At 47.7% G+C, this 120,753-nt stretch overlaps 7 protein-coding genes across 9 annotated transcripts; 4 read left to right on the forward strand and 3 right to left on the reverse strand.

The window, feature by feature from the left end:
• The first annotated feature begins 6,467 nt into the window (after window positions 1-6,467).
• C1S (complement C1s) lies at window positions 6,468-15,832 on the forward strand. Its single transcript, XM_063353902.1, has 12 exons — window positions 6,468-6,712; window positions 7,168-7,232; window positions 7,648-7,852; window positions 9,085-9,262; window positions 9,526-9,651; window positions 10,317-10,516; window positions 10,703-10,856; window positions 11,091-11,206; window positions 11,439-11,517; window positions 11,772-11,909; window positions 12,424-12,498; window positions 14,588-15,832. The coding sequence occupies exons 2-12, from the start codon at window positions 7,228-7,230 to the stop codon at window positions 15,379-15,381; spliced, it is 2,070 nt and encodes a 689-aa protein (XP_063209972.1). The 5' UTR covers window positions 6,468-6,712; window positions 7,168-7,227; the 3' UTR covers window positions 15,382-15,832.
• A 2,916-nt stretch (window positions 15,833-18,748) lies between these two features.
• C1R (complement C1r) lies at window positions 18,749-26,237 on the reverse strand. Its single transcript, XM_063353930.1, has 11 exons — window positions 26,090-26,237; window positions 25,049-25,277; window positions 24,629-24,821; window positions 24,306-24,449; window positions 23,962-24,158; window positions 23,315-23,462; window positions 23,109-23,230; window positions 22,426-22,504; window positions 21,859-21,999; window positions 20,270-20,344; window positions 18,749-20,035 (listed from the first exon to the last, which is right to left on the reverse strand). Exons 1-11 carry the CDS (start codon window positions 26,095-26,097, stop codon window positions 19,233-19,235), a joined length of 2,139 nt encoding a protein of 712 aa, XP_063210000.1. The 5' UTR covers window positions 26,098-26,237; the 3' UTR covers window positions 18,749-19,232.
• Window positions 26,238-30,927: 4,690 nt separating this feature from the next.
• RBP5 (retinol binding protein 5) lies at window positions 30,928-32,894 on the reverse strand. Its single transcript, XM_063353952.1, has 4 exons — window positions 32,493-32,894; window positions 32,047-32,225; window positions 31,468-31,569; window positions 30,928-31,079 (listed from the first exon to the last, which is right to left on the reverse strand). Exons 1-4 carry the CDS (start codon window positions 32,563-32,565, stop codon window positions 31,026-31,028), a joined length of 408 nt encoding a protein of 135 aa, XP_063210022.1. The 5' UTR covers window positions 32,566-32,894; the 3' UTR covers window positions 30,928-31,025.
• Window positions 32,895-33,411: 517 nt separating this feature from the next.
• CLSTN3 (calsyntenin 3) lies at window positions 33,412-49,279 on the forward strand. The gene is made up of 18 exons (XM_063353917.1): window positions 33,412-33,732; window positions 36,445-36,567; window positions 37,538-37,733; window positions 38,208-38,416; window positions 38,715-38,864; window positions 39,545-39,730; window positions 40,197-40,466; window positions 41,027-41,139; window positions 41,221-41,383; window positions 42,530-42,586; window positions 43,377-43,534; window positions 43,717-43,865; window positions 44,338-44,564; window positions 45,672-45,842; window positions 46,443-46,588; window positions 46,720-46,855; window positions 48,364-48,581; window positions 48,666-49,279. Exons 1-18 carry the CDS (start codon window positions 33,615-33,617, stop codon window positions 48,834-48,836), a joined length of 2,961 nt encoding a protein of 986 aa, XP_063209987.1. The 5' UTR covers window positions 33,412-33,614; the 3' UTR covers window positions 48,837-49,279.
• On the reverse strand, window positions 49,253-57,441 carry LOC134524180 (solute carrier family 25 member 36-like). The gene is made up of 7 exons (XM_063353940.1): window positions 57,279-57,441; window positions 53,100-53,276; window positions 52,556-52,633; window positions 52,149-52,249; window positions 51,469-51,535; window positions 50,986-51,269; window positions 49,253-50,886 (listed from the first exon to the last, which is right to left on the reverse strand). Exons 1-7 carry the CDS (start codon window positions 57,398-57,400, stop codon window positions 50,687-50,689), a joined length of 1,029 nt encoding a protein of 342 aa, XP_063210010.1. The 5' UTR covers window positions 57,401-57,441; the 3' UTR covers window positions 49,253-50,686.
• A 5,190-nt stretch (window positions 57,442-62,631) lies between these two features.
• PEX5 (peroxisomal biogenesis factor 5) lies at window positions 62,632-74,230 on the forward strand. Of its 3 annotated transcripts, XM_063353987.1 has the most exons (16): window positions 62,632-63,387; window positions 63,873-63,908; window positions 64,101-64,233; window positions 64,897-65,031; window positions 66,147-66,252; window positions 67,448-67,538; window positions 67,872-67,988; window positions 68,375-68,467; window positions 68,637-68,756; window positions 69,113-69,196; window positions 69,329-69,472; window positions 71,613-71,683; window positions 71,848-72,063; window positions 72,204-72,369; window positions 72,555-72,712; window positions 73,081-74,230. In XM_063353987.1, the coding sequence occupies exons 1-16, from the start codon at window positions 63,238-63,240 to the stop codon at window positions 73,280-73,282; spliced, it is 2,022 nt and encodes a 673-aa protein (XP_063210057.1). In that variant the 5' UTR covers window positions 62,632-63,237; the 3' UTR covers window positions 73,283-74,230. The 3 variants fall into 3 exon arrangements, with proteins under 3 accessions (XP_063210057.1, XP_063210038.1, XP_063210048.1); XM_063353968.1 differs by lacking the exon at window positions 69,113-69,196 and having other exon boundaries at window positions 62,633-63,387; XM_063353978.1 differs by lacking the exons at window positions 67,872-67,988; window positions 69,113-69,196 and having other exon boundaries at window positions 62,633-63,387.
• A 14,071-nt stretch (window positions 74,231-88,301) lies between these two features.
• On the forward strand, window positions 88,302-90,934 carry LOC134509865 (epidermal differentiation-specific protein-like). Its single transcript, XM_063322503.1, has 2 exons — window positions 88,302-88,425; window positions 89,939-90,934. The coding sequence occupies exon 2, from the start codon at window positions 89,992-89,994 to the stop codon at window positions 90,526-90,528; it is 537 nt and encodes a 178-aa protein (XP_063178573.1). The 5' UTR covers window positions 88,302-88,425; window positions 89,939-89,991; the 3' UTR covers window positions 90,529-90,934.
• The last annotated feature ends 29,819 nt before the right edge of the window (window positions 90,935-120,753 follow it).

Here is a 120,753-nt window from a genome sequence, read left to right on the forward strand (position 1 = left end):
GTGTGGCTGTGGGGTGGGCTCACCTCCTGAGCACTGGCCTTGGTGGGCGTGGGTTTCACTTTCAGTAATGTGGTTTTTTCTCCTGACTTCGTTTCCCTGCCCCATAGTGGCAAAGACACAGATCCAGAGGAGGAAGAGGAAATAGTCTCAAAAGAGCAAATTTCCCTGCACATTGGGCAGTGCAGCAGAAGACAGAGAGAGTGCAGAGAGTAGAATAGATAAGGAATGAAAAAAGAATGAAGGAATGGCTTGACAGAAACCTCACAAAGTTCACAAAAGCAAATGCAGGCGACAACGTGTGGCTTAACTTGGGGCTAGGGAAGAATTGAGCCAGAGTAATTTCAGAGGTCCTCAGCGAAGCAGCGAGAATCAACGGCCTCAAGCTGCCACAAAGGCAATTTCAATTGGACCAAAGACTGCTTCACCATGGAAACAGGTGCTTAAGAGAGGCTGGGGAATCTTCAGCCTTGGACATCATCAGAAGATGCCTGGACAAGGCCCCAAGGCTCAGAGAACATGAGAAAAATGAAAATGAAGAGTAAGCAGTGCAGTAAAGAAGTGCTTGAAGAAAGAGAGATCTTGGCCTTGACCTCCACAAGTCTCTTGAAGGCAGTGTAAGGTACAGAGTGGCAGACCAAGATGGTCAGTAGGGGTTTAAAAACCCTCCTGGATAGCTGAGTCCATGAGGTTAGACTTTACAAATAGGTTATTGTATTTGTTCACCCTCACTGGTCGCTGTTTGCCAAACTTTTTGCAAAGTCCAAGGACTGACTGAATATCCATCTGTCATTGCCATGTTTAATTGGGTGTTTATGGTGTTTAGGCCAGTTTCAAAGAATCACAGAATCACGGAATGGTTTGGGTTGGAAGGGAACCTTAAAGGTCATCTAGTTCCAACCCCCCTGCCATGGGCAGGGACACCTCCCACGAGTATGTGAGCATGCCGACTCTCTGTCCTCCCCCCAGTCACATTTGACAAGGAAGGGGCATTTCAAACTTCTAAAATTGTAGAAGCTTCATGAAAATGGAGAGGCAGATTGGAGAGAGAGGCCTATTGGTATTACCGCTGAAGGAATCCACTCCATAATCAAGCTTCCTCCCACGTTTCATAGAATTAAATTATCCCACAAATGTAACACTTCTGGGGCTATAGCATCTTAAAGTCTTTATCCTGCTGAACTATGTTGTTGTCTGACAGGGGATTGTTGTCCATGAAAAAGTTAAAAAGTGATGAGAACATTAATGTAAAAAAGATCCATTGCGGACAGGTAAAGAGTGAGATACAGATACAACTTCTGTCTCAGTAGCTCTCTAGCCAAAAATGGGAGAATATACCAGGGAAAGATCACCACATGCTCACCTCCTTCCTTAAACCTCCTCATCTGGCTTCCCCTCCCCTCATCCCTCCCCTTCCCTTCTCATCCCTGTCGTATAAAAATTGAGATCATCCGGAGGATTACTGAAAAAGCCTTGCTTTGAAGGTCAGAGTGTTATCTGGCACCAACCACACCACTGTTTCTGTGGCCACTGGTACTCTGTCGCGCTTGCCGTGAAGGCTCACAGCATTGGGCTTAGCTTTCCGCATGGGCCAGTGCATCTCCTGCCCAAGCAGACCTCTGTCTCCTGGCAGGCACAGACTCCTCCTGCTTTTGAAAAGGCAAGGTGCTCCGTCTGGTTTTGGAGGCCACATTTGTAGCAGCAAAAGTGGCTTTGGACCACAGTCTCGCTCAAGTGGTGTCCTCCCGTAGACCTCCGGCTGTCCACCCACACTCTGACCTAAGATTGCAGAAAAAGAGAGAGTTAGAGGCTGTATGCTGGTTTGGATAAACTTCCGGTCTAGGTCCTTTGTCTTCTGGAACAGCTCAGGAAACAAACCTATGAAACACTCCCTTTGGGCACAGAGTCACTTACTTGACATGTCCACTATTTGTAAACGAAATTAAAAAAAATAATGTAGTATTTAAATACACCTGTGGCCAGTTAGCTATGTGTATAGTAAAAGAGAGTGTATATGAACTTTTAGGCTTATTTAATTCTGTAATCTACCATTGTCCGAGAAGAGTTTCAGAAGCAGCATCTCTTCCTGAGATTGCCTAACAGTTCCCATTGCGAGATGCTTGAATGTTGCTGTATTTGACCTGTTTAGATTAAACGCTAGATGGCCACTTTGAGTCAGAGCATAGTAGCTGTTTTTGAGACTCAGATCCTGATGAGTACCATTATTTTTCGTTATTATTATTATTATTTTTAATAATCAGGGCAGTGCTATGCTTGGGAGGAGGGGGTGTAACCAAAACCCCCTTCTTTACTGTCCTGAAGATATACCGTGGTTTGATGATACTACATAGGTATTACTGTGAAACTCGACGTTCACACGAGCTCAGCGTGACAATAAGGGAAGGTAGCTGCTGAAGCTTCTGCAAATTCATTTTTATTGACTGTGTTCGAGTGGCTCATGCAGCTTTCCCACAGACCCCAGCTGCACCAGACCCCAGATGGTTCTTCAAGAATTTCTGCTGGACTTTCCTTTCAGGACGATTTCTTCTGCACCAAAGAACTGAAACAGGAATCGTGTGCCCTGCCTTGCCTGTGCCTCTGCTCCCAGGCAGGCACAGGAGCCTGTTCTGGTTGAAATGGCTGCAGGAGACAAACGGGCTACTGGGGGGCAAGGTGACTATCTGGAGAGAGGGTGGGACTAGCAGTTTAAGGTTGAACACTGATGAGGAGGAGGAAGATTCTGGAAAAGCAGGAGTCAGAATAAAATTAAGTCTGACTGAAGTCTGCAGCTGTGAATCACTGAGCCGAGGGAAGAGCAGAGAGAGGGCAGGGAGAGAAACACCACTAGCAAGAGATGGAGTACGGAGGGAGAAGGGTGACTGCTTGGAAAAACAGGCAGGGAAGACGTGAAAACAAGTTTTCATGAGAAGGATGAGTAGGGGGCCTCGGTGCCTGGAGGGGAAAAGAAGTCAGGAGTGGGTGAATGACAAACTGGAGAGAGCGGGAGGAAGCTGGGACTCCGTGGACACTTGAGATGGGGAGGGAACAGTATGCTTGAAAACGATTCACCTTTTCGGTGTGGAAATTATTGCAGAAATAAATGTGATGCCGATGCCTGTTTTCCAGACATTGCTGGCTCCGTTCCCTATCCTCCCCCCCCCCCCCCCCCCCGCCTCCCCTCCACGAAATTAGGGAGTTGCTGTTCATGTCCCATCCCCTGTTTACGGTGGGTGATCTCGGACACAGCGTGATGGGACACACGATGGTGTCGCCTGGGGGCGGGGAGGGGGGGGGTCAGGGAGCGCAGCAGCAGGCACTGCCACCCCGGTGACATCCGTGTTGTCGCCGGGAGGGCCGGGCGAGGCAGGGTCGCCGGGGGAGGACCGGTCGGTCTCTGCTGCCTCCCCCCGGTGCCGCCGGAACCGGCGGGACGGGCTGCGGGGTGCGAACCTCCGCCGTTAGCTTCAGTTTTGGGGAGGGGGAGGGGGAACGGGCAGGAGACCCCCCGCCCGTAGCTGCGTCGCTCATCCCTCGCGGGGTGGCAGCCCCGAGCATCTTGTCACTGTCGCCGGCCCCGGCTAGCCGCCTTCTGGAAGTTACTGGTCCTGCTGCGGAAATGTCACGCTACCTCGCTCTGCCACCACAGTTTACAGCCTTGCGGTTTAAAGTAAGCCCAAACATTTAGGAACATTTCGTCCTAACAGATAAAACTCTAAACTGTTCCTTTTCGGCCTCTAGCTCACCCACCACTGGAAAAGCCACGCATGCGGTGAGGTTGGAAATCCCTAGGAAGGTCACGGCAGAACCCACGCCAGTTATCCCACGGTGGGACATCTCCAGCTGTGGGTCAGAGCCCCTCACCCATGGGGAAAAAGGCCTTGGATGTGAACAAGACCATGGGGCTTCTGTTTTGTAGGAAAGGTGGTGCATCCCCTGTGCAGGCATCGCCTGGGCTTAAAAGTCAGGGCGATGTAGGGGAAGGGAGTCCAGAAGGCAGCAGGCATCTCAGTATGGTGTGGCGCACGGAACAGACTGGTCCCGAGTCCCAGGTTTTACTGGGAGGCTGTGGGAGCTTTGCACTCAGACTCGGGGCTGGAGGGAGTCAGAGGTGGACACACTCGAGTGAAAATCCCCCTGGTACAGTAGGCAGAGGTGGAAATCCGTGGGTTATACCGAGCAGTTCTGAGCCAGCGCACAGGCAGGTTTTCCCGGGGCTCACCCAAGGCTCTGAATTTAACCACCGGCAGCAAAACTGGCCTGGGTCAGTCACAGCAGCGAGGCGGGGAAGTGCGGCGTGCGAGAAACCCACCGAATCCTCTCATGGGCAGAATGGGACACAGGCAAATTACTGCCAAGGCCTTGGTGGATCAAGGATATTTTGCTTGCTACTTACATATCGTTGATTCCCTGCTGATGGATTTCACCTAGTTAATGTTATGTATTTTCTTTGAATATTTACTACCTTTGTTTTATGCACTGACTCACTGTTTCCAGATGGGAAGGTGTGGCTTTTCTTAAGAACTTGGGAAAAGCATTTTTTTTCTCCCAGCTTCCTGGGGGAAGACGAGCCAGTCAAGCCTGTTTTAGATGGTAATTTTATGAAAACCCGAACACTACTGCTCTTCATAATGTCTGGCAGAAAGGTTACAGCTACAGAACTCTGAGTCATCTTAAGAAAAGATTTGTCTTATGCAATTTGGGAAAAGTAGTATGTGGTCATGTAATTTAGGAATTTAAGAGAATGTGTGTGCCTCTGAGCAGAATTATATTGTGTTGGCAACCTTAGTGTTATCATTTATTAACCTTAATGGCATGGGTTTGCCTCTTTTAAATTATTATTTTAATATAATTTCTGACATGGTTTCAGTGAAGTGTAAAATATATTACCCAGCTGTTTCATCTTATGATTTGTAAAAAAAATATAGATCTAGGCAAACGCAATCAAATGCTGTATGTGTCTTCAATGTAAATGTATACTTCAATATCAAATGTAAATATGTACATCAATATAAAATGTAAATATGTACATCAATATCACTGGTCTTCTGCATAAACAGTTAGCATTATGCAGATATGTGCCCATATAAAATGCAGCTACCTTTTTGTTTAACTAACTTTATCAATCTTTTTGTTAATTAATAGGTATATGTCTTCTAAAGAATTATTAATATTCACACACATATTAATGTACCACTGCTACAAACAAGTTGAGTCAGGTTTATATGAAAATATACAATTCCCTTGCGATGAAATGACATGCGTAATGTATCAGCCCACACTCATTTTACTTCTGCCATGCCCATTTTAAAATACGATTGTGACTTGAAGAATCACTGGCAGGGTCTTTACTTTGCCCAGTTCAGAGAAGAAAATGTCTCCCCTTGATTTGTTGTCTATCTTTCACCACCACTGTTTTCCTGTTTCTCAAAATTCCAGTTAGAAACATCACGCTGTGCTCCCAAGAGACAGCAGAAGTGAGATGACACGCTGTTTTCTTTCTCTATCCATTCTCAGTTTGACAAAGAAAACAGACTAGGCATGTTCTTCCAGTAAAGCCTTTATCCTGACTACGATGAAGTCAGTTATGATTCATCTGTAGGTGTTTCTCTCCCTTGACAATATAAAGGAATCTTTCAGCTGGGTTTTGCTAACACACTTTGCCTATGGCCTGTTGAAACTTGAATCCTTTTTCTCCTGACCAAAACAAGCTCTGGAGTGTGCTGTGCTGATTGTAAAGGGTAGAGGTTGTAATGGAATTTTAAATTTTCATTTATAGTCCAGTCCCGGTACAGCTGGTTTGTGAGGAGAAGAGGTTTTCTACGGTATTAGTGACAGGTCTTTTGTTTGGTGACATTTTGGTCTTGGTTTGTGGGCACTGGCTGGATTAAGGGTCCTACCTGCCATAAGTCTTGAAATTGCTTTCCATAAGGGTCTTAGATCTAACTTGCTCCAGAGCTAAGTCTGATGAACAGTTGCTTTTACATGAAGTTCACTTGGTAAATAAAGAGGTAGTTAGGAGTTCTTGGTCAAGTTCTTACTGACAGAAGTGTTCCCATAACAAATCCCAGCAAAACAATGCGCTCTTACTCCGGCTGGTAGCCTCAGAGAGGCACAACATCGAATAGGCCGCTGTCTTTTCCTTTTTTTCCCCCTAAGAAATGGGTCTCTGAAGGAGATGAGGAGCAGTGGCAGCAGCCCTGTGGCCACCAGGTTGCAGTAAGAGAACGGACTCCGATAAATTGCTCTTTGGACCGGATTATCAAACATTTTGTTTCCATGCAAAAGCACTGGACCAGTTCTCATGTTGACTCTCCTTTTTCTGCACCCTTTGGATTTTGTTCCTGACTTTTAAAAGGGAGGCGGAAGAGGAGGAGAGGGGAGGCAGCCGAAAACCCTTTTCCCCTCCCTTTTCCCCGAAGTCATCTGATTTCCCGAAAATGCCGAATGCAGACCAGATCTGTGCTCTCCCCCGCGCAGCCTGAGCCAACGGGATTGTGCAACTTGTTTGGAAATTCCCTTTCCTGCCGAGGGCCGAGCATCCCACCCCAGCGGGGAGGCTGGGAGAGCCGCATCCCGCAGGTAGAGGGTGCTGCGATATTGCGGATTAGAGCCTTGGGCACGTTCGGAGGAAGGTGTGAACAGGAAGGGAAAAAAAAAAAAGAAAAAGAGAAAGAGAGAAGAGAGAAGAGAACAGGACACGAACTAGGGAGAGAAGGTAAATATTGCAAGCATTAGAAATGGGAAAGGAAAAAATCTTCCTGAGCGTTGCTATCTGACTGCTAGAAGAGTCAGGACAAGCTGCTCCCCATTACTTAGCGTAGTTTTTAAGGTGCTGGGAAGAATGGATTTTGTACCCCGGGGGGAAGGTGTGCTTTCTGTCTTACTTTGCTGTGCACCAGCATGGTGTCTGGAGGCACTGATGGTCATACGGGGGGAAGGTGAGTACCAGTGAGTACCGAGATCATCTCTCCATTTTGTCAGTACGGGGACTAGCAGCTGTTCTTGGTGCTTGGGGTTGCTGCATGCAGGAAGGAACAGAGTTATAAACTCGCTTTTGAGGCAGATCATTGATGTATTCTCCACAAGCTGGGCTTTTAGGGTCTTTGACCTGCCTAGCAGGCATGCAGGAGCACAGGCAACGTTAATCAATCACACTGTTTTTTGTCCCAGATCATAACTCCAAAGTCCAATTCCTGAAAGTTTTCAGAAAGGAAGATCTGCTTTTTCCAGATGCGGTGAGTTATTTCGTCTCCAAGGGGAACTCAGGTTTATTAATAATTTCGTTTTATAAATTAGGTATTGTTTCTGAAATCTGAATGTATCTATAGCCCAAGTAGCCTCCAGAACAAGGCAGTGAAGAAGGGAATAGCACTTAAGACCCTTGTGTTCAACTCCTGCAGTGTTACCAGCTCCTATAGAGCTAGAGAAGAGGAGAGAGCGTGACTGAGGTTGTACTCCTTCTGTGTGAAAGTCTACTGGAGAAAGACAAGCCCCACACAGCCACAGCACTGGTCATTAAAACTCCTCCAAATCCAGGAGCTATGCTGCATGCTATGTGCAGCCAAAGACTAGTTTTTTCGCTAGGGACTGTGTGCACATATGCGGACAGAGAAGACTACTGCAATGTCATCTTCCTTCCTCTTTTCTCAGGTACCTTATCTTCTTCTGCCTCCCTGTGTGGGCTGATGCAGCCTCCATGTATGGTGAGATCTTGTCACCCAATTATCCTCAGGTGTATCCCAATGATGTGCAGAAATCTTGGGAAATCCAGGTCCCTTCGGGATATGGCATTCGCCTTTATTTCACACATATGGATCTTGAACCATCGCAGAACTGCGAATATGACTTTGTGAAGGTACTGTCCCCATCCTCAAGTGAGAAAAAGACAAGAAGGTGGGTTAGAGCACAGAACGGCAGAGCCGTGTACAAAGCTCAGGGCTGGAAGAGGAGATAGACACATCCTTCCTGTTCTGAGCTCCAAGAAGCCCAAACTGAGTGTATCCACACTAGCAGTCACTAAATTGATTTGAGTTTGCCTCATAACCGCATGAGCATCTCCTGTATTCATAGGAAAAGCCTTCTTAGCCATCACCGACACCTCTCTATGGCAAGGCACATTCTTACCCAGTGAACCATAGGTATAAAAGGACCATTTTCTTAGGGCATTGATTTTCTGTCCCTGAAATTATTCAGAATTAACCCCTGAGTGGGCATAGATGATTTAATGCAATCATAAATTGATTGGAAATTATGAAGGTTAAAAACAATCAAGAGATTGTGTATGGATAGTGGGCACTCAGATAAAGTGTTGTGGTCCATTGCGCCACAGTTTTCAATGGCTTATGCACTACAGCTTTCTTAAAACTGAGAGACCCACTAGTTGTGCTCCATGTTGTCCCACAAGGCACAAAAGATCAGGCATTTCCACACAAACAGACAGAAAACAAGACCATCCTATCCTACGATAGCTATGTGTGAAAAGGGGCAATAAGGTTGGGTGCAGCACCAGAAGGAGACCTTGGAGAAGGACCAAGGTGGGACAGTAGGATGGATGTGCTCTGCTGGGAGCTGTAATAACCTGTGTCGTTTTGCAACAAACCAATGAACCTGTTAGACTGCAGACCGTCAGTGATTGGTTTTGCCATTTTGAACCACGGTGTTGATTTTTTGTACAAGTGGGCCTGAGGAAAGGATGTTGACAGACAACTCTGCATTAATTTGTATCTGAGAAATTAAGCCAGGTATTTCACAGGTGGGACATCAGTAGAAGGGAAAAATCCTCAAGCGTCTTGCAAATGTCATGAAACTGGTTGTCTAGGGGCTCCATTCAGCTGTACCTTGGCTGACTGTCTTCCACTCTTGGCCAGCTGTCTTCCACCCTTGGCCAGCTTCGTGGTGACACAGCAGTCTTGGTCCCTACTGCTGTCTATGTGACATGGCTGTGCCCTGGGAGATCAACCTGAATGTTGTGAGAAATGCATGCAATTTAGGAGCCTTTGGTTAGCCACCTATGAGCAGAAAGACTCAAGTGTTGGTAATTGCACATATTCCAGTAATGTGATAAGACCTCTCTGCATTCTTCTGCAGATCGTGTCAGGTGGCCATGTTGAAGGTGTGCTTTGTGGGCGGAAGAAACCTCGTGCCCCTGGCTCCTCGATTGTGGAGGAATTTCATGTCCCTTATGACACCCTCACTATGAGCTTCCAATCAGACTTTTCCAACGAGGAGCATTTCACTGGTTTTGCAGCCTACTATGTTGCAGTGGGTAAGGTTAAACCAGCCTCCTCTGAATCTCTGTATTGTCCAGGCTATGGGGGGAGGAAAGCTGACATAAGGGTTTTCCTTACAAGAATGCCTTATTTAAAAGAGATCCCAGGCGAGGGGACTGCTTTCCAATATGGCCAGTATAAATGCTGTTTTAGAGATACCTTTTCCTTGTTGTCCACCAGTTTGCTTCACTTTCTCATCTTCTTCCTGCCCTTAGGGCCCCCTTTTAATCTTGTCTGATTCATCTTTTCACACTTGCAGACTTGGATGAATGCATGGATTTTGTGGAGGAACCTTGCAGTCATTACTGTAATAATTATATTGGAGGTTACTTCTGTACCTGCCCACCAGATTATTTCCTCTATGACGATAAGAAAACATGTGGAGGTAAGACATATACATGAGCTGCGGTCAACAGCAAGAGTTAATTTAGGCCACGTGAGATATTGTACATGGAAGACCTTCTCTATCAACCTTCTCAACCAGTTGCGACAGGTATATTTTGGGAGAAAAAACATCACAGTGCAAATCTGAACTGGCAGTAGACCGTGATTTTGGGAATTCTGTTAACATATTCGTAACATTCTTCGTGTCAGGAGAATTAAGAAACTACTAAATTATATTGTTTAAAGACTGTGATGGAGACCCTTCTTAGCATACTGCTATCTGTGAATCTTTTAATCTCTGACAAAACAGGGCAGTCCAATACAGACACAAAAATGGCCAACGGGCTGCTTGGCTTGAATCAAAAAATTGCAAAGTCACAAATAGTGCATATTGAAAGGAGTATAATATGAGGATCTGAGCACGAGGAAAGGAAGCCTAAATTGCAGTTGGAAGGTGAAAAGGCAGGCCACTAGAAATTAAAGTCTCTGGGTAATTAGATAGAGAATGGCCCTGGTTTTAGTTTCTTGGAAAGATGCAATGTTGTCACATGGTTAATGCAGGTGTCTGGGGAGACTGGAGATGTAGTGGAAGAGAGAAGGCTTGTTAGTTCCATACATGGACCAGTTCCTTTCTGAATCCTGCCTGTGTTCCTTCCTTAATCCTAGTGAACTGCACTGGAAATGTCTTCACGGAGCCATCGGGGGAGATTTCCAGCCCCAACTATCCTAACCAGTACCCAGAGAACTCACGGTGTGACTACCGAGTGGCTCTGGGGCCAGGCTACTTTGTGACATTGACCATACGCAGCGAGGACTTTGACGTGGAACCAGCCAACTCAGAAGGGACTTGCCACGACAGCTTAACAGTAGGTGTGGGACTTGGGGAGGGAGTCAGGATGCTCTGGATCTCCCCTCAATCTCCTGATACTCAGAAGACCTTCTGACTGCTTAACTTTATTTTCAACTATGTTGCCTTTTGAAATTATTGGGAATATCTCTCTCTCTGAATGCATTTGGTATTTCTCATTTCTTCTTGTTTGTTATTTTCTCAGATTGTCTCTGGGAAGCAGCGCTTTGGTCCCTATTGTGGCAGCAAATTCCCAGGTCCTCCTGAAATCAAAACTAGGAACAACATTCTTGACATAATCTTCCAGACAAACCACGCAGTACAGCACAAAGGCTGGAAAATACGCTACTATGGGGATCGTGAGTATGCACTTGGGAAAGAATTCTCTCTGCTGCTGAGTTAGGAAGAGAGCTTGTCCCACGTCAGATTCATGGTACAACAGCATGTTAACTTGTTCACAGCTGCTGGTACTAAGTAAACAGAGGATGCCTGTTTGCTAGGCAGAATAATCCCTGGGGGGAATGAAGTTGTGAGCTGGAAGGACAGTAAGTCTTGGACGAGTTAATCACTGATTTCTGCCTATCTCTTCAAAGCTGTAACCTGTCCCCCGAGCGTCATCCCCAACTCTGTTCTTGATCCAAAGAAGGATAGGTATATCTTCAAGGACAATGTGAAGGTGACCTGTGTGGAAGGCTATGAAATTGTGAGGGTAAGTTACATAAAAAAGCATATATCCTCTCTGGCCCTATCAGCAGCTTCCTGATGCCATTTCCCATCAGGTGTCCTGGGCACCTTTGGGGACTCGAAGTTTTCACCACAGCTCTAGGAAGTGGAAACTTCTCCCAGCCACTGCAGCATTTTGAGGACCCTTCAGTGGAGCGCCTGTGTCAGATACATTTCATGACCAGTGATTTACATGGGTCGTGTGTTCTTTTCCCTAGCAACGAGACAGCTTCATGACTTTTCACTCCAGCTGTCAGGACAACGGTGAATGGACCAACTCCCATTTCAGCTGTGTTCGTAAGTGACCCATCTCTATATTGTGGGAAGCAGACCGGAATGGAGCCTTTAGGCTCTAGATCCACTGTATCTCCCGGTTAGGAGGACACTGAAGGACTGGGATGTGCGCATGATGAAGGGACAGAGGAAGGGAGCGCTGATGACTGTACAGGGACCAGAGGAGCTGGGTGGTTCCCCATCATACAGAATAACCATATTGCTGAGTAAGGCTACCCCTTTGATAATATTTGGTCATTTTTGTTTCTTCTCTACAGCTGTGAACTGTGGCGATCCTATTGCCATTGACAATGCCCAAGCCGTATACGTCTCTGAACTTCATGAGCCTCTCTACAAAGCTGCTGTCCGGTATCAATGTGATGCACCTTACTATACCCTGAAAACCGAAGGGGATGGTAAGTATTGCCTCTGCAACACAAACACATTTCTTGGATTGAAGGCCTAAGAAATGGTACTGGGATCGTCACAGGGCTGAGATTATATCCCATCAGGTCAAGACTGGGAAAAGGTTCTTATTGGTGTGGGATTGCAGGCAATGTTTTTGTGTTGCCTTTGTGTTTATACCCTGTAATAATGTCTGAACTTGGGCTCTTGACCTTAAATGCATTAGCAAGTCCTCTCTCCATCTGCTTGGTGTGTGAAGCATGGAGATTTTTGTCACATCTGACACACATTTCTGGTGAAGAAGTAAAGGACTAAAGAAATCTATTAGATGAGGTCCCTCCAAACTAGAGGCAGAAGCACCCTGGTGGGATCGTGTACTTCTAGGGAGATTCAGCAATGTTTACCAACCAGTGCTCACTTTGGAAATGAGAAGGTTAATACATCATCTTATACAGTAATGCTACTTACCCTCTCTTCATCTTGATTGTGTCTTTATGTCACTCTTTTTTTCTTGTGTTTTCCAAGCGGTGTATCAGTGCTCAGCCAGTGGAGAATGGGTCAACAAAGAGATGGGAACAAAGCTACCAAAATGTGTCCCAGGTACTACCAAAACTGTGTATACATATAGGATGCATATGAAGACCAGTGCTTCTTCCATCTGTCTGTTTTTAAACTGTTAATCCTGAAAGTACGGTTGATCCTTTCTATGCTGTTTAAATCACATTGGACAGGGTGTTTCTGAAAGCTGTGAGCCCCAAGGAAAGGTCAGATGAGGCAGCAGAAAGAAACTGGAAGCAAAAGTGGGCAACATAATAAGACATCTGGTATAACAGGACCTCTTCAAGTATCAGTGTGTGTTTCTGCACCAGTTTCCCCACCTTCAAGGGTGCACATTCTCAAGTTGTTCAGCGCTTTAGATCTCTGTCTGCATTATAGGTAGCAAAAAGACGGACAGGTCAAAAAACATGTCTGACAATGCTGGACCTTTCTTTCTTCAGTCCCTCCCAACCTACACTGAGAACTGTAGCTTCTCTTCAAACCTCTCCTGGGGGTAGCGTCCAGCTGTCCACTGGGCGCTGCAGATGCAGCACTATAGAGAAAGGTCTTTCGCTACTCTCACTGAAAGTCATAGCCTAAACCCTTAAGGTTTAATGCATCCTTCAGTACTCAGATACACTTTCTGCATCTGAAGGCTCAAGCAATATCCCTGTCAGGGACCTTCTCATCCTCTCTTTGTGTGCTTGGGAGACACTGAAGAGGAAAGTGCATGGGTACCACTGCTGCTCCTGACTGCTGGTTGTTACGGCTGCGTCTTAACTTCCAGCTGGTAGAGTGAATTTTAAATCCTACGTATTCTGCACGCTGTTCAGCTTACCCTCTTACAGGAGGCGGCATGCCTTGGGCTAGTTGTACATGATGCCTGTTCACTACTCCAAACCCCCAAATACTCCTTGACAAAGTACAAAATGCAGCTGAAGATGACTCTTAAGGGCCAGCTCAGCCAGTGACTTGGACTATACAAGTGCACAGTGTAAAATGCAAACGGTAAGATAAAGCTCAGGGAATTTACTACCCACAAGGAGGTTACAAAGAATATGAAGAAAGACTCTTCTCAGTGGGACACAGCAATAAAGGACAATGACAGGCAATGGATACAAGTTGCAGCAAAGGAAATTCCGACTGTATTTAAGGAAAAATGCTCACCCAGAGCACTGGAACTGTTGGCCAGAGAGGCTGGCTAATCATCACCCTTGAAGATGATCAGAAGCCCTCTGGCAAAGCCCCTGAGCAACCTGGCTTTGCTGTTAGGAGGGCAGGAGAAGGGCAGTTAGAGATGAAGAGGTTGAGCTAGAGACATACAGAGGTACTTTCCAGCCTAAATCTTTCTATTATTATGTGAAATTCTGTAACAAACTCTGCTTTATTTAAATTGGAAGCTACCTACTGGCTATAGTTCCTTAATCTCTGACGATATGACTAAGGGTTCAATGTAAATAAGGCAATATGTGATAAGATATCAATTTCCTAGCTATGTCAGAATGACCAGCCTTATTTATGCCTTTAGAGCTCACATTCTGCAAAACCTCGTAGAACATTTTACATAAAGAGCACGGAGCACCTCTGTACCCGTAAGACCGACGGATAAGAGCTCCATTGACCCACTACTTAAGATTTTACATGCTAAAAGAATGGAAAGGAAAAATGGTAAAACATCAGTGACAAACCTGAACACTTAACCTGAGGCTATCTGGAGTTCACAAAAAAGAAAAAATCATTTCAAAGGGCAGTGTCATATTTATAAGAACTTAAGCAAGTATTTTTTCTAAGACAATCCCTTCACCTACAGGGCTTAATACAGCAAAGGAAAGATGCTAACTACAATGCAATTATATTGTGAGCTTTGACATACCCCGCACTGGTGGGGTGACAACTGCTTTCCAGAACAATGAATATTTTCAGCCTAAATTGAATTTTGAGAGTAGTTTTTCTGGATTTTTCTTGAATTTCTCTGTAAATACTAGTTGCGGACTCTATGACATAGAATATAAACATTGGTTACTCATAATCAAAAATGATTTAGAGGACACAGGAAGGAGGGGACTATGGGCTTTTTTGCAGTAGCAAAGAACCCCCTGTTTGTAACTGCTAATTCTCCCATCTGGTTCCTCTTTTTTTCTTTTCTTTCCAGTCTGTGGGGTGCCTAGTAATCCCATCCGAGAGAAAGCAAGGATTTTTGGAGGCACCCGTGCAGAAAAGGGCAACTTCCCCTGGCAGGTGTATTTCGATTACCCAAGAGGCGGTGGCGTACTCATCTCTGAAAGATGGGTGATGACTGCCGCTCATGTGCTGGAGGGGTACGACAAGCCCAACATGTACGCTGGGGTAATCAATGTTGGTAAAGAATCTCTGTACTGGGAGGCCAAGCAGCTGGTCGCAGAGGCTTCATTCATCCACCCCAACTGGAAGAAGCAGCCCATAGAAACCAGGACCGATTTTGATAACGATATTGCACTACTGAAGCTGAGGGAGCCCGTGAAGATGGGCCCAAACATCTCACCCCTCTGCCTTCCTGGTAAATCACCTGAGTATGAGCTACAGGAAGGGACTCTGGGCTACATTGCTGGCTGGGGCCAGAGAGAGAGAGGAAGACTGCCTATTTATCTCTGGAAGGCCCAGATTCCTGTGGTGAACATGGATAAGTGCCGATCTGTGAAACCAGAGGGCTCTGCTGATTCCAGTGCTTACCGATTCACCGACAATATGATCTGTGCTGGTGGTGACAAGGACAGCTGTAAGGGGGATAGTGGTGGAGCCTACGCTATCCAAGATCCTCTTGATGACAAACGGTACTATGTAGCTGGGCTGATCTCCTGGGGACCAAGATGTGGTACCTTTGGTCTTTACACCAAGGTAGTGCGTTATTTGGACTGGATTACAGAGACCATGAGCAAGCATGAGGATGCAGAAGCTTGGGAGGATTAGCTCTTTCTCCTTTCAGCACAGTCACCCTTTCTAAATGTGATCACGGATGGCTACGTGTTCAGGCTGGCTGTGATCCTGTCCACTCTGTGTATATAACGGGCCTAGTCATCATGTCACTGCTGAGTCAGGAATACTTATAGGTTTCTCCCGCTGTCGTCATGTCTGGGAAGGGAATTTCTCATTCTTCTTCCACTCGTAGTAACGTAAGAGGAAGACGCTACTGGATAAAGAGGCCCCTTCTGCTTCCTCTCTTTTTTTTCTATCCCATTTTTTCCCACTTGGAGACGATCTACCCATGCTCCTCCTGACAGGGACATTTCAGTGAAGATGAGAGAGAATAATGGTTGGTTCCCAGGGTAGGTTCAGAGCCTGGTTTTTGATTTATGTACTTCCTGTATTGTTCAGAATATTTAACAGCATTAAAGGATGTCCAAATTGCCTGTTGTGCAATGTGCTATTGTGTGTGTATTGCCTTTCTTCTTCTCGGTCTAGACCTAGTTCTCCTTGAAACTCCCTAAATCAAGTGTCTGTTCACATTTTGATCCACTACGCTGCCAGTGTTTGTCAAGCTGTAACTTGTGCTACCTCACCTCTCTACCTAAGAGTCTTTATGAAGTTCTTTGAAGATGCTTGCATCTCTTTGACCAACCATTACCAGCAATGAGGACTTTAGACTTCTGAATCAAGCTGAGCAGAAGAGACATCTTCGAAGTCCTTTCGTTTACCTGTCCTCGGGGCTTTATTTTTCAAACATTATTGTGTTAGATAAGAAATAAAGGTTGCTTGATTTAGGGAAAGTAGTGTTGTGGGAGAAGATAACCTGGCATTTGTTAGGGGTATCTTCTGCTCCAGAAAGTCCTACATCACTCACAGTTATCTATCTGCTAAGATGGTCAGAGAACTGGTGCAGATGGCATATGATGAAAGACAGAGGAAGCTGGGTTCGTTCAGCTTGAAAAGAAGGAAGCTGAGAGGGGGATCTAACTGCTGTACTCAAGATACCTAAAGGAGGACTAGAGAGTGCACAGAGCAAGATTCTTCAAAAATGTGAACAGTGACGGAACAAGAGACAATAGACACAAACTACATTAAGGGCATTTCCAGTTGGGCTTTTTCCCAGGGTGTGGGTCAGCCTTGGAACAAGTGTGATAAAAGACTGGGGAATCTTTGTCCCTGGACATCTTCATAACTTGCCCAGGCACAGCCCTGAGGCTCTGACGTTAGTCCTGCTGTCAGCAGTGGGTTGGACTAGAGACCTCCTCTTCCAGCCTAAGTTTTTCTGAGAGTCTAGGAAACGGTGAGGAGGATGTGTGCAGCTCTTGGGAGTTTTCATATAGATTCCTGCACCTTCAATTTTGTGTAGCAAGCAAGAGGTTTTTTTGTTGTTGGGGCTAGTAAGCAAGGATCTCATACTACATTCCTGAGGAACTGTGACCTGCAGGTCACAGATGAATGCTTTTTACTTTTATATCTGTATGTGCCAACTTTGAACTAATATGAAGTTTTGTAGTCACTCCTTCTTGTTGCTACGTAGGTGGGCTCATCTCAGCTTTCATCTTTTGGAGCACAAAAGAGAAATGTCCATGCCTGGTAACGAGTCCCAGCTGCAATCTCAGTTCCTCTTGTGCAAAGAGGGGACTGCGTACTGGCAAAGGAACAAGAATGATGCAGTGGTGCCATTGTAACAATATTTTATAAGTTATTATATATAATACATAACTTTACAGTATGTATTAGAATTTCATGAATCATGCAGGCATGCCCAAACATCTCGGGTAATCATGAGCAAAAGCCACTGGAAATCTTACAGACTGCTATGTCTGGATATTAGGAAGCTTCTGCTTTGGTATGTATCCTGGTTTGAGGTAAAACAGAACCAATTTTCAGATTCGTAATTTTACTTTTTAGCTGGGCCTCTTCTAACTGACTAAAGTCTGAAATTAACAGCATATCATTCAGAAATGATGGAGATACTTACTTCATCAGTAGAAACAGCTCAACAAAGTACAAGCTGGGAAAAATCAATCCATTTTAAGTTCTGAAAAGGTGACCTTCAAACTAAGGTAAGACATTTCCGTAGCCTCTATGACCACAAAGCCGCTCAGGGAAGCAATGTCACATCATTACTCACTAGCTCACTGATTAACTTCAGTCTTTTTGGAAAAGAGGAAGAGAAAGTGCTGAAAACAATTCAGGAGAGCAGAGGAGAAGAGAAACAGAAGTGTGGATGAATGGGCAAGGAGCAGGAAAGATACTTATTTAGCTGGGATTCTCTTCCCAGGAGGATCACAGATTCCTATAGGGATTTTAGGCACACCTCAGCTTCCCAACGTTTCCTAGTTTCCTGCAGAGTAGGAGATTCTTTAACATGGCTTCTCAGTCATTTTCCTCAATTTTCACAAGGACTGAAGAGTTGGGTATTTTGTTGTTCTTGTGTGGCGGTGTGCTCTCCCCTTTTCTCCCCCTTGTCACCTGTACTCACTGAGCATCCCAAAAATTCCCTGTTCTTCACCTGGAATACCCCCCAGTTGCATATGCCTCATTCTCCATTCCCTCCCCCAGACCAGGGTTTATCCATGTGCAACTGGACAACTTGTTTTTCCATGCTCTTGTTGCCTCTCATGCTCCCCTTTTGCCCATAGAAATGGGAGAAACCAACAGAATTCTGACCTCTGGAGATCATGGATGAATTTATATCAGATGTGCAATTTCACGGATCACTCCCCAGGGTATACTATCTGAAAAGCAAATGAGAGATACTGACACCTGAGAAGAACTGGAGCTGGATCTCACAGAGAACAGCGCGAGAAGGCAACTATGACGCTACCCCCAGAGTTCCCCTGTCAAGGTCTTGCAGACTTCATTTCTCTCAGTGACTCGCAAGAAAAAGTTTGGTTGTTCTGCAGTAGCAAAACTAGTTAAGCGACAACTCCAGAGAATATACAGAATATACAAGAGGGGACATCTTCTCTCTGAGTCAGCATCATTTTAGAGCTGCTGTCCTGCAGTCAGAGCTTTATTTCATATAGTATAAAAAAGCCCCATCCTCAAATTCTGATCAGTAAATGTTCCTGGGCTCTTTTCTCCATGAGATTGGTTGTTGTCTTCCATGTCTTTTGAATGTGGCATCACACAGACAACTTAATTTTGCCTCCTTTGGAAGCCACCTGGAGTTTCAGAGTGGGTAATCTAATGGTAGTTTTGTGACAGGTGAGGAACTGCCACATGCCATTGTGGAACTGGAAACGCTTTAGTGGTAGGTAAAGCAATCCCTATATAAAGTCCGTAAGTCGCTTTCAGTGATGGGGAGTATTTAGTAGTTGTTAAAAACAAAGACAGAAAAACATAACACACCTGGTTTCTCCAGCAATGATTTTAATATTCATAGAATCTCACCGATGCCAATGGGCATACGCACACTGTACTCACCACAAAGTACCACATCCTCTGAGAAAATCTGCTGCCCTGCAAGCTTCCCACACAATAGAGTACAAAAGTAGACTGCAGTAGTCTGATGATATAGTCAGCACTTCAAAGAATAACGTGTTTGCGGTCATGAGATTTCCTGATATTATTAAAGCTTTATCCAGTAATAAGATTTTGGAAGAACTAGAACAACCACAAAGGCATTCCACAAGCTGCCAATGGTACAGCAGCTTTGATAAGTTTTGATGGTACCACCAAGAATTCATCAAAGAATATGGTGGCTTTCAAAAGTGCTCATGATGAAGGTTACATGGTCTGCCTGTTTGAAAAGCCTTTGGGACATCATCAAAAGCTTTAGGTATGATTTGCTGTGTCTGGAAATTTATATGCTATCAGTGATTCTTCAGTTAGTAGGAGAGCAGCATTTAGAGCCTATCCTCCCTTATTATCCCTTTGATCCAGTCCAGATAGTTGATGATCTTGGTGTAGAAGCCATAACCTTCGGCACAGCCGATACCCCAAGAAACAATACCGGTAGCCACCCAGCGATTACTTCCTCCGTCTAACACTGTGAAGATGCTCCCACTATCTCCCTGGCAGGTATCCCGCTTGACTGTGAGGAAGCCGGCACAGAACATGTTCTCAGAGAAAACCATAGGTATATCCCGCTTCTTACTGTCCAGCCAACTCTGACACTTCTCTCGAGCAACCGCTGGTAGGCTCACATACTTCAATTCATTTGAAACAAAGTTTTTTTCCACACCGAAGCCGCTCACGTAGCCCACGCGCCCATCCCTGTAGAACGTGGTGTTGGTAGTATCTGGGAGACAGACGGGCAGTACTGTAGGGCCCAGGGTTACTGGGTGTTTCAGCTCCAGCAAGGCTATGTCCCCATTGAAGTTGTGGTCATCTTCAGGGTTGTAATCTGGATGGACAAAGATCCTACGTACAGGGTGGTTACCCATCTTGTGGAGCTCTTCTACCTTGGTGTGCCCGAGGAATATGTTAGCCTCCTCTGCCAGCTGGTCCAGGCTCACATTGTTCCCTCCTGCCCCTTTGGGGAAGATGGTGTGGGCAGCTGTCAGGATCCAGCGATCGCCCAGGAGCGCACCACCTCCTCGGCCATGGATGCCAGTCAGTGCCTGCCAAGGGAAATTGCCTGTCTTGGCTGGCTTGCCGCCCATAATCCGCTGGAATTCAGTAAGGGGTCTGTCCGGCTTCCCACATACTGTGAAGAAATGCAAGGAGACCATCACACCCTCTGTTGCCCTGGCTTGTCTCTCTCTTTCCTGCACCATCACTATTCAATTTCACCTTATTTTTGCCTTCCTGGATAGATTTCCCTGTCCTCCCTCACTGATACCATTATCCTCATCCCCCTCCCTGCATGTTGTCCCGGCTTTGTTCTGACTGTGAGCATGAATCGGTAAACACCAGACAAAGTCAAGAGTTTTTTACTGACCTGGCAAGCAGGTGGGAATCCTCGCCTGGCCATCTTGGTCCACCCAGGTTCCCTCAGGAGAGCAGGTGAATCTGTCTGTAGGATGACAGGGAAGTGAATGAGACCCAGGCCTGTAGGCATGGGGTGGGAAGAAAGGATAGGATAGGATAGGATAGGATAGGATAGAATAGAATAGAATAGAATAGAATAGAATAGAATAGAATAGAATAGAATAGAATAGAATAGAATAGAATAGAATAGAATAGAATAATTTTCAAGGGGTTCCTCTCTCCAAGGTGTCTCACATGCTGCACTCAGCCCTTCCATCCCAAAGGCACCCTTTCCCAGGAAAAGCCACCTGTGGTATAGTCTGGAATGTCTCCATCTGGGATAGCATGTACATCTCAAAGCACCTCAGTTCCAGGGGACCCAGTAAAGCTTAGGTATTGCTTCTGTAGGAGAAAAGCCTGAAGAGCCATCTGAGTGAAGTCTTAACTTCATCAAGTCTTAACTTCACTCAGGCCACGTGCTTGTTGAGCACTGTTTGACCTCATTTAGCCCAAAGAAGGGGGAGAAGTAGTAAAGACGCGGATTTTAGATTCAAGTTTCTGGTCTCTGTAGTTTGCAGAGAGTAGGACAAGGTGGTTTGTTCCAGAAAAAGGAAAAAGATGAGTCAGTTACTGTATATGCTCAGTATCTATTTCTGAGGCTATATTGCAGGTCAGCTAACTTGCATGTCACCTCTCAACACAAACTCCACCACCTCCAACATTCTTGCTTTTCTTAGAAAATTTGTGCTGGTGACTAAAAGTAATTTATATACAATTTAACTTACACTGTAGTAAATGCTTCCAAGAAAGTGTTCGCTGTTCTCCTTCAAAATTGACTAAATCGCAATGACTCCCCATCAGAATTTGGCTGGTGCTGATATCTAGTTGCTCCTGATTTTTTTTCTGATGAGACTGAGCTCTGACTCTTTATGAAGAAGTTAAGCTCAGATGCAAAAACAATCAAATTCAACATGAGTACCAACTTAAAGCACTCCTTAGCTGCTTGCTCCTGGCCCCAGTGCTAGCGTGTCACCTCCCTCAGGCACGGTCCACAACTGTGCATCCATGCTGGCAACCATATCCAGGAACTGATTCAGCTTAAAAATCTACATTTTTTTTTTATGGAGGCTAAGTGAGTGAGCAGCCAAGGCAAAGAATCATGAACTTCTTACGCTGTTCTTGCAACCAAAGCTCCTGTGTCATCAAATCGTATCTGAGGTGCAAAAAGAAGGCACGTGAATGGTTTTGAACGTTGCCTTAACTTTTCTGACCTGTTGCATAAAAGTAAATTTTTCTGTATGTATGTTAGCCCTTAGGCTACAGATGAGAGAATAAGACCTCCTGCAGAAGTTAAGGAGAACATGGAGGAGGACTCTGGGAATGAAGTCGGGTGGGAATAGGCTGAGACAACCAGCCTCAGGAGCTATGCCGTGGAGCCAGGGAAAGATTGGAGAGCCCTCACAGGAGAAAACCATGAGCCTGGGGAGCATAGACAATTCTAACTGGAAATCCGTGCTTTTCATGCACAGATTCCAATGTATGTGTGGGATTAGGACTCACCACCCCCTTTTCCGGTGACGATGTGATAATATGGTTCATTGCATCGGTATGTGATCACGGACTGGTAGTTGTTGTTTGCAGGTTTGTGGACATAGCTGAATGCCCCATTGGTCAGGTCTGTAGGGTTGCCACAGTTCACAACTACAAAAAAGAGAAAAGAAAGAGGTGAATCAAAGACAGCCTTACTGCCTGCAGGCTTAGGTTCCACTTGGATTGTGACCATGATGTGAAGGATGGAGAGGACCGGTTAGTACAGCGGGCAGAGAGAGGGTGTTCCAAAATGAATCCCAAACTGGGATCTTTCACTTTTAGATGTTACAGCATTGTGTCAACTTTTTAGTAATATTTTATTCATTTCTGTAAGGGAGGAAAAACATTTAAGTTCTTGCAAGTGGAAAGTGTAATGAAAGTCAGCAGTGGACTAGGTGACCTCCACAGGTCCTTCCAGCCAGGATATCTGCGAGTCTATGGCCACAGGCAAATTGAGTCATAGAGGCTGAACTCCCCACGTTCTCAGAGGGGGAAAACCACGGCAGGGGGCATAATCCCCGTTCTCAGATCACTCACTTTCACAGCGGGGCATGGATTGATGCCATGTCCCATCAGCCTGGCAGACAGCTGTGAAGGACAGCAGCTTTCGGTTGCCCTGCATGGGAGAGAAAAACATCTCTGTTGGTTGTACAGAGCCTTACATTCCCTTCCCCACGTTAAAATACCATTCTATCTGCCCATCTTTTCACTGCTGTCCAATAGTTACCCCTCTGCAGTCTGTTCCAGTTGCTGTCCTCTCCCTTTGCTGCCTTCCCTCTACCCTGTGTTTGCCACGGGCTACAAATTCTTCATAGCAGGCCAAGGTATCAGCAGCCAGCAACCATAAAACCATGACAAGACTGGGGCGATACCCAGTCCTGGCAACAGGATGGCAAGGGAGGCAAGTGACATCTTCTGCTTCAGATCTAATTTTCATAGCCTTCCAAAGAGGTATTCTTGTTTGCCAATGTTTCCTGGTATCTTTGTCTCTTACCTTCTACCAGGGCTTCATGAAATAGTAATTGCATAAGGAAAGGAGCTAGGAGAAAGGAAGGAGAACACACCGGGAGAAAGCCGACAGAAGCAAGGACGAAACAGAAATTGCAACAGGTTGCAACATGAGCGAAATCTCCAAAGAAAGTTTTACTGAAAGGTGAACGACTTACACAAACTGAAGAGAAGCCAGACTATGGCTGAAGGGAGGGGAGAAGGGATCTCACCTCCATCAGGTTATACCCAGTCTTGCAGCTGACAACAAAATAGTCCTGAAACTGGTACACAGGCTGCAGGTCTCTGATGATGGTAAACTGATCCCGTGGGACAGGCTGTGGGCACCGTATTTCTGTTAGAGATTGGGACAAAGTAGGATATTATTAATAAATGGTCTAGATAGGCTGTAGCAGCCTCTGGGGAAGAAACATCTTACTTTCGGAGGTGTAGTGGATCTTCCAGCCACGGCTGAACCCTGACTCATCGGTGAGGAAGAGGATGTCCACCTCATTGCTGTTGGTTTCAATGCTGCCAGGTGACTCCTTGCCACAGAATTCACCGATCTGTCTCCCTCGTGCTTGGATCTGGTGAGGAAGACTTGTATCACAGGGACAGAAACACACATGCCTCTCTGCCCCAGCATCCCTGTTTCAGTCCAGACCAAGTTTGCCACAGTGCCTATGACAGTGGACAGGGCTGGTTGTGTGGCCCATCTTTGCTGATGTCTGCAGTGACAGATCAGAACAAAGGACTGAGCCACCTACAAGCTCTGCTTCTCTCTTATCACGGGTAGCAGAGCAGTCAACCCCTCCAAGTCCTGAGATTAAATCAAAGGAAGATAAAACTGGAAGAAGGATTATTTTTTTGGCTCCGCTCGCAGGTGCCTGTCACCCAGAGCCTCTGACCTCAGGACACTGGTAATTAAGCACACTGAGGGGAGGGACAAGGGAAGAGCTCAGTCCTTCATGCTGGGGCATCCTCCTTGTACTGATCCCACATTTCTCATCCGAATAGTGGTGTCCCTACAATTCCTGTCCAGGTCTGGCAGCAGGGTTGGAAGTAGAGTTGGCTAATCTCCAGTACCTTGAGCTGGTCGTAAGGACAGTGGACTTGCTGGTGTTCATCGATCTCAAAGGGTTCCAGGAACTTGAGGATGACAGACAGGCCCCTTTGCAGACGGATGCTGTAGTTACACCGGAGGTCTTCAGGATAGGGCTGGGGGTACTCGGGGCTGCTCAGGTACCCAGATGCCTCTGTGAACAACTCACTGCTGCACTCCGCTGGCGTAGAGGAAGAAAACAAAGGTCACATTCTGGAGCTGTGTCTTCTGCAGCCCTGTCAACTGCTCCCTAAGTCACTTCTCCCACCCTTCCTGGCTGAAGGGCTCCTTCCCTGGAACCCTCTGATCCTTCCAAATTTCAATTTACCTTTGCAGGAGCGGTGGTCACTCTGAAGCTGGTAGCCAGTCCGGCAAGAACAGAAGTAGCCACCCACATAGTTGTGGCAGACATGCTGGCACCGAGGCCTTTCGTCTTCCTCAGCAGCATTCTTAGGGTCACATTCGTCAAGATCTGAAGACATAGGAAATGCAGGGACAAGGGGAGGAAAGTGTTAAACCTCTCTGCTGTAACCGAAAGTACATAGAGATTCACACCCTTGCTTACAGCGTCTCTTCATTTTCCTGACGAGGAGGAAAACTGGTGGAGTCACAAGGGCTGCTTTCTGCATGCCGAGGGTCTTGCCTACTCACCCACTGCTCGGTAATAGGCCAGGAAGCCCCTGTAGGGAATCACTGTGCCATTGTCTTCATTGGAGAAATCAGAGTGAAATGCCAGGTGCATCCTGTTCCCCTTAGATACAAATTCCTTCCTTCCTGGGTGATTGCCTGTGGTTGACCCAAGCTGGCCGCAGTATCGGCCCAAGTTCTTCTTGTCTGCTTTGATCTGTCAAGGTAAAGGGGAAATCACTGTAGCCTCGTAAGATTCAGCCTGCTTCATGCATCGCCATTACCCAGCCAGGAGTCGCCAGTAGCTCCTCCACCCATTTCTATCTTTAACTCCTTCCCTTTCCTTTGTGGGAAGCATGAGAGGAGGCCTGGTGAATGAAGAGCTATTGCATGTGGTGGCCGCTAGATTCCCATCTGCAGCCATCCCTTGGCCCATGCACATACCTTAACATAGTCATAGAAGCAGGACTCCGATGGCTCCAGGTCAAAATATCGGAAGGTCAGCTTCACCGCATAGCCTTTTGGGACGTGGATATCCCAGATGCTGATGTTATTGTTGGGATATGGCTTGGGATAACCGGGGGATCTGATCTCCCCAAAAAGCTTTCTTGGGACTGGACTGGAACTGATCACTCCAAAAAAGAGGAAGGCGCACACAAGGAACGGAACGTGCCTGTGAACATGGCAAGTAAACTATGAATTGCACAAACTTAGGTCATCCAAAATCAGGGGAGACTTCACAAGTGACTTGTGCATTGTCTAATGGAATCCAACATGGGAGGCCTAGCTGCAGGTCCAGCTTCTGGCTTGGATCACTCCAGAACAAGGAGGGCAGCTGAAATGAAGACACCAGCACTACCCAGGTTCCAGCAACGCATTGTCACCCAGCCAAAGAGGTTCATCAACCAGGAATCAGTTTGAAAGAGCAAGGGTGAATTCCCCGAGAACTGCTCCCAGCTTGCTCCCAGCAGGCATGGGGCTGGGTCCCTTAGAACCAGGGGAAGTTTGGTTCCCTTTGGCTCTAGGCCAGCAGGTCATTTCTGTTTATTGCTAGTTTAGGATCTCTGCCCAGCTCGTTTGGCGAGGGTCTGACGAGCTCGAGCTCAGTTTGCTGAGGAGCAATCCTCCCTCTCACCCGGTCATGCCTCAATTCCTCGCCTCCAAAAGTTTGCCCTCGTTATTTTTTTTATTTTTCTTTTTTCCTCTCATTCTGCGGATCGCTCCTATTCGTCTCTGGGGAACGGAGGGACTCTCAGTGTTGCTCCACAACAAGCTCAGTGCCCAGACCTCACGAAAAACACCAGCCGGGAAGATCCCTCTCCCTCAACCCTAGGTGCTGGCAAAGCTTTAATGGGGGGACGGCGAGATGAGCTCAGCCCAGCCCCTTGGACCTCTCTCTTCTCCTTCCTGGTAGGGTTCTAACCCTCCCCTTCCCCTCCCGGCCAAGATGCGGATGCCCCCCCTCCCCAGGTTGCCCCCACTCACATGTCCATACGCTCGCCCGCCGGGCACGCAACCCCCTGCCCGTCCTCCCCGGGATCTCCGGAGCGGCGGTCAGCGGGAATTCCGCCCGGAGGCCGGTCAGGTAGGTGGGGAGAAGCGGAGGGAGGGAAGAAAAAGCCCGGCTGGCCCCGTTCCAGGCTCCCCCCAGCCCGGCGGCTGCTGCCCTCTGCTGCCGAGATGCTGCCGAGATGCTGGTGTGTGTCCCCCCCCCCCTCCCCCGGTGTGTGCGCTTTTGGGGGTCTCTCACCTCCCAGCCAGGCAGGGGCGATCTGAATCTTCCAGGCGAGACCCTTTCCTAAGGCTCGATCTGCAATCCGGCAGCTGCTCCGAGGTTGTCCCCCTCCTGAAGTTGTCCTCCTAGGAAGCCTTCCCCCGACTCCTTCTGGGCTGTTTCCTGGTGTAAGAGGACCAGAAATTTTGGTCTTAACAAATTAATTTAAAGTTTTTTTTTTTTTTTTTTTTTAAATCAAACCGTCAAAAGAGGCGAGTTTTCTCTGTTCTGGCTTGCTGAAGAGCATTTCAGAGGGTTGGGGGTTTTTGGGGGGATGGGATCTAGGAGCTTCTTCGGGGAAAGCAGGAAACATCAGACATTAAACGGATATTAAGGAAAATGAACCAACCTACAGAATTAAAAGCATTCTGAGAACAAGTCCCTCTTTAAGGACCCTTCTTGCTGTTTGTTCTGCGAGCGTTTTTAGGAGAAGCGAGATAGATAAGGCCTTCAGTGTTTAATGGGGAAATGAGAAAAGATAGCAGCTTACAAACACATTTCAGGCTTTTATCAACACAGTGCACAAGACATATATTGTGTTCCACCAACTTTGCAAAGTTTAAAATTTCTTGACTTTCAGACTTTGGTGTAAGAGATAAAACACCATTTTAGTGTTTTCCCTTAGAATTATGGGTGGCTTCAGATAAATTAGCAAGTTTCTTGCATTGAAAGCATAGGAAATAATTCACAGCTACAAAACCATGTTGAATTCAGGTGAAAACAGAGTTAAAAAGAAGGAAGAAATTAGTGTCTTTGTGATATTTATGGAAGTGTCCTAGAGAACATGCTCATCAAATGTCTTTGAATTGTTATCCGAAAAAGATCACATAAACAAGTAATTAGTGCCTCTGTAATAACAGCATATGGCCCCGCACATCAAAATGAAGATTAAGCGGGGGACATTACCTCAGTACTTCCTGATAGCCAAATATCTCTTCTGCATGATGGACATACTTGGGCAGGGGTCACTGCTGTGCCGTGCCGGAGCAGGTTCTGCTGGCTTACTGTCCCACCAGAAGGGACGCTTTTACTCAGAAACCACATCTGGAAAGTATCTGGCAAGGACTGGAAGCTACTCTCCGAGAGATCTGTTATGGACAGGTTACGGGCGGGAAGAGTGTTCCCAGGAAAAGCAGGGATAGACAGAGGTGACTGAGGATCATTTGTAAGAAGGTTGATCATTTCAGGGTGTTCTTGACAAGGAATCTTCTGCCCAGAGGGCACTACTGGGAGTCCCCCATGGCGCTTTCGAAGCACATCTCCCTCGTCTTCATTTCCTCCCCCTGCCTTGATAACACCATCTGGGCTACTAGGAGAGAACTTCATCTAGTAAAGCTGAGGGTGGTTAGCTGGGGATATGCCTACCTGGAGCAGCCCACCTCTAATACATGTCCCAGAGACCCACCTGATTTGGACAAAGCGGCTGTGCCCTCAGCCTTGCTCCAGTGCTCCCACTGGTGGCGTTCCCCTTCAGATGCTCTGTGCAATCCTGTTCTTCATGTTAGGGAGGAGACAGGAAATATCTGCTATCATTTTTTCCTGGGGAGGATGTCTCTACCTTTCTTTGCTTAAGGGCAGAACACATGTAGGACCTCAGAATACATGTAGGACCAGAGGATGGCAAAACCAGCACCTGTTTGCTGGCCTGCTTGACTCAGCGGGGTTACAAGAGGACTGGACAGTAAATCCAGACAATATCAGAGCAAAGAAGCTGTAGATCTTCAGCACAGTCAAAGGTGCCAACAGCCTCTCCTGGAGAGAGACTCCTGCTTTGAATACAGTGTGTTGCAGGAGGTCGTTGGAAAGAAACCTGCTGTGCAGCCTCAGAAGCTGTGAGATCATTCTCCGATGTACCTCTCATCCACTAAACAGATGAGAAGATGAGTTGGATACTTCGGAAACTTGAAGCAAGGAGGACAGAGAAATACCTTTGTTGGGCCTCCTACAGCTACACCACCAACCCTACAGTACGCCAAGGCCACAGAGCCAGGCTCACCTGTACACACTGAGCTGCTTTCCCAGGGCACTCTACCTTCAGCCCCTTGGTTTGACTACCCATCACAGCCTTCCGGAGACACTCCGTCACTAGCCGCAGGGCTTGGGCTTCACACAGCCGGGCCTGTGCTATCCAATGGCTTACCACTTTTTCAGACAAATCAAGCCACTCCTGCGGCTCTGGCTGATATGGTGAAGATGACCTACACCAAAAGAAGTCTCAGGAGTGGGTCTTCCCCCTGGTATGAGATGGTGAGCAGCAGCAGCATCTTGGTAGTCTGTTTCTGCGTCTTCTAAATCAAGGGGCAAAGCCAAGTGTAATACCCCAGAAGGGACATACTTCTGCAGCGCTAGCCACTCAGCAAGGGCCAAGAACAAAGACAGTGCCCTCCCCATGTCGCACCTTATCCCCTGCCTTACGCCAGCATCCTCACTTCCCGCGGGCTCGCGTCTCAGTGATATAGTACTCTGGTGCAAAGTCACCGTCTGACTTAGGCATCACATCTATAGCACAACTACAAAAGAAGCCCAGTGAATTATTAGCGCTGGTAGTTACTAACTGAAGCCCCAGAATAGGTTGGAATACTAGCCCTTATGGTTATTCTGAGTGTGGACCACATCAAGTGGGTGTGATTCCTACCGATGGTTCTGGCACAACCAGACGCTTCCTGAAGACGAGATGCTGTCATGGATATACGATGGCTGGCAACCAGTCAGAAGCAATCCACTCAGCACATCACCTCACAAGCTTACATGACAATTATGTGGATGGCTGGCATGCCAGTGGAAGAGTCTGGGTAACCACCTGAAGGCAACAGCTGCCTACCATCAAACCAGAACCTAGGCTCAGAAAATGGCAGTTTGTACCAGCTTTTGGTGCAAGGTTTGAAATGAGTTGATTAGTTGTTGATCACACGGTCTGGAAGATATCAGTCTGGACATGGTGGAGTGAGCTTCATGTTGGGGATCAGAAACATCTCAGAAGGGCTCTCATTGCATGGAGGAGAATGAAGAGGGCAACAGTTGAACCAGCTCCAGCTGCAGTCGGTCAAAGCTCTGCATTTGCAATGTTGTGATACCAAAAAGATAACGTAGAGGCTCCTCATGAGAGAAGGAACAATGGGTTGTGGAGTCTGCATAGAGCAGATAAATGACATGCTGGATGATGCCATGGCTATGATTGCTCGTTGGGTTTGATTGCGTCCCGCCCAGTGGTACATTTGCACTGCGGATATTGACAGGGTGCTGCAGCCTGGGATGTCCTCAGGACAACCTTGAAGAGCCGGAGTTCAACATTATAGGTGCAGCTGCAGCTCCCTGACCCCTTGCTTATCACATGTTCTGAAGTAACGCTTTTCTCATGGCGCTCGTGTTCGCAGTTCTCTGAGAACAAGCTCTTTGGAAAATACTACATTTTAGATGAGATGCTGGAAGAAAAAAGTGCATCTTCTCAGCTTGAAAAGGGCCTCTATTTTCAAACTCTGCCTACCTCTTGGTTCTCCGTGATGTCAGTAGCTACACATTTCTGTGTACCCTGCCCTTCAACCTTTTGTTGGGGGGCAACCACAAGTGTCCTTCAGAAAGGGGGCTGTGGGCCTGTGCACCTCCCATCAGGTGTCTTCATTAAAGGACACCTCTGTCTTTGGCACCGGTCTGGCTTTTCGGGGGCCTCACCTGCTTTGGTTCTGTCCCTTGGTCGCTGTAGAGAGCAGCTGTGAACCAGGGGAGCTATGATGGCCACGGGGGCGGGGGACACGACACTGCCAGGACGCCAGAAGGAGTGCTGGGGCTAGAAGCGGTGGCAGTGGTTTCCTACACCAGGAGGAGAGCTAAAGCTGCTACCCTGCTCTGGGTTGCTCTGCTCCAGATGAACGTAGAAGTGCAACCAATTTTCACAGAATCACGCAGAATCACAGAATGATTCTGTGGCTCAGAGAGCCTGAGCCTTCCTCACTCACAGGACCTTCTCAAGAGCACAGTGAACGTGCCCTCGGATTTCACGCCATTCCATGAAAATCCTTGACTCTGGAGGACAAGTTCTGTTTTCTACCCAAACCTGCTTGAGGATCGCGGGATCCTCAGAAGAACGTGGGGTCCCTTGGGGACAGGAGAAGACGGCTGGTGTTGGTGGCTGCGGAAGAAGGGGCAGCCTCAGCCACCCTTGCCCACTCGGCGACCAACTCCCCCTTCCCACGGGGATCGGAGCGGGGGGTTTGTCCGGGGCGGCGGGAGGAGGGCGGGAGCTGCGGGGCGGGGGGGGGGGCCGGGCCGGTGGTGGGGCAGCCCCGGTCCCGCTCCTCCCCGCACCGCTCTTATTCTGAAAGGAGCCTCCGTGCGGCCGACGGCCCATCGCCCTCCCCTACCCCGGCCCACCCGGGCCGCCTCCTCTCCCCGCCTCCCCGCTCCCCGCCAGCCCGGCCCCGCCGTCACCCCCGGCCGCGGGAGGGACCGGCCCGACCGATGCCCGGCGAGAGGGGAAACAGAAAAAAAGACGCTGCTACGGTGCGAAGGATGTCGGATCGCTCGGGTCTTGTTTCTTTTTCTTTTTTTTTTTTTTTTTTTTTTTTTAATCCGGGGGGCGGTTTGCACTCAGGAGCGAGGGTCCCGGCCGGGCATCCTCCCCCCCTCCCCCAGCTTCCCCCCGTGGAGCGCTCACTTCACTTTCTGGAAAACCTGGACACAGACCTCGTCTTCAGCCGTCATGCGCTGGGCAAAGGAAGGGGACAAAAGAGGAGTTTAGGCCGGATCCCCTCCTTCTCTCCCTCCCCCAGCCCTGCCTGCCCCCCCGCTGGAGCCTGGCAGGCCCCATGCTGCTGCACGCCCTTCCCGACCCTCCCGGAGCCCCGGCGGGTCAGGCTGCAGGGCAGGGAAGGGACATTGCCTTTGGCTGAGCTGCGTTAACTTTTAAACCCTGGAGGCGGATGTTTGTTCGAAGCGGTGGCTGCCCCCCGAGGAGCCGGGGCTGAAGTCTTGAGAGGAGCTGGAAGGAAGCCCCAGGGCTGGCTCGGAGCCCGCAGCACCCGCGCTGTGTGCGTGTGCATCCCCCCACCCACTGTGACTGGGATTTAGCAAGCTGCGCAGGACCCCGCCTCACCAGATGCAGCTGGTCCCCCTCCAGCCAGTGCCTCCAGCCTCGGTTCCTCTTCTCTCCCAGCTGCTCACACACCAGCTGATCCCCCTCCCAGGAGACAGTTGTCTGAAAAAAAAAGGAGGAGAGGGGAAGACATGGTACCAAGACAAGCGGGTCCTGGCAATACAGGTTTCCAGCAATGGCGCTGACTGTTCCTCTCAGACGCGTTTTCAAATGCAGTCCCCGATCTGGTGCCTCTTTGGTGTCTTCTTGGGACTGATGTCCTTTGTGGAAGGTGAATGACCCCCTGGCTTCCAAGTGCAACAGAGGACTGCCAAGTGGGATGACGTTCTGTCTTTCCAGAGCTTTGCTCCAGAGGATAGTACCCTCTGGGTCCCAAAGTACTGGGTTTCTGGCTGTATGGTGCTCATCCCCTTTGCTGTGAGTGATTTACTCATAGAACCACTTATTCCCGGACCTGCAGGGGCATGCCAGCTCTGGGATGGGCTCTCAACTGGTTTGTGAATCAAAAGCTGAGCAAGTCCCTGAACTTGTGGTGCACCCCAACCCGCTTGTCAGACTGCACTGCTTGGGGCTTCTCACCTGGCACTTGCGTCCATCCACGGGTCCCAGGTCTTCCTCAAACTGGACTCCCAGGTCAAAATCCATAACGTAGTCCCGCAGGGAGGTGATCGTGCGGATGACCATGTGATCTCCCGTGTGGATGATCTCTTTGTCAGGTTTCAGGAGGCAAACCACTTTTCGCAGGACCACATTGATATCTGGAGGATGAGAGGGAGGGGAGATCTGTGGACGACGTGGGCCCCTCGTCTAGCAGCATCCCCACAGAACTCCTCCACTCTTTTAGCCAGAGAGCCCCAGCCACCATATGTCCTCCCCCGCTCCCATCACAGTGCAAAAGTGATGGTGGCAGGCAGAAGGACCAGAAGGTTCCCAAACCCCTTCATCCCCTTCCCGTTTTCTGACATTTTTGGAGACAGAAGGGAGCAGAAGGGGAGGAAGGAGCCGGATGAGGGGGATGGCGTTACCTAAAGCGCGCAGGTAATTGTCCATGTTCTCCTGGGAGACGAAGCGGTAATAGCCGGTGAGGTTGGGAGGCATCCCGGGGCGGAGGGAGGGGGCCGACGGCGAGGAGGAGAGAAGGCGAGGAGCGGGACAGGCAGGCAGCTGGAGCCGATCTGGCTGGCCGGGCGGGCCGGTGCCTCTCCCGCGGTGCGGGGAGGTCTGCGGGGCTGCCCGGCTGCCGGGCTCCCCGCTGCAGTAAGAGTCCCCGCGCCGGGGGGCGCGGAAAAGGCCGGGACTGCCCCTGCTTCCAGCATCTCCGCCTCGGATGGGGAGGACGTGGGAGCGGCAGGTCGCCTCCTCACCCTCCGCCCTCCTCGGGGGCTGCCTCTCTTAAACCCTTGGCTGCCGACCAGCGGCAAGAAACACCCCCCGCCACACGCCCCACACCCCCCGCCGGCCCTTTCTCACACCCTGAACGCCCGTGGCTGCGAGCTTCCTCAGAGCGGTGCCCCGGCCCACGCTCCCCCCGCCCCGTCGAGGGGACGGGGCGGCAGGCTGGCAGCTCCGCCCTGCCGACCCCGCGGGACGGATTGGGCGGGGGGGGCTCCGGCTGCGCTCCGCAGCCCCTCTCCCCGACACCCCCCATCCCGCCGATCTTCCCTCCCCCCCCCCCCCCAACCCCGCCTCCCCTTCCCGCTCCTCCCGCAGGCTGCCAGGATGCTTCCCGCGGCGAAGCACCGGGGGCCGGCTTTGAAGTCCCCCCCGCCAGCCCTCGCCCCTCTCCGTGCCCTGCCCGGGTTGCAGCGAGAAGGGGAAAAAACAGCGGTTCCCCCGCATCGCGTGGGACCGCGCAGCACCGCACCGCCCGCCCCCCCCTGCCCCGCAGCACCTGGCGCGGCGGCCCCGCGCATTGGCTGCCGACCCCCCCCCCCTACTCCTCGCGCCCGTGACGTCATGCTGCAGTGTCGGGGCGGGGCCGGGCGTGGAGCGGAGCGGGGAGCGCGGAGGTACCGCGCCGTCCCTGCGCGCCGCCGACGCCGCCGCGGGAGCGAGGGCGTGGGCCGGGCCGGGCCGGGCAGGGCCGGGCTGGGCTGGGCAGGGCACGGCACGGCCGCCCCCGCCGCTGTCCGGTAGCCCCGTGCGGGATGGGACCCGCCGCCGCCGCCGTGATGGGCGACCCTCGGCCCCGCACCGCCGCCGCCGCCGTCCTCCTCCCTCTCCTCTGCCTCTGCGCCGCGCTGCCCGGCGGCGCCTCCAACAAAGGTGAGCGGCGGAGCGCGGCGGGCACGGTCCCCCGGCGGCGGCGGGGCCGGGGGTGCGGCGGGACGCCCCGCTGGCAGCCTGCGGCCGCCCCCCGCGGCGGGGCTTGATGGGGCGCGTTGGCGGCGGCTCATCCATCCGCTCCCGCCGTGTCCGTGCGGATCCGCGCCGCCCGGCCCCGTCGCCCGGCACGTTTGTGTCGGGGGATCTCCGCCGTCCGCCGGCGGCTCCGGCTTGGTTTGCCCCTTCGGGCGCCTTCATCGCATGCCCTCCTCTCTACTTTCTCCATCTGTCTCCTGCCGCCGCGTTTTTCTCCATTCTTTCCTCTCCTTTTGGCGTTCCCCTCGCGTTTTCCCCTTTTCCACCCACTTGTCTTGCTTTTGTTTCAGTTATTGCTGCGTGGATGTAGCTTTCCTCCCCTTCCTTAGCATGCCGAGGGAGAATGTGTTGCTGCTTCTCCACAGACCCCTGGTGGTCTCCAAAACACATCCCCTATCTCCGTGTTCCAATTCTAGTTCCTCCATCTACAATCTGTCAATAGGAATTATTGTACATTTATGTTTTAACCTTGCAGGTCGCGTATATACAACAGTATTTTATATGCTAAATATGTAAAAAAAAAAAAAATCCCTAAAGCTACAGCTGTAACGATCTGCATGCAGATGTTCTTTGAACACGTAAGAGCGATGGAGAAAGATGTAGGTTTCTAGATCTGTGGCTGTAGACACAGGCGTGAGAAATTCACCCCAGGGGAGTCAGTGCGTCAATAATCTGACAGGGTGGGAGTATCTGAAAACATGCAAGGGGCTCGGGGGTCATCAGGGAATGTGACACCTTGGGGTGCTTTCTGTGCTTTGAGGAGGTCGGGCTACAGGGTGGGTGCAGTGCTGACATTGGCAGGGGCATTTATTTGTGCTGCTCCGGTGCCAAGGGGCCCAGTGGCGAGGCAGGGCCCCTTACGCTCTGGCTTTTCTCTCTCCTGTGTGAATTTACGCTCTGAAACGTCTCCCCACCTTTGGCAAATTATTTTAGATTTGTGGGAGATTTCTTGGAGCCTGTATCCTAAAAATATTCCCCAAATGTTTTTCTGAACAGGAACTCATTTCCCAAGAAATCAGATTGGTGATTCCCAAGTTGCAGGTGGATGCAGCAAAGGATTTATCTCTCTACCACCAGCTTGTTACCCCAGCAACAGGGCATATCTGCCGTTTGTAGCTATGGATTCCCACCTCGGTGGTGTGGCACATGGACTAGAGCCGCCACAGGGTAGAACCTGGTGGGGGCAATGGAGGGGTGGGGTGAAACGTGGGCACTTGCACACAAGAGAGGATTCCACCTGCATGCCGAGCAGGATGGATGTTTCTCTGGATTTCCTACGCAATGCTTTATAATCTTAATCAATACGGTGAGGGAGGAATGCCAACCCACGCTCTTCGCTGCTACGCCAGGCTGGGTCTGCCCGCTCTGCCCTGCTGGCGCGTCCCCGTTCTGACCAGTCCCCTTGTCTGCTGGCCCACCGCCCGGCTCCGGCGGCATCCCCTAGCCCCGATTTGCACAAGTGCTGGGTTGTAAAGGGGTACCGTCCCTTTTGAGTCCACGCGTCACGCCATGCCGGTGATGGTTTTGGAGGATATTGTGCTGCAGAGGATGAATTCACGTCTTGGAAGTAGTGCCCTTGAGGGGGAGGGCTCTGGATGCTGCTCCCCACCAGCTCTGAGCCACGCTGTGCTCAAAGTATCGCTGGGTTGTAATAAATCTTGGTCTCCAGGGGGTGGGAGAGTGGGGGATTATCTGGGAATGGGGGTTGTAACTAGGCCATGTAATATAATCTCTGAGGCCCATTTGGCAGGGAGTGGGCATGGGGGAGGGGGTTTTAATTTGTAATGATTTTTCTTCTCTCTCTCCTCCTCTCCCCTCCCCTTCCCTCCCCCACCGCCACCCCCCCTCACCCCTTTATTTCTCCCTTTTCCCTGCCCCGGAGCCTGTGCGATAAAGATTAATTTGCTATTTCTGGGCCTGTGACATTTTTCAGAGCCTCCTGCTGGCTGCTGCCTCCATGCCAAGCCTGGCTGGGCTCCAGCCAACGGGATTAGCAAGGAGGGGCCAAGGGAATATGGTGCTCGCCATGGAGTGGGGAAGGAAGGAGCGAGGGACTCTCAGAGTAGGTTGTTGTATGTGCAGGATGGCTGGCCGAACGTGTACCTGGGTACGTGTGTGTAGATCCTGGGCCTTAGTCCAGAGGATGAGAGGCCTAAGTGATAATGGCTGCACGCAAGACTTGTCCCCTGGGGACACCCCAGGGGAAGACGTATCCTGGATCCTTTAATTACGGCTTCAGCGAGCTAGAGGATTTACCATTTGGAATCTGTCTCCAGAATCAGGCTACTTCTACCTCTTAATTTCATTTTTTGTAAGCACTCCGGCTATCCTGGGCACCCAGATGCCTCTCCACATATTTCTAATAAAATAGGAATGAGGAGGCCAGAAGGAACACGTTGTTTCTGATGAGGTCTCCCAAGAGCTACCTAGAGCAGCACTGAAGAAAGAGAACTTCTTCCTCCCAGCCTATTTTAGACTTCTCTATTTCCAGAGAAGAAGGTGGGGAGGGGTGGTTGTTACCTGCCACTGGATGATACTCTGCGCTTTTCCTCCTGGCTCTGTCAGTGGCGGCTAATACATTCCTGTCCTCCATCCCTTACCCCAAATCCTCCTCAGCAAACAAGCACAAACCCTGGATTGAAGCTGAGTATCAGGGCATCGTCATGGAGAACGACAACACGGTCCTGCTCAACCCGCCGCTATTTGCACTGGACAAAGATGCTCCACTGCGCTATGCAGGTAGGTGGGCGACAGCTCTGGGAAGGGTGGGAGGCAGGGAGAGACTTGTGAAGGGGCAGAGACAGGGTGACGTTCCTCCCCGTGCTGGATTCCAGCTCTCTCCAGGAAACGATCACCTCCGGACCTTGTTCTGGAGGAGGTCCCCAGTGAAGTCTGGAGGCAATTTGGGCACGGCTTGATTTAGGATGCCGTGAGCGGTTGCCTTAGGGAGAGAAACCGAGGGTGGAGCCAGCTACTTTTTGACGCAGTTCTGCTATTTCCAAAGATCACATGCACGGCTCTGTGTCTGTGAGCGCTGGAGAGGGCTGGTAGGGCACACTTCGTTGGCAGCGCTGCAGCCCCTCGCAGTAAGCACAAATCCCTGAAACTACAGAGGAGGCTTTAGGAGGGTTGTATTCCTGGTGCTTGCTTAGGCTGCGCCTGGAGCTTCCTCGTGCATCCTCCCTCAGCTTCAGGAGAGGAGGAGTCGCCCCTTGTGAGCTGAACTTTAGGATTTAGGTGACCCTATCTGCGGTTCCCTGTGGTACTGTGCACATCCTGCATATGTGGGTGGATGAGACATCATGGATCTTCATGCTCTGCCTGTCTATCTGCGGTATATGCCCTGTTTTGCCTCCCTGAGGGATGCAGAGGAGAAAGCAGGTGCTCCCTCAGTCCGGTGGCTGTGCAGCACTAGTAAATCCAGCTCGAGCCTTGTAACCTCTAATCTTTCTTGACGTTGGTCAAGACTCCTTCTTGCCGTGGTAGTAGTCTCCAGTAGAGGGCAATCTGCACCGTTGATGGCTGTAAGAGAAGGCTGGAGGAACTCCTAGGGAACCAAAAATTGCTTGAAATGAGAGGTGATAATGAGGGAGAAAGGAGAGTGTAAGTTAGAAAGGAAGAAGATATGGGAGAGGGAGGCAAAGGGGCGTAATGTGCTCTCCTCAGTCCTTCTCTTTCTCCCCTTCCTCTCTGCCTTTGTGGGTACCAGGTGAAATCTGTGGCTTCAGGATCCATGGGGCAGGGGTGCCTTTTGAAGCTGTGATCCTGGACAAAGCCACAGGTGAGGGGCTGATCCGGGCCAAGGAGACAGTGGATTGTGAAGCACATAAGGAGCACACATTCACCATCCAGGCTTATGACTGTGGAGAGGGACCTGATGGAGCAAATACCAAGAAATCACACAAGTAAGTCCATGCAGTCATTGCTGCATGTTGCAATATGCGATCTGTCACAGAAACACAAATGAAAATTGCTGTGGGAATGCTTCCTTTAGCCAGGAGTGTTTTTCTCAAGCCTTGATACTATAACTCAACATGTTAATAAAATCCAAAGAGAAATGTTCACTGACTGAGTCACATGAGTGAATACAGTAGAAATGAGGGCTGCTTGACAGTTGTGTCTAAGAGTGGTGGTTTATGTTCCTGCACATAGGCAGGAGGTCCAGATTACATTATCATTCCTTTTGCTCTTTCCCCGGGGTGGGAAATACATTGTCCACGCCCCTGTGTGCCAGCATTGCAGGTCTCTTTCCTTGTCCTTGTTTTTTGACGGCTGGAAATCAGACCGGTGCACTTTAGGGGGGTGACTTACACGGAAATGTAGGTGGTGTGTGGCTCCGAATCAGCCGATCCATTCTTATTGATGTCTCTCCGCATCAGGGCCACGGTGCACGTTCGAGTAAACGACGTGAATGAGTTTGCTCCCGTCTTTGTGGAAAAGTTGTATCGTGTGGCAGTGACTGAGGGAAAGCTGTACGACCGCATCTTGCGTGTGGAGGCCATTGATGGAGACTGCTCGCCACAGTACAGCCAGATCTGTTACTACGAGATCCTGACCCCCAATATTCCCTTTCTCATTGACAATGATGGTAAGAATCTGCACCTAACCGTGAGCACGTCACTTCCCCTTTCCTGCTTTTCTCCCTCTCTGCCCAGTCCCATTTGCTACATGAACTTTCTAGCACTGCTGATCTATCTCTCCTGCTGCTGAGACGCAGCAGCCATTTTGTGGGATGCTGTAGCTTGTTACAGAGTTGTACTGGAAGGGGGACTCAGCCCCTTTTTGGATGTTTTTGTAGTTGATCAGAAACGAGAGTGATTTCTAGAAGGGACATCTTTGAGGAGACCGTCCTTCCTCTCCCTTGATCCCGTTGTTTTGCTAACCAGGGAACATCGAGAACACGGAGAAGCTGCAGTACAGTGGAGATCGTCTCTACAAATTCACGGTGACAGCCTATGACTGTGGAAAGAAGCGGGCTTCTGATGATGCTGAAGTGGAAATCCAGGTGAAACCCACCTGCAAGCCCAGCTGGCAGGGTATGAAACCTCCAAACACAGTTACGTCTTCTCTTTGCTTTTGCGGAGCTACTACTCATTGCAAATGTTTGTATTCACACATATAAATTTGTGTATACACTGAACCATGGTTCAGTTCCGGCACCAACCCATCAGTCCCATCTAAGGGGGTGCAGCAGACACCAAAGTCTGTTGCAAAGCCACAGAAAGGCAATTCTAATTTCTATTCAATTCAATTCTAAATTCTAACTTTGAAGAATCATTCCTTGGATTACTGTGAGCTATTCTGTATTTGATTCGGCTCATAGACTGTATTCAATGTAGATTGTTTTCAGGGCTGCTCATCTTGAGGGTATTTGGCTTTCCTAGAGGTGGTGTATGTCTATGGGTTCACCTTAGTCAATAGAATTAGGGGATCAACACAGCTAAATATCTGCTTTGCCCAATGAGAGAGGTTGACAATCCAAGGAGTGATGCTACACTGGTACTAGCTGTACAAGATGAGAATTTGGACCCTGTGCTTCTAGGAAATCTTCCCTTGCACTGATGCCAGCTGCATAAAGCTGTCTTTTCCACATGGAAAGGGCCAAAAAATCTCTGTTTCTGGGCTAGTCTATAGATGCCGCTTGCGTGTGTGCCAAATGGTCTGGCCTTGGGTCCTTGGCAGGACCTAACCCATGTCTTGCACTCTTCTTCATTAGGCTGGAACAAGAGGATTGAGTACACCCCGGGAGCAGGCAGCCTCGCGCTCTTCCCCAGCATTCACCTGGAGACCTGTGATGAGCCCCTGTGGAACATCCAGGCCACGGTGGAGCTGCAGACAAACCATGTGGCCAAGGGCTGTGACCGGGATAACTACTCCGAGAAGTCACTACGCAAACTCTGTGGTGAATCGCTTCTTTCCTGGGCTGGGGGCAGCTGTGGCACAGCACCCTGCCCCTTCCCCTGGAGGGCTTCGCAGTGGTAGCTCTGTGCCTCACACAGCGGAGGCGCTGGGGGACATGTTCCTCACATCTGCTGTGGTCAACGGGGCTGGGAGGACACCTAACTCACATGCTGCGTTGAGGGGCAGCGGGCACCATATTTACACAGGGCTCCCCGTGCTTTCCTTGCTGGGAAGTCAGAGGTTTCTGTGCATTGCCCCAGTACGCAGAGTCCGTGGGACTTCCCTCAGCACAGATGGAAAAGTCACCATCTTTCCCCAGATAGGAGAAGGCCTATAGGCAACTCCTCCTCTCCCTCTGCTCTTGGACTTTACAACGAGCCCTCTAGCATCCTCTTCATCTGTTCCCTGGTTCTCAGGCTCCTTATTCTCCCATGCTGACATTCCTGAACTCCTTCCCTTCTCGGTAGGTGCTGCCTCAGGAGAGATTGACCTGCTGCCGGTGCCTGGCCCCACGGCGAACTGGACCGCGCGGCTCTCGGTACACTACAGCCAGGACAGCAGCCTCATCTACTGGTTCAATGGCAGCCAGGCTGCCCAGGTGCCTGTGATGAATGGGCCAAACGCCCATGAGGGGCTGAGCGACCACTTCACCCTGTCTGTATGGATGAAGCATGCCGTGGTGCCTGGCAAAGGCAGGCGGGAAGAGGAGACGGTGATCTGCAGTACGGTGCAGAGCGGTGAGACGCTTTTCCTGGGGTGGCGACACTTGTACTCACTGCCTCTAAGTTGTTAGAAGGGAGCATAGAATCATGGAATGGTTTGGGCTGGAAGGGACCTTAAAGATCATCCAGTTCCAACCCCCCCTGCCATGGGCAGGGACACCTCCCACTAGACCAGGCTGCTCAAAGCCCCATCCAGCCTGGCCTGGAACACTTCCAGGGATGGGGCAGCCACAGCTTCTCTGGGCAACCTGTTCCAGTGCCTCACCACCCTCACAGTAAAGAATTTCTTCCTAATATCCAATCTAAATCTTCCCTCTTTCAGTTTAAAACCGTTACCCCTCGTGATTGTCCCTGCAGGGGGAAATCCCTAGTGTTCCAGAGTGGGACCTGGGCAGGGGTCCATCCTTAGGAACACAGCTTCTTCAGGTGTTGCTTTTTCTGGGAGCAGCAGTCAAGCCCACGGGGAGCCCGCGGTGCTGAGTGCCATTCGTGCAGGCTAGTGCGTGCCTCTGGGCTGTGGCTAGTGAGACTGCTGTGAGGTGTGAGATGTAACTCCCTGCGCTTGCCCCTGGCAGAGGATGGCTACTCGCATTACTCCCTGGCTGTGCACGGCTGCCGGATTGCTTTCCTCTACTGGCCGTTGCTGGAAAGTGCAAGGCCTGTGAAATTCCTCTGGAAGCTTGAGCAGGTGAGGAAGCAGTTTTGCCTCTTCCCCATGTCCCTTCTCCTTCTGCCCTCTGCTGATCCCTTCCTCTGCTGTCTGCCGTAGGTCTGTGATGATGAATGGCACCATTATGCCCTCAACCTGGAGTTCCCCACTGTCACGCTCTACGTGGATGGCGTCTCTTATGACCCTGCCCTCATCCATGACAATGGCCTCATTCATCCCCCACGGCAGGAGCCCTCGCTCATGATTGGAGCCTGCTGGACCGGTGAGTGCCCACTCCCTGAACCAGGCTCTTCCCGTATGGGGAACAAGGGAGTGGAGGGAGAGACAGACGAGGTGAAAGAAACACCACCCAATACTAAATGATGCAAACCACATTGCAGTCATAGTGCTTTCTCGGCACCAAAGCCAGTGTGGCTTCTTCCTTCCTTACGGACGGAGCCAGCAGGCCACACTAATAATAGCTCAGGGACAAGTGTCAATGGCAGCTTCATGGACAATAGCAGTACAACGTGCGATGGATAACCAGCTTTCAGGCAGAGGGGAGTTGAAACTCCGTACCTCGTTCAGGCGTGGGCCTTCCTATCAAAGCTTTTCACCAGAAAACAGGCAGTACTATTTGTGCTGCTGGTTGTATTGATGGGGATTTCTGTGTCTGGAGCCTCTATGTGAAGAAGTCACAAATCATTCTGTAGAGGAATTGGGTTGGAGGACAAAGATCGGGTTAGGAACATAGTTAAGCCACTACCAGATTAAAACCCGTTCTGTGGAGATGTAAGGCTGTATATCCCAAGCCTTTCAGTTCTTCTGCAAGACTGAAGCAGGACAGAACTAAAGGAACTTGCCCGCTGCTTGCCTTCACTCCCGCAGAAATTTCTAGCAAGATAAAAAGATTTTATCTTTATTTTTTTTTAATCTTTTATCAAAGATTTCCTTACTGTAGTACTGCTTCTCCCAGGTCAGGGATCTTCCCATAGCTCTGTGCTCTCAATGGGCCTTTTGCAACCAACAAATATTAATCAGCTTGTGATACCCTCCTGGAACCGTCTGAGTTTCAAAGGGATGTTGAGAACATGGCTTGTTGCGAAAATGGCTAGGACCGTGTTCCATAAATGGGAATCAATTAGTTCCCCAAACAGATATCATTGGGAAAGGAGGAAAAAAACCCACCCTGTACTTTCTTCCTTCTATCAGTTACTCATCCTACAGTCTCACCATCCCTTTGTGAGAGGGACTCTGCGCTCTTTCATCTGTGATGTGCTGTCTCTAGGGCTGAAGGGTGCACTGCTTGGCACGGGACTCCAGAGCTGTTCTTTTGGACTGGTCAATGCACTTGTATAGACACTTGCCTGACCCTGTAATTACCCTCTTCCAATGCCTTATTGCTTGTCTGAATGTTCTTCTTTTGCAGAGGAGAAAAACAAAGAGAAAATCAAAGGAAACGAGAGCTACACTGATACTCTGCAGGGTAGGGGAAAGAAAGAAGACGGTTCTCTTCCTCTCTTCACCGTGCATGACTACCACTTCTTGCATGGTGCCTTCCTCATACAGCTCCCCCAATCCTGTCCTGCCACCTCCCACCATCTTGGGAGGAAACCCCTTATTTGGCGGATTGGTCCTTGATACCTTGATATCTGTGGAGCATGAAAAGGCTGATAGGAGGACTACAGCCTGCTTTGAGAGATGCGGTATGCTTTTCATGTGGAGAAACGAGTCCTCATGCCTGATCATTAAAGTTGGTCTCTGAAGAACACAATAGCCATTAGAGACATCAGGAGATGTCACCTCATCCCTAACTATCTATGGAACGTATAGTTTCTTTTAAAAGCCCTCACAGGAAGCAGAGTGAGAAGGGGACAAGAAATTGTTTCCATCTGGCATTCAGCAGTCTGGCAGAAACTTCCCTACCCTACCCACCGTTCACTGCCCTAGTCTTTCTGTTGGTCTGTTTTTCTTGCTTCCCCGCATCTGGAATTCAAAAAATTGTCATCTCCTTACTTCAGCATCCCCCCGTCTTCTTGTTGTCTTTGCTTTTCCATGTCCTGTGCACCCCTCTGTCTCTCTCTAGCCCTCCTTAACATCTATACGTCCCTCACACTGTTGCTTTTGTTGTCCTGGCTTTTCCATGCCCCATGCACCCCTCTGTCTCTCTCTTACCTCCCTTAACATCTGTATGTCCCTCACACTGTTGCCTTTGTTGGTTTTGCTCTCTTCCTCGCCATGTCTCTCACACCCTCCACCTCCCATGTTTCCCTCAGGAGATCCTCTGTCGATACACCACTACTTCCATGGTTACTTGGCTGGCTTCACTGTGCGCCCTGGTAGCTTGGAGAGCCGGGAGGTTATTGAATGCCTGTATGCCTGCCGTGAGGGGCTTGATTACAGTGACTTCGACAGTCTGGGCAAAGGGATGAAGGTATGCCCATCTGCCCAGCTTGCATGGGTCTCCTCCACTCTCCTCCCCAACCTCGCTTCCCAGGACTTTGCCTGCTCCCCCACCTCAGACAATGACCCGCCTTTCTCCTTTGTGTCTCTCTCAGCCTGGATTCTTGGCATTTGCCAAGGAACCCTGAGTATTTTCTTCTCTTCCACCTGTAGGTTCATGTGAACCCTTCTCAGTCCCTGCTCACCTTGGAGGGTGACGATGTGGAAACCTTCAACCACGCAATCCAGCACGTGGCTTACATGAATTCACTGCGCTTTGCTACCCCTGGAGTCCGGCCACTCAGACTCACCACTACTGTCAAGTGAGTGGACAAAGCAGTACCTGCGGCTGACTTCAGCAAGAGGGTTACCTCTCTTCTGAATAAAATTACACTCCCTCACCTTGTATTTTAATTCTAATTGATGGTCTCGAAACGGGTAAAAGTCTTCGTGAAAATCAATATTAAAGTATCCAATATCCAATTGGATACTGTAATACTGGGTCCTGGGATCTATGCAGGCAGCAGAACTTCTACCTTCACTCATGGTGTTCCAGGCATGTGGGCTTGTTTTAATTTTCTCTGTGGTGTGTGGATGTGACCAAGTCACCTGCAACCCAGTGATGTTATCCGTACCACACCTCTCTGTCTTGCACAGCAGGCTACAGGGCAGCTTTAGGAAGACTACCAGAAGAAGGATATTCCCTTCGCTGGCAGTAATGGGCAGGAGGTGTTCTTGTACAATGTTGCTGGTGGAAGCTTGGGCCAACTGATGCTTTCTACGTCTCTCCTTCAGGTGTTTCAGTGAAGAGTCCTGTGTCTCCATTCCTGATGTGGAAGGTTACGTTGTGGTGCTACAGCCTGATGCCCCCCAGATCCTGTTGAGTGGCAATGCCCACTTTGCTCATCCTGCGTCAGACTTTGAGGGTCCCGATGGGGTCCCCCTGTTCCCCAACCTCCAGATCACCTGCTCTATTTCTCACCAGGTGGAGGCCAAGAAGGATGAGAACTGGCATGGTACCGGTGAGTGGAGCACAGGGCGAGGTGTAAGAGACAAACTGGAAAGACCTACAAGAGTCGCTGTCCTGCAGAGGAAGTACAGCCCCTCATTACAACCAAAATAGGAGAGAGTTTACAAATTTAGAAGCAAGGCACATTGTCTGTCAATATGTAGGCTAATCGGTTCTTATCCCTTTCTGCTCCTCCCTGTACTTTTTCTATCCACACAGTTCCTTTGCCTCACTCTCTCCTCCTCCTTTCCCAGGCTGCTCATTCCTAATCCCTTTTACATTTTACCTACATTTTTTTACTTACATTTCCCTTTATTAGATGGATGTCCTGCCTGTTACCCTCTCCGCTCCTGCCCTTACTCAGCCTACTCCTGCTTCCTTCTCTCCTGCTTTTCTTATTTCTCGCCCCCTTCCATCTCTTCCTGCATCACTTCTTAATACCCGTGAATTCCCCAGTTGGCTTCCTCACACCCTATAATATCTTGTCCCTCAATTTCTCTCCATCATCCTCAGGTTGTTTCTCTGCACTCTGTGCTCTACACGTCCTTTCGCTTCTTTCGTATCTCTTCTGGTAATGGGATTTTTTGCTCATAGATTTTTGTTTAGCAGCTTTGCCTTTTCTCATACGGCGATGAGTTTCTTGACTTAGAGCAGGTTGGTCTCAGCCCCACTGACAGCAGTTAGTCACTGAACGTGGTTGCCATTTTAAAGAAGATAAGATCTCAACCACGCTAACCAGCAGTCCTGAGACGGGAAAAGTTTTCAAAAGCACTCAGGGTCTGGGAACGTGTGATAAGAGTTGTTCCTAATTTGCACATTGTCGTTATCAATAGAGTCCTTACAGCCAAGATGTGTTATCACGAACCAGTCTGATAATAATATGTTGTTCCAAAATAAAGTGAGTTTATTATGTGCATAAATAATGTCATTAGAAGCAGGGGGGACTCCTCCAGCAAGTAATTAGACTGACAGTGATTTTACTCAAGGTCAGCGCTAACCAGAGAAAGAGAAGTCATGTATGATGTGAGCACTTTTAAGTGGGTACCACCCTGAGTAACTCCTGCCTTCACTGATGGCTGTCTGGCTTTCTGGCCCTGTCTTCTTTCCGTTTACATCTCAGTGACAGACACACGAATGTCAGATGAGATTGTGCACAACCTGGATGGCTGCGAGATCTCATTGGTAGGAGATGACTTGGACCCAGAGAGGGAGTATCTGCTCCTGGACGGGGCACTGCTGCAGCAGCGGGGCCTGGAGCTTGTCAACACCTCTGCCTACCTGACCATCACAGGTACGTCTTCTCCTTGGCCACAGCTGTCTAATTACGCCTCTCACTGCCTGTCAGGCATCGCTGGGAGAAGCGCTTAACCCCATGTTAGAGATGTGTTGGTGTACATTGTGAGGCTCTGAGATGTAACCATTTGTTGACTCCTGGGTTTTGGAAGTCCCGGGCCATTTCCTTAGGCAGATGGCTCCTCCTCCAGCACACAGTAGTAGGGCATAGTGTCTGAGCTCTCACCCAGGCTTGTATTGCTCCTCTTGACTTAACTCCTTGGCGTTTGGTGTTCTCAGGTGTCAGCAGCATTTTGCGTGACATGACTGGGGGGACAGCACATCCCACAGGCTGTGGACTGGTACAACACTGTTGTACTCTCCAGAACTTAACAAGGCTGATGCTCTTCATCGTTCCTTCCCTTCCACTTGTTTTACCAATGCAACCAGGGATTCCATCAGGTCTTTTGGAGCCAACTCCATCTCTGCTCCCTTCCTAAAATTAATGAACCCAGCTTTGCCTTGGATTCCTCTATAGCTCCTAGTTACTACAGGGTTATGATGCCAGATGACTTTGCAGCAGGAGCTTCCTCACCCCACCCCAATTCTCTCATTTCAGGCGTGGAGAGTATTGCGGTTTACGAGGAAATACTACGCCAGGTCTCATACCACATCAACCATGGCGCTGCTCTTTATGAAAGGAAGTTTCATCTGTCCTGCACTGAGATGAATGGACGCTACTCCAGCAATGAGTTTACTGTTGAGGTACAAGATTGATTCATGCACGTATAGGTGCTTGTGCATGCGTGGAGAGGACATGGTGGATGGGAATGCACACAAGGTAGAATGTGCCGTGAACACAGGGCCGAGTCTCTCTCACTCCGGTCTTTCTGCAGGTGAATGTCCTCCACAACATGAACCGAGCTGCTCATCCTAACCATATTCTGAGTTCTCAGCAGTTCATGCATCGAGGCCATCATTTACCTCCAGAGCTATCTGGGCACAGTTTGGCAAGCACTCATAACAACCCAAGTACGTAACACTATCTTTTGGGTTTATTCCTTTAGGTCAGGATGCTGATTTTCCGATATCCTGGTAGAACCTATGGCAGAGGATTCCTTTCAGGCTCCCTATACCCCTGTTACTGGGATCTCGCTATACTGTCCTGTCCCACTTGTCATTAGCAAATGGACTGCAGCCTGTATCAAACTGTAGTTTAGAGCTTGGTGCAACAATCCTCCTCTTGGTGTGTTGTTTTCTTGATGTGGAAACAGTCTGAAAGCTATACCTGAGAAGGTCTAAAAAGAACAACTGTAAGCTGGTATGATTTCATTTGTTCACCTTGCAAAGGTGCCATGCAGGCTTGGATAATGTAAAGTCAGAAAGAAACTTCAACAGCAGGAGAGAAACAAGAGAATCAAGACTGCCACTGCTCTAAACGAAGAGATGGGACTAGGTGGTGGTCAGCAAGGCAGAAAAATGTAGGAGATGGCACCACACAGCCAAGAGGACGATTCTTGCCCCCAAAACAGAGGAGAGAGAAGCCTGAAAGCTAGACTAGAGTTTGGATTTGTTGGTTTGTGCTGGCAGCCCCGTGCCACAAGCATGGCCGCAGTCCAGTTGGCTCCTCCTAGGCTGTGAAAGCTCTAAGACTGTTAGAGAGGACCCTGTGTTGGTTTTGGCCCCCTGTTGTAGGGAACATGGAAAGCATCTTTGGTGCTAGCTTTTGCCACAGCTTCCTGCAGCAGCTGATCCCAAGCTGGTCCAGTCCTGCAGCTGCGGGGACAGCCTATATATGTGCTAGGAGAGCACCAAAAACCAGCCTTCGCCACTCCCGTCCCCAGCTCTGCCCCATCGCAGCAGAAAAGGAAGAGTTGTTCCTGCTGTACAGAACCGCACAGAACAAATCCATGGAGGGCCTGGATAGATTTTGCAGGGAAGTGGGTTATCTGGGAAGTCAAGGCTCAGCCTACAGGCCTACAACAAAGGCCTGGGAGTTGGGCTAAGGGTCTTAGGTGAACTTCAAGTTTTCTCCTGTGGACAAGCCAGGCTTTGGCCATGGTACTAATCAGAAGGCCATCATAGCCCTCCCCTTTGCCACATGTGCAAAAGCACACTTCTTTTGGCTTCCTTCTTTGCTGCTTGCACAGAAATCACACCCTCTGAAAATCATCCTTGTGCCCTTAGAGGCTCTCCCCAGCACACGTTTCTCCCTCCCAAGAGGGGGAGACAAATGGGTGCTATGCAACATATTCTAGTGACTTCTGTAGATAAAGATGCGCAGACTCTACAAGCTGGGCTGACATCAGAGGACGCTTGGACCTAGGCATCCTGAAAGACCATGCAGGCCTCAAGCGAAGATACAGCAGCTGGAGGCAGGGACTGCCTGTGCCCAGGGGAGCAAGAAGAGTCAGGACATGTTCCTGCCTAGACCAAAAACCCAAGCTGTGCCCAGGAACCCCAGTTCCTGCAGGTCAGGTTGGAAATGCATGTTTCTGTGACAGACTCCAACCATGCCCTCTCATTTTCTTTCTCCAAAGTGGTCCCCAGTGCTGCCACAGTCATCATTGTGGTGTGCGTGGGCTTCCTGGCGCTCATGGTGATCCTTGGCATCCTGCGCATCCACTCCCTGCACCGGCGGGGAGCAGGGCAAGAGGTCCCTGGGGCTGCTGAAGGGGGACACACAAGCACCGGAGGCAAAGAGAGCGACATGTTCTGGGATGACTCAGCCCTCACCATCATAGTCAACCCCATGGAGGTGAGGAGCAGCCACAGGGGCTGGGGCTGGGTGGGCAGCTGGGTTGCCGGATCCTTCTCCTTACCCCATGTCTCACATCCCCAGTCCTACCAGAGCTGCCAGGAGAGGGCAGCAGAGAGCGGCGAGGGCAGAGCTAGTGAGGGCATGGAGGACGAAGACGACAGCACCGACTCGGAGACACCCGACTCCCCGGACAGCAATGACATAGATGACCGACACATCATCGGCAAAAGCGACGGGCCTCACTGCTACTAGGAGCTTTAAAACACCAGTCCAATGGATTCCCCCCCAAAAAACATATGGCTGGAAGGAGGAGGTGTCTTACTTTTAACTTCTTCCTTCCCCCACCGTGTACACACGCGCTCCTCCCTCATCTGTCATTTCTGCCTCCCATGTTCCTTCATATTCTGCCATCCTCATTGTGGACATTCCCCACATTACTGACTCCCCCATCTGGCTCTCTAGAAACGTGCGTTAGGGCACTTGCACACGACAGTGCCACAGTTCAAACTATGATGAGGAGGGAGAGGCTCGGACGGAGCAGAAATTTGAAAGGAGAAGCCAGCCATAGGGCTCAGAGTGGGGTCTCTCACAACCCCTCCCCAGATATTATATATATATATTGTATATTTTTTCAATGTTGTCGTTTGAGGTTTATTCTCGTTCCATGCAAAAAAAAAAAAAAAAAAAAAAAACAACCACAACACAAAAACCACTGCAGCTTGTGTCGCTTTGTAAAATTGTCGATACTCCTAAACTAAATGAATGAAGGTAAGAAGGATGAGGAAACAAACTGGATTTTAAAATAAATGGATTTCAAATAAAATATTCAGGGCTTCTGCAGTTTTTCACTATAAGCAGGGAAATAAACAGTCAGTGTAGCCTCTAATGTGAAACTGGAGATTGTCCAGAGCATGTATTTACTGAAATTACTGCCTTATGTCGGGGAAGGGTTACATTTTTTAGCATATGTGTTGGAACACGAAAAAACACATCATCCCTGATGCTACCCCCCTGCCTTTCTGAAAGTCAAAATACTCTTTGAAATCACAATGTAGCCTTCCCTTGAACACAGGGCTAGGAACCCACAAAGGAACGGAAGGCATCGCAGCCTGTCACAGGCAAGTGTAACACATGCAGCAAACTGAACTCTTGATTACAGAAAAAAAATAAGGCTCTTCCCATACACTTAGTGTATTATCAATAGAAACAGGCCAAATCCTCTGCTTGGTACATCTTTTCATCTGATCCACTTTCTTTACCAGCAAAAAAGAGCATATTTTTCCACCAGGGGTTCCAGCCTGAGAGAACGAGGTGTCCTCTTTCTGTTGGGAATGGAGGGAATGGACACAACAGATATTGGCAAAGCATGGCTATAAGCCCAACAGCATGAGTTGTTAGGGTAGTGCTTCATAGCAGGTTGTGCTGCTTCCCTTGACCTACTTTGATTATTCAGACCCTGCAAGACAAAAATTGCAGCTGCCTGACGTGTCTCAGGGCACTGGCTGCAACATATTAAGGACCCAAAGGAAGATTCTGCAATAGGACATTTGCTGGTAGCCAAGGTTGAGAAATCCTCCTTAGAGGCAGGAAGGCAGCACAGTAGGTGAGAGTGGAAGAGCACCTTGGAGGGCACGAAAGCTCTCAGCGCAAGACCTCTGCCTGCTGCAGTTCTCTCAGATGTCCCAGCTCTAGCCTGTCTTTGTGTCCAACTGTGTCCATGCATGGTTGTTATTGGGTCCAAAAGAAGTGAACATGCGGGGGCTGTCTAAGATACTTTTATGCTTTCTCCTTTGCCTCCTTTCCAGTAAGTTCCATGCCCTTGTTTCATGCAGGGAGCTTACAGCAGGCAATATCAAACCAGTGCCCTGACATCTTGCAGCACCAGAATAATTCAAGTCTCCAGAAAGAAGAAAGGCTACATTGTGCACATTGGAGCCAAAAGTTTTGCACAAAATAGTCTTATATCCTGAGAATCCTACACCTGACCCAATTCTCATACGTGATGAAAAGCACCACCTCTCAGAGCACAGAAAAAGACCAAGTCTCAGGACCGTGAGGTCTCTGTGCCTCTACAGCAGCCTCAGCCAGGTGCTACAGCGTGCTTACAAGGTAGAAGAGGCCAAATGTACGATAAGTTCATAGGTAGCCATCATGATAGCTGTGTTTGGGATCTGGCGGATCAAGTGAGCCAGGAGCCCTCGGTATAAAGCCAAGGGTCCCTCTTCATGGACCACAAGCTGCAAAGTCTGTACAAAGGAACGGTATCGTGACCCTTCTTCTCGCAACCGTGTCCGAATGACCTCTGGAAAGACAAAAAGGGAAGTGATATCAGCAGACTGATCCTACAGGCATGGCATCTCCCATTGAGGGGAACGGAAGCAAGGAGAGTGGATCCACTCACCATGTGGATATGCAATGCAGGAAGCACATGTTTTGGAGACAGCAGCAGCTCCCATTAGTCCAAAGAAATCATGGCCGTTTGGTGAAAGCGTGAGTGGTGGGGAAAGGGAAGGATGGCTGTTTCTCAGATGCTGTTTCAGTGATTCATAGATGACAAAGTGTATGATGGTCTCTGACACTCCAGCATAGGAGGCAGTGATACCACGGTAAAATCCACGAAGGCCTTCAGTGCGGTAGACATGCATGGCACACTGGAGAGCATTGCTGGCCATCTCTCCCTTCGCCCTGTAAAGGGGAAGAAGGGTTAGAATGGCATACTGCTCCACTGACCTAAAACGCTGCTGTGAACGCAACTGTGTTGACTCTTCCCTAGCACGCCTGAAGACCCATGTTCTGATGGCGAGTCACAGACCGCTACCCAACCCCGCCCCCAAACCAGTCCTGGTTTGACATGGACTGGTTCTGTATTGCTAGTCTGCCTTACCTGGCTTCCAGCTGCATTCTGGTTTTCACTAACCAGATAGGGTTGGTGAGTGTGGCAGAGGCAACGCCTGGAGAAGAGAAGAGGAAGACAGCCATGAGCACTAGGATCACACTGACAGTTTGTGAGGAGGTGCTTATCTATCAGCTCTCTGAATTCTGCTTGGCAAGCTGCAGACATTTGCAATTTGAGAATGACCTTGAGCTCCCATGGGAGAAGAGACATTTAGGGCAGACTATTTGATTCTCCTCCTCCCTCATTCCAGCCTTTGTCTGGTGGTAATTAGCTCCTCTGCCTCCAACATAACCCTACTACAGGTCCTGGTGTTACAAAGAGGCAGGAAACAACAGGATAAACTTGCAAGAGTGGCAGATTTTGTTAGAGAACTGGGACATATCAAGAGAAATGATTCTGTGAGTGGTCTAAATTACTCACTGCCTCTTTTCCTGATAGCAGTGGAAGGGATAAAGACTAGATCCAAGGCTTGAAGAGATGAGCCTAAGAAGAATGAAGTGCGAGAAAATGTTTTGGTTACCCAAGGAATTCGCTGCACCAGGTGTGGAGGAAGAAAACTTCAGAAGAGAGCAGGACTGATGGGAGCAGCAATGGGGTAGGAATAAAACCCATTTACGCTTACAGACAGAAGGACCCCTTGGCTCTGACTGGAGACAGAGGAGGCTCACCTGCACAGGCTGCTGATAGCATGTGTACTTTCTTGGACTCCGGTACGAGGACAGCATTGAGCCTCTCCTTAACACCAGAATAGGCAGCAAAATATATAGCCCTGGTTGGAAGGAAATACAGAAGAGGTTACAGCTTACCTATGAGGAGCAGATACAGCACTGCTGTGGTGTCTCACTCCAGCTTTTCTTACTCCCAGCACAGGTTTGTCTAATGTAACATCAGATACTATTTATACTAGGCCCACAGCAATCATCTCATCTTACAACTATGACCATAAGGTCCAGAAAACATCTGTGTGAAGGGGTCCTGTGGAACAATGAGCACAAGGCCCAGATGCTTTCAGTATGTGAAGCAATAGCTGTCACAGTGTGTACAGCATGAGCTACCCTCAGGGAGCAGTACTCACCGGGAAGGAGCAACCCCAACAAGGTTTGGGCCCAGACCTCGGAACAGGGATCGCATGCCTTCCTTCTCAAGGATGTCCCTACAAAAGGAAACAAAGAGACAAATCAGCAGAATAACTAAGATGGGGGCTCTCCTGTTCCTCCTCCTTCTTCGTTCTTCAGTACTTCTGTAGCATTCTCTCCTCACATCCTGTGTTATCCTTTTTCTGCCCTACTCTCATTTTCTCTCCAACCACTTCTCCTCTCTCCTTCAGTCATTTCTTCCTATTCTTGCTGACACCACCACTCTGGGTCTGATCAAACCACTAGCTGAGAAATTCCTTACAGTCCCAAAAGCTGCCTTGCAGACTCAGAATTCAAAGCACAGATCAACCTGAGAAGTACATGTACCTGTGCTCTGATGAAATTTCCTACCATACTTGGTTTCCAGAGCCTCAGCTCAAATGCTATCTTCATCTCTCTCTCTCCGCCCTCCCCTGGCCTCCACCCGATGGCCAAACCTTCACCTCCCTGGTTCTAACGTGCACGCTGCCCTATCCTACCCACCTCAGCAACCTGAGCACCCCAGGAGATGGTGGGCTGGGGTTCATCAGCCTCACACTCATCCCCGGCAGCTGTATCTCTGAGAGGCACAGAGGCCGCAGTGTCAGTTGGGATGACTGTAGACGTGTCTTCACCACTTCCAGGGGACATGTCAGGATGGCTCCAGCTGTGCCACCGCATCTAGGGGATAACAAGGGCATAACAGCACATGTAAGAACGACCCCTGTGTAGGAACAGGGCAATAATTCTGACCCTGTTCATCCACAACCTCTCCCCTCTAGGAGAGGGGGTTAGGTCTCCCAGCCCACGTCACACACGACCTCCTGCTCTGACATTGATTAACGTAATAACGGCTTAGCTTGGGACATCTCCTGGCAGCCTCACTCCGAAACCTCACTCAGTATTTGAGACAAACAGTTCCAAGTCCATAGGGACTCAGCAGTCCCTCAGCCCAAAGCTGCTGATCTTTGCATTCAGAATTTCCCAGAGCAAACATTTCTGCTGCCCAACCTCACTGCAATGCCTTCTGCTGAGATCACCCGGCACCGTGCCTCACACCTCCCCACAGCGGCATTGGCTCAGAGAGGGGCAGCAGCACAAAACCTCCCCCACCCCTCAGCCTGCCTGTGTCTTCAACCCATAGCCCATTCTGCCTCACATCTGCAAGGCCCTGCAAGCAAGATCCGTATCTTCTGCCAACAGACAGGCCCACCCCCAGCCTGACTTGGTTAATGAAAGAGGACCGTGACCTCCAGCAGACAGAAGCTATCTTTGGAACTCATGAACCATCACACCTCACGCTGAAAGGACACGTATCCCCTTTTTCCTTTTCTGCCACCCAAGCGCGAGTCAGAACCAGTATGTTTGGTTCTCAGCTTCTGCCCCTTCAGATCCTTTGACCAACAACTCTGTTCTTCTAGAGGATGCTCAGTACCCGAAAGACTGTTTAGAGATCAATTTGCAAAGCCATGCAAGAGGCTTTGATGAACAGTTGTTCCTATCTGCTACAGCCAAACTTGCTTTGTTTCACAAGAGATGGAGGCTTAAAAAAAGGTCACTCCGGTCCAAAGAAAGAAAAGACAACCAAAGAACTACAAGGTATCAGTGACAGATAGATATCAGGGCAAATGAAGGCAAAATTGAACACAATCTAGTTGGAACAAACATTTTAAAATCAGCAGGCATAAAAAAACCTCATGGCCATGGGTATTAAAAATAGCTGATTGAGGAGACTTCATACCTACAGATTTAAATGCTTAAGAAATGTCAGGGAACTGGGGAAATATACTAGCCTAGAAGAGTTCAAATGTCTACCAGGACTTAAAAAAAAAAAAAAAAGGTGTATGTGTAATAATTTATGCTGCTAAGGTTATATGGTTATATGACTTGACATTCATGCCAGAAGAGAATTATGGAATCAGATCACTATAGACTTAATTAAAAGAGACTTTGTACTAATCAATGTTGGGGCAGGGGGTGGGGAAGCTATATATATGTTTTGTTGTTTTTTTTTTTTAAATGGAAGTTACCAAACAAAAGCTGGATTCACAAAAGCAACTACAAAGATGTTACATACTTCAGTTTTGCAAAAAAGTGAGCTTGACATCTCACAAAACCACACTTAGAGCCTTAGCACTCTTCTACAGCTTAGTTGCTGAATGGATTAAAATCAGACCACAAAATCTCACAAAGAAGAAAAAAAAAATAATACCAGCCCCACTCTTTCCCTGCCCTGAAACCAGTTGTCAGTAAAGAATGAAACAGCAAGAGACTAGGAAAATCGCTTCTAGACTAGACCTAACAATTTTCAATTTTTCCACCAACAGACAGGAGGTAACATTTCGCTCTTGGTAAAATCCAAGGGTAACAAAGATTGTCAGCAGTACTGAGCAAAGCTGCAACAACTGGTAAATAACGAAAAAACACATGGAACTGAGCAGAAACCAAGGGTCCTTACACTGGGCTTAAACAGACCGGTTTAACAAAACCAAAACCCTGAAGTCCTAACTCTAAAAGCAGGAACAAAAGCAATTCCTGCAAAATATGATGAAGAGCAGCAGTTTACAACTAGTACAACACGTACTCTCAGAGCAAAGCAGTGGCAAAAAAAGCTAATTTGAAGAAGGCAGGTAATTCTACCTTAGAAAACAGTACTTGCCTCTAGATCTTGCTTTCACATTTTAAAAGGAAAACCGGAAAGTTTGAGGTGACAGAAAAAGAGGATTAGTTGACTGAAATACAAAAAACACTATTAACATTCTTTTCAATTATATGAAAAGGGTACGAGAACATGCACGGAGGTGACAAGATTTACTGGTTAATTCACTTTTTAGCCCCTACTTGGGCTAGACAAAAATTGAAATGGCTTGAAGATCTTAATTTAAGAATAGCGATGCTAGGTCAGACAAATCTGCAGTTAAACCAGGATTCTGCCTAGGACACAGGTGAATAAATATCACCTATGGAAGAATAGGAGAAATATCCATGTCCAGAACATTCTGCCAACTTCCTGCTATTTTCAGCGCAGGAATTTCCTCAGCCAGAAATGTTGCATTGCATTTAACAGCCTTCAACACATTCTTCTTCATTAATCTTTTAAAAATGCTTTCTGGACACATAAAAAGCTTCTACCCTCTAATATCCTGTGGCCAGGAGACCCACAGTTTCACTGCACACTGTGTTAAGCGCTATGTTTCATTTGATGGTCCCCAGTTCTCGTCACACTAGAAGATAAAGTGAACAACTGTTCTTTCATCAATGAGATGTGTTTCATTTGGTAAAACAATAATATCAACTATATACTGCAGCAATAACCTGAACTACTTATTCATCTCTTGGGTTTTAATTAATTGTAATTCAAGGATTAATGCTTAATGGGTGAGGACAGGATACAGACTGACAAAGCTCCCACTAGCGACACTCCTGTCACCAGCCAAACTCTCATAGCTTTTCAGGAAACAAAGTGGAAAATGAGGATGAGGAAAAGCTTAAGAAAGCCAAGAAATATGAAAAAAAATATATTAAGAAAAGCTAAGATGCAGTGACTATATAGTTCAAAGGATAAGCTAATAAAAGAGAATAACATATACAAAATAGCACTGGGAACAGAGAGGGCAAGTACATATAAGTAAAGATCAACATAACACAATAACTGCATTAGTGGCAGAAAAATGGAAATTTACTAAAGAAGAGCAATTAAATGACGTGTTTTATTGCACATGCTATACCGTGGACCACACTGTCACAGGGACTCTGACAGGCTGGTGGAATTTGGAAAGGGATTAGGTGGATGTCAAAGCAAGGGAGTTCTGCAGTTACTCAGCGAAGCCCGGCAGTATCTTCTACTTTAGGACATTATAAACTTAAAGCTCATTGATTTGAGGCTTAAATGATAGATGTTCCTTAAGGAGAGGAAGAAACGCTGCATGAGAAGGAGCTGCTCAAGGGCACGCAGCGAATTCCCAGGCACTGCTGGGACCCCACACTCCCAGCGCCTGACTCACCAGGATCACCAGCCGCACTATTTAAAGCCAGAGAAGGCCACGCAGGAATCCCAGCCAGGCGATGACCGAGGCCTGGCCGCCCTCCCGAAGACATGGATGCTCCACCATTTGCCCCGCTGAAAGGGGCCTGGCGGCCCCTCACATTCCCCCTCTCCTTCCCTCGACCCCCATCCCCGGCAGGCTCCAGGCCGGATGAAACCCCAGGCGAAGCCCCCCCCGCCGGGGACTCCCAGGGAGGCCTCCCCCTTCTCCCCATCCCGCGGGGCCATACATTCACCCCGCCTGCGCTGTACCAACTCCCCCACATTAGGGCCCGTCCCAGCAACGAAAGCCCGGGTGAGGGGCGAGGCAGGGCCTCCCCTCCCCCGCCTCTCGGCCAGCAGGTGCCGGACCCGCGGCCCCACAGTCCCCGGCGTCAAGCGCGGCCGCAGGCCCGCCCGCGGGAAGCGGCGCTGCGGGCCGCCGCCGCCACCACCACCACCCCAGGCCTCGCTCCTGGGGGGCGAGCGGGCCGCGGCCAGGACGAGCCGGGGCGGCGGCCGGAGGGAGACCCCGGCCCGGGAGCTGGCGAGAGCCCGGAGGTCCCCGGGAAGAGGGCGCCGCAGGGCCCGGGCCGACGCGGAGGAAGGGAAGGGGACGGGCCGTGGGCCCCGGCCGCCCCCGCACGGGAGCCACTCACCCTCCGGCGAGCAGGTGGAGCAGGGTGCTGTGCTCCGGCATGGCCCGGTGTTCCGCGCTTCCGCCCGCGCCGCCGCCGCCACCCCGCGGGCCTCCGCCGGGCCCGCCCGCCGCCCCGCGCATTGGCTCCCGGCCGGACGGAGGAGGCGCCCGAGCGGCCGCGGGGCCGCGCCCGTCGGCGGCGGAGGCGGCGGGAGGGGCGGGCCCGGGCACCGCAAGGCGGGAGGGATCCGTGGGGAAGGGGCCCTGCCGCTCACGGGGCCCTGCCCGCGGCGTCCCGGGGCCCGGCGGCCTCGCCTGTGGCGCCCCGGGGAGGGTGCCCCCCCCGTGCATTCCCTGGGCTGAACCCAGGCAAAAGACGGCAAAATAATTTCTTTGAGGTCAGACCACGGGGAAGTGATGGGTCCAAGGGCAGAGCCTGGTCGTTCCTGACTCTCACCTTCGCTCAGTGGGACCACAGGTGCTTCCACTCATCATAGAACCATAGAATGTGTTGGGTTGGAAGGGACCTTTAAAGGTCATCTAGTCCAACCCCCCTGCAGTAAGCAGGGACACCTTCAACTAGATCAGGTTGCTCAGAGCCTCATCAAGCCTGGCCTTGAATGTCTCCAGGGATGGGGCCTCCACCACCTCTCTGGGCAACAGGTTCCAGTGTCTCACCACCCTCACTGTAAAGAACTTCTTCCTAATGTCTAATATGATGATGTTTGGGTTCATATGAAAACAGACCAATGTGTTTCAGACAAAAAAACCCAAACAACGCACTCTCAGAACAAATTAGACTTGTGATTTTGAAGTTTGAAGGCTTGGTATGTCAAAGATTGGTATGTCATGATCTTGGTATGACAAAGATGTCGGGGAATATTCCGAACCCAAAGATCCTCTGTTGCTTTTGCAAATGCAAAGTTTCCAATGGTGTCAGAGTTCACAGAATATGATCTTCCTTGGAAAAAAAGCAGAATGTACACCAACATCATGCTATTGCCAAAAAGGCACACATCATATCAGTTTGTATGGCCAGAAGGACAGCCTGTAGGGAAGACGAAATAAGCTGTCAGATCAACTCTGTACTACTGAGACTTCAGCACTCCCAGCTCCGAGTGACACAGGACCGAGTGTCCAGTTTGGGTACCACACTGTGACAAAACAGGCAGGTGTTGGGGAATAAACCCACACGAGGGGAACAACTCACCTGCGCCATCCAAGCAGGAGGACTGAAAAAATTGCAGTGTCTAGTCTAGAGAAGAAGGAATTGAGGGAGACATGGCAACTGACTTAAAGTTTATACAAAGATACTTCAAAGAGGAAATGAATAATTACCTTATCTGTGGTGGAGAAGAAATGAACTATCAGCCCATCAATGGTGCCTGTCGCTACATGGGCAGTGAGGAGAAGACCAGTAGAAGGATTGGCCTTCTGGTCAGTGAAATGGAAAATCGAACAAAAATAACAAGAAGCGGCGAGTATTTTTCACTTGTCTTCACTGTGATGGTGGCTAGGGGAATACGTTAAATAGCACCAATGACAAGTGGGTAAAAAGTCATTCTAGATTTCAAAGCACTGAGGCAAAGTCAGTGCTTTCAGACCAGGTAGGCTTGATGAAATTCATCCTGTGATGGTTGGAGAACCGGACGAAGCGATGTCAGGCCCACTGCCAGTTATCTTTGAGATCTCTAGAGAATGGAGAGGTTCAGAAGACTGGAAAAGGCCAAATAATATTGGTTATTTAAAAAAAAAAAAGAAGGATCTGAGGAATTACTGGCCAGCCAGCATTACTTTACTGCCTCCCCCTGTGATACTGGAACAAATAAACATTAAGTAGAGAACTCACATTTGCCATTTGCCAAAATCAAGTCAAACCAATCTTTCATGGTAGACTAACAGGCCTTGTGGATAAGGAAGTAACAATAGATGTTATATATTTTGACTTCAGTAAGGATTTTTATTCTGCTTCATCTGACAGTCCTACAAATAAGCTAGGAAACATGGGAAACTGGATCTGCTTCTACTGTTAGGAGAGTCTGATGCTGATCAGAAAACTCTAAGATTGGTTTTCAATGGTATGCTCTCTATCGGGAGCACAGTATCAAGGAGTCCTGCAGAGATCTGTTCTCAGTGTGGCATTAATAGTTTCTTCGGTGATTTGTACAGTGGACTAGAAAGTGTGCCTATTAAATTTGCAGACAACACTAACCTGAGAGGGCTTGCAATGCATTTGGAAGACAACATGAGTATTCAGATGATCTTGATCAAGGGGAGAAATGGCCTGAAAGAGTAGAACACCATTTAACAAAAGCATGAGCAAAGTTCTTGCACTTGGAAAGAAATAGCGAATCTCACCAAGTTAGGATGGGGAATAGCTAAGCAGAAACCTCTATTTTGTCAGTGGTCCCCATCAGGTCCAGGACCTTCAGCAAAGTACTCGCCACCATCAAACTCAGACTGGCTGAAGGACGCAGAGCCTGGAATAGCCTTTTCAGGAACTGTACAATTTGCTTTTCTCACCTCTCCAAGAGTTATTGAGGGCCCCTCATATTTCAGTTCTTGCTGACAAAATATTTACACTTCGTGTACAAGGGTCCATTGATTTTGCTCCATCTCCTTAGATCAGACCCTTGGCTTTCTACCTGCAAACAGAAATATTTATGGCTTCAGCAGGATCCTTATCCACCAACAGCTATAGCTGTGGTTGTCCTGGACGCTCTGCCACCACTGTCACTTCTGGTTCCTTTAGTTGCATCACAGTCTTTCCGGACTGTAAGGGATAAATGGGGCCATCCAGCTTTTCCTTCTGTCTCCTTTGCTCTGAGTCTAAGACCTAGAAAGTCTCACTCTGCAAGGTCTCTTTCTGTACCTTCAAGTGGAAGAACACCCAAGCCTCACTCTTAGGCAATGGCAAACTGTGGCTGAGCCATGGAAGATGCTTTCTGAAGGCCTCCTACAGGCTGTCTTCAGACTGGTGCAAGTGATACCATGAGATTTTCAGTAAGATCAAAGGATTGCTTAATGTTGGAACTGGTTCAGTGATGAGCGCTGCTTTGCAACAGTCTCTGTGAGCCTGAAGGCAGCCAAGAGCCAGGGAAAAGAAACTGCCTTCCCAGGAGACGAGAAAGAGCGGAAGAGAAAAGGAGACAGGATACATTTTTCTGTAGCGTGTCTTGTCCCCGCAGGCAGCAGCAATGACCATGGGTGCATTTCCTATGGGGCCTGGTTTTGCTGCTCATACTGAGGAAGGGAGGCTGTGGGGATGTTTTTACAGATCAGAGTCCCTGCCCTGAACCAGTAAGGCAAGCTGAACTGGTATCATAGGCTGGTGTCCTGGGCATACCCCAAGACCCTGAAACAAATGTGTATAAATCAAAACTGCTTCATCTTGGCTTCTGCACTGCTTCAGTCTCTGATGGCTTTTGGACTTCTGCCCATGCCTGATCTCAATGCCTGCACTCCCCTTCCCCGTGTCGCTGTGCAGCTTATTGTTTTTCCCAGGAGCAGCACTGTCCGTCTGTTCTTCTTGAAAGTAATTCAGGATTCTGCCCAAAAGCCTCCTCCCTCAGTCTCTCTCTTCCAGTTCTCTTGCTAACCCTTGATCACATGGAGCCTATGCAGGATCAGCATTTGGTAAGAGCAGGTGAGTCCTGTTTGTCATTCCAGGGGCTTCATCCTAGGATGACTACAGCTTACAGGCAAGCAGGGAGCAATATCATAAGGCAGACATCTGGAAGAGTGGAATGTACTGTGCCAGTGTTACGTAGTGTCTGCAGCCTCGGTCTCCATGTGTAAGAGTGGTTGCGTAAATGCCTTTTCAAGTGTCGCCATCTTAATGCAGCTGCCTGACAGATGTAGGGCACTTCCACGTCAGTGCCTGAATGGATCATGGAATCACAGAATGGTAGGGGTTGGAAGAGACCTTCGGGGATCACCTAGTCCAACCCCCCTGCCAGAGCAGGTTCACCTGGAGCAGGCTGGACAGGAGCACCTCCAGGCGGGTTCTGAATATCTCCAGAGACGGAGACTCCACCACCTCTCTGGGCAGCCTGTTCCAGGGCTCTGTCACCCTCAAAGTAAAGATTTTCCTCATGTTGAGACAGAATTTCCTGTGTTCCAGTTTGTGCCTGTTGCCCCTTGTCCTGTTATTGGGCACCATTGAGAAGAGTCTGGCCCCATCCTCCTGACGCCCCCCCGTTTTGGTATTTACAAGCATCGATGAGGTCCCCTCTCAGTCTTCTCTTCTCCAGGCTAAACAGCCCCAGGTGTCCCAGCCTCTCCTCCTAAGAGAGGTGCTCTGGTCCCTTGGTCATCTTTGACCCCCTAGTCTCAAGAGCGCTTTCAAGGGGAATCTTCCAGTAATCCCTGCTTGCTGGACTTCGGTTTGTACTGCAGAACAGTCTTGGTGCGCAAACTAGATTCCTTTCGGGTGGCACTGAGCTGGTCGGGGTGCTGTACACAGGAGCACACTTCACGCCTTTCAGCCACTAATTGGTGTGCGAGCCCCCAGGACCAGGGAAGACGTAATCCAAAGTGAAGCTCCCCAAACACGTTTGGTGGGGGTGTTGGATTTCCAGCCCCAACTCTATCGCTTTAGAGATTTGCTCCTCTTGAGCCATTACTGCTGGCTGTAGATACCATCATGCATTTCAGAGCAGTAAGGAGAGCAGTCAAGAAGACTTACTGCCAAAGAACAGTGTCTAAAACAGCACCAGACATCAGGTTTTTGGATAGATGAACTGCACATGGAAAGTCTGGAGAGGACCCTGCAGAGGAGCATATTCCTTTTGGAAAGGAGAATTATAGAATCAGAATCATAGAATGGTTTGGGCCGGAAAAGATCTTAAAGATTGTCTAGTCCAACCCCCCTGCCCTGGGCAGGGACACCTCCCACTAGACCAGGCTGCTCAAAGCCCCATCCAGCCTGGCCTGGAACACTTCCAGGGATGGGGCATCCACAGCTTCCCTGGGCAATTGAGATGGGATTTGATTCTGAGAACCATTTATTTCCAGCACCCTAACGTCACGGGGGGCAGCACACGCCCTGCAAACCCCGCTTTGGGCTTTTCCCGTTCTTTTAGAGGCCCCGCGTGAACGAGCTCTGCTTTCCCAGGCGGTTTGCTCTTCCTTTGGAATCACACGTGAAAACTGACGACAGCTGCAGAGGAGCTGACATTCCTATGGCTTATCCGAAGAGATCCCGTACTTCCCACCGGAACGGAAGGTACTTTTAACCTGTCACTGCGACTCTGGCCCTTTAAGGCGCTCTGGTGCGGCGCTCGCGGGGCGCCTGGCCCTTTAAGGGCTGGCCCCGCCCCCTCGCCCCGTGAGCCCCGCGAGCCCCGGCGGCCCCAGGTACGGTGCTGGGACGGGGGGGGGGGGCGGTTGGGGAGACTCCCCGGTTCTGGCTGTACTCTCCGCCCGCCCGGGCGGGGAGAGCCGGGCCGGGGTACCGCCGCCCGGGCGGCTGGCAGCGAGGGGCGGGCCGGGGCGCGGGGCTCACTGGGGAGGCCGCGGCCTTGCCGTCCGTGGCGAGCGGGTGTCCTCTCTGTCGGCCTGGCTGGGGCTGGGCGGAGGAAGCCGGGGGCGGGGGGTGTCCCGCTCCCCGGGGTGATGGCGGCGGCGGCTCTTCCTGGCCGTGGCAGCTGTGCTCGGCCGCGCTGGGAGCCGGCGGGGGACCTGGCGCCGTGGCGGCATTGCCTCTGAGCCCGGCCCCCGCCCCCGCGGGCTCCGGCCTGGGGTCGGGACCTCCCCGGCCGGCCTACCCGCCCCGCCCCGCGCAAGGCTCCCGGGCCCGCAGGGGCGGGTGGGGCCGGCGGGCGGCAGCCGGGTGGGGGCACTGCGCCGGGCGCCCTCGGCAGCCGGCCGCTCCGTCTGGCGTTCACCCGGTGTTTGTGCCGCCCCGGGACCAGGTGCAGGCCCGGTGGGGGTTTGGCGCCGACCCTCCCTCCCTCCCTCCCTCCCTACCGGGCGCCATGGCCTTGAGGGAGCTGGTGGAACCGGAGTGCGGGGGCTCCAACCCCCTCATGAAGCTTGCCGGCCACTTCACCCAGGACAAAGCCTTGCGGCAGGAGGGACTTCAGGGCCCGCTGGCCTGGCCCCCCGGGGCGCCCGGAGCTGCTGCCGTGAGTGTTGCCGGTCGCTGAGCTGGAGCTGGATGTGGGGCCTGCCCGGGAGAGGGGTGTGCTGGCTGAAGGGGCGGGTGGGGGGAGCAGTGTGTGAGGGACTACTAGCACGGGTAGGTGTGGGGTTGCTTTTTTTTTTTCCGGGGAAAGAGGCCACAGGGTCACCCCGTTTGTCCTCAGGGGTTGTGGGGTGAGGGCCTGCTGGTGCAGGCTGTGTTTATGGGTGCTGGGGGAATGTTGGTGGCTGTGGTGAGCTGTATGGATTGCTGTCACAGGCCCTAACCCTGCAAGTGGTGGGTGCGGGGTTGGATGGTATCACTCAAGGTACTCCTGCACCTTTAGCTTCCACATAAGCAGGCAGCTAATGCAAGAAAGTGCTGACAGCCTAAGCTCGAGGAAGATGTAAACTAATTAGGTCACAGGGGGGGTGTGTGGAGGGGTACGGGGTCAAAGCTGTTGGGGTAATTGCCCACTATTCCCTTTAGGTATCCAAACCACTGGGAGTGGCCACAGAAGATGAGGTAAGAACAGGTTGATGCATCTCCTTACTGCTTTTCTCATCGACATCGTTTGCTATTTTTCCCCTTCCCTGATGTTAATCAGGTAAGCCCATGAATAATGGGCTTCTGACAAGTGCATTTCTTCCTCTTGTGCTCCATGGCTCTGCCTGTTCATCTTCTGTGCTGTTTGTAATCCGTCTCTGTCTTTGGCAGCTGGTTGGAGAGTTCCTACAGGAGCAGAATGCCCCTTTACTGTCCCGTGCACCCCAGACCTTTAAGATGGATGACTTATTGGCTGAGATGCAAGAGATTGAACAGTCAAGCTTCCGACAGGCCCCTCAGCGAGGTGAGGGGAGCTAGAGTAGGTGGAGAGCTGGAAAAGATCTTGGTGTTATGGTTAAGCTCCTAGCAGGGTGGTTCCCATTTATTCAGCACTTGTCAGGTTGCATCTGGAGCAGTGTTTCCAGATTTGGGCTTCCCAGTACGCTGACGTGCTGGGGCAAGTCCAGTAGAGATCAATAAGGTGTTCAGGGACTGGAATATGTGGTGTAAGGGGAAAGGCTGAGGGAACTGGATTTGTTCAGCCTGTCTGGTTGCTGTCTTCAGCAGCCACAGCCAGGATCTTTGCAGCAATACACAGCAAAAGGACAAAGGGCAATGGACACAACTTGCAGGAAGGGGAACTGGCTAGATGTAAGGAGATATTTCTTCCCTTGGAGGGTGATTCAGTACTGGGATGGGTGCCTATGGAGGCTGCGGGATTGTCATCCTTGGACAAGTTCAGAAGATACCTGATGAATGCCCTGAGCAAACTAATCTCCAGGTTTAGCGTTAACCTGCTGTGAGAACACTAGCAACCTCCAGAGATTTCTTTCCAAGTGGAATCTTTCTGTGATTTTATTCTAACAAAGAGAAAGGGAAGGATCAGAGATGATGAGGGCTAGCCTGGAACACTTAAATGATACCTTTGAGTTCTCCAATCCTCACTTCTGTTTTTTACTACTTGTAGCTCCAGGTGTGGCAGCCCTGGCACTGTCTGAAAACTGGACCCAGGAATTCTTGGCTGCAGCAGATAGTGCTGGTGATGTCTCTTCAGATTACAATGAGGCTGACTGGTCACAGGAGTTCATTGCTGAAGTGACAGGTGAAGGGTCCCTTTTGGAATTATTGTCAAGGTGTTGCCAGTCACATGCCTGTGTATGGCGGGGAGTTACTGAATATGAAATTGGAGTAATGCTTTGGGCCCAGCGGGCAGTGTTTACTGTAACAGCTTTAACAGGGAGGGGGAAAAAAAAAAAGCTTTGTGATGGTTTAGCCAAATTGTTCACGATATGGTGTGGAAGCTTTTATTCAGGTGTAAAAGTCTTTAGCCTAGGTTACTTGGATAACTTAGGAGAAGCAGGCTATTCAAACTGCTTTTATAAAAATTATTATTCAACTGATGCAAATTCTGCAGATGGCCTGGTACTGCTTCTTGCTTACATATTCTCTAACTCCCTCTCTTAAGGCTAAATTTGCTTTGGGTATAAAGGCAAATATTTTTTAGTGCTTTGGCCAAATAGTTTTTGTCAGTTTCATGGAGGTAGAGGGATGTCGCACCTTGGATATGTGCAAGGTGAATGTTTCTGGCCCAAAGGTTAAGCTTTCAATTTCAAGCAAGCCAGCAGTTTATCTGAAAACCCATCCTGCATTGTGTAGAGAGCTGGGGCTGGAATAGGGTCCTGTTGCCATCCTTGACCTAATCTGAAAGTCTGAGTAATATTTAAATAGATGCTATTCTCTTTTCCAGGAGTGGCCACTGTAGAAAGCCAGGTAGTCCCATTCTTTGACCTTCACTCTTTACGCTTCTGGGAACATAAATCAGCATTTATAAAGGTCTTTGAGAAAGTTCTGATGAAAACCTAGTGCCTTGTAGGCTGTGCTTTTGGCAGAGACTTGTAATGCATTGCTAATTTTCTTGACCTACATATTATCCCACATGGAGCGCATGAATAAGTTGTGAAATTAAAGTAGAAAATCATAAGGCTATTGGCACCATAGTGGCATCTGTATTAATATACAGTCTGAGCCTAAGGCTTGAGTTTTAGATCAGAATAAACAAAGTTAGAACAAACAAGCATAAACAATCTTACAGAGAAGATCTCTTCAAAGAATGTTAGCTAACTGTATGTAAAATGGAGAGAGAAAAATCTGAAGTTAATTTGAGTGATGGTCTGCCTGTCTTGTTCTTCTCCCTGTTTTTCCTGCTGTCCTATGCAGATCCGCTATCTGTGTCTCCTGCCAAGTGGGCAGAAGAATACCTAGAGCAGTCAGAGGAGAAACTGTGGCTTGGGGAATCGGAAGACCAGTCTTTGGCGGATAAATGGTGAGTCTGTCTTCTCAAGAGTAGTTATTGCAGCAAGGTACTTGGGTGGGTGAAGTTTGGATAGGTGATAGAAATCTGCTGTGGCCTGAATGCTTTTGAGTAATTTAATTTAGATTGATGTTCTCAGGCCTTTGGTTTCAGAGAAAGGCGGAAACAGTGCTGAAACATCTCAGAGAAAGGAGTAAACAAAAACTGAAGTTTTTAAGAAATCCTAGCTTTTCTGTTTTCTACTTCCAGGAAGATATTGTGATCATGTAGGCTAACTTAATCTCATGCTTAATGCAAAGCGCCTTAAAGTGCTTACAGGAGTGAGATCAGAAACTCCTAATCAAGCAGAACTTTTTTCCACAACAGATGCTTTTTTAGATTTAGAGATCTCAAGTACTAGACTTTACTAGTTGTAAACTTTTATCACTTTATTCTCCCTGACAAACCACATCCAGCCTTTCCTCTCCATATTTCTAGATTCAGCCTTCCAGACATTATTTTCATGTGTTTTTTCTGTGGTAATTAAAGAACAGTCTACTACTGCACATCTTCTCTGTATAGGTACCTGTTGACTACGGTCAAGTTTTTCAATTAAAGCAGCAAAACACAAGCAAGCAATGTGGGCTTCTTAGATCTTTCCCTAAAAGAGATTTTGCATATTTGGGTTCTCCTTCTTCCTGGCTCTTGCCCTTTCTGATACGGTTCTGCAAATATGGACGTTCCTGAGATATTGCCACCAGTTCCAAAGACGTCACCAAGATTGAACGTAGTGGTAACACCTGGAACTGGTCCTGTCCTGCTGTAAGCCGGACAACGTATTGAGTTGTGTGCTTGCTATGAGCCCTCAGTCCTCTGCGAAGCTGATGCTTTTCCAAGACACACTGTTCCTCTTCCATGAGCATGACCTACTTTTTATTCCTAGTTACATGACCTTGTTTTTGGTAGTGCTAAGGCTTGCAATGTCTGATAGGCTGTTCTGCAGAACTATGCTGCTACTGTAGTTGTTTAATTCTGCTCCTGTTTATGTCAGTCACTTGCACAGTTAACCTAGTAGTAATTTTGAATTTTTAGAAATGGACAAAGGTACCGAATCACTTAGGAGAGCCCCAGAGACTTTGAGGAGGGGTTGTGTTGTGTAGACTGTTGTTAGTGAAAGAGTTCACTGTTGCCTGGTATCAGACTATCTCTTTACTGCCTCTAAACACAGGTATGAGGAGTATCAACCTGAGGATGATCTTAAGAAAACTGTTAGTGATTTCCTCTCTAAAGTGGATGATCCAAAACTCAAGAATTCTGAGGTAAGAAATTCCCTGATTTGGTTTGACAGATATCTAGTGTGAGTAAGGGGTGCGGGGAATTGAGAAGGGGGAAGACAGTAGAGGAATAAAACCTCCTGCTGTCCCATGTTTCCATTTCTTCCCTGATTCCTAGAAGTTGAACCCTACAATCCACTCTAGATATTATCCATGCCTACCACATGACTGGTGAAGACCTGTCCTCCCCACCGTTTTGGGCCTTTTGTGCTCGCTTTGCAGAGAGAAGTCCTCTTAGTGAAGGAGGGGGGCATGGGCAGAGGGCTTGTTGGCAAAGTGTCTGCCCAGCTCCACCCTTGTTTCATTTCTCTGCCACAGTTCCTAAAGTTTGTCCGCCAGATCGGAGATGGGAGGGTATCGATCGAAGCTAATCAGGTGACCCACAGAGACCAAGATCAGGCAGAGCAATGGGCAGCTGAGTTTATACAGCAGCAGGTAGGAGCCCCAGCCCTGTGTGGTCTGAAGGAGGAAAGCTTTTTGCCACAGTGCACAGTCTGGGAGCGAGGGAGAATGGCAAGTCCAACTCTCAGCAGTGCTCTACTAATGACTAGGCTGGGGGAGGCGAGGGAGGGGCTGTTGGGCTTGTTTTAGCAGAGTCTAGGCAGAAGCTGGGAAGGTATTTGGGCAGTGTGAATTTTCACATCTCCCGTAGCAACTTGGGAGGAAGGGGATATCCAAATGAACTCTTTTCTACTTTACAGGCCATCAGTTCTTGCTGATGGGGAGGAGGGGTCATCACAGACCCTTCTGCTGTTTTGAGGTGTGCCCTGAGGTTGCCAAATTCTAAATAGAAAGGTGTGTTTCTGTTTCCAAACTCCCAGGGGGCATCCGATGCCTGGGTGGATCAATTTGCACGATCTGGAAACATGTCAACTCTTGATACGGAATTTGAGCAGGCAAAGACTGCTGTGGAGGTAAAGCTGACGGAGGAGGAGGAGGAGGGCTGGGGTACCAGCTGAGAGACATGGTAGGATTACCTGTCTCCTTTGCATGCTGTGAGAAGGGCTAGCAACACTTAAGAGGGGGTCTGTAGAGCTCAATTTATGATTAAGGTACTCTAGTCACGTTCCGTTCTACCTTCAGTCAGATGTGGACTTCTGGGACAAACTCCAGGCAGAATGGGAGGAGATGGCCAAGAGAGATGCAGAAGCTCACCCTTGGCTCTCTGATTATGAAGACCTCAGCTCCTCATCATACGACAAGGTAATAGAGACCAGGGTCTCTCAGCCCTAGTACTGTGATGGACTGCCTTGAGGAGACTGTCAGTATGTCTGCCTCGCAGGTGAGCTCCACAGACCCCAAATGCTGCTAGGATTCCTTCTCGCACTGACGTTCTGCTATCAGTTGCACCCTCATCCCAGATCAGCTAGGGGTTAAACAAGGACTATTTTCAGTTGTGCTTGTCTGCAGATGCCGATGTTCTGCAGATGTTCTTACCCAACACCAAATACCAGTTAATGCTGGGATTCTTTGCAATGAGTGCAAGCGTTGTCGCCCCCTGCCGCCCACAAGCTGATAAGACTCACAGCAGATATTTAGTCTCTTCTGACTTATTTCAGGTCTGGTTTGGGGAAATTTTTCAGCACAGAGCAAGCAGGAAGAAGAGCCATTTTTCTCTGGTCTGCTACAGACTAGCAGAGAGGGTGAGATGCTGGCTGGTCTGCAGTTTGAGTGTTTCTGGTACAGCAAGACTAGACCGTGCTGTACTGTAGAGGGTGCTTTTCTCTCCCTAAGCCTGTCTCCTGACTTTAGCTCCTGCCTGTCTTCCCTTCTAGGGTTACCAGTTTGAGGAAGATAATCCCATGAGAGATCACCCGGATGCATTTGAAGAGGGGCGGAAGCGCTTGGAGGAAGGTGACCTCCCCAATGCTGTCTTGCTTTTTGAGGCTGCAGTGCAACAGAAACCAGATCATATGGAGGTGAGTGAGAGAAGAGATAACAGGCCTTGGCCAGGTGTCCTGCTACTTGCGTCCTTCTCTAGTGAGGTGTCAGTGTGTGTGTAGAAAACTCACTTCAGTGTTAGGAGCTGTGCAGGCTGTATGAAAACGTCGTATTTTTCTGTGGCTCTGGGTATGTAGCCAGTGTATGTGAATCCCCAGGAGGGCTGTGGGCAAGGAGGCTTATGACTGAGGTCAGTTACAAAAACTGCAAAGGCTCTTGGAGCTCTTTGGAGCACATGAGAGTGCATGGAGCTAAGACAAGGAGTTCTCATCTCTTAAGTTGCATCTGTGCAAATCTTTGTTGGCATTGCAAGTTTGGAGATGCTTATGGCAGATGATAACTGCTTTCAATATCTGTATTAAAGACTAATTCTGAGCAGGTTGTTACACTAGGGTCCTGGTTAGGTCTTCCATTTAGATGCTCAGAGAAGATGTAACCCAAGAGGGTTGAGAGAGATGGCTTGGGTGTCTTCACAGTCCTCACTTGAAGCTGTAGGCCAAAGAATGATTTTTATTCTGAAGACAAGTTTCCAGCTCCTAGTTCATTGAATACTTATTTTCATAAAGCACTTCAGCTCCTGCAGGATGAATTGAGAAATGGAACAGTCTTTCGCCTTTCTCCAGAGGTAGAGGCTGCGGATATTCTCAGGTGGAAGAATGCAAATACATCCTTTTTATCTGTTTCTGGAGTGCCTGCCTCAAGGACCCAGGGATGCTGAACTCTCAGTGTGTCTGATTCAAGCCCTGTGAATTGTATATGATTGGAAATAACTTAATTTGTTAATCCTGAGACTTAGATGAGAGTGACCCCTTGGAACAGAGGTTCTTGGATTCTGGGAATACAGGCATCTAACTTTCTAGGTAGGGTACTGGGAGTAGGTGAAAAGTAAACAGAGGTTTTGGAGATCTACTTCAGCTTTAAAGTGGTCAAAAAGTGTTGCCGATTCTCCTTTAGAATCGGCAGTCTCTTCTCATAGGCAGCGTGGGCTGCAGGCTGAGCATAATGGAGAGGTAGTTGAAATCTTGGGCCAGTTCTGGCAGGTTGTATTGAAAACGTTCTGAATTCTTCTATTGTGACTCTGCAGGAAGTACAGGGGAAGTCAAGACTTCACAAATGGTACCGTGATCAAATAGACTTGAACAATTGCTCTGGAGGAAATGTCGTGGTTGCTTTGGTCCAAATCACAACTTTACCTTGAATCTCAGCTCTTCTGCCTGCAGTACACTGTGCAGTTATCACTAGCCAGCTTTTCTTGAGTTGCAGGTAGCTGCATGGTGAGGCATTAGAGATTTGAGACAGTAGATTGCCTCTTGCTTGCACAGTGTGGCTGGGTCTTTGCTAATGAAACAGTTTTCTTCCTTGAGACAACGGATACTGCGTTTTGCGACTTACATTCAAAAAGCGGGTATGTCACGCTGACAATCCTGCCAACTTTCTAGCCTGTTTTTGAGCAAGGAGTGTGGTTATCAACATAAAGAGAAACAGGTACTTTGGATTTAGTGCCTTAACTGAATATTCCCTATGTCAGCAGCCTGGAGGTGGAAGTGGTTTTCCTGTACTGGTGTCACAATGACTGAAGATTCAGTAAAATAACAGCACTTCTGCTTTCAGGTCTGACAGACAACTCCCCAAGGTTATCACTTGCTAGTAGACCACTGCACAAGTATATACATCTGCCTACCTTAGGGGTCTCCTTATTATTAGCACTGCTGCTATGCCGTTTTGTTCTTAAGAAATGAGAGATCTGCTTTTCCCTCCTTCCTCTGCAGTTTGACCACAGTTAGAAGTTAAAAGTGGAGATTCTGTCACTTAAAAGTGTAAAACTGCCAACGGTTGCTTTATGGTAGATCTCCAGGTAAACATTCACTTCTTCTGTTCACTATAACACCAATAAAACTGTGTTTTATTGGTCTTGAGGACCTATGTGCCATAAAGTCTACATGTCTTTCAAGAGAAACTTGTATCTGTGGCTAGTATATATACTTGCATATATTTGGTCTTACTCTAAAAGTATGTGGGATAATACGGTGGATTTAATCTCTGTGTCTGTGGTTTATTGGCTTATCTTTTTCTCTGTGTGTGAAGAAGTCTGAGTTTGTGCATCTTTGTCTTCTCCAGGCCTGGCAATATCTAGGAACCACCCAAGCAGAGAACGAACAGGAGCTTTTGGCCATCAGTGCCCTCAGACAGTGAGTGTTGCAGAAGAGCCGCTGAGCATGGCTTCTTGTCTAGTGCATAGTGCCACAAGGACCATATGGCTAGCTCTGTTTTGATTGTGTTGCCTCCTGTATCCTAGGTGTCTCCCAGAATGTTTTAATACTATATTAACTTTTTTTTTTTCTTTGACCTGCAGGTGCTTGGAACTGCAGCCTGGGAACCTCACAGCGCTTATGGCTTTAGCAGTCAGCTTCACCAATGAGTCCTTGCAGAAGCAGGCATGTGAGACTCTGCGGGACTGGTTACGCCATAAACCGGACTATGCTCACCTGCTGGAGAAGGAGCCAGAGGAGAGTGTCTCGGGCACAAACCTGGGGCCTTCCAAGCGTGTCCTAGGTTCCCTGCTGTCTGAGTGAGTCGGGATTACAAATTTCAGCCTTTAGCTGAAAGGCTTCTTGGAGGGTTGGGACTAGTCCAGGCAGGAACAGAGGGAGCAACGCAAGGCCAGCTGTCTCCACAGTACACCAATATCCTTGTTCTGTGCTTTTCCAGCTCATTGTTTATGGAGGTGAAAGAGCTGTTCTTAGCAGCTGTGCGCAGCAACCCCTCGACTGTGGATCCTGATGTTCAGTGTGGCCTGGGTGTCCTTTTCAACCTTAGTGGCGAATACGAGAAGGCTGTGGATTGCTTCAGTGCTGCGCTCAGTGTGCGCCCCAATGTAAGAAAGGGCAGACTGTGGATGCTGGAGGTTTATGGGTAAAAGTTCGGGTGGAGGTGCTGCTTGTGTGGGAGGTACACTTTTGGACGGGAGGAATAAGACAGACACACGGGGAAGGGAGGGTTGGCTTGGGGCTTAAAAAGATCCAGTTTGTCTCAGCCCTTTCTCTCTGCCCCTTCCTCCAGGACCATCTTCTATGGAACAAGCTTGGTGCTACCCTGGCCAATGGGAATCGGAGTGAGGAAGCTGTGGCCGCGTATCGTCGGGCACTGGAGCTCCAGCCAGGATACATCCGCTCTCGCTACAACTTGGGCATCAGTTGCATCAACTTAGGTGCCCACCGGTGAGCATAGGTTGGGCAGATCTGCTGTGACCCATGAGTGTGCATGTGTTTGTGGGAGAGAGACTGCAATAGGTTACTAGGGCAGCGCCATGCTGCCTGCAGCCTTCCCTTGGCATAGGAGAGCAGAGCAAGTGTGTGGACTCTGCCCCGAGAACAAGGTGTCATGCAGATGCAGTTGGAGTAGGGGCCATCTGGACTTCGGTTTCTGTTAAGAGGGAAAAGGGGGATCTCTGGTGCTGGAGCGGGGTAGGATCTGGTGAAGAGGAGGAAACTGTTTTGGAGGGGAAGTACTTCAGAAGCAAATGGGGGAGGGAGTATGAGATTTACCATCTTCTCCAGTAAGCATGTGTATGTTCTCATGTTGACAGTGAGGCTGTGGAGCACTTCTTAGAGGCTTTGCACATGCAGCAGAAGAGCCGAGGTCCGCGGGGGCAGCAAGGCGCTATGTCTGACAACATCTGGAGCACCCTCCGCATGGCCCTCTCCATGCTGGGGCAGAGTGACCTGTATGGGGCAGCTGATGCCCGTGATCTTCCCACACTGCTTCAGGCATTTGGCCTCCAGCAGTGACTCTGGGATGGGCTCCCCTGCGAATGCAGGGTTGGCCCAGCCCAGCAGTGACCTTCCTTAGAGAGAAAATGTTCACTAGGGTTCATGCGTATCTTTGCTCTGGTAGGGCAGATCATTGGCAACTGTTTTTTTTCAAGGACCTCCCAACTGAAGTGTGCGACTTCCCTGTTTGTCTGTTGTGGCCTGAGCATCTCTGGGCGGTTCACATTGTCACCTCCATGACTGACTGACGCTCTGCTGGTAGGCAGATGATCAAAGTGGGGAAGACCACAACATCCAGCCCTCTTGCAGACTGCATTTGCAGTAATGCCCAGCTTGGCTATGAGACCTTACGATAGCCATTCCGGCAGACACTACCTACTGGACGCGTGTCTTGAGTGCAGGTTGCTTTGGTGGGGTGGGATTTGTCATTTGGCGAAAAGGTGACAAATTCTGGGTTTGAGCATGCTTCCCCCATGTATGTGCTTGCATGTGTGTATATGTGGGTTGCTTGGGAAAACTGGGGGCACCAGTCCCCTTTTCTGGGTATTCATGGTACAGCCAGATGCTGGTTTCTCAGCAGAGTTACTGTACTTATAACTGAGTTATAAGTTCAGAGTTTCTTTATGAACCTTTTAAGAGCAGAGTTACTGTACTTATGGTAGGGACACAGGTGGAGGCCCTTAGCCTGTCACGGTAAGAGGAGATCCCAGAGTTCAGACTTGAGGGAAAGTGATAGGAATAAAGGTCTAAAATGTAACCTCCCCTCCCGGAATATGGCGGGGAAAGGGTCAAGTCTTAATTTTCACTTGATCATCTGTCACGGTTTTCCTTTGCACAGAAGTTCCCCATCTTGCGTGTAACTGAATCTTGTTAATTATAAATATCTGTATATGATTCTATTGGGGAAAATGTTTTTTTAATTGTAAAGTATTTTGTATAATAAAGGAGGGAGAATTAAAATTGCCAAAATAACATCTTTCTCTGTGCCTCTGTTGGAGCTGCGTGCAGTGGGTAGTATAGGTCTTGCGGGGTATAAGCTCACGGGCTTGCGAAAGATAGATTGGTGTCTCAGTTTCTGTCTCCCCTCTTGACCCAGGTTTTGGTTTATTGATAGCTCATATGGAAATGAAGCTTAAAGGACCTCATTTTGCTGTAGCCTCAGGCTTCAGTTCTCTGAGCCAGCAGGAGAGCTTCCCGGTGCCAAAAGCGCTCTCTTTTTTTTTTTTTTCTTTTTTTTCCTTGCTTAGTTTTAGGGTCAGTGAAGTATATTTTTTCACTTTCTTGCCATCTGCAGTGAGGGAAGTTGTGTTATGTTTTATCACCTCTTTGAGGAACCTGACTGCTGCGGTAGTCAAGACCCCGGGGGACTTAGGCAGGGAGCACTTGCCCTTCCTCTTCTACCTGCTGTGGGTGATACAACACCCCCTGCTCCCCTTTAGGCCACTTGGTGTGGTTTTTCTCCCCACCTGGGCCACCTAACAAAACAAAGGACCAGAATGTTATGTCATCCCATTGACACCTGGGACACATAATAGTCCCAGGTAGTAAGTGAAGGGTAATGGGCCAGAATGTTACGGCAACCCCTTAGGGCACCTGGTTCCCCTGACTCGGGTTGCTTGGAGACAATAAAGGTATTCGATCACTCCTGACAATATATGGATTGTGCCCCAAAGAGGAGGTTGACACCGGAAAGTCAAGATCTAGCAAGTTCTGGTGGAAAGTACCAGATGAAAGTCAATTATCTCGGATCCCATAAACAGTGATTCTAACAAGACCCTTTGAGCTCTTCTGGATCGCAGCAGGCTGTGACCACCATCTCCCCTGAGTTGGGATGCTGCTGGGGCAGGCACCTTGAGGATTAAAAGGCCAAGGTGAGTCAACTCTCTGGAGTCTCAGTTATCGCCTGCTGAGAAATGCGGATCTATTGTGAGTATTTACTCCTCAACTCAAGAAGAAGGAAATTTTAACTATAGGCTAGGCTCTCCTTCATCCGCCTCCCTATCCACGTACCTCTCATACACACATTAGCTCTTGGGAGTGTGGGTGTTCTTATACTTTATTGGATCCAAATACTTTGTCCATTTGTCTGTGTGCGTGTAAGGAGTCAAAAGGGGCACCTGTTGGTTCATTGGAGTTGCCCACTGCAAAGGGATGTATGGTCCTAGCAGTTAAAGACGTGTATGTTTGTGCTCATATGTGTATGTACTGATTTGGGATATCTAATAGTAAGGTAGTGTAAATATTGTCGTTTTTTTAATTTATATGATAATGGCTCAGACAAAGACAATTCTTCCCATCCGCCTGAGCCTCCCCCATTCCCTCCCTCTCAGACCGATTACTATAACAGAAGTAACTCCAGGACCTTGGGGTGGTAAAAGAGAAGAAACTACTAAAAAACCTCCATTTGATTTGATTTAGATAGACAATTTACAAGATCACTACAGCCGTAAGCCTGGAGAAACTGGATACTATGCAGAGTGTCTCTAACTGGGGGAGACAGAATCCTGCTGGATGGCAAGAAAGCCAATGGCTATTGGGGCCCTGGCCTCTTTTTAAATGCCAGCCCTGACCCCCCAAAAAGGACTCCCGCTCACTAACCATCAGTGTAGCGTATTGGGCTGGTGGCATCGATGTCTTAAAAAGGGGAGAACCCCTATTAATGCCTATTAGATCTATAGGTGAGCTCTCCAGAGCTTTTACAAAGGCTACCATGCATCAGCGCCACTCCACTGATGCTCCTCTCTCAGCACCTGTAACTCTGTAATGCAGAAGGTGAGGGAAAAGAGGATGAAGAGGAACAGGAGTTGGGTCACAGGGAGGTCTCCACCTGGGCAGTGTTAATGGACGAGACTATGAATCATCTGCGAGAAACGGGATGGGATGAAATTCCCAGTGAAACGAAAAATACAGGTCATGCTGTTAGGCAAATTTGGCAATCACATCAAAAGAGCTCTCAAGAACCAAAATTCTCTGACCGGCAATTAAAGGACTGGGAGTGGAGAAATGAGTTATGGAAATATTTGTAGTAATAAATGAGAAATGAGTTATTACATTGGCACTAGGAATTCCTAGAGCCATCATTCAGAGACAGCCTACTGGTGTCATTCTGAGTCTAACCCAAGCATTCCAGAAATGCGACCATCCAAACGCTCCAACTCCTCCATTGCCAACTCCTAGAGAGAAAAATAACCCTTTCTGCCCCCATAGCAAGCAGTTACAAAGCACAAAACCCAAAAAATTATAGTGCCGGGCCGGTGATTGGGCCTGCCTGTTGGGCAAGCAGAAGCCTATCAATGGCTAAATGAGAATGCCCCTTGCATTTTAATTCCAGTTGGTCCTCAAAAACGATTAACAAAATTTTTAATTGGTACTGGAGTGCAAATTTCGATTATTACACCGCAGGATGCCGACAAAGTGGGCTTACGACCTGGATGGCAAAAGGTTAAAATTACCGGGGTTATGGGAACTTGTGCCAAGCCGCAAAAGCTAATTTATGGCTCCCTGGCAAAAAGCGCCTGCCATCCATTCACTCTGCAGTTAAAGATCACTATGAAAATATCCTAGGTTTTGATGCTTTGAATGGCTGGACTTGGCGTCTGCCGGAGGGTAGTTTATGGTCTTTCAGTTGGAATGCCAATCCTAACCCTAATTAAAAATCAACAAACTGCCGGAGTGTGTGTGCTCCCCGCAGCCCCAGTGCTTCCCAAATCAAAGATCACTAATGTCCCGCAGTCCCCAGTTTCTGCTGCAGCGCCGACTGGAATTTCAGAAGTAATTGCAGATTTAGAAAATAAAACAAACCCAAATTCTTTTCAGAACTCCCTCCCCCATATCATTCTTCGGTTTGTCCAGTCCGTAAACCGTAGGGGAAATGGCATTTAACGATTGATTATCAGCGCTTAAATGCGGATGCAGCCCCATTAACAGCTGGAGTCCCCAGTATTGCCATTCTAACAGATACTTCGCAGGCCGCCTCGCATCCTCGGATGGCAGTGGTAGATGCGAAAGATGTGTTTTTCACGGTCCCCTTACAGGAGGAAGACAAAGAAAAATTTGCCTTTACATGGGAAGGTACCGAATACGCCGTTAAGAGATTCCCACAGGGGTATAAACGTTCACCCCCACTTGCTCGGGCTGCACTTGCTGAACTTTTACAGACAGTTCCACTCCCTGAAGGAGTAAAATCATATCAACATATAGAAGATATCCTAACTGGAGGAACCTCCCCTGAAAGGGCGAGGGCAGCGGCAGCAGCAGTTTGGCAAACGTTGCACGCAGCAAACATTGAAATTCCACCCGAAAAATGCCAGGGGCCGAGCGGAGAAGTGAAATTTCTGGGCACTTGGTGGATTGCTGGAAGCGCGGCAGTTCCGCTGGACGCTGGATAAAACCGAACAATCGCAGAAGCCCCAGCCTAGGAATTACAGCAGCTGACGGGTACTTCAGGGTACTGGAGGAAACACGTACCTGGATTCTCCATCGTTGCCCGCGCGCTCTACTCGCTGCTGTGAAAACGAAAACCATGGAAATGGGACTCAGAACATGAAGAGGCAGCCAAAACCCTAATACAAGAATTAAAACCATACCAATCTCTAGGACCTGTCCATCCTCGTGATCCTATTATAGCGGAATGGGATTTTGCAGAACACGGTACTTACTGTAATCTATTTCAAACCCGGTCCTGACGGACTAAAAAGACCTATACTGTTTAACTCGACTGCATTTAAAGAGACAGAGCAGAGGTATTCTGAGTGGAAAAGAGGTCTTTTGTCCTTTGTGCAATTAAACAAAGCTGAGAAAATACGCCAGGAGCAAGCTGTTCAAATCAGAGGTCCGTTTAATTTATGAGACGTTATCCTAAAAGGAACTCCTTCCCCCAGAAAGGGTTGCACAAAACCCCACTATCGGGAAATGCAAGGTTGGGGAGGGATTCTTTATCAGGGAGTGTAGTGATAGGACGAGGGGTAACGGTTTCAAACTGAAGGAGATTTAGATTGGATATCAGGAAGAAATTCTTTACTGCAGGGGCGGTGAGGCACTGGAGGAGGTTGCCCAGGGAAGCTGTGGATGCCCCATCCCTGGAAGTGTTCAAGGCCAGGCTGGATGGGGCTTTGAGCAGCCTGGTCTAGTGGGAGGTGTCCCTGCCCATGGCAGGGGGGGTGGAATAGATGATCTTTAAGGTCCCTTCCAGCCCAAACCATTCTGTGATCCTATGGCATGGTATGCCTGCCTAGTGGGAGCAGCAGGTGAAATGCAGTTGACTGAAGGACACACAACAGCTTCTAAATTAGGAATGCCAATTAGCACTGACCCACTGGCAGCGCAACAAGCATTTAAACCTTCACCAATCCTAAAATGCACCCACCTTCACTGAAGCTACACCAACTGAGGGCTTTTGGTTTACCGGTGCCTCAGCAAAGAGAGCGAATGGTGAACGGCAATATAAAGCTGTCACGTGAGAAATCAAACCTGGTAAACAAGTTATCGAAGAGGGGGAGGGCAGTGCCCAAGTAGGAGAATTAAGAGCGGTTGTTTTAGCAGCACAAAATGAAGCAAAAGTCATAAGGGTGGACTCTTATGCTGTTTGGGCAGGCGCCACACAGTGGCTTTGTCAGTGGGAAGCCTTAAATTGGGAAATAAACAGATCCTCGATCTGGAGAACTGAAGGCTGGCAATTGCTATTAAACACAGCCAGGAAAATACCATTCCAAATAGGACGGGTGAAAGCTTATGCCAATGACAATAAGCCGTCTACAAACTGGAACCAAAAGGTAGACGAATTGACAAAAAATAGGAATATAGAAGTTGAGAATTCTTTAAACCCCACATGGCATCGATTGGGAGAATGGTTACATCAGAAATTAGGCCACACAGGCTGAGAAGCGCTTTATTTTTCAGCTCAAAGCTGAGGCCGGCCCTTTAGTAGAAAAAAATGTGAAATCATCCTTACCGAGTGTCCCCAGTGTAAATTAAAATTTCAAAGAGGTGACCCTGCTAAAGCACCACCTTTGCACTTTAGTGAAGGAAAAACCTGGTGGCCTACTTGGCAAATAGATTACACTGGTCTTTTAAAACCCTCTGCCGGGTATAAATATATCTTAACAGGTGTAGAAATAATATCTGGACTCCTTGCAGCTACCAAGTGCCGAAAGGCTAATGGACAAAATACCACCCGAGGCCTTTCTTCATGGTTCTCAATGTTACCAGTTCCAGACTCCCTCCAGAGTGAAAATGGCTCACATCTTACTAACAAAGAAGTACAAGAATGGTCAAAACAAGAAGGAATAAAATGGGTATTTCACACACCTTATTATCCACAATCTAACTCTATAGTTGAACGAGCCAATGGCCTACGGAAAAAATATCTTAAACCACGTGAGGGGCAATGGGTCATCCACCTCTCTAAAATTTTACAACAACTAAATAATTGGTGTGGTCCCTAGGGAAGTCAAATCACTCGAGCCTTTCTAACATCTCCTCTGGAAAAAAGAAAACCCTAAACAACGGGCATACCTGGTCTCCAATGAAACCGGGTCAGCCCGTAATGGTGAAAATACCATCTGTGGGAACAATACCGGTAGCCTTAATTAAACCACGAGGATTTCTAGCATGGGATGCTATTGACAACGATGGAGTCGAGTGCAAAATCAGTACCAGATGGATTGATCTTGCGTCATAAAAGGATTGGGGGGAGGGGGGGGTTTGCACCACCACACTTCTTTCTTCATACCTCTGCCTCACAGGCTTGTTTTTCTTTGGCTGCTGTGACAATCAGGAGTAGAAGGTGTGTGCAGAGAATAGTTCTTGCTGTGGGTTTTCTGAGCTCTACCTTCCCCTTTGTCTCCCATCGAGCCCCGTGGCACTGAGACCTACCTGCGCTCGTTCTGAAATTGCCATCATGCGCGCAAAACCATTTGCTGCTTGTCCTGCCTAAAAGGAAGGGAAAACACGGCTTCTGCGTCCTGCGCTCACACGCTGCTCCTGGCCAGAGATCTGCCTTTTGGGTTGTGCTGATCTCAGTCCTTCTGCCAGACTCTTCTCCGCTCAGCAAAGGACAACATTAGTGCCTATGCTGTTCCTCACCTGCTGTCCAGGTGTTCTCCCTTCCCCAGTTCTCTGCTGTCCCTCTCACCCCCAATTTCCTTTGCCTCTTTGCTGCACCACGTTCCTCTCTGTTCGCACTCCCATTATCACTGCTTGGCTTTCCCTTTTTCTCATCCTCAAGTGCTGTTAATACTTCTCCTCTCCTTGTCTTCCTAGTTATCTCTGTTTCCCTTGCCACTTGGCTTAATCTCTTGACTTTGCGCTTGATGTCTTTCCCTACCACACATCCCCTCCTGTCCCTGCAGCTAGACTGGGCTGTCACCATTTGTTATCTTTCCCTGTAAATCGTTCTCACTTTCTTCCTTCCCTTCCTCCCACCTTAAATCGTTTCACAGCATCTGTGCTGCCTTTGCTGAGGCCAGATCTTTGCATAGCCACTACTCCATCTTTAGTCTCCCAGGGCTGAGTGAAGATGGAGCTGCCTCCATCCAGACCACGTCTCACCTTGTCCTGATAAGAGTTGTCTTTGGAAACGGAGTGTTGGCGCAGGGAACAGCAGCTGGCTGACCGTGTCTGCATTCTGGTTCCAGTTCCCACCTTTTGATTGTCCTCTGCAACCCTGTCTCCAGCCATCTCTGATGGTTCTGATGGCTTGCACTGCGGCTCTATAAGCATCGTTATCCTAGTTTGCATTTCCAGCCACATCCACATCTTCTGTTGCCGAGTCCGGTTGTACAGCGGGGGTGGGCAGCAGGCGCTGTGCATTTTAGACTTCCAGAAAGGTAAGGCGGTGAGGGACATTTGGAGGTCCCCACTCCAACTCCCTGCTCACAGCAGGCCTGACTTGAATGCTAGATCAAGGAGCTGAGGGCCTTATACATGATCGTACCCTGCATTTTTTGTACTTTCTGTACTTTTCTTGCACTTTCCCCAACATGCAGAACAGTGGCAGGGCCTACCATCACTAAAAGCATGTGAGGGATCCCAGCAGGCCCTTCTTTGCTCTTTACCAAGTGCATGGGCACGGCAGGACACGAACTAGATCTATCACAGGGCATGTGGTCAAAGGGGATGGTTCAGTACATGTTCTTCCACTCATTCTTCTCGCTATTTTTCTGCTCGGTTTCTTTCTCCAGTGTTTTATTTATTTGTGGCTTAAAGCCTCAAGATGTCTTAGAATCTCTTGTCTCTTAGTGTTGGCCTTACTCAACCCTGTGGAATTTGGATAAGGAGGTGAAATCTCCGTGCAAAAAGAGCAATTAAGACGGGCTTTGCTATCTCTTGTGCAACCCAGGGGAGTGAAGGCTTGTCTGTCTACCATGCCCGATAATTGACCTTTGCCTCATTACCTGTGAAATGCATATTAAAGCTGACACCCCTGTATATGCTAATGAAGATTATAGAGATCATGCTAAACATACATGACTATAGCACTCGTCTCTCCACCCAAATCACGCTACATGTCACCTAGGGGAGGGAAACCTCATAATTTTGGGAATAAAAGGATGGAGAAAATGACTGTTAAATCGGGAGAGAAGAAGCTTGACCAGTCGACGGGCTGCGTTCTCTTCCTCCACCCCAGGCAGGGATGCCTTTCTGGGTAAGCACTGCGCCTTTCACCCTCGGGTGAATGTTACCCTGGGTTGTTGTACTGTCATTATCCTTGCTAGCAATATTAACCTTAATTAATTAAGCGCTATTGTAGTTGGTGAAATTATCAACGGCAATCTCGAATCTGCTTCTGTCGCTCTCAATAAAATAACTGATTTTGATTGTTTGTGAATCCGGTTCAGTGAAAGTCCTTTGGTGGGACTCTAGCAGACAAATATCGGAACTGTGACTCTAGACTAATTTCGATTATTTGGGAATCTGACTCAGAGCAAGTCCTTTGCTGGGACTCTGATAGCGAATCAGTGAAAGTCCTGGGACTCTGACAGACAAATAGTGAACTACAGTCCTTTTAACGCGACAAACACCCAGCTGGGAGGTATCAGCGAGCGAAAATTTGTGCTTTGAGATCCTTATACCTCTAGCCACAGTGCTCCTCACTACCTTCCGTACTTGTCAAGAAAGCGGGTGTGCTGCCATTGTATACTCTGCTTTACCCCTGCAGTTTCCTCACCTTGAGCTCATTTTGATCCTGGGTTTTCTTGACTTACAGCCCTCAGACCTCCCGTTTTGGGTCCCAGGTTCCTACCTCTTTTGCCTGCGTGTGCTGAAGTCTTTCCAGGATGGAAGGGGCTCAGACCAATCCTTCTCCAGAAGAACACTCTAGGGGTGGTGACCTGAAGTGGGTGCTCACAGAGTGTAAGGGCGAGCATGTAGTGTGTACTCTTATCTAGGAATCTGCTGCTTTAAAGACTGCCCGATCCAGAAGTTGCATCAGTGTGTCTGTTTAATAGCCTTTGCTGAATTTATTCTCTGCCTGTGTCTTGTTGATTTTTTAAACCAGGTGGTGCTTTTCGTGTCTACAATGTCTCATGGATGCGCAGAAGAACTGTGTTTAGATATCCAAAGTATTTTTTTTGTTTGTTTGTTTTAAGCCTACTACCTCTTCCTGTGTGGTCTCCTACTTCTGGTACTGTAAGACATAGCAGATAACACGGTTCTAGTACAGTTCCCGTCTTCCCAGGGGGAGCCCTTTGCCTGCCTCTGTACCCCACGCTTCTGTGTCTTTTCTACTTTTACTGTAGAAGCGCTGTAGCCAGTATTTCCTTCATGCCCTAGTCTGCCTCAGGACCCTGACCACAAACACCATGCCTCTTCCTCCTCCTCTGAGTCAGTCCCTGCTGCTCAGAAATCTTTTGGCAGCCACATCTACTACTGAGGAAGGACTAAAAGCTGCTCCAGCAGCTCTCCCACCTGCAGGAGCAAAGCAGCAGCAGAGGCAGGCCGGCGAGACTGACTTCGTCAGAGCAGACTCTGGCAGCGTCTCCATATGGTAGTCCCTTCTTCATAGAATCACAGAATCCTAGAATGGTTTGGGTTGGAGTGGACCTTAAAGATCATCCAGTTCCGCCCCCGCTGCCATGGGCAGGGACACCTCCCACTAGACCAGGCTGCTCAAAGCCCCATCCAGCCTGGCCTTGAACACTTCCAGGGATGGGGCATCCACAGCTTCTCTGGACAACCTGTTCCAGTGTCTCACCAGCCTCATAGTGAAAAATTTCTTCCTAATATCTAATGTAAATCTCCCCCCTTCTAGTTTGAAGCCATTCCCCTTGGTCCTATCACTACCTGCCTTCTTCACATAGGCATGCGTTTCATTGTTCCCACAAAAGAGAAGAGGAGAAACTTTTCACCGGTCACCATTATGCTTAGTATGGTAAAGTATTGTCTGGTATTTTCTGATGGTTTTGGATGCCTGATTTGAGACACGTGAAACCTTAAAATTCTGTAAATGTCCATGACTTTAGAGAAAGTTGTAGGTACGGCGATCCCCTGAACATCCGATGCCAGATGGGTAGGGTTTTTTCCCAAACTTTTCAGTTTCTCTGTTGCATTTCTTAAGCAGAAGTGACACCTAGTGTTGAGTGGATGGCAGGCCAGTGTCTGTCACGCTTGGGCCAAGCCACCGAAGGGTTTAGCAGCACGACCTGCTAATTAAACACGAGAGGAACAAAACGCTGGATGCATTTCCTGAGCGTGCGACTCCTGTGAGCTGGAGAGGCTTCCCCAGCCAAACGAGGTGCTGTGAAGCAAAGACCTTTTGAGGGTCCGTGACATTTTATTTTTATTTTTATTTTTTTTTCTGCCCTGGTACTAAGCATCTAATTAGTCTGGGCCTTTGTGTTTGTGGAGTCCAGCTTAGCAACCATGCCATGGAAACCCATTTGCACATTTATTAAACACGGGGTGGGGGAAAAGCAGCCCAGTTGTTTCTGACATTTTGAACTGCAACAGTTGTTCACAGACAGCCAGTTGCCTTGTCCTTTACCTGGGAGGGGGAGAGTTTGGGAAGGAAATAATAGTTAGAAGAGTTCTTCCTTGTCCTTTCTGGCTTCTACGTCTTGTCAGGTGGGGCTTACGAGGCTTTTGTCAGCCTGTATTTGCTGTGCCTGTCTTTCCAGCACAGCTCTTGTGGAGCTCACTCCCCGTGCCGGGAGTGGATGTGCAGCGCTCACCCGGTAGGGTGTCACCATCCCCCTTTTGGTCTTTCCTGAAAAGGTAGCGTTGTTGAGTTGTTCAGCGTTGTTACTGAGCACTGGAAATTGGGGAGTGCAGCAAACGCAGTGGCAAACAAAGAGAGAAAAGGGAAAAAAAAAAAGGGGGGGGAGTTTGTGTGAGATACCGTGCTAGGCAAAAAAGGAGGCGTCTTTTATTCCCTCAAGGGTTTGGCAGTGAATGTGCTTATTGGTGGGTGGGCTGTTCACGGCTTGGGGTTCTGTGGTCCAGTTGCGTGTCCCTGTGTTGCATCTCTGGGGGCTGTTTTGTTTGAAAAACAGATGTCTTAGAGCCAAAAGTGAGAAAGAGACTCTGTCTTTGTGATAAAGAATTACTTTACCAGCCCTAACAACTGCTAAGAGAGTAAAAAAAAAAAACCAACCAAAAAACCACCCCCACAAAACCCCTCCAAAACAAAGCAAGCAGTGTCCTGCTGCCTGGAGTCCACAACTACCAGGCGAAATAGCAATCAGAAACTGTGGAGATGCAGTTCATGTGTGATTTTACTTTTTTTTTTTTAACCCCCTTATTTTAAAGTAAGGACTAAAGAGAGCGGAGTAATTATTGACATACCTTAGTTTGTATCCACTGTGGTGGAGAAGAGTGGGAACACAAGAGGATCTGGAGGGGGAAGGAGTTTGTTGTTAATTTGATTTTTCCATCATTTTGCCTTTTCCAGCACTGTGAAGTGGGCTCATATATGACATCCATAGCTTTAAGTGAAATTGTTTTACCACTGTGCAATCTAGTGGAAAATAGACTCTGGCAGTGCAATGATGATGAAGCCAACCACAGAGGAAATAAAAATAAACAAATACCTAAGAGTCTCGATGTATTTGGAAATGATTCTACAGGAGAGAAAAAAAAAAAAGCTCACTATTAAGCCTTGTAAAAAAAAAAAAAGAAAAAAAGAGAAAAAAAGAGAGAAAATCCAGCTTATGAAAAAGATAAAAATATTTTAGTAATTTTTGCTCCAAATCAGAATAAGTCTTCATTTGTTCAAATCTTTTTTGCATAATGTAGTTCTGCACATTTGCAAAGACTCTGCACATTCATCATTTGTCTTGCTCGTTCTTTTGCTTTTTGTCTGCTGAGGGAAATAGAGGAATTGGGGTTTATCCTTTTCCTCTTTGAGTTTCTTCTTTTTCGTTTCACTTTTGTCACACACTGTCTTTTCCAGTTTTTGAGGTACTGCTATTTATGCAGGAGCGAGGTAGGGGGAAGTTTGGAAAACATAATTTCCCATGAGAAAAAGAACAACACAAAAAACCCCACAAAACAACCCCACCCAAGCCATAAATATTTCCAATCTCAAACTCCTAGCCCCCACCCTCTGGTATTCTGCTTTGTTCAGTGGCTTACTTCCTTGTGCATTAAGCACCTTGCAAATGAGATCAGCGACACTGAAATCCATTTATTTTTCAATCCCAGCAACACTAGGAAAGGCGGTCATTAGAACCGGGAGCACATTTCTTTCTGTGAGCTTGGGAGTGTTTATACAGAGGTCCTTTGCCAAGCTTTTGTGGCGACACATCCCACCGTATACCACCTTTGGATTTTCCTCGGTGTCATGAAAAGCCCCGCTGCCCGCTCTGGTGCTCAGCAGAGCAGACGTGGGGGTCTTCAGAGTTCAGCTGTCGCCTGCGCCTCTCCGCAACGCAGTTGAGACACACTCAGACTCGCTCTTTGTGTTGCCTTCACGGCTCATATATTCCTCCAAAGGGCTTTTCTGAGTCTGCAGGTGCTGAGAAAGATGGGACCGTTTAGTTTGTGATGAATTATGTCCCTCTCTCTATATATTTGTTTATTTATTTTTCAGAAACACAACTAAATAATTTAATGAGTAAAATACACTAGCAAGCTAAGAGGAATTAATGTTGTTCAGTGGCAGCATAAATCCGTCCTATTCTAGGCTGTTTTAGTCCCTCTTCCAAACATTTCCTCCCATGGGTGTGCCCATTCTCCCTTCTCTTACCAGATGATGGGCACCATGGTCTCCAGGAGTGGAATGGGTCCTTCCCAGATGATGGGCACCATGGTCTCCAGGAGTGGAATGGGTCCTTCCCAGATGATGGGCACCATGGTCTCCAGGAGCAGAACGGGACCTTCCCCTTTCCAGCAGCACCGAACTGTGGGGTGGGCTCACTGCAACACCTGAAACCATGCTGTAAAGGTGCGATTTGGCAGTACGGCAAAGCTGGTTTCACATCTACCTGCTGCTAGAAAGTGAGGTCCCGCTTCTCTCCGCCAGACCCCAGAGTGCAAATTTCAGTCGCTCTGCTTCCAGCTTCCACACAGCAGCAAAAGAATGTGTAAAAAAAAACCAAAACCAAACCCATGCATTTTTGCACTAGCTGAGTTCTGTGATCCGGCGCACCATGAGCTCAGCCAAGCACCAGTGAAAGAGATGCAGCAGGAGGATTTGGCTGGAGCCAGTGTAGAGGCTGCCTGTTTTGGCAGGGGGGAACTCTTCCCAGCTCCCCATCTTCTATAGTAACCTCCTACCTGACAGAGCAGGGGTTCCTGAAGCACCCTACGGTGGGGCACATTGTAACAGTGGCCTTCAAAGAAACCCTGGGGGTCAAGTATTTCCCCTTGAGGTCATTATGTTTAATGACAGCCTAGAGCAGCATCTGCTTGGTAGCTGTAAGCACAACTATGTATTTTCTTTCTCTGGAGTTCTGGTGTATGAAAAACTGGCTCGTAGCCCCATCTCCTTGGTTCCTCTCAGAGGATTGCACACAGTGCCTGGCCAGTCTGCCCATATCCAGGTATATTTGAGACCTACCGCTACTGAGCTTGTGGGTACTTGATTTTCCTGCTTCATTAACCACTAAATCTCCTCTGAGTCCTTGTTGCGAGCTCTGTCACGTCTGGTGGTGAGGGAGGGAACGCTTTCCTCCGAGAATGGTTCAGCACCCGGAGATGCTGGGCAATTTCCAGCCTTGGAGATGTTCAGGAGTCACCTGGGCGAGGTACTGAGCAGCCCCAGGTAGGTTTAGAATCAGCCCAGCTATGAAGAGGGGTGGTTGGACTCAAGACCTCCAGAGGTCCCTTCCCTCCTGTGTCTTTCTGTGAAGATAAACAGTCGCTCATTTGCTTTCCCCTGCAGTGCAGCTTGGTCATTTTTTTTAGACACGCTTGTTATAATTCATCAGACTGTTGCTTGATTTCAAAATTCGGAGATGGCTAAGGCAAAGTAAGCCTTCAAAGGAAGTCTCTTCTTTCTGCTGCTGTGGCTATTTGCAGGGTCTGGATTGCTCTTGAACTATCGAAGATCTCATTGTTTCCTCCCGCCGTGGTACGGCTTGCCAGCACGCTAGCCAATTAACGTGCCTGAAAATATATTACAGAGTAAATCTGCAACATGAAAATAAGCACAGATATTGCCACTGCAGTTCTGCCAGAGCCTCCTTTGCCCTGCTTTACCAGCTCCGCATCCCTGTGGCTGCTCAAACGGCTGCGTAGGTCAGAAGGGATAAAGTCAATTTAAAAAAAAAATACTTAAATGCCACCTCTGTCACCTCCATATCTCACACAGAAATGCTTTGTGCGTTAAATGTTCTTCTCGAGCAAGCAAAGAAATTCTACAGCCCATGCGTCACGAAATACTTTGATGTGTTTTTATTACGGTGATTCAGCTGGCTTATGGAGAATAAAGACAAACAAGAATTAAAGGTCTAAGGTTTATCAAGATGTTTGCTCTTCAATGGACTTTTGAACCAGGGCCTTAAGGTGGCTGGTTATAGGAAGATCAAAACCAAAACAAAACAATCAGTAATTTTTGACCCCTGAGGGTGATGTCGGCCACTTCCCAGTTCCATAGGCTGTGGTGTTTCACAAGACTTCTGTACAAGCTATAAAAGTAGGCAAGTGAGCTGCCTTTTGCAAACAGCGTCACCGGACTGGAGGAAGAGCCACCAGCTCTCCCCATCCAAGAAGCCGACACCAAGGTGAGACGCACACGTTTTCACAAGGGCGCTTGCAATGGCTTCCCGGGCAGCTACTGTGAAATGCAGTTGAAGAGAAAGGGGTTTGTGTGTCGGGGGTGAGGTGAGAGCTGCCGCGGGTATGTGAGGATCCCACGTCTGTATTTGCAGAAGCTTCGCGCATCTTTCAGGTGGTGAGAAAACAGCTGCAGGATAAACATTCCTCACGGAAGGAGAGAGTGGAGAGAGCCATTGCTACAAAATTTCAAGGGGTGAAAGTGAAAATATTTTACAAATTAATCTTGAGCATAGGATCTTATATTGTGTCAGCAAAATTGACTGAGTTATTATTATTATTATTAATTATTATTACTACTCTTCCTACAGACAGAAAGTCATTATACGAATGCTCAATGATTGATAACGTTTGGGTAGACACAGCTTCCATAAATTCAATTACAACTGTGAAAAAATGCTTAAATGTTTTTAAACACTTAGTGAGGGTTTTTTTTTTAAAGTGAAACTTAAGTTCGTTTGTTTTTTTTTTTTTAAAATGTCGATTATGTTGCTCAGGTTTTGCAATTTTAGTCTGACTCTTAATCTCACTTGGGCAGAGCTGATCTTCTCCCATCCCTTCCCGGAATCAACTAGAGCAACTGCTTCTTTCCCTCAAATGTATTTGCTCTGACATCTAAAACTTTGCTATGATGACTGTTATGTGATTTAGAAAGGGAGCTGTTATCTTAATTGGCCACTCGTTTCTGTTCCTGCAGCTGTAACAAATAAATGCTGTGGTTCTTTGTCTGATTCCAGACAACTTCGTGTGGAATTAGATACGAGTGTTTGTTACACTGCTACAAAAAGACATTTACAACCTGAAACTTAGTCCGACTCAGAGAGCTGTTGCTTTGAACTTGATTGCTTCTCAGTTTATGTCAAGAACAGGAATCTCTTGGTTTTGATAGAATTTCATATAAAAAGAGAAATAAGGTATTTCAGTGACTCTAAAAGGTCAGTTCTGGCCTTCGCAGAATAGATTTTTTCCTATTTACAGTACAAAAATGCACTTTGGTTCAGAAATTAATTGAATGTCTCACTATTTTACTTGTAATATTATGTGGATCATGAAATTTAGTCCAAACAGCAAACGCCAATTTCTAAAATAATTCTGAAATGCAGTGCCAATTATCAACTGAAAGGTCTATCACCAGTTACGTATTTTATTTCATCATTATTTAGGCTATACCAGTAAGATGTCAAACTGAATGCTCAGATGTCCCTCGCATGTATACATAAACCAACATACAGAATTAAATAAAACTGGACAGTTTTGGTATACGTATATCTCATTTTACTTTTTTCTTCCAAATGCAAATTTCTCTGTCATTCCCTCACTCTATTCCAGCTGCTGCTATATTTGTCCTCTGCTAAAAATGTTTTACTTTTCCGTCTCCCCACCCCCTGCCCCAGCGTTTGGTGTCTGATGTGAAAAGGTTTCTTACAAGCCTTGCTTATTTTCTGTTTTCCTTTTCTGCAGGCTGTCATCCAGCTCCTGCGGCAAGAAATCCGAGCTACAGAAGTCCTTCTGAGATGGGAAAAATCATCATTTACGAGCATGCCAACTTCCAGGGCTACTCCAGAGAGTTCACTGGAGACATTGCCAATCTAAAAGCTGTAGATTGGAATGATTGTGTCTCCTCAGTGAAAGTAATTGGCCAGCCTTGGGTGGCTTATGAGCACGTCAACTACACAGGCCAGTTACTGGTATTTGAGGAGGGAGAACATAGCTTTGTTGGCAGAGAGATGAATGACAAGATCTCTTCTCTGCAGTTGATCACTGAAGACCTGCGCAATCCTCAGATCACTCTCTACGAGCATGCCAATTATCAAGGGAAGAGCAGGGTGATAAGAGAAGCAACCAACCTGGCGAGGGGATATGACAATGACATCATATCTTCTCACAAAGTCCAGAGAGGCGCCTGGCTGCTGTGCGAACACAGCGATGGAAGCGGTATTCGCTACATTGCGCGAGAAAACGAGCACCTTCCATATTACGGGGCAATCAATTTCAATGACAAGCTTTCATTTCTGCGTCCCCTTCTCCCTGGCAGGGGCTGTGGCTGTTAGACTGCAGATCCTGCCACGCTGAGGGAAGATGCAGTCCCAGCGAGAAACTGGAGACCTAGGTCTCTCCCAGTACAATCTATGCCCGTATTGCTCCTCTCCCCAGTGCCGCAGAAACACTGAATGGGAGCGCTCTCTTTCACGCTGCACTGTAGGTCTGTATTTCTCGTAAGAGACGTGCCAGGGGTGCGTAACCTATGGCACCTGCAGCTGGCATTCTGATATATGTAACGTAAAAGCATTGCATGTTGCTTCTGTTGCTAGATGTGTAAACAAAATGCGAGTATATAACCTGTATATCACTTACTTTGTTTTACAAAGCTCTTGCTTTACCACGGCCTCTGCCATTTTTTGTACTCCGCTTTGTGTTGTTGCCATTAAAGAAGATATTGAAATAAACAATGGGTCTATTTTATGTATTGTTTGTGGTTTAGTGTAGATAAAGATTGCCGTTTCATGATGAGACATCTCTATGTATACAGGGAATGGTTCACGAGGTCAATTGTAAACAATTTTCATGGATCGCCCCTGAAGGGTTTTATCTCCTTCCATTCTCACTTGTCGGTAACATTGGGTTCAGGCTTGACTCAACTAGACTTAAAGTCTTGGTGAGCAGGCCAAGTAATGCTGTGATCCTGGCCAAACTCTCACCTGGAGACTTTACTTTATTATCACAAGAGTGACTGTATCTCAAAGCATTGATCATACTAATGATAGAGTCTTCTACTGCCCTAAATTTTGATAAATTGGAATCCATTGGTTGGTCGATCGCAATAGGAAAACCGGTCTGATTTTTTTAAACCTTTGTTATCTTGTTATGAGATGAGGTATCATTTTGAAATCACACTGTTTCAATCAGAATGGAAAATACCCTTCTTCTGAAGTTACCTCCATTTTAATTCTACATTGCAATGGCATCTTATTGTTGTAATGGTCTCAAGGGTCACCACGTGGTATGTTCTACCACAGGCCAGACTTAAATGCTAGCTCAGGTACCTCAGGGGTCTTCAACACATCAAGAAGTGCCAGGGGTTATCACTGCTACAGGCATGCGAGGAAGCCCAGGGGGGCCTTCTTTGTCCTGTACGAGCCCATGGGTATCACAAGCCACCAACTAGATCTTTCACAGGGCAAAGAGGCAAATGGAGGATGAAGATGCCAGCTGCAAGAAGCGGCAGGCTACAGGAGAAGGGTTGCTGAAGCACCTGTAGTTCAGCGTTTTGCAAGCCCCGGAGCAGCCTGGAGAATGACCTACGGCTCAGTGTTCCCTCAGGATTGTGACTCTGTATGTGTACTCTTTACCTCCAAAGCAGCGCATTAGAAGCTACATGACAGAGTCAACTTCAAAATAATTGCATTTGGAACATGAACTATGCAAGGCCTTCTTTCAGATGTGGGATGACCAGCTATTTCAAGAACTGTTTTGCCATGTGTCGCGGGCAGAGTGAATAACTTCACTTGTAAGAGAGTATTGAAATGTTTATTAACATAAAACAGTGATGTAACAAATTTAGTAGTGAATGCGATAGTGTTTTATGAGATTCGATGCCAGGGTACACTGGGTTATTCACTGCATAGAGGCCAGGGTCAGACAAGCTCTCAGGGAGACCCTCCCGTGGAGTCACGAGGTTCAGAAAGGACCCCCTTGCTTTCTAAACTCCTTCTGAGAGAGGAGTCTGGGTGCGGCTGGATCCAATCCTAGTCCCAGACTTGGTCAACGGTTTATGTCTAAAGGATTATGCATGCGCAATCAATCCTTATATCACTTAGCTAATATTCAAAGTCACTTACCGAGAATCTGTTGTGGCAAGGAATCTCTCAACCTCGAGGAGAAGAACCTTAAGCGAGCGTCCCCACTCAAGGGGAGGTCCTGTCTTGCAGCCCGCTGCCGTGCAGGAGAGCTCAAAGGGCTCTTGGGCTGTCCACTATTTATGGAGTAAGATAATTGACCTATAGTCATATTCTCATGGGAATAAGATACCTAGGTTCCCACTCCAGACAGTGTTTTGGTTATGTTGCCAGCCATCTCCCACAGTTCAAATGCAACTCATAACAACTCCCGCTGATGGCCATGGCTTGAGCAGGAGCCGGGGGGGGAAAAAGGGGAGAGCACACCACCACACCATGTACAAGTTTACCTGGAGAGCAGAGAGTTGCAGTTCTGTCTTGTCCCTGTGTAATGGCAGCTGCGCTCTCCAAGCCACGTGTCCTGCTTTTGGCTGGGATAGAGTTAACTTTCTTACTAGGAGCTGGTACAGTGCTACGTTTCAGATTCAGACTGGGAACAGTGTTGATAGCACACTACAGGTTTTGGTTGTTGCTGAGCTCTCAAGGCCTTTTCTGCTCCTCACACCTCCCTGCCAGCCAGAGCTGGGAATGCACAAAAAGTTGGGAGGAGACACGCCTGGGACAGCTGACCCCAACTGACCAAAGGGATATTCCATGCCATGTGACGTCATGCTCAGAAGATAAAGCTGGGGGAAGAAGAAGGAAGTGAGGACGTTTGGAATTATGGTATTTATCTTCCCAAGTAACAATTACGCCTGATGGAGCCCTGCTTTCCTGGAGATACCTCCCAGCCGATGGGAAGTGGTGAATGAATTCCTTGTTTTTGCTTTGCTTGCGTGCATGACTTTTGCTCTCCCTATCAAACTGTCTTTACCTCAGCCCACGAGTTTTCTCCCTTTCACTCTTCCAGTTCTCTCCCCCATCCCAGCCGGGGGGGAGTGAGTGAGAGGCTGCGTGGTACTCAGTTGCCGGCTGGGCTTAAACCATGGCACCGTGTACTGTGGCATCCATCACGCAGCTCTGCGTTGCAACGCTTATCTAGCTCTGTGCTGGGCTCCTGTTTCCCATGATCTTCTTGTGTTTATATTTAAAAATGAAGCCCAGAACGTGCTGCTCTACCATCTGCTGGGCTTTGTTCCCATTTTGAAGCAAACACTGCAGTCTGTGCTGACGTATCAGCCACTTGTGCTCCTCTGCTAGGCTCATGCGGGCATGATAGCCCGGCGGTGGGTGATAGCTCAAGCTCCATGTGTTTTGGGACACTTCTTACTGCTTTGCAGCCATTTTCACATTTCCTTGCTCTATTCAGCAAAGACCTTCTTTTAATGGGATTTCAACATTCCATTCAAAGAACACGGAGCGTTCTCCCTACTCTAGGCCAAAATAACTCTGAAACAATAAGCACTCTCTAGACAAAGCCAGCTGTGCCCAAAGAAAGGAGACAGTGTATTGGGAAGGGGAAAGCAAGCACCGGTATGTTCTAATGTGGTCAGTAGCAACGGTATCAGTGGGTATGTGATATCTTGATAAGGTAAATTCGACTGTGCAGATCTCTGTATTGTCACCATTAGAATTCTTCCAGAAGGCCCAAGCACAATGTCGTGCTCAATATATAGCAAAGCTGCAAAACACCAATGCATGTTGTGTTTTTTTTCCCCATATTGATGCAACTCTCCAATACTAATACCTTTTGGAGTGGCAAAACAAGTGGCAAATGTCATCTTCTGCCCAAACCAATTTGTGGAAGAAATGATTTTGGAAGTCCTGTTGAATTGCCTTGGTCATGTCTGAGGGATCCTTTTCAGCATGTCAGCGCAATAACGTCATTACATAGGCACAGTTAATAGGAATGTGATTGTTTAAGATGTCTCTAATTATCTTTCCTAGGAAATACACGTAATGATATTTCCTCTGTGAAAATGCCATTTCTTAAAGAAGAAAGAAGATATTCTCTTATTTTCTTGGCACATATAACTGAAAATTTATTTACAGCCAGGATGTCTCTGAATCAGATAAGTGTTATCTCTGAGTTTCCCCTCTGTTTCTCTTAGGCAAAGAAAAGATTATATTACCTCTCAAAGTTGCTGTTACTCTGTGATTTTAACCCGCTCATTTTCCTGTCTGTCCCTGGTTCTCCTGGTCACCAGAGAGGGGACTTTCTTTACTTTGGGAGTGTGTGCGTGGGTGTCTAGTTTCTCTCGAGGTGCAGTGCACTGCAGACTAGCAGGCAGTTTCTACACCGCTCAGATAGTGGTACCCTTGAAATCGTATTCTCTGATCATCCTCACCCTTGCGGCAGGCTTTAAGAGGCATCTCAGAAGGGCACAACATCCTCCCTGGCGTTCCTTACTGTACTTCTTATGTGATGTGCAACCCTATAAAAAAGCACTTTATGACACTCTTGCTCAGGAAAGACTAGAGCATCGTCATCCCAATCTACATGTCCCTGCAGGGATAAACAGTATCTGGAGGTCCCAAGCCCTGTTGAACTACAAATGGTACTCATATAGAGTAAAAATACTGCTTCCAAAATCAATGAGTAAAAAAAAAAAAAAATCAGTAAAAAACTTGCAGAGAGGGGATTATTACTAATCCACAGTAAAATGCAAACGGCCATTTGAAGAGAACGCTGCACAAGGAAGGCTTGTAATGTGATATACCAAAAGGAGATTTCTGGAGAAGGTGGCTCGAACACCAAGTGTATAACTAAGAGGTGATAAATAAGCAGACTGAACTTTTCTCTGCTTCACTAGAAACGTCCGCAGAACAAGTTCATGCATGTTTGGGAAAACACAGAATATAAAACTCGGGTTTAAGGTCAGATCTCGTCTACCCATAAACAAGGTGATGATTATACATTAACCACTTGCCTTATTTCGTAACAACGCTGTGTTGCACTGCTGATTAGATAACAGGTTCTTGGGAAAACTTTCCCGGAACCAATTCCTCACACCAACTCCGCTCTCAGCTTGTGGCTGGGCTCGATGTATTGATGGGTCGTGACTTTTGATTGACAGAACACCAGGTGACTGTCCTTCCATTCGGCCTGGCTTACAGACTCTAGATACAAATTTCATTCAGAAAATATTGCATAAAAGCAGAAATCTTTAAATCCCTGTGTACCATCTTTAACTGCAAAAATAAATTCATCCTCCCTTCAAAATTGCGTAACACACACATCACATCTCTGTTTTCACTGTCTCTTTTTTTCTCCTCTTACTTACGCCAGAAGTTACTGTTGGGCATTTGAGAACTTCTCGCACAGCAAACTACACTCAGATGACCCCACAGGAGCAGTTATCCCTCAGAAGGGAATGTGTACAGACCTTACGGCAGCACAAATTTTAACTTCCACCCCGAGTTCAGAGGCAGTCTGAGGAGAAAACCCACAGAGCTTCAGCAGCTGCATATACAGCAATACAATTGTCCAGAGGAGAAGCATCCTGACGAAGGACTTAAATTCTAGGTTAAAGAACGGTGTGGGAAAGCAACGGAAGATCGGTGAGGAGGACTGTAAATACGCTCAAGTGACTCGCACCTGGGGTGCTGGGAAACACATATATCACCCTAATCATTGTTCAGTCTTGGGTGCTTGCAAGTAAAACACTTGCACTTAGGTAACGGAAGACTGCGATGGACTCAGGGACACCTTATCTAGCCGCTTGAGAATTCTGGCCTGCTGTTGAAGAAGATCAAAGCACAGTGGGAAAACTATGCCTGTTTGAACCCTTTCAATACCAGCGAGAACAGGGAGTTGGTTGGGAGACAGTAACCCACAACCTATGTCTCACAATGGAAGGAACTATGGGGCCCTAACTCCAGGCAGATGACCGACATGGATCCTCTGTGCAAATGACCGGCTCTAACTCTTAACCTGTAGTGGCTGCTCCATCCCCCAGGCCGCCTACAATCAGAGGAGCGGAGGGGAACAAGAAGACAGGATATTCTGATGCACACATCTTAATTTCTTTTTTTTTTTGGCTGAATGATTTAACATTCACTTGGGAAAAGTCAAGCTATTTTTTCAGATACAGAATTCTCAAATTTGCTGTTTGCAAGCTTTCAGCATTGCTTTCTGTCCTGCTCATTTCATCCAGGACTGGTACTCCCCCAGCTTGACATTACAGCAGCTTTTAATCTATGTATCCAACACTCAAAACCCATTGTAGGAAGCAGGGCTGCACAATTTTATTTCTTTTTCATATGCATCTTCAAACACATCTTCTCTTTAGCCAGCAACACTGCTACCCCACCTTCCATTCGGTTGCTGACTCCTCCTTTAATTTATTCTTGGTTTTCTTAGTCAGAATATTCCTCCCCCTTGTGCTGTTGTGGTTTCTTGGCATTGCCTGACTTGACTTTGGTTTAATCATAGCAATGCTACGGCAAAGCTTAAATGGGATTCTCCATCCTTATAAAAAATCAAATCTCAAAAAGCTGACAAAAGCAGTAATGAGAAACATTCTTGCAGAGATCCGCACAGATCACCGGGAAAATGACTGTGCCATGGTGAAATAAGCTCAGCTGCAGCAGGTTATTCCTATAAGGAATTGTTCCTATAAGGAATTCCCCTTCTTGGAACAAACTTGTCTTTGTCTTTCATATGGCTCCAAAGCCCTGTTCATGTTCACTCAGTCCCACATATTCCTGGGGTTCATCTAGCAAAACATACTCAGCCCTGGAGCTCAGCACAGACTCATCCTGAATCCCCCAAACTCCTGGCACGTGGATGATGTCTATGCCCCGTAGGCAAACGCACTCAAGCAGATAAACGTGCTGAGGGGCTGCTGCTGTGAGACACCCTCCCACCGCAACAGGACCTGCAGGGAATAAAGCAGCCTCGCGACCTAGGGCTGCTGCGCATCCGTTCCCACTGCAGTGATACTCAGGCCCAAGGACAACGCGGCATGAAGTATCCTCATCAGCAGAAGGAATGAGCTGTTATTTATGTGCACTACCAGACCTCGTAAATCCAATGGAGTGATAAACGAGGCAGCAAAAACAAGTCCAATATCTTTGAAAAGGCTGGGAACAAGCTACAAACCATCAAGAAATTAGTTTTGAACAATCCTTTTCTAGGAACTAAAAGAAGCTGGAATGAAAGTGCCATCCCTGGAAACATTCAAGGTCAGGTTGGATGGGGCTTTGAGCAATCTGATCTAGTTGAAGATGTCCTTGTTCATGGCAGAGGGTTGGACTAGATGGCCTTTAAAGGTCCCTTCCAACCCAAACTATTCTGTGAGTCTGTGAGTCTATGAGCGAAGCCACAGCCTACCAGCCAGGCTCTCCCCCCCTGGGAATCACAACAAACAGATATACCAGAGGAGAACCTCGTGCATGTTTGAGAGATGACCACTGATAGCAAGGCAGGTGTCTCCTTGTCTACTCTCCTCCTGTGGGCACTCAGGAACCAATGGCAGGAGATGCTGACAGAGTTAGTGACCACAAGGCAGACGAGAGGCTGATGAACTGTAGCTGGGAACCCTGTACGCAGCACATCTGCTCACAGAAATGCCCATGACGCATAAGATGGACTCACAGCCTTGCAACCATCAGCAGCTCCATCTTTCAGGAGGTATGAGTGACAGGAATTCACTGGAAATTCACTGTTGCCTGGGGACAAGTACTGAATGTTGAATTATCAGAGTGGGAGCCGTTGCTTTAGGAGATCAAGATGACTGTGGAGGACAGAGGCAAGGGTGTCTTGGCTAAATTAGCATGTAATTCATACTTTTCTACAGAAAGAGATAACAAGCAAGGAACTAGTTTGATATCTTTAATTCCTAACACACCTACTTGCTGACTCAACTTAACTAAACAAATCACTGGTTAAGTGCAGTTCTCTGGTAAAAGATCAGAAATCTTGATAAATCTCTGCTCACTTGAGGGAATACCCTCTTTTACAGCATTAGTGCTATGCTACTGACACTGTCTTTTGCTGCCATGCACATGGTGAATTTTTTACTCTGAAGGTGGTGAGGCACTGGAACAGGCTGCCCAGGGAATTTGTAGATGTCCCTCCCTGGAAGTGTTCAAGGCCAGGCTGGATGGGGCTTTGGGCAGCCTGGTCTAGTGGGAGGTGTCCCTGGCCATGGCAGGGGGGCTGGAACTAGGTGATCGTTAAAGTTCCCTTCCAGCCCAAACCATTCTGCGATTCTATGATTCTAGGATGTGTGAGTTTAACGACACAGCAAACTTTGCCCTGGTTTCAGGTGAGGTTATCTTAGTTTCATATTACTCTTTTCATATCTACAGTAGCTCCATTGCAACAAACTAGTAATACACTTGGAAATCCTGTATATCAGCAAAGAGAGTCTCTAAAGTGCCAGGTATCAGCAAAACGAACATTTAAATTTTATGCTATCCATGGGTGACTGAGAAGGAAATCTGCCCTATGCTAAGGTGTAGTAGGGCTGTGTAGACCCAGGTGTGTCTACGGCAAAGCTTTCGCATTGTTACAGCTAAAGCTGGCTGGCTTGTGGTTGTTGGTATTAAAGGACACAAGAATAACGCTTTTATAGATGCTTATTAGGCATAGAGTGGACAGGACCTGAATGCCGTGAAGCACGACGGGAAAAAAAAACAAGGAAGGAATTGAAGATTATGGAATGGTTTCATATGTACAATGGAAATAAATGAAGATGCAAGACCATCCTTGTTGATGTCATTTCTTGGTTTCGGACACTATAGCATGAAGTTTCTTCTAATGTAGTTGGATTTTAATGGGAGTAGAAACTGCTCTTAAATTGGTGCTTTGGGCTTATTTCTCCTTCTTTTAAGTAGAAGATACAAATGGCCAAATGAGTTACCTGCTATTCACCTGGCAAAACCCAGTTAAACGGATTTATTTTTCTTCAGGGATATCAGAAACTGGCTATATTTAGCTTCAGAAAGGTTCAATTTACTTTGAAAAGACTCTATAAATGCTCTCACTTGCTGTGTCTAAGCAAGTGTTGAAAACATTTAGTGAAGGAGCCGGTGCAGAGGGAGGGAGATAGAGATTTCTGTCACATGCAGTTATTCTGTATAATTATTCATTGTATTTATACCTACTGGGTAAAACCAGGAGGCAGCCACATATATTCAAATTAAAAAAAGGCTTCAAATACCTGTTTGATTGACTTGTTATGCATAGCTTCAGCTGTCTCCTGTAATCTTGTTTTGTACGTGTTTTGTTTTCTTCCCATGCCGCTTGCAAATGTAACCCTTCTGCCAAGACCACCAAGGTCCAGGTGAGATTTTGAAGGGGTTACTGTGAGCACAAGAACTTATCTGGAAACTTGGGAAAAGTCGGCAAAGCTTTCTGGTAGTCAGGTGGCTAACAACTTCTGCTTGCAGGTATGAAACACTTGGCTTAGTGAACTGTAAAAGAGAAGTCCATAGAGTCATAGAATTGCCTAGGTTGGAAGGGACCTTTCAGATCATCGAGTCCAACCATTAACCTAACTCTGACAAAAGTCATCACTAAAGTCCAGAATGACAGATAAATAAGGTAACATGCAATAATTAATTCCCAAATACTTGTGACTGTCTTACAGTCTCTCAGCCTGGAGAGACATCTGCCAGGCCACCTGGTTGCGTTTCTTCTCTTGCAGTAACCCTCCATGCAGCTGAGGACTGGGCTGTCTGTGGCTGCAATGCCCAGCTAAAGCTGTGTGATCTGCGGTGAGGCTTGCTGCCTCTAGCAGCTCCCTGCAGCTTCCTGCGGACACTGTTCTCTTTTTTGGCTCGCCGACCCAGTCCTGGCTACTTTCACAACATTTCCCATTACCTCAGCCCCTTCCAGGAAACATTTTCGTAGTTCTACAGTAACAAACCTTTCTCTCCAACACTGCTTTCTCCCCTCCTAGCTTTGTAACCAGCACTTGTACAATCTCTCTGTTCTCTAGCTTTCTGAAAACTCCTACCCAAAATGTTTTCTTTTCTGTTTTAGGTACAAACTTCTGCATATCAGTGCTGGGGACTGACTATCTGGGGCGCAGCTCTGCTGAAAAAGTCCTGATGGCCTTTGTAGGCAGCAAGCTGAACATGAACCAACAGTCTGCCCTGTCAGCAAAGAAGGCTAACAGCATTCTGGGCTGTATTAACAGGATTCTATCCAATAGATTCAGGGAAATTATTATTCCCCTCTACTCAGTGCTTCTTAGACAGCATCTAGAACACTGCATCCAGCTTTCAGTCACCTAGTACAGAAAGATGTTGATAAACTCAGGCGAGCTTGGTAGAAGGCCACAGAGAAGGTCAGGGGACCACAGTACTTGCCCTGTGAGAAGAAGCTGGGGAACTGGGCTTGTTCAGCTTGGAGAAAGGTATTTAGTCAGACCTAATAGCAGCTGTTCAATACCTACAAGGATGTTATTGAGAAGACGGAGCCAGGCTTTTCAGAGTGACACATGGTGGGAGGATGAGAAAGTGACAGACATAAACCCAATCAAGAGAGTTTCCAACTGATACAGTGAGAAACTTTTTCATTATGAGGTCAGGAAAAGTTTAGATCATGTTACCCAAAGAACTTGGGCAGTCTTCATACTCGGAGGGTTTTCAAGACCTGACTGGATAAAGCCCTCAGCAACCGTGTCTGACCTCATAGCTGTCCCTGTTTTGAGCAGCAGATTTGACCTGATAGCATCCAGAAGTCACTTCCAACCTGAATTATCCTATGATGTTGCGATCATAGCAGGATCATTCAAGCTCATTACTTAAGACCCAAGACTCACAAATTACAATATTTCCTGTCCCATATTATTTCTCAGCAATCTTGCTATAAATAAAGATGATCGCAGAATCACAGAATGGTAGGGGTTGGAAGGGACCTTCAGAGATCATCTAGTCCAAACCCCCTGCCAAAGGAGGTTCACCTGGAGCAGGCAGGACAGGAATGCTTCCAGGTGGGTTTTGAATATCTGCAGAAATGGAGACTCCACCACCTCTCTGGGCAGCCTGTTCCAGGGCTCTGTCATCCTCAAAGTAATTTTTTCCTCATGTTGAGACGGAATTTCCTGTGTTCCAGTTTGTGCCTGTTGCCCCGTGTCCTGTTGCTGGGCATCACTGAGGAGAGCCTGGCCCCATCCTCTTAACATCTGCCCTTTATAATTTATAAGCATCGATGAGGTCCCCCCTCAGTCTTCTCTTCTCCAGCCTAAACAGACCCAGGTATCTCAGCCTTTCCTCATAAGAGAGGTGCTCCGGTCCCCCGATCATCTTCATAGCCCTTCACTGGCTCTCTCCAGTAGTTCCTTATCTTTCTTGAACTGGGAAGCCCAGAAGTGGACACAATACTCCAGATGTGGACTCACCAAGGGCAGAGTAGAGGGGGAGGATGACCTCCCTTCACCTGCTGGCCACACTCTTTTTAATGCACCCCAGGAGACCATTGGCCTTCTTGGCCACAAAGGCACATTGCTGGCTCATGGCCAACTCGGTGTCACCCAGGACTCCCAGGTCCCTCTCTGCAGAGCGGCTTTCCAGCAGGTCAACCCCTAACTTGCACTAGTGCATGGGGTTATTCATCCCTAGGTGCACACTAGCCCTTGTTGAACTTCATTAGGTTTCTCTCCGCCCAGGTTCCAATCCATGTCCCTGGTCCATCCCTCCTATTCACCCACGTCAGTCTGCTGTTGACATTGACTCAAGTGGGTCTAATGAGCTTCTTTGCTTTGTCCTAGCACTCAGCAATTAATTTGTCCTTGCAATTTCTCTCTACTCATTTGGGTGTTTTGGAGTTTTTGTTGCCAATTCATTTTTTTGGTGTGCATGTGTGAAACTGATTTTTCAGGATGCACTTTTATTGCTTTCAACACAGAAGAAGAAGAAGAAGAAAATACAAAAACTGCAAGAAAAAGGGAACTCCAATAGTATCTGCTGATCTGTAGGGTTTCAAAATGCAAGATGCTCTTCCATGAAAGCCCCTGGTAGTTCCTGTAAGCAGCTGATCAGCAATAATGAACCCAAGGGTGAAAGCGTATCCCAGAACAACGACATGAAGTAAAAGGAATGAACAATAAAGTTGCACAAGCTAGTTTTTCTCTGGAAAAACTCCAGTTCCGGAGTTTCTTTTTGGTCAACTCATTTTTCAAGTTTAGTGTGTAAGTATAGTTGAGGGATGTATGGTGGGCTTCAGCGCTGGTTGCTCTTCCTGCTTGGCTGCTGGAGCCCAGCCGGGGTCTCTCCATCGAAGGCTGGTGGACTCGGCTGCTTCTTCCCAGACTGCAGGTTCAGCCAGTAGTGAGGCTGGGTGTGTAACCCAGAGACACGCACGCCTATGTCCATGCAATGGACACTGACACGGCCAACTGCACAGGCTGCCACAGACAAGGTGCTGCTTTCAACAACCCCACGTAGAACACTACCAGGACTCACATAAAATGTAAATGTAGACAGCTAAGTCCCCTTCCCCCTTTCCAGATGATCAAGATCGAAGTCCACCAGTGAAAACACACACATCCCCATTTTCTAGAACCACAAGCACATTCACAGGTCCTTCTAATATCTCTGTGAGCTCTCAGCCTGTCCAATATCATGCCTGGATCTTGGCTTTCTGACCGAGAGATAATGTGTCTCCTACTCGCTGACTAGTCCACCTTGATGCTTGCTAGCCAACCAATGCACACACACACTTGTCTCATAGGCATCCTCACACTTGTGGATGCGTTTAGTACCAGCACGAGCCCTCTGCCTCTCTAATACCCCTGCCTGCATCCTGGGTCTCTGTTTACACCCTATTTCTGCATTTTACATTGTGACCTTCCTTTCTGTTTTTCAGACAACAATACTGGTGCTTTTTATTATCATCTACAACAGTAGCATTTACATCTGCTACTTACACATGTGACATTATTTATTTATACACATATTATTTTCATTTTATTCTAGAAATATCTCACCTCAAAAGAGAGAACTTCAAGAAAAACGATCTACAGCTAGCACAAGGTACGTTCACCATCATCCAACGCTGAAAGCTACTTATCTCATGAATTTGCACCGTCCCGGTTGTATGCTAGCCAAACCATGCGTAACACTCTTTCCATCGCTTGCCGAAATAACTACATTTTATTTTCAACAGGCCGTCCCCCTCCCCTGGAGAGCTACCGGGGACATCTCTGGGCAAGGCAGGAGGGGCTGTGTGGCCGCCGGGGGCGGGGTGGGGGCGGTGATTCTTCTCCTTTTGCACTGCTCTCTGTACTTTCTCTTGGTATTACCTGGGACTACTGTCCGGATTTTGTTGTTACAGAATGCCGCTTTATCCTGCCGTGCCTGGAGCCCTTGGAAAACTTGTTGAACTCAAGCCTGGGAACAGCAGAGAGCTCAGCGGGGTCTGGGCCAGGGCGGGGAGAAGGGTCCTTCAGGGTTGCTTGACCTCTGCTGCCATCCTCTGGAGAGAGACAGGATGTAGCTGCAGCGAGCTGACCCTAAATGGGGTGCTTTTGTATGGTTTGGGGGGGGGTCCCCGCTAGTAACATAACTTGGCTTTCATTTGGGCAGTGTTGGCGGGGAAGTTTGCTGCGACTGGAAAGAGGTGGGCAATGAAGGTTGGACCAGTGCGCCCCGAAGAACCGGTTGCCACCGTGTGCAACTGCCTTGTGCCTTTGCCCCTGGGGCCAGCAGCCTGCCAGCGGCAAGACGGTTTTAGAGAAAGGGGAAAGAATTAATACAACAAACTCCTTTTTTACTGTTCTCTCATAGTCCTTGTTAGAGAAGTTAAAATGTAAATCAAACATTTCAGGAATGTCCTTATTTTCATAGTTGACACAATTAAGCCTCAGCTGGACTATTAATTGCAGACTACAGTGGCCAGTATCAGGTGATTGTGGTGAGTATAGCCTGAATATCTGCTTCCTAAAAAAATAAATAATAGTACTCACTGCCTCTATGGTTTGGGTTTTTTTTTTCTGAGCAAACGAAAAAGAATGGGGAGGAGAGGGAATGGCTCGCTCTTTATCAGTATTTTTACTTCATCCATCCTTGCAGTATTTGAAGAAAACTCTGCTATACTTGCCCAGAATTTCTGCAGCACTCTCTGTTGCACCATCATTTTGATTAACAAGATATCAAGGATTGATGTTAAACAAAGATGACGGTCTGACCTTCAATATACCATTGGATAAAGTTGTCATCTAATGGTGAATGAATATTACAGGAATAAAAAGGATTGGTGATGGAAAGAGCTCCCAGTCAACAGCAGCAGATGGAAAGAGAAGCACATTAAGGTACTCTCTGTGTGAGAAGCTGGAGCTGTAAGCACAACTAAGAATTCATTTGTAATTTATCAGTTGTTCATGGATTTCCACGTCAACAAATCAGTGAAGCATTGCTCAGAAACTCTGCTTCAAGTGGGACTATCCACCACACCACATCAGGTCACTGTGACTTCATCTAACCAAGCGTGGAAAATATTGATGGACAAAGAAGTCCACCATAGAATCATAGAATGTGTTGGGTTGGAGGGGGCCTTTAAAGGTAATCTAGTCCAATCTCCTTGCAGTAAGCAGGGACATTTTCAACTAGATGAGGTTGCTCAGAGCCTCATCATGCCTGGCCTTGAATGTCTCCAGGGATGGGGCCTCCACCACCTCTCTGGGCAACAGGTTCCAGTGTTTCACCACCCTCATTGTAAAGAACTTCTTCCTAATGTCTAATCTAAACCCACCCTGTTTAAAACCATTGCCCCTCATCCTATCGCTACATGCCCTTTCAAACAGCCCCTCCCCAGCTTTCTTGTAGGCCCCCTTCAGGTACTGGAAGGCCATTTTAAGGTCTATCTACACCATCATCTGTCTATCTACACCATCAGGTACCTGGTCCAGTGCTGCACTGACTCCTAATGACAAAGTTTTTCTTAATGTCCAGTCCGAAGCTTTGAAATCACAACTTGTGTCAGGGCAATTATTATTATGAGTGGAGGAAGACTCGTGCGAACACTGGAAGGGTACGATTGTTCAGTGACACGTACTGAGATTATGGTTAGCACAGTCAGCGGAAGCCTGTGTGTAAACACTGACTTTGCATGAGGGTTGCCCACACCACAGCACTGCGTTATTTTAGTTAAGGAGTTCCCTACACTACTAAAGGCTAGGTAGATGTAGCTCTTTCCCCCAAGGAGAGGTACAGAAGAGACGTACACCCCCAAGAAAAGTGTAGCAAAAATACCTCCCTCAGCAACTCAGGGAGACAGAGGTCCTTCCCTGTGTGAGGTACAACTGCGCTAAGCAGGGCTGGAGAGAGGTTTTTTCATGTTCTTAGCTGATGTAAATATGCCCCAAACACAGGGGGATGGGATCAAGAAAGCCAAGGCACAGCTGGAGCTGAATTTGGCAAGAAAAATAACAGGTACATTGGCCAGAAAAGGAAGATTAAAGAAAACGTACACCACCACCCCCCACTCCACCTGATAAATAAGACAGGAGAATGGGTGAGGTACTCAACACTTTTTTTTGCCTCAGTTTTCTCTTCCCACATCTCTCAAGCCCCTGAAACTCAAGACAGGGACTGGAGGAATGAAGTCCCTTCCACCATAGGGGAGGTCAGGGTAAAGACCACCTGAGGAACCTGAATATATGTAAGTCCGTGGGACTCAATGATATGCATCCCAGGGTCCTGAGTGAAGTGGCTGTTGTACTTGCCAAGCTACTCTCCGTTATATTTGAAAAGTCATGGCAGTCAAGTGAAGTACACAGTGACTGGGAAAGGGGAAACATCACTCCCATTTTTAAAAAGGGTAGAAAGGACCCTGGGAAGTACCAACCAGTCAGCCTCACCTCCACACCCAGTAAGATCATGGAGCCCTGTAAGAACATCTCAAAACCTATGGAAGACAGGGAGGTGGTTAGAAACAGCCAGCATGGCTTCACCAAGGGCAAGTTATGCCGACCTAATCAACTGGCCTTCTACATTGGAGTGACCACATCAGTGGACAAGGAAAGAGCTACGGATGTCATCTATCTGGACTTCTCTAAGTCCTTTGACACAACATTCTTGCCGCTAAGTTGGAGAGATATGGGTTTGATGCATGGACTGTTGGACAGAGGGACGGATAACGAACTGGCTGGATGGCCGCTTCCAAAGAATTATTGTCAAAGGCTCAATGTCCGAGTAGAAACCAGTAGCAAATGGTGTCCCTCAAGGGACTGTACTGGGACTAATATTATTTAATATATTCATCACTGATATAGACAGTAGTACCGAGTGCACCCTCAGAAAGTTTGCAGATTACTCCAAGCTGAGTGGTGCAGTTGATATACTTGAGGGAAGGGATGCCATTCAGAGGGACCTTGAAAGGCTTCAGGAATGGCCCAGTGTGAACCCCATGAAGTTCAACAAGGCCAAGTGCAAGGTCCTGCACTTGAGTCAGGGCAATCCCCAGGATCAGTACAGGCTGGGGGATGAATGGGCTGAGAGCAACCCTGCAGAGAAGGACTTGGGGGTACTGGTGAATGAAAAATTAGGCATGAGCTGGCCATGGGTGCTTGCAGCCCAGAAAGCCAACCGTATACTGGGCAGCATAAAGAGGAGTGCAGTCAGCAGGTTGAGGGTGGTGATTCTGCCCCTCTACTCTGCTCTCGTGAGACTGTGTCCAGCTCTGGAGTCCCCAGCACAAGAAAGACGTTGGACTTCTTTGAGTGGGTCCAGAGGAGGGCCACAAAAATGATCGGAGGGCTGGAGCACCTCTCCTGTGAAGAACAGCTGAGAGAGTTGGTGTTGTTCAGCCCAGAGAAGAGAAGGTTCCAGGGAGATCTTATTGGGGCCTTTCAATATATAAAGGAGGCTTATAAGAAAGACAGAGAGAGATTTTTTTACTATGGCTTGTAGTGAAAGGAAAGGGAGCAATGGTTTAAACTGAAAGAGGATAAGTTTAGATAGGACATACAGAACAAATTTTTTACGATGAGGGTCATGAGACACTGCAGCAGGTTGCCCAGAGAAGTTGTAAATGCCCCATCATTGGAAGTGTTCAAGGTCAGGTTGGATAGGCCTTTGAGCAACCTGATCCTGTGAAAAGTGTTCCTGCCCACAGCAGCTGGGCTGGACAAGATGATCTTTACTGGTCCCTTTAAACCAAAACCATTCTATGATTCTGTGATTCTATGTTCAGAACTCACCTGGACAAGGCCCTGAGAAACCTCGTCTAACTTTGGAGTCAGTCCTGTTGTTGGCAGGAGATTGGACTAGAAGCTTCCAGGGGTCCTTTCCCACCTTATCTTCTTCTGTAAATCTGTGATTCTCGCCTTAGGTCTCAATTTGGTGTTTTAAGTTTTTTTTGGTGATAATTGTTTCGTGGGTTTTTTTTGTGAAAGGAATTTTTCAGGATTTTTTTTGTTCCTTTTTAACTCAGCAGAAGTAGAAGGACATCCTACAACAACTGCAAGAAAAAGGGAACTTGGCTAATACCTGCTGATCTGTAGGGTTTCAAAATGCAAGATTCCACGAAAGCAAAAGCCCCATTCCACTTCCACGAAAGCCCCTGGTAGTTCCTGTAAGCAGCTGATCAGCAATAATGAACCCAAGGGTGAAAGCGTATCCCAGAACAACGACATGAAGTAAAAGGAATGAACAATAAAGTTGCACAAGCTAGTTTTTCTCTGGAAAAACTCCAGTTCCGGAGTTTCTTTTTGGTCAACTCACTTTTCAAGTTTAGTGTGTAAGTATAGTTGAGGGATGTATGGTGGGCTTCAGCGCTGGTTGCTCTTCCTGCTTGGCTGCTGGAGCCCAGCCAGGGTCTCTCCGTCGATGGCTGGTGGACTCGGCTGCTTCTTCCCAGACTGCAGGTTCAGCCAGTAGTGAGGCTGGGTGTGTAACCCAGAGACACGCACGCCTATGTCCATGCAATGGACACTGACACGGCCAACTGCACAGGCTGCCACAGACAAGGTGCTGCTTTCAACAACCCCACGTAGAACACTACTAGGACTCACATAAAACACGTACAGACAGCCAAGTCCTCCATCTGAATGCAAAGCTAATTACAACACTGTAAAGTTGTGACATCATGAACATCCTACATATTTTCTACAGTGGTGTCTGAGTTACTTATCGGTTCTATTGTTGTCATTCTCAGTTTGGCTTTATGTTTGATGGGAGAGAAAAACCGGTGTTCACAGTTTTAAACAATGCACTCTTTCGAGGCTGTTCCTGGACTGAGGTGAATCTCCAAAAAAATTCATCCTAACAGAGGAGATTGTTTCTGGGTAGACATGTGAATGCCTGCCTAATGCTGCCGACACATCCAACCTCACAGACTCAACTGACTACAGGAAAAGATTTCTTGTTCTGGCTTACTATCTGAATGTTCAGACTTTGGGTTTTTCTTCCTCAATGTAGTGGAAAAAAGAGGTTGCTCCATTTATCTGCCTGGATGTCAGGACACTATTCTGACTATTCACCTTCCTCTGCAACAGTTTTGAAAATTCACTTTTTTCTCCAGATTTTCTCCTTTAAAGAAATGCCCCATGAAATAAGTAGCAGTGCTCAGGCTTGGCCTGCTCCCAGTTTTACCACTCTTGTTTTGACTAGGGGCTGATATTGTGAGACATTTACAAATCTCTATTACCAGTGACTTCACTGCTTGTTTTCAGGGTGGCCTTCTGTCCTTTTTACTTTCTGTGGCATGCATAGCTAATTGACAAGTAGAGCCATAATTTGCATCTTATGTTCTACCCACCATGCAGCACTTCCATTGCTCCACAGTCCTCAACCTCTGACACAAAATGGGTAGTGTTAAGTCTAATAAGAACAATGCCTCCTTAAATCAAAAATTCATAGGAAGGCTGTTCACTGGGAAAGCAATGGTGCTTCTGGGAACAGTCATTGAGCTTCCAAAATCAGACAGGGGAAGTAACGATTTGAGAAAGTACCGATATTATTGCTCCATTCTGGGTAAAAGTTAAAGCCTTGGGTTGGAGCATCTGGAAAAAAAAATATTTTGTTTAATTGTTAGATACAATTATATGCATTACTTAATGCCAATGAACTTGATCTTCTGATTTCAGTGTCCAGCAGAAGTGTTGAGAGCCACAGGTCGAGATTCCTATCTCTGGGATCTAACTTACGTGACATTAATCCTATTCTAAATTTCAGAAAGCAAAAGGCTGCTCTATCCATCAAAGCCCAGAATTAATAAAATCGGGTTTTAATAACATGTAAGCTTTACAGAACTTCATGTCTGGTATTTCCAGCTAGCGTTTAACAGATTGCCGTAAATTCATATCCTTCAAAGCCATGGGTGCCCATCCTCATCATAACTGAGGTTGTGTTCAAGTGTGTGAGGCTGGTGATTATGGCTGTATCTATTAGAATGTAAATTAGGATCACCTTTTCCAGTTGACTACCCACCTCTTGAGACTGTAAGAGCTGTTGTAGGATGATTTTCATTTGCCCAGATCCTCAGCAGAGAGAACAGTTTCCATTTATGCACTTCTAATAACAGAAAAAAATGTATTCCCTGCTTTCCTTTCCTTTATCTCATTAATAAGCTCTCATATCTGCAGCCCATTTGAACTGACCGCTCTGTTATTCTGAAGACCTAACCACTGTGCACTGAATCATAGAATCATAGGGTTGGAAGGGACCTCTGGAGATCATTTAGTCCAACCCCCCTGCCAGAGCAGGGTCACCTAGAGCAGGTTGCACAGGAACGCGTCCAGGCGGGTTTGGAATATCTCCAGAGACGGAGGCTCCACCACCTCCATGGGCAGCCTGTTCCAGTGCTCTGCCACCCTCCAAGTAAAGAAGTTCCTCCTCATGTTTAGGTGGAACTTCCTACGTTCAAGTTTGTGCCCATTACCTCTTGTCCTGTTGTTGGGCACCACTGAAAAGAGCCTGGCCCCATCCTCCTGACACCCACTCTTTAGGTATTTATAAGTGTTGATAAGGTCCCCCCTCAGCCGTCTTTTTTCCAGACTGAAGAGACCCAAATCCCTCAGCCTTTCTTCATAAGAGAGGTGTTCCAGTCCCTTAAAGCAGTGAATGAGAGAGATATGATGATTGATGAGCTTATGGGGGGGAAAAAAGCAAACATGAAAGAAAAACTACAAACAAAGCTTTGTTATTGGTGTCTCCCAGGAGTCCATGATATTTGTCACACACAGACAGTAGGTTCTCCATCCACCTATATGGGAGCCAAAATGGAAGTAGCGATATGCTGGAGGCTGAACTTGGTTTCACTACACAGCTACCTAGAGTCAGCTCAGCTCAAGCCATTAGCAATGCAATAGCCCAAAATCTCTGCCTGCCAAGCTCTTGCCCCGTACCACAGAAGACAGTAGACTTCATGCTTTGTGTTTCAGTGCCAGTTCAAATGCAGTTGCTCAGCACGGAAAGACCGCTGGCTAACGAGCTTGGCAGTTCAAAGGAGGGCATTGCATTCACATGGTGCTTTCTGAAAAGAAGGCCTAGACTTCACTGCCCCTCTGCTCCTTCAACTCTTTCACCTTGTGATTTCATGCAAAAAGGAGTGAAGAGGACTACTCCTTCTTTATGCTGTTCTAACAGGCTGTTTTCCAACATGGTCTTGATATACTGATCTTGTTTCTTCCTCCTTCCTGTCCCGTTCCCCTCTTTCCTCAACCTTCCAGTCCCAAACAGCAGAGGTTTATGACAGCTCCATTAAATCAACAGTAATGGTCAATGGCGGTAAATCAGAGCTTGGGAGGTTCTGGTTGGAACATTAGGAAAAACTTTTACCAAGAGGCAGCACAGCACTGGGACTGGTACCCAGAGTGCTGAAGGAGTCTTCAGTCTTGCGGGCTTTCAAGACTCAGCTGGACAAGGCCATGATGATGTGAGGTGGCATTAGTGGTACTCCAGCTCTGAGCAGGAGGCTGGATCTTCCAGCCTAGTTTCTTATGTTTTTGTGATTCAGTAAAAAGTTTCTGTAGGGCTGGAGAGCATTTTGGTATCACATCCACTTCATGCAGTTTCATTATATTTCCCATTCATCAGCCTGAAAGAACATCTGAGTACTTAGCTTCGTTTGTTGCTCTGGCTATTGCAAGACCTTCAGCATATGTTCCCTAATTAGGGAAAACTAGGTTTTGTGAATAAAAGTAAGCTGCTAAAGCTGAATATGGAGAAAGTGAATATAAAGGAATAGACATAGATATGCTCCCCAGCCAACACGTGCTCTAACAAACATTTCATTTCTTAATACAAGTCTTTGCACCAAATAGGTCCATGAAAATAAGGCTTGGAAACATTAGGGCACCAGAGGTATCAGGCTTTAGGTTGCCCATCCAACACCTAGCTCTGCCGTATTGGTCAGTAAGGTGACGTAAACGTCAACGTAAACATGAGCATGGCCTCTTACTAAATGTAAGTGTGCCCACAGGTCCCTTGCCCAGGACAGGGCTCAGGACTCTGACAGCCGAAGGGTTGTTTGTCAGTGCTGTAATGCATGGGGCCACACAAGGTGCCAGAGAACCTGGCCAAGCACAAGTCCTCTGTTATTGCAACACCTTCACTGAGACTCCCAGAAGGTGATAAGACCCTAATCTTTCTATCCTGTGTTTACAGTGAAGGTTCAATGTCACCCCACCTGCCAATGATTTGTACTAGGGGAGTCCCAATGAGAAAACTGAATGGAAACGGGCAATGAAGCTGCCTGGTCTAGTTTGCCTGCTCAGCAGAAGAATAATAGGGCTATTGTCCCCTTCTCCCCCCTGTTCCTCCATGCAGCTCATAATTTTGTTGTGCCATGTGCTGTCTCTTTTCAGATAAGGGCTTTGGTCACCCGTGGAACACAATGAAGAAAATAAATATATGACACATCTGTAGACAAGGATGCTCGCAGGCTGATATTTCTCTCCCCTAGAGAGGAGAGAAACCGGTCCTCATGCAGAAAAGATATTAAAAGTCTGTCTCTCTTGCACCCACACGAAAGTACTTCCTGTAAACCTGTGTTCATGGACATGTGCACTAGGATTATTTTGCTGCATCTCACCCTATTCTGCAGTGGTGCTGCAGTGCTTGGCTTTTTATTAAGGATACTTTGCTGAATTCCCACTAAGATATTTTAGTTTTGCTCTTATGCTACGTAAGTATATAGAAATGTTGCGAACCAAAGAAACAGGATAATAAAAGTAGATAATGTGTACATCATTGCGTGAGACAAGAAGTAGAAATGATGCTAAAGAATGCTGAAGTCAAGAGCTGGATGGCTCTTTGGTTGAGCATCTGCTCTCTTGCTATCCAGTCCAACAAGCAGCTACATATGGTTTCTAAAAGAGGTTCTGTCCACCATTACTGACAGATTGATCTTTTCTCTCACCTCCTCCACCTAATTTTCTTGAAACATAGCTTGAAACAACCTCAGTTGTTTCAGCGCCAGAATGGATTCTGCAGCCCACCTGCTTTCTCTGACCGCACATGTATTGACTGCCTACCACAGCTCCTCCGTCTAGAGAAGCTCCAGTTCATCTGGAGTTTGTTCACTCAGTCTGGGATGCTGGTTGTCAGAGCTTACTTTCTGCAATAAACTTATTTGAAAAATGTGTTGGTCTAATACTTGCTTGCCTTGCTACCCTGAAAATGAGCCTTGGTTTCCTAAGTGTCATAGGCGCAAAAAGTTAACCTAGGTGGCCAAACATGAGATGGAAAGGAGGTGGAAATGAGTGGTAGCCTGGGTACGCTGGGGATAGAGTGTGTGCAGCATCAGCTTGGGATAGTGTCTCCTGTGGAAAACTTCATGAGCTTTTCTACCATCCCTCCCAGGAGCTGCAGTTGCATCAGATCAAATTAAGCAAAAACAAATGATGTCCCCAGGTGGAGTGTCTCAGCCACTGCCACCCTAAGGAAGAGATCAGGTGGGACAAGGCCTCATTTACCATTGCACAGGGAACAAAAGGGGGCAATAAATACATGATTTTCAGATGTCAACACCAGTGGTTCTCAGCAAGGCCCCGGGGTGCTGTGATCCCAGTCCCAACAGGGGCTGAGCACTGCTGAGCTCCTTGAAGGTCTATGAGAGATGCAGCTACTCTCTTCCTCTCCAGATGAGCCCCTTTGGCTGCAGGTTATAAGCTGGCAGTTAAAAAACAAACTTTTAATTAGGTCCACAGAGACAATCACAAAGTTGTCCAAATAAATCTGAAACTAACTTCCAATAACATTAAGAGTTGCACTACCCAGGTATCTCCTCTGGTTTTGAACAACTGGGACAGGATTACAGGGTAGAGACGAAGGGGACTGCAGCCCCAATTAACGTAGCCGGGCGTCATTGATGTACTGCTTTCACATGACTGGTGTGGGCTTCCTCACTTCTTGGTCTCACAGTGGTCCAGCTCCAGCTTCCTCTTCCCCATCCCAAGGACCATAACAAGGTCCTTGTTATTCCACTGGCATTTTTTCCCTCGTGTGTGTCTTCAGTTCCTGATAGGTGACTACGTCATGCTTCTTTTGCCTTACAGCAATATGGGGCCGTGTCATTTTGTGTCATTGAGCCCTACCATTTTAGGTTCATGGGATTATCTTGTTGAGAACTTGACTGATGTAGCTGAGGTGGAGTCGTCACAATGTGACCCCTAACGTGACCACATGGCGAGTTGAGGAGTTGAAAAGGGCAGCTAACAGGCACTTCAAGTTTTTCAGAATTACTGAAGGGTGATGCCCCTAAGGGCTGGGAAGGGCTGAGCACATCTGTACTGTTTACTTCACGGAAACAACCAGATGTCCAGGAAAGCTGAAATCCCAGAATAAGCATGAAGCAAGTTCTCCATCACCTAAGGAAACTTAGGTCTGTCTTCAGGAGGTCAGCCTTCCTTACTGCCTTCACCTTCTTTCTTGTCTTAACTACAGGAGTTCAAGTTAGTCTTTTCCAGGGCCTGTAGCTTAATTTTCAATTTGTCTATCTTTTTCATTTTAATTTTCATTTTTCATTTTCATTTTTCATTTTTTATTTCTCGTTTTCACTTGCTGTTTTCAGCTGAAATCTTTTCATCTTCTATTTAACGATTTCCCCTTTCTCTAGTTCTAAACCAGTTTTCTTTCAGTAACTTCATATTTTTCTGACTAGGAACAGCTTGCATGCTTATGACGGTATTAACTGACACATGCAACCATGTTCCTAGCGGAGATGCAAGACAATGCCTTTGGCTGGGTTAGAGTATGAGTAAGTACAACGAGGTGAAAGACATGCCCCACCTTTAACAAACCACGAGGAGAAGTCATCTGCCAGGCTGCCTGCCTTTTTTTTTTAAGAAACTCTGCTTGGGTTGGTTTACAGTTCAGCATCTTTTCCAGAGTGAGTTGCCAGCCGGTGTTTATCAAGCCAAACAACAGAAACTCAATGAGAGCAGGGTGATGCTTTTTTTCACCGAGGCAAATTGATGCCATTCATCCTGCTGTTACCATCTCGGCCAGTTTCAGTTCCTGGTTCCCAGAAAGCTCTCAGCGTTACAGAAATAAGGAAACATTGCTTCTCCTAAGGGCTACGCACAAGTGTGTCAGTGCCTTGCCTCTATGGGAGGCAGCATTTCCTGACTCCTATTGACTACAGAATGGGTACCCAGTACCCGTTAAAAAGTCTGTTTCAAGGTGCTGCAGTTTCCAGACCCTGGCCCAGCTGCATCCTGATCATAATCAGCCTTACTGGAGTCACAAATGCACTTTCTCAAATTTAACATTTATTTTTGCATTGCCACTGTCATCTTTGCATTAGACTGAATCTTACGTTTCATTAATCACCAAAAACAATTCAAGCAATCTGCCCTAAAACTGCCCTAGTTTCTCTAATCAGATAAGTCACTATAATGTTTCTGATTAACAAAGTGGCTTCTGCCTGTGAACGTACCTGCAGGAGAACATCAATGAAGGTGCTAAAGCCAAAATCTTTGCTTTCTAAAACAGCGTGATACCCCCAGAGGATCGATATCGGCGTGCTTTGGCGTGCAAAGAAGACCTGCAATCTGTCTTATTCTCTTTATTCTCTATTACCACCAGGTAGTTACTTCACGTCGCTCGAACATTATTTTCACCTGCTGAAAAGTTTTGTGTCTCTCCGACACGTCAGGGCCGCCGGGCTGAGAGGGACGTTTCCTCAGCTGTTGCTGGGACTGGCCATCCCTCTCCTCCAGGCGTCCCGGTGCGTGTCTCAGCCGTTTCCATTTTTGTCCAGATTGCTCCAGTTTAAACTGTGATTCCCAGCAGAGCTTCCTGGGCAACTTTATTGTTTGTCTCGCCCTCTTTGGAGCAGGCTGGCAGCTCATGGGTGTGGATAGGCAAGCCCAGCGCTGGCCCTTTTTCTAAAGACTCAGGGGAGCATCCTCTGAAGTATGTTGCAATTGCTGATAGAAACCGATATGATGTGATTCATCAACCGTAGCTGGATTCCAAGAAACTCTTTATACAAATGTGGGCTAAGGCAGGCCAGTCCCAAAGCCTTGCAGGCGTGTACCAAAAAAAAATAATAATCACAGCGAGATAGTGCGGGGGAGGAGAGCGGGGCTGAACTCTGCAGCAAGGAAGAAGGTGCATCTCTCTAACATGCTGCAGACTCAAGCCGTGCGAACGCTGATGCTAACGTGCAGCTTTCGTTAATCCATTGCGAATTTGGCTGCAAGCCGATGCAATGAAAACGCTGGAATCCTGAAAGGTGTGGGCTAGGGGAGGAAGTATGGAGTCACTTTGGCATGCATGTTCTCATCCTCTCCTGCTCGTTGTTTGTCTTGTTGCTGTGTGTTCTGGCACGGGGAGGCATACCTCACCCCAGCTAACGCTCCCCTGTTCGGTGAGCCATCTTTTGGAGGTAACGCGTAGGCGTATGTTGAAACGTTGCGGGGAGGTGTAAGCTGCGTGTTAATAAATGACAGCTTATCTACACACAAACTGAAACAGTAATTTGCTTTACTTATTTCAGTGGAAGGCTGGGCACTATGGTTAAAAAAAAATATTAGTGCATATTATTGCTGACTGTGTGGTATTGGTTACTGGGTACGTGCTGACTCACCTGGGTTCACCTCCAGCCCAGCAACAGCAAAGGACCACCTCAGATGAGAAAGTTGGAACAGACTTGTCAAAATAGTTCCTTGTAATTATTTTTGCATTGTTACTGAGGTAGCAAATTTTATCCTTCAGTTTGGGTTAGGGAAGAGCATAAATACAAATTAAATGAAGAAATGGCACCTAAACCCCTGAATTTTATTTTAAACACAAAGAGAAACTATACATGAGTTAATCAGTTGGTGTTGTGAAATTCTCGCAGAATTTGCTAGGGGGAGCAATCTTACTCTGCAAAGCATTTGTCTAAAATAGACTCTTCACTGCAAAGATTTACCTGCCTTTATAATCCATCCAATTTGCTAGGTGGAATTATAAAATAATTCCTTGATTTTACTCCTGTAACACCTGCAGAGACAACGTGCCACAGAGAGAGGCTTCAGGGTTGTTGTTTTATTCATTATTATACAACAGTACCTAGAAATTCCAGCCAGATTCAGAATTCTTTCTTGTACATGCTTTAAGGACATTCTGTACCCTGAATTGTTTTCAACACCTTAAACAAAAAAAGTGTAGGGAAAAAGGTTGAAATAAAAAAAAAAAGTTTTAAAAGTTGAAAATTAAGGAAGTGAATTGAGACACTGAAGATGATAAACTCTACTGTCATAGCTTTAATTCCCAAAAGTTATATGACAGGTTTAAAAAAGAGTAAAAACTCTTAAAGAAAATTTTGGCATTTAAGTTCTGCCTAATTTCAAAATTGTGATACCACAGAATCCCAGTTAGTGGCCTTGGAGGTGCCAAAACTCCAGAAGTATTTCAGTTTGTGACAGTGAAGCTCCTCAGGTACACACAGTTCTGCTCCTGTCCATACTGGACATCTGACCAAGCCTGAACAGAATCACAGACCCAAAGAAAGATTTAGATGGGAGGGGACCTATGGAGGTCTCTAGTCCAACACCCTGCCCCCAGCACAGCTAGCTCCAGAGCTAGATTAGGATGCTCACGGCCTTGTCCAGGCAACGTGTGAACATCTCCAAGGAGGAAGACCTCCCAGCCTCTCAGGACACCTGTTCCAGTGCTGAACAATCCTTGTGAGAAGACGTGTTTTTTTCTTTATGGCCAATCAGAATTTTCTTTGATGCAAATGTTGTGACTGTTTCACCGTGCCCCTCTGAGAGGACTCTGGCTCTGTTGTCTCTGTAGCCCCCCCAATAGTTAGCTGAAGTCATTGGTTAGATCCTCCTTTTGGCCTCCTCTTCGCCAGGCTGAACAAACCTAACTCCCTCAGCCTCTCCTTGGACATCATGTGCTCCTCTTGAGCTTGTTGTCATACCTTGTATGGAAGGAGGACTGCAACAGTGGACAAAGTGTTCCAGATGTGGCTTCATGTGTGCCAGATAAAGGGGAATAATCACTTCCCATCACCTGCTGGCCACATTGTTGCTATTGCAGCTCAGTATGTGGTTGGTCTTCGTTACCTCTTCCTGTCTCCTGTTCACCTTGCTGTCCGCTGGAAGCCCAGATTCTTTTCTGCAGAATTGCCGCCAACACAATTAGTCCCCAGACTGTATTGATGCATGGGGTAGTTTTGTCCCAAAATGCCCATGCCATATAGACAAAATATCATAGAAGGATATTTTGGAAGGTAGACTTCCTCTAAACCATGTCCTGGGAAAAACGTTAAGCTACCATATTTTTATGTTTCTGTCAAGCTGGGTTAATGGGAAGCAATTCCATTTTAGTGGTCAAAAGTCTCGACTTTGCCTCTCTTTTCTACTTACATGAGCCTACGGATCTCTTTAATGATTTCAGCATATGTGTCCAGGAATGAATATAACAATGGTAATAAAAATAAATTGGGCCTCAACAATCTCAGTCCCGTCCACTGCTGAACAGCGATTTCACCTGAGTCAGTAAGAGATAATGGATTATCTGAACCGGTGAAAACTCCACACACAGTTCTGCAGATGGGTTTAAAGTTTTTATATCTGTTTTGCTTTGCCTTTAAGTGTGAGTTTGGTTTAAACTTGCTGAAAGACCCACAGATTTATTTTTATTTAAGAAGAGCAGCAACGCATTCTGTTAATTAAATCGTTGCCATTTTGGCTACAAACCAGCCCAATGAATAATCAGCTCCTTTCAATTGCTTCAGGGAAAGGAGCAAGAGCCCTCTACAAGGGTGTTACAACACTGCCTTCCTCTGAAGGTGCAATTACATTCTGTCGCTTGACTTACAAGCAAACCCCCTTTTCTTGGGAGGAATGGAACTGCCTGACATTCACGCAGGGAGGGCAGAGGCAGGGGGGAAGAGGAAAGACCTCTGTGTCACATTGCATATAAGGAACTGGGCCCTGGAGAGGAGAGGAGAGGAGAGGAGAGGAGAGGAGAGGAGAGGAGAGGAGAGGAGAGGAGAGGAGAGGAGAGGAGAGGAGAGAAGAGAAGAGAAGAGAAGAGAAGAGAAGAGAAGAGAAGAGAAGAGAAGAGAAGAGAAGAGAAGAGAAGAGAAGAGAAGAGAAGAGAGAAGAGAAGAGAAGAGAAGAGAAGAGAAGAGAAGAGAAGAGAAGAGAAGAGAAGAGAAGAGAAGAGAAGAGAAGAGAAGAGAAGATTATGAAATGTTGAAAGAAAACATTGGCTCTAGGGACACTCACAGCCACAGGGACCCCAGACTGGGCAAGAAACAGAATCACAGCCCAGACTGAACCGTGTACATCATCAAGAGGAAGAAGTCTCTATTTCCTTATCGTCTAGCCCAGAGACGGTATGTTGTCACTGAAGTGATCAGCTCCAAATGAAAGGAAGGGAAACCTCTGTTTCTTCCCCACTCTTTAGTTTTGTTGTGTTTAGTACAATCCTCTTAAAGTCTCAGTGCTTGGAGTGAGGGGAGCCCCAGCTGGTCCCCAGTGACTGAGTCCACAGTCTTGAGATCATGTATCAATCCACTACTCCTTTTATCCGTGAAGACCTACTGCTTGCATACAGTGTCAAGAAAGCTTTATAGCCAGACTGTTTAGAACAGCTGTCAGGGAGGTCCTGCAGCAGCAAAAAGCGTATGTAGGAGTTAGCCATGACTTTATAACCACTGGGAACTGTGTCTAGCAGTAGTCCTTGTTGAGTTACCTGCTTTTGCAGGATCACTGCTCCATGTACACTCTCTAAAGAGCTCCTTCCTCTTCTTCACTGAGTGTCCATTCCTTTTGTCTTGGAGCTTGTGGTCAAGTTTCTTCCTAACTCAGTCATTTTGCTGACTTATGCTCTGAAACATAGAGATTTAATTCCTAGTTTTGCACCTGAGGTAATATAATTGTAGATGTTTTCATTATTCACCTGAGTCCCCAGATGTTTTGAATCCTGCTGAGATACTGGATTACAAGGAAACCTTGGGGCAGAAAGTTCCAGCAATTGTAGTGGCAAAAATACAGGCAGAGGCATGTAGGCTTATCAGATTCACCTCCTCAACTTTATGGATTATTTCTTTCTGGAGCTTTTTTGAGATGTCTTTTTTCCAGGAAAATCCCCATCTCCACTAATAGTTTTTCCCATCAACTTCCATTTCTTCTATTTGCTCTTGATGGCATTGGAATATTTAATGTCTCTTTCCAGCTTTTTTCATACTTAAATATTGCTGGGGTTTTGATGTGAGCAGAAGTCTGCAAGGAATCTCTGCTTTTATTCCTAGTTTACAGTAAGGTGTAGAAAGAGTTGGAATTATTCCTTGTAGTAAATATTGTATGACACAATGAACACATGAGCAATGAGCACTGTCCACCTGTGACCAGTATATATAATTTATTATGATATGGCTCTCAAAAGATCTAAAGATCTTTTCTAGATCTTAACTTAAACAGCTTTGCATCACTCCACATTCCTAGGAATTTACCATTCTTCCTGTGACAATCAAGACCTCATTCTCTCTGAGTCCAAGATACTAGCTTTGTATTCTCTTTTAAAAATTGTTATATAGAGTATGTTGCCATGAACATCTTTGGTTTTGAGTTTGGAAGTTTGTTTACTTTAACTCTGATGCCATAGTGCTGAGGCAGGCATAAATGTCAGCAGCCAAAATGTCAGCTCTAATTTTGGAATCCTCGTGTCTAATCGCTGACCCCTTCCATTTGAAACCCTGTTTCTGCGTGAACTTTGAGGCAGATTCATTGTGTGGAAGGGAAAAGCGAGTCAGCGAACACCTCAGATTCCCATTTTTTGGAGTCAGACTGCAGAGCAGAAGCTTCAGCTCACTGTCTGGTTGTCTTTGCACATCTCTGGCACGGCTGTAGAGAACTGCAGTGTTGGTGTGAATAGAGAATGAATGGGTTTGCCTGGGAGTGGAAGCACCAGAAGGAGCAGTAGCAGGATGTCTGCAATGTCTGCAAGACCTAGGTGTTGATGGTCATCAAGATCCCAACACATCCATCTGCAGCTTCTTAGGACGCTCAGATCAGGAGTGTCCTCTCCTCAGGAGGAGAGTCCAATGGTGACTCTCAAAAGCAGAACAGGATGGAGAGACTAATCAGTGTC

This window comes from Chroicocephalus ridibundus, chromosome 1 (genome assembly GCF_963924245.1).
Source record: "Chroicocephalus ridibundus chromosome 1, bChrRid1.1, whole genome shotgun sequence".
NCBI classification, from domain to species: domain Eukaryota; kingdom Metazoa; phylum Chordata; class Aves; order Charadriiformes; family Laridae; genus Chroicocephalus; species Chroicocephalus ridibundus.

Coding starts and splice junctions, on each gene's coding strand:
- C1S (XM_063353902.1), top strand. Junction 11,910..12,423: donor CCTGAAAACCGAAGGGGATG/GTAAGTATTGCC, acceptor GTGTTTTCCAAG/CGGTGTATCAGTGCTCAGCC. Junction 12,499..14,587: donor GCTACCAAAATGTGTCCCAG/GTACTACCAAAA, acceptor TTTTCTTTCCAG/TCTGTGGGGTGCCTAGTAAT.
- C1R (XM_063353930.1), bottom strand. Junction 24,159..24,305: donor TGACCACCGCTCCTGCAAAG/GTAAATTGAAAT, acceptor CCTCTACGCCAG/CGGAGTGCAGCAGTGAGTTG. Junction 23,463..23,961: donor GTCCTTACGACCAGCTCAAG/GTACTGGAGATT, acceptor CTTCCTCACCAG/ATCCAAGCACGAGGGAGACA.
- RBP5 (XM_063353952.1), bottom strand. CDS start 32,565: ATGCCTCCCAACCTCACCGGCTATTACCGCTTCGTCTCCCAGGAGAAC. Junction 32,226..32,492: donor CAATTACCTGCGCGCTTTAG/GTAACGCCATCC, acceptor CTCATCCTCCAG/ATATCAATGTGGTCCTGCGA. Junction 31,570..32,046: donor TGGATGGACGCAAGTGCCAG/GTGAGAAGCCCC, acceptor TTTTTTTTTCAG/ACAACTGTCTCCTGGGAGGG.
- CLSTN3 (XM_063353917.1), top strand. CDS start 33,615: ATGGGACCCGCCGCCGCCGCCGTGATGGGCGACCCTCGGCCCCGCACC. Junction 37,734..38,207: donor AATACCAAGAAATCACACAA/GTAAGTCCATGC, acceptor TCTCCGCATCAG/GGCCACGGTGCACGTTCGAG. Junction 46,589..46,719: donor GCAATGAGTTTACTGTTGAG/GTACAAGATTGA, acceptor GTCTTTCTGCAG/GTGAATGTCCTCCACAACAT.
- LOC134524180 (XM_063353940.1), bottom strand. CDS start 57,400: ATGCGCGGGGCGGCGGGCGGGCCCGGCGGAGGCCCGCGGGGTGGCGGC. Junction 53,277..57,278: donor CTCCACCTGCTCGCCGGAGG/GTGAGTGGCTCC, acceptor GTTATCCCCTAG/ATGCGGTGGCACAGCTGGAG. Junction 52,634..53,099: donor GGGGTGCTCAGGTTGCTGAG/GTGGGTAGGATA, acceptor TTCCTTTTGTAG/GGACATCCTTGAGAAGGAAG.
- PEX5 (XM_063353987.1), top strand. CDS start 63,238: ATGGCCTTGAGGGAGCTGGTGGAACCGGAGTGCGGGGGCTCCAACCCC. Junction 63,388..63,872: donor GGGCGCCCGGAGCTGCTGCC/GTGAGTGTTGCC, acceptor TATTCCCTTTAG/GTATCCAAACCACTGGGAGT. Junction 69,473..71,612: donor AGAAACCAGATCATATGGAG/GTGAGTGAGAGA, acceptor TGTCTTCTCCAG/GCCTGGCAATATCTAGGAAC.
- LOC134509865 (XM_063322503.1), top strand. CDS start 89,992: ATGGGAAAAATCATCATTTACGAGCATGCCAACTTCCAGGGCTACTCC.